The following is a 144,179-nucleotide window of genomic DNA, read 5'->3' as shown; positions in this document are numbered from 1 at the left end:
AACAACTAGGTCGGAACCATCACGATTCGCAGGCAGGGGCAGCAGGCACAACAAAAACAACAACAACAAAGGCGGAACATCACCCTGCACAGGCAGGGGGCGGCATGCACAACAACGAAGGAAGAACCATCACGATTCACAGGCAGGGGTCGGCAGGCACAACAACAACAACAAAAACCAAGGAAGAACCATCACGATTCGCAGGCAGGGGCGGCAGGCAAAACAACAACCAAGGAAGAACCATCACGATTCGCAGGCAGGGGTCGGCGGGCACAACAACAACAAGAACAACTAGGTCGGAACCATCACGATTCGGAGGCAGCGGCGGCAGGCAGAAGAACATCCAAGGCAGATCCATCACGATTCACAAGGAGGGGTCGGCAGGCACAACAACAACAACAACAACAACCAAGGTAGAACCATCACGATTCACAGGCAGCGGGGGCAGGCAGAACAACAATAACCATCAAGGCAGAACCAACACAATTCGCAAGCAGGGGCGGCAGGCACAACAACAACAAAGGAAGAACCATCACGATTCGCAGGCAGGGGTCGGCGGGCACAGCAACAACAACAACCAATGCGGACCCATCACGATTCGCAGGGAGGGGCAGCAGGCACTACAAGAACAACAACAAATGCGGAACATCACCCAGCGCAGGCAGGGGTGGACAGGTAAAACAACAAAAACAACAACAACCAAGGCAGATCCATCACGATTCGCAGCCAGGGGCGGCAGGCACAACAACAACAACTACAAAGGCAGAACATCACCCTGCGCAGGCACGGGTCGGCAGGCACAACAACAACAACAACAACAACAACCAAGGCAGAACCATCACGATTCACAGGCAGCGGGGCAGGCAGAAGAACAAAAACCAAGGCACAACCATCAGAATTCGCAGGCAGGGATGGCAGGCACAACTACAACATCAACAATGGCAGAACCATCACGATTCGCAGGCAGGGGCAGCAGGCAGAACAACATCCAAAGCTAAACAATCATGATTCACAGGCAGGGGCGGCAGGCACAACAACAGCAACAACAAAGTCAGAACATCACCCTGCGCAGGAACGGGTCGGCAGGCACGACAACAACAACAAGAACAACCATCACGATTCGCAGGCAGGGGCAGCAGGCGGAAGAACAACAACAAATGCAGGACCATCATGATTCGCAGGCAGAGGCAGCAGGCAGAACAACAGCCAAGGCAGAACCTTCATGATTCGCTGGCAGGGCCAGCCGGCACAACAACAACGACAACAACAACAACGGCAGAACCTCACTCTGCGCAGGTAGGGGTGGGCAGGTACAACAACAACAACAATCAAGGCGGAACCATAACGCTTCTCAGGCAATGGGGGCAGGCAGAACAACAATAACCACCAAGGCAGAACCAACACAATTCGAAGGCAGGGGCGGCAGGCACAACAACATCAAGAGGAACTAGGTCGGAACCATCATGATTCGCAGGCAGGGGCGGCAGGCACAACAAAAACAACAACAACAAAGATGGAACATCACCCCGCACAGGCAGCGGTCGGCATGTACAACAACAAGAACAACAACAAGAACAACTAGGTCGGAACCATCACGATTCGGAGGCAGGGGCAGCAGGCACAACAACAACAACAATCAAGTTGGAAGGACAACGCTTCGAAGGAGCGGTGGCAGGCAGAAAAACAGTAACATCTAAGCTAGAACCATCACAATTCACAGGCAGGGGCAGCAGGCACAACAACAACAAAGGCGGATCATCACTCTACACAGGCAGGGGTCGGCATGCACAACAACAACAACAAGCAAGGCAGATCCATCACGATTCGCAGCCAGGGGCGGCAGGCAGAAGAACATCCAAGGCAGAACCATCATGATTCACAGGCAGGGGCAGCAGGCACAACAACAACAACAACCAAGGCAGAACCATCACGATTCACAGGCAGCGGGGGCAGGCAGAACAACAATAACCATCAAGGCAGAACCAACACAATTCGCAAGCAGGGGCGGCAGGCACAACAACAACAAAGGAAGAACCATCACGATTCGCAGGCAGGGGTCGGCGGGCACAACAACAACAAGAACAACTAGGTCGGAACCATCACGATTCGCAGGCAGGGGCAGCAGGCACAACAAAAACAACAACAACAAAGGCGGAACCATCACGATTCGCACGCAGGGGCGGCAGGCAAAAGAACATCCAAGGCAGAACCATCATGATTCGCAGGCAGGGGCGGCAGACACAACAAAAACAACAACAACAAAGGCAGAACCATCACGATTCGCACGCAGGGGCGGCAGGCAAAACAACAACGAAGGAGGAACCATCACGATTCGCAGGCAGGGGTCGGCGGGCACAACAACAACAAGAACAACTAGGTCGGAACCATGACGATTCGGAGGCAGCGGAGGCAGGCAGAAGAACATCCAAGGCAGAACCATCATGATTCGCAGGCAGGGTCGGCAGGCAGAAAAACAATAACATCTAAGGTAGAACCATCACGATTCGCAGGCAGGGGCGGCAGGCAAAACAACAACCAAGGAAGAACCATCACGATTCGCAGGCAGGGGTCGGCGGGCACAACAACAAAAAGAACAACTAGGTCGGAACCATCACAATTCGGAGGCAGCGGCGGCAGGCAGAAGAACATCCAAGGCAGAACCATCATGATTCGCAGGCAGGGGCGGCAGGAACAACCAAAAAAAAACAACAAAGGCTGAACATCACCCCGCACAGGCAGGGGTCGGTATGTACAACAACAAGAAAAACAACAAGAACAACTAGGTTGGAAATATCACGATTCGGAGGCAGCGGCGGCAGGCAGAAGAACATCCAAGGCAGAACCATCATGATTCGCAGGCAGCGGCGGCAGGCAGAAAAACAATAACATCTAAGGTAGAACCATCACGATTCACAGGCAGGGGCAGCAGGCACAACAACAACAACAACAATCAAGTTGGAAGGACAACGCTTTGCAGGCAGCGGTGGCAGGCAGAAAAACAGTAACAACTAAGGTAGAACCATCACAATTCACAGGCAGGGGCAGCAGGCACAACAACAACAAAGGCAGACCATCACTCTACGCAGGCAGGGGTCGGCATGCACAACAACAACAACAACCAAGGCAGATCCATCACGATTCACAGGCAGGGGTCGGCAGGCACAACAACAACAACCAAGGCAGATCCATCACAATTCGCAGCCAGGGGCGGCAGGCAAAAGAACATCCAAAGCAGAACCATCACGATTCGCAGGCAGGGGCGGCAGGCAAAACAACAACCAAGGAAGAACCATCACGATTCGCAGGCAGGGGTCGGCGGGCACAACAACAACAAGAACAACTAGGTCGGAACCATCACGATTCGGAGGCAGCGGTGGCAGGCAGAAGAACATCCAAGGCAGAACCATCATGATTCGCAGGCAGGGGCGGCAGGCACAACAAAAACAACAACAACAAAGGCTGAACATCACCCCGCACAGGCAGGGGTCGGCATGTACAACAACAAGAAAAACAACAAGAACAACTAGGTCGGAACCATCACGATTCGGAGGCAGGGGCAGCAGGCACAACAACAACAACAATCAAGTTAGAAGGACAACGCTTCGCAGGCAGCGGTGGCAGGCAGAAAAACAGTAACATCTAAGGTAGAACCATCACAATTCACAGGCAGGGGCAGCAGGCACAACAACAACAAAGGCGGACCATCACTCTACACAGGCAGGGGTCGGCATGCACAACAACAACAACAAGCAAGGCAGATCCATCACGATTCGCAGCCAGGGGCGGCAGGCAGAAGAACATCCAAGGCAGAACCATCATGATTCACAGGCAGGGGCAGCAGGCACAACAACAACAACAACAACAACCAAGGCAGAAACATCACGATTCACAGGCAGCGGGGGCAGGCAGAACAACAATAACCATCAAGGCAGAACCAACACAATTCGCAAGCAGGGGCGGCAGGCACAACAACAACAAAGGAAGAACCATCACGATTCGCAGGCAGGGGTCGCCAGGCACAACAACAACAAGAACAACTAGGTCGGAAGCATCACGATTCGCAGGCAGGGGCAGCAGGCACAACAAAAACAACAACAACAAAGGCGGAACATCACCCTGCACAGGCAGGGGGCGGCATGCACAACAACAACAACAAAAACCAAGGCAGAACCATCACTATTCGCAGGCAGGGTCGGCAGGCAGAAAAACAATAACATCTAAGGTAGAAACATCACGATTCGCAGGCAGGGACGGCAGGCAAAACAACAACCAAGGAAGAACCATCATGATTCGCAGGCAGGGGTCGGCAGGCACAACAACAACAACAAAAACCAAGGCAGAACCATCACTATTCGCAGGCAGGGTCGGCAGGCAGAAAAACAATAACATCTAAGGTAGAAACATCACGATTCGCAGGCAGGGGCGGCAGGCAAAACAACAACCAAGGAAGAACCATCACGATTCGCAGGCAGGGGTCGGCGGGCACAACAACAACAAGAACAACTAGGTCGGAACCATCACGATTCGGAGGCAGCGGCGGCAGGCAGAAGAACATCCAAGGCAGAACCATCATGATTCGCAGGCAGGGGCGGCAGGCACAACAAAAACAACAACAACAAAGGCGGAACATCACCCCGCACAGGCAGCGGTCGGCATGTACAACAACAAGAACAACAACAAGAACAACTAGGTCGGAACCATCACGATTCGGAGGCAGGGGCAGCAGGCACAACAACAACAACAATCAAGTTGGAAGGACAACGCTTCGCAGGCAGTGGTGGCAGGCAGAAAAACAGTAACATCTAAGGTAGAACCATCACAATTCACAGACAGGGGCAGCAGGCACAACAACAACAAAGGCGGACCATCACTCTACACAGGCAGGGGTCGGCATGCACAACAACAACAACAACCAAGGCAGATCCATCACGATTCACATTCAGGGGCGGCAGGCAGAAGAACATCCAAGGCAGAAGCATCATGATTCACAGGCAGGGGCAGCAGGCACAACAACAACAACAACAACCAAGGCAGAACCATCACGATTCACAGGCAGCGGGGGCAGGCAGAACAACAATAACCATCAAGGCAGAACCAACACAATTCGCAAGCAGGGGCGGCAGGCACAACAACAACAAAGGAAGAACCATCACGATTCGCAGGCAGGGGTCGGCGGGCACAGCAACAACAACAATCAAGGCGGACCCATCACGATTCGCAGGGAGGGGCAGCAGGCACAACAAAAACAACAACAACAAAGGCGGAACATCACCGGCAGGGGGCGGCATGCACAACAACGAAGGAAGATCCATCACGATTCACAGGCAGGGGTCGGCAGGCACAACAACATCAACAAAAACCAAGGCAGAACCACCACGATTCTCAGGCAGGGGCGGCAGGCACAACAACAACGAAGGAAGAACCATCACGATTCGCAAGCAGGGGTCGGCGGGCACAACAAAAACAAGAACAACTAGGTCGGAACCATCACGATTCGGAGGCAGCGGCGGCAGGCAGAAGAACATCCAAGGCAGAACCATCACGATTCGCAGGCAGTGGTGGCAGGCAGAAAAACAATAACATCTAAGGTAGAACCATCACGATTCGGAGGCAGGGGCAGCAGGCACAACAACAACAACAATCAAGTTGGAAGGAAAACGCTTTGCAGGCAGCGGTGGCAGGCAGAAAAACAGTAACATCTAAGGTAGAACCATCACAATTCACAGGCAGGGGCAGCAGGCACAACAACAACAAAGGCGGACCATCACTCTACGCAGGCAGGGGTCGGCATGCACAACAACAACAACAACCAAGGCAGATCCATCACGATTCGCAGCCAGGGGCGGCAGGCAGAAGAACATCCAAGGCAGAACCATCATGATTCGCAGGCAGGGGCAGCAGGCACAACAGAAACAACAACAACAAAGGCGGAACATCACCCCGCGCAGGCAGGGGTCGGCATGTACAACAACAAGAACAACCAGAACAACTAGGTCGGAACCATCACGATTCGGAGGCAGGGGCAGCAGGCACAACAACAACAAAGGCAGACCATCACTCTACGCAGGCAGGGGTCGGCATGCACAACAACAACAACAACCAAGGCAGATCCATCACGATTCACAGGCAGGGGTCGGCAGGGACAACAACAACAACAAAAAACCAAGGCAGAACCATCATGATTCACAGGCAGGGGCAGCAGGCACAACAACAACAACAACAACAACAACCAAGGCAGAACCATCACGATTCACAGGCAGCGGGGGCAGGCAGAACAACAATAACCATCAAGGCAGAACCAACACAATTCGCAAGCAGGGGCGGCAGGCACAACAACAACAAAGGAAGAACCATCACGATTCGCAGGCACGGGTCGGCAGGCACAACAACAACAAGAACAACCAATGCGGAACCAACATGATTCGCAGGCAGGGGCAGCAGGCAGAACAAAAACCAAGGCACAACCATCAGAATTCACAGGCAGGGATGGCAGGCACAACTACAACATCAACCATGGCTGAACCATCACGATTCGCAGGCAGGGGCAGCAGGCAGAACAACATCCAAAGCTAAACCATCATGATTCACAGGCAGGGGCGGCAGGCACAACAGCAGCAACAACAAAGGCAGAACATCACGCTGCACAGGAACGGGTTGGCATGCACGACAACAACAACAAGAACAACCATCACGATTCGCAGGCAGGGGCAGCAGGCGGAAGAACAACCACCAATGCAGGACCATCATGATTCGCAGGCAGAGGCAGCAGGCAGAACAACAGCCAAGGAAGAACCTTCATGATTCGCAGGCAGGGCCAGCCGGCACAACAACAACGACAACAACAACGGCAGAACCTCACTCTGCGCATGTAGGGGTGGGCAGGTACAACAACAACAACAATCAAGGCGGAACCATAACGCTTCTCAGGCAATGGGGGCAGGCAGAACAACAATAACCACCAAGGCAGAACCAACACAATTCGCAGGCAGGGGCGGCAGGCACAACAACATCAAGAGCAACTAGGTCGGAACCATCATGATTCGCAGGCAGGGGCGGCAGGCACAACAAAAACAACAACAAAGGCGGAACATCACCCCGCGCAGGCAGGGGTCGGCATGTACAACAACAAGAACAACAACAAGAACAACTAGGTCGGAACCATCACTATTCGGAGGCAGGGGCAGCAGGCACAACAACAACAACAATCAAGTTGGAAGGACAACGCTTCGCAGGCAGCGGTGGCAGGCAGAAAAACAGTAACATCTAAGGTAGAACCATCACAATTCACAGGCAGGGGCAGCAGGCACAACAACAACAAAGGCGGACCATCACTCTACACAGGCAGGGGTCGGCATGCACAACAACAACAACAAGCAAGGCAGATCCATCACGATTCGCAGCCAGGGGCGGCAGGCAGAAGAACATCCAAGGCAGAACCATCATGATTCACAGGCAGGGGCAGCAGGCACAACAACAACAACAACAACAACCAAGGCAGAACCTCACTCTGCGCAGGTAGGGGTGGGCAGGTACAACAACAACAACAATCAAGGCGGAACCATAACGCTTCTCAGGCAATGGGGGCAGGAAGAACAACAATAACCACCAAGGCAGAACCAACACAATTCGCAGGCAGGGGCGGCAGGCACAACAACAGCAAGAGCAACTAGGTCGGAACCATCATGATTCGCAGGCAGGGGCGGCAGGCACAAGAAAAACAACAACAGCAAAGGCGGAACATCACCCCGCGCAGGCAGGGGTCGGCATGTACAACAACAAGAACAACAACAAGAACAACAACAAGAACAACTAGGTCGGAACCATCACGATTCGGAGGCAGGGGCAGCAGGGACAACAACAACAACAATCAAGTTGGAAGGACAACGCTTCGCAGGCAGCGGTGGCAGGCAGAAAAACAGTAACATCTAAGGTAGAACCATCACAATTCACAGGCAGGGGCAGCAGGCAGAACAACAACAAAGGCGGACCATCACTCTACACAGGCAGGGGTCGGCATGCACAACAACAACAACAACCAAGGCAGATCCATCACGATTCGCAGCCAGGGGCGGCAGGCAGAAGAACATCCAAGGCAGAACCATCATGATTTACAGGCAGGGGCAGCAGGCACAACAACAACAACAACAACCAAGGCAGAACCATCACGATTCACAGGCAGGGGCAGCAGGCACAACAACAACAAAGGCGGACCATCACTCTACGCAGGCAGGGGTCGGCATGCACAACAACAACAACAACCAAGGCAGATCCATCACGATTCGCAGCCAGGGGCGGCAGGCAGAAGAACATCCAAGGCAGAACCATCATGATTCGCAGCCAGGGGCGGCAGGCAGAACAACAACGAAGGAAGAACCATCACGATTCGCAGGCAGGGGTCGGCGGGCACAACAACAACAAGAACAACTAGGTCGGAACCATCACGATTCGGAGGCAGCGGCGGCAGGCAGAAGAACATCCAAGGCAGAACCATCACGATTCGGAGGCAGGGGCAGCAGGCACAACAACAATCAAGTTGGAAGGACAACGCTTTGCAGGCAGCGGTGGCAGGCAGAAAAACAGTAACATCTAAGGTAGAACCATCATAATTCACAGGCAGGGGCAGCAGGCACAACAACAACAAAGGCGGACCATCACTCTACGCAGGCAGGGGTCGGCATGCACAACAACAACAACAACCAAGGCAGATCCATCACGATTCGCAGCCAGGGGAGGCAGGCAGAAGAAAAATAACCATCAAGGCCGAACCAACACAATTCGCAAGCAGGGGCGGCAGGCACAAAAACAACAAAGGAAGAACCATCACGATTCGCAGGCAGGGGACGGCGGGCACGACAACAAGAAGAACAACTAGGTCGGAACCATCACGATTCGCAGGCAGGGGCAGCAGGCACAACAAAAACAACAACAACAAAGGCAGAACCATCATGATTCGCAGGCAGGGGCGGCAGGCACAACAACAACAAGAACAACTAGGTCGGAACCATCACGATTCGGAGGCAGCGGCGGAAGGCAGAAGAACATCCAAGCAGAACCATCATGATTCGCAGGCAGGGGTCGGCAGGCACAACAACAACAACAACAAAGGCGGAACATCACCTTGCGCAGCCAGGGGCGGCAGGCACAACAACAACTACAATATCAACCAAGGCAGAAGCATCACGATTCGCAGGCAGGGGCGGCAGGCACAACCACCACCACCACCACAACAACAATCAAGTTGGAACGACAGCACTTCGCAGGCAGCGGCAGGCAGAAAAACAATAACAACTAGGGTAGAACCATCACGATTCGCAGGCAGGGGTCGGCAGGCACAACAACAACAACAACAACAACAACAACAACAAGAACAGCTAGGTCAGAACATCACGATTCGCAGGCCTGGGCAGCAGGCAGAACAACATCCAAGGCAGAACCATCATGATTCGCAGGCAGGGGCGGCAGGCATTACAACAACGACAACAACACTCTGCGCAGGTAGGGGTGGGCAGGTACAGCAACAACAACAATGAAGGCGGAACCATAACGCTTCTCAGGCAGTGGGGGCAGGCAAAACAACAATAACCACCAAGGCAGAACCAACACAATTCGCAGGCAGGGGCGGCAGGCACAACAACAGCAAGAGCAACTAGGTCGGAACCATCATGATTCGCTGGAAGGGGCGGCAGGCACAACAAAAACAACAACAACAAAGGCGGAACATCACCCCGCCCAGGCAGGGGTTGGCATGTACAACAACAAGAACAACAACAAGAACAACTAGGTCGGAACCATCACGATTCGGAGGCAGGGGCAGCAGGCACAACAACAACAACAATCAAGTTGGAAGGACAACGCTTCGCAGGCAGCGGTGGCAGGCAGAAAAACAGTAACATCTAAGGTAGAACCATCACAATTCACAGGCAGGGGCAGCAGGCACAACAACAACAAAGGCGGACCATCACTCTACGCAGGCAGGGGTCGGCATGCACAACAACAACAACAACCAAGGCAGATCCATCACGATTCGCAGCCAGGGGCGGCAGGCAGAAGAACATCCAAGGCAGAACCATCATGTTTCACAGGCAGGGGCAGCAGGCACAACAACAACAACAACAACAACAACCAAGGCAGAACCATCACGATTCACAGGCAGCGGGGGCAGGCAGAACAACAATAACCATCAAGGCAGAACCAACACAATTCGCAAGCAGGGGCGGCAGGCACAACAACAACAAAGGAAGAACCATCACGATTCGCAGGCAGGGGTCGGCGGGCACAACAACAACAAGAACAACTAGGTCGGAACCATCACGATTCGCATGCAGGGGCAGCAGGCACAACAAAAACAACAACCACAAAGGCGGAACATCACCCTTCACAGGCAGGGGGCGGCATGCACAACAACAACGAAGGAAGAACCGTCACGATTCACAGGCAGGGGTCAGCAGGCACAACAACAACAACAAAAACCAAGGCAGAACCATCACGATTCGCAAGCAGGGGCGGCAGGCACAACAACAACGAAGGAAGAACCATCACGATTCGCAGGCAGGGGTCGGCGGGCACAACAACAACAAGAACAACTAGGTCGGAACCATCACGATTCGCAAGCAGGGGCGGCAGGCACAACAACAACGAAGGAAGAACCATCACGATTCGCAGGCAGGGGTCGGCGGGCACAACAACAACAAGAACAACTAGGTCGGAACCATCACGATTCGGAGGCAGCGGCGGCAGGCAGAAGAACATCCAAGGCAGAACCATCATGATTCGCAGGCGGCGGCGGCAGGCAGAAAAACAATAACATCTAAGGTAGAACCATCACAATTCACAGGCAGGGGCAGCAGGCACAACAACAACAACAACAACAACAACAACAACCAAGGCAGAACCATCACGATTTGCAGGCAGGGGCGGCAGGCATAACAACAACAACAGCAAAGGCAGAACATCACTCTACGCAGGCAGGGGTCGGCATGCACAACAACAACAACAACCAAGGCGGAACCATCACGATTCGGAGGCAGGGGCAGCAGGCAGAAGAACATCCAAGGCAGAACCATCATGATTCGCAGGCAGCGGTCGGCAGGCACAACAACAACAACGACAACAACCAAGGCAGAACCATCACAATTCGCAGGTAGGGGCAGCAGGCACAACAACAACAACAAAGGCGGAACATCACCTTGCGCAGCCAGGGGCGGCAGGCACAACAACAACTACTATATCAACCAAGGCAGAAGCATCACGATTCGCAGGCAGGGGCGGCAGGCACAACAACAACAACAAGAACAGCTAGCTCAGAACATCAAGATTCGCAGGCCTGGGCAGCAGGCAGAACAACATCCAAGGCAGAACCATCATGATTCGCAGGCAGGGGCGGCAGGCACAACAACAGCAACAACAAAGGCAGAACATCACCCTGCGCAGGAACGGGTCGGCAGGCACGACAACAACAACAAGAACAACCATCACGATTCGCAGGCAGGGGCAGCAGGCGGAAGAACAACAACCAATGCAGGACCATCATGATTCGCAGGCAGAGGCAGCAGGCAGAACAACATCCAAGGCAGAACCATCATGATTCGCAGGCAGGGGCGGCAGGCACAACAACAACAACAAAGGTGGAACATCACTCTGCGCAGGTAGCGGTGGGCAGGTACAACAACAACAACAACCAACACCACAGAGGAACCATAACGCTTCTCAGGCAATGGGGGCAGGCAGAACAACAATAACCACAAAGGCAGAACCAACACAATTCGCAGGCAGGGGCGGCAGGCACAACAACAACAAGAAAGGCGGAAGATTACCCTTCGCAGCCAGGGGTGGCAGGCACAACAACAAAAACAACGAAGGCACAACCATCACAATTCGCTGGCAGGGATGGCAGGCACAACTACAACATCAACCATGGCAGAACCATCATGATTCGCAGGCAGGGGTCGGCAGGCACAACAACAACCAAAGCGGAACCATCACGATTCGGAGGCAGGGGAAGAAGGAAGAAGAACATCCAAGGCGGAACCATGACGATTTGCAGGCAGGGGCAGCAGGGAGAACAACAACAACAACAACCAAGGCAGAATCATCACGATTCACAGGCAGCGGGGGCAGGCAGAACAACAATAACCATCAAGGCAGAACCAACAGAATTCGCAAGCAGGGGCGGCAGGCACAACAAAAACAAAGGAAGAACCATCACGATTCGCAGGCAGGGGTTGGCGGGCACAACAACAACAAGAACAACTAGGTCGGAACCATCACGATTCGGAGGCAGCGGTGGAAGGCAGAAGAACATCCAAGGCAGAACCATCATGATTCGCAGGCAGCGGCGGCAGGCAGAAAAACAATAACATCTAAGGTAGAACCATCACAATTCACAGGCAGGGGCAGCAGGCACAACAACAACAAAGGCGGACCATCACTCTATGCAGGCAGGGATCGGCATGCACAACAACAACAACAACCAAGGCAGATCCATCACGATTCACAGGCAGGGGTCGGCAGGCACAACAACAACAACCAAGGCAGATCCATCACGATTCGCAGCCAGGGGCGGCAGGCAAAAGAACAACGAAGGAAGAACCATCACGATTCGCAGGCAGGGGTCGGCGGGCACAACAACAACAAGAACAACTAGGTCGGAACCATCACGATTCGGAGGCAGGGGCAGCAGGCACAACAACAACAAAGGCGGACCATCACTCTACGCAGGCAGGGGTCGGCATGCACAACAACAACAACAACCAAGGCAGATCCATCACGATTCACAGGCAGCGGGGGCAGGCAGAACAACAATAACCATCAAGGCAGAACCAACACAATTCGCAAGCAGGGGTGGCAGGCACAACAACAACAAAGGAAGAACCATCACGATTCGCAGGCAGGGGTCGGCAGGCATAGCAACAACAACAATCAAGGCGGACCCATCACGATTCGCAGGGAGGGGCAACAGGCACAACAATAACAACAACAAATGCGGAACATCACCCAGCGCAGGCAGGGGTGGACAGGTAAAACAACAAAAACAACAACAACCAAGGCAGATCCATCACGATTCGCAGCCAGGGGCGGCAGGCACAACAACAACAACTACAAAGGCAGAACATCACCCTGCGCAGGCACGGGTCGGCAGGCACAACAACAACAACAACAAAAACAACCAATGCGGAACCATCATGATTCGCAGGCAGGGGCAGCAGGCAGAACAAAAACCAAGGCACAACCATCAGAATTCACAGGCAGGGATGGCAGGCACAACTACAACATCAACCATGGCAGAACCATCACGATTCGCAGGCAGGGGCAGCAGGCAGAACAACATCCAAAGCTAAACAATCATGATTCACAGGCAGGGGCGGCAGGCACAACAGCAGCAACAACAAAGGCAGAACATCACGCTGCACAGGAACGGGTTGGCAGGCACGACAACAACAACAAGAACAACCATCACGATTCGCAGGCAGGGGCAGCAGGCGGAAGAACAACCACCAATGCAGGACCATCATGATTCGCAGGCAGAGGCAGCAGGCAGAACAACAGCCAAGGCAGAACCTTCATGATTCGCAGGCAGGGCCAGCCGGCACAACAACAACGACAACAACAACGGCAGAACCTCACTCTGCGCAGGTAGGGGTGGGCAGGTACAACAACAACAACAATCAAGGCGGAACCATAACGCTTCTCAGGCAGTGGGGGCAGGCAGAACAACAATAACCACCAAGGCAGAACCAACACAATTCGCAAGCAGGGGCGGCAGGCACAACAACAGCAAGAGCAACTAGGTCAGAACCATCGTGATTCGCAGGCAGGGGCGGCAGGCACAACAAAAACAACAACAGCAAAGGCGGAACATCACCCCGCGCAGGCAGGGGTCGGCATGTACAACAACAAGAACAACAACAAGAACAACTAGGTCGGAACCATTACGATTCGGAGGCAGGGGCAGCAGGCACAACAACAACAACAATCAAGTTGGAAGGACAACGCTTCGCAGGCAGCGGTGGCAGGCAGAAAAACAGTAACATCTAAGGTAGAACCATCACAATTCACAGGCAGGGGCAGCAGGCGGAAGAACAACCACCAATGCAGGACCATCATGATTCGCAGGCAGAGGCAGCAGGCAGAACAACAGCCAAGGCAGAACCTTCATGATTCGCAGGCAGGGCCAGCCGGCACAACAACAACGACAACAACAACGGCAGAACCTCACTCTGCGCAGGTAGGGGTGGGCAGGTACAACAACAACAACAATCAAGGCGGAACCATAACGCTTCTCAGGCAATGGGGGCAGGCAGAACAACAATAACCACCAAGGCAGAACCAACACAATTCGCAGGCAGGGGCGGCAGGCACAACAACATCAAGAGCAACTAGGTCGGAACCATCATGATTCGCAGGCAGGGGCGGCAGGCACAACAAAAACAACAACAACAAAGGCGGAACATCACCCCGCGCAGGCAGCGGTCGGCATGTACAACAACAAGAACAACAACAAGAACAACTAGGTCGGAACCATCACGATTCGGAGGCAGGGTCAGCAGGCACAACAACAACAACAATCAAGTTGGAAGGACAACGCTTCGCAGGCAGCGGTGGCAGGCAGAAAAACAGTAACATCTAAGGTAGAACCATCACAATTCACAGGCAGGGGCAGCAGGCACAACAACAACAAAGGCGGACCATCACTCTACGCAGGCAGGGGTCGGCATGCACAACAACAACAACAACCAAGGCAGATCCATCACGATTCGCAGCCAGGGGCAGCAGGCAGAAGAACATCCAAGGCAGAACCATCATGATTCGCAGGCAGGGGCGGCAGGCACAACAAAAACAACAACAACAAAGGCGGAACATTACGCCACACAGGCAGGGGTCGGCATGTACAACAACAAGAACAACAACAAGAACAACTAGGTCGGAACCATCACGATTCGGAGGCAGGGGCAGCAGGCACAACAACAACAAGAATCAAGTTGGAAGGACAACGCTTCGCAGGCAGCGGTGGCAGGCAGAAAAACAGTAACATCTAAGGTAGAACCATCACAATTCACAGGCAGGGGCAGCAGGCACAACAACAACAAAGGCGGACCATCACTCTACACAGGCAGGGGTCGGCATGCACAACAACAACAACAACCAAGGCAGATCCATCACGATTCGCAGCCAGGGGCGGCAGGCAGAAGAACATCCAAGGCAGAACCATCATGATTTACAGGCAGGGGCAGCAGGCACAACAACAACAACAACAACCAAGGCAGAACCATCACGATTCACAGGCAGGGGCAGCAGGCACAACAACAACAATGGCGGACCATCACTCTACGCAGGGAGGGGTCGGCATGCACAACAACAACAACCAAGGCAGATCCATCACGATTCGCAGCCAGGGGCGGCAGGCAGAAGAACATCCAAGGCAGAAGCATCATGATTCGCAGGCAGGGGCGGCAGGCAGAACAACAACGAAGGAAGAACTATCACGATTCGCAGGCAGGGGTCGGTGGGCACAACAACAACAAAAACAACTAGGTCGGAACCATCACGATTCGGAGGCAGCGGCGGCAGGCAGAAGACCATCCAAGGCAGAACCATCATGATTCGCAGGCAGCGGTGGCAGGCAGAAAAACAATAACATCTAAGGTAGAACCATCACGATTCGGAGGCAGGGGCAGCAGGCACAACAACAATCAAGTTGGAAGGACAACGCTTTGCAGGCAGCGGTGGCAGGCAGAAAAACAGTAACATCTAAGGTAGAACCATCATAATTCACAGGCAGGGGCAGCAGGCACAAAAACAACAAAGGCGGACCATCACTCTACGCAGGCAGGGGTCGGCATGCACAACAACAACAACAACAACAACCAAGGCAGATCCATCACGATTCGCAGCCAGGGGCGGCAGGCAGAAGAAAAATAACCATCAAGGCCGAACCAACACAATTCGCAAGCAGGGGCGGCAGGCACAAAAACAACAAAGGAAGAACCATCACGATTCGCAGGCAGGGGACGGCGGGCACGACAACAAGAAGAACAACTAGGTCGGAACCATCACGATTCGCAGGCAGGGGCAGCAGGCACAACAAAAACAACAACAACAAAGGCAGAACCATCATGATTCGCAGGCAGGGGCGGCAGGCACAACAACAACAAGAACAACTAGGTCGGAACCATCACGATTCGGAGGCAGCGGCGGAAGGCAGAAGAACATCCAAGGCAGAACCATCATGATTCGCAGGCAGGGGTCGGCAGGCACAACAACAACAACAACAAAGGCGGAACATCACCTTGCGCAGCCAGGGGCGGCAGGCACAACAACAACTACAATATCAACCAAGGCAGAAGCATCACGATTCGCAGGCAGGGGCGGCAGGCACAACCAACACCAACACCACAACAACAATCAAGTTGGAACGACAGCACTTCGCAGGCAGCGGCAGGCAGAAAAACAATAACAACTAGGGTAGAACCATCACGATTCGCAGGCAGGGGTCGGCAGGCACAACAACAACAACAACAACAAGAACAGCTAGGTCAGAACATCACGATTCGCAGGCCTGGGCAGCAGGCAGAACAACATCCAAGGCAGAACCATCATGATTCGCAGGCAGGGGCGGCAGGCACTACAACAACGACAACAACACTCTGCGCAGGTAGGGGTGGGCAGGTACAGCAACAACAACAATGAAGGCGAAACCATAACGCTTCTCAGGCAGTGGGGGCAGGCAAAACAACAATAACCACCAAGGCAGAACCAACACAATTCGCAGGCAGGGGCGGCAGGCACAACAACAGCAAGAGCAACTAGGTCGGCACCATCATGATTCGCAGGAAGGGGCGGCAGGCACAACAAAAACAACAACAACAAAGGCGGAACATCACCCCGCCCAGGCAGGGGTCGGCATGTACAACAACAACAACAACAACAAGAACAACTAGGTCGGAACCATCACGATTCGGAGGCAGGGGCAGCAGGCACAACAACAACAACAATCAAGTTGGAAGGACAACGCTTCGCAGGCAGCGGTGGCAGGCAGAAAAACAGTAACATCTAAGGTAGAACCATCACAATTCACAGGCAGGGGCAGCAGGCACAACAACAACAAAGGCGGACCATCACTCTACGCAGGCAGGGGTCGGCATGCACAAGAACAACAACAACCAAGGCAGATCCATCACGATTCGCAGCCAGGGGCGGCAGGCAGAAGAACATCCAAGGCAGAACCATCACGATTCACAGGCAGCGGGGGCAGGCAGAACAACAATAACCATCAAGGCAGAACCAACACAATTCGCAAGCAGGGGCGGCAGGCACAACAACAACAAAGGAAGAACCATCACGATTCGCAGGCAGGGGTCGGCGGGCACAACAACAACAAGAACAACTAGGTCGGAACCATCACGATTCGCATGCAGGGGCAGCAGGCACAACAAAAACAACAACCACAAAGGCGGAACATCACCCTTCACAGGCAGGGGGCGGCATGCACAACAACAACGAAGGAAGAACCGTCACGATTCACAGGCAGGGGTCGGCAGGCACAACAACAACAACAAAAACCAAGGCAGAACCATCACGATTCGCAAGCAGGGGCGGCAGGCACAACAACAACGAAGGAAGAACCATCACGATTCGCAGGCAGGGGTCGGCGGGCACAACAACAAGAACAACTAGGTCGGAACCATCACGATTCGCAAGCAGGGGCGGCAGGCACAACAACAACGAAGGAAGAACCATCACGATTCGCAGGCAGGGGTCGGCGGGCACAACAACAACAAGAACAACTAGGTCGGAACCATCACGATTCGGAGGCAGCGGCGGCAGGCAGAAGAACATCCAAGGCAGAACCATCATGATTCGCAGGCGGCGGCGGCAGGCAGAAAAACAATAACATCTAAGGTAGAACCATCACAATTCACAGGCAGGGGCAGCAGGCACAACAACAACAACAACAACAACAACAACAACAACAACAACAACCAAGGCAGAACCATCACGATTTGCAGGCAGGGGCGGCAGGCATAACAACAACAACAGCAAAGGCAGAACATCACTCTACGCAGGCAGGGGTCGGCATGCACAACAACAACCAAGGCGGAACCATCACGATTCGGAGGCAGGGGCGACAGGCAGAAGAACATCCAAGGCAGAACCATTATGATTCGCAGGCAGGGGTCGGCAGGCACAACAACAACAACGACAACAACCAAGGCAGAACCATCACAATTCGCAGGTAGGGGCAGCAGGCACAACAACAACAACAACAAAGGCGGAACATCACCTTGCGCAGCCAGGGGCGGCAGGCACAACAACAACTACTATATCAACCAAGGCAGAAGCATCACGATTCGCAGGCAGGGGCGGCAGGCACAACAACAACAACAAGAACAGCTAGCTCAGAACATCAAGATTCGCAGGCCTGGGCAGCAGGCAGAACAACATCCAAGGCAGAACCATCATGATTCGCAGGCAGGGGCGGCAGGCAGAACAACATCCAAGGCAGAACCATCATGATTCGCAGGCAGAGGCAGCAGGCAGAACAACATCCAAGGCAGAACCATCATGATTCGCAGGCAGGGGCGGCAGGCACAACAACAACAACAAAGGTGGAACATCACCCTGCGCAGGAACGGGTCGGCAGGCACGACAACAACAACAAGAACAACCATCACGATTCGCAGGCAGGGGCAGCAGGCGGAAGAACAACAACCAATGCAGGACCATCATGATTCGCAGGCAGAGGCAGCAGGCAGAACAACATCCAAGGCAGAACCATCATGATTCGCAGGCAGGGGCGGCAGGCACAACAACAACAACAAAGGTGGAACATCACCCTGCGCAGGAACGGGTCGGCAGGCACGACAACAACAACAAGAACAACCATCACGATTCGCAGGCAGGGGCAGCAGGCGGAAGAACAACAACCAATGCAGGACCATCATGATTCGCAGGCAGAGGCAGCAGGCAGAACAACATCCAAGGCAGAACCATCATGATTCGCAGGCAGGGGCGGCAGGCACAACAACAACAACAAAGGTGGAACATCACTCTGCGCAGGTAGCGGTGGGCAGGTACAACAACAACAACAACCACCACCACAGAGGAACCATAACGCTTCTCAGGCAGCGGGGGCTGGCAGAACAAAAATAACCACAAAGGCAGAACCAACACAATTCGCAGGCAGGGGCGGCAGGCACAACAACAACAAGAAAGGCGGAAGATTACCCTTCGCAGCCAGGGGTGGCAGGCACAACAACAAAAACAACGAAGGCACAACCATCATGATTCGCAGGCAGGGGTCGGCAGGCACAACAACAACCAAAGCGGAACCATCACGATTCGGAGGCAGGGGAAGCAGGAAGAAGAACATCCAAGGCGGAACCATGACGATTTGCAGGCAGGGGCAGCAGGGAGAACAACAACAACAACAACCAAGGCAGAATCATCACGATTCACAGGCAGCGGGGGCAGGCAGAACAACAATAACCATCAAGGCAGAACCAACAGAATTCGCAAGCAGGGGCGGCAGGCACAACAAAAACAAAGGAAGAACCATCACGATTCGCAGGCAGGGGTTGGCGGGCACAACAACAACAAGAACAACTAGGTCGGAACCATCACGATTCGGAGGCAGCGGTGGCAGGCAGAAGAACATCCAAGGCAGAACCATCATGATTCGCAGGCAGCGGCGGCAGGCAGAAAAACAATAACATCTAAGGTAGAACCATCACAATTCACAGGCAGGGGCAGCAGGCACAACAACAACAAAGGCGGACCATCACTCTACGCAGGCAGGGATCGGCATGCACAACAACAACAACAACCAAGGCAGATCCATCACGATTCACAGGCAGGGGTCGGCAGGCACAACAACAACAACCAAGGCAGATCCATCACGATTCGCAGCCAGGGGCGGCAGGCAGAAGAACATCCAAGGCAGAAGCATCATGATTCACAGGCAGGGGCAGCAGGCACAACAACAACAACAACAACCAAGGCAGAACCATCACGATTCACAGGCAGCGGGGGCAGGCAGAACAACAATAACCATCAAGGCAGAACCAACACAATTCGCAAGCAGGGGCGGCAGGCACAACAACAACAAAGGAAGAACCATCACGATTCGCAGGCAGGGGTCGGCGGGCACAGCAACAACAACAATCAAGGCGGACCCATCACGATTCGCAGGGAGGGGCAGCAGGCACAACAAAAACAACAACAACAAAGGCGGAACATCACCCTGCACAGGCAGGGGGCGGCATGCACAACAACGAAGGAAGAACCATCACGATTCACAGGCAGGGGTCGGCAGGCACAACAACATCAACAAAAACCAAGGCAGAACCATCACGATTCGCAGGCAGGGGCGGCAGGCACAACAACAACGAAGGAAGAACCATCACGATTCGCAAGCAGGGGTCGGCGGGCACAACAACAACAAGAACAACTAGGTCGGAACCATCACGATTCGGAGGCAGCGGCGGCAGGCAGAAGAACATCCAAGGCAGAACCATCATGATTCGCAGGCAGCGGTGGCAGGCAGAAAAACAATAACATCTAAGGTAGAACCATCACGATTCGGAGGCAGGGGCAGCAGGCACAACAACAACAACAATCAAGTTGGAAGGACAACGCTTTGCAGGCAGCGGTGGCAGGCAGAAAAACAGTAACATCTAAGGTAGAACCATCACAATTCACAGGCAGGGGCAGCAGGCACAACAACAACAAAGGCGGACCATCACTCTACGCAGGCAGGGGTCGGCATGCACAAGAACAACAACAACCAAGGCAGATCCATCACGATTCGCAGCCAGGGGCGGCAGGCAGAAGAACATCCAAGGCAGAACCATCATGATTCGCAGGCAGGGGCGGCAGGCACAACAAAAACAACAACAACAGAGGCGGAACATCACCCCGCACAGGCAGCGGTCGGCATGTACAACAACAAGAACAACAACAAGAACAACTAGGTCGGAACCATCACGATTCGGAGGCAGGGGCAGCAGGCACAACAACAACAAAGGCGGACCATCACTCTACGCAGGCAGGGGTCGGCATGCACAACAACAATAACAACCAAGGCAGATCCATCACGATTCACAGGCAGGGGTCGGCAGGCACAACAACAACAACAAAAAACCAAGGCAGAACCATCATGATTCACAGGCAGGGGCAGCAGGCACAACAACAACAACAACAACAACCAAGGCAGAACCATCATGATTCACAGGCAGCGGGGGCAGGCAGAACAACAATAACCATCAAGGCAGAACCAACACAATTCGCAAGCAGGGGCGGCAGGCACAACAACAACAAAGGAAGAACCATCACGATTCGCAGGCAGGGGTCGGCAGGCATAGCAACAACAACAATCAAGGCGGACCCATCACGATTCGCAGGGAGGGGCAGCAGGCACAACAATAACAACAACAAATGCGGAACATCACCCAGCGCAGGCAGGGGTGGACAGGTAAAACAACAAAAACAACAACAACCAAGGCAGATCCATCACGATTCGCAGCCAGGGGCGGCAGGCACAACAACAACAACTACAAAGGCAGAACATCACCCTGCACAGGCACGGGTCGGCAGGCACAACAACAACAACAACAAGAACAACCAATGCGGAACCATCATGATTCGCAGGCAGGGGCAGCAGGCAGAACAAAAACCAAGGCACAACCATCAGAATTCGCAGGCAGGGATGGCAGGCACAACTACAACATCAACCATGGCAGAACCATCACGATTCGCAGGCAGGGGCAGCAGGCAGAACAACATCCAAAGCTAAACCATCATGATTCACAGGCAGGGGCGGCAGGCACAACAGCAGCAACAACAAAGGCAGAACATCACGCTGCACAGGAACGGGTTGGCAGGCACGACAACAACAACAAGAACAACCATCACGATTCGCAGGCAGGGGCAGCAGGCGGAAGAACAACCACCAATGCAGGACCATCATGATTCGCAGGCAGAGGCAGCAGGCAGAACAACAGCCAAGGCAGAACCTTCATGATTCGCAGGCAGGGCCAGCCGGCACAACAACAACGACAACAACAACGGCAGAACCTCACTCTGCGCAGGTAGGGGTGGGCAGGTACAACAACAACAACAATCAAGGCGGAACCATAACGCTTCTCAGGCAATGGGGGCAGGAAGAACAACAATAACCACCAAGGCAGAACCAACACAATTCGCAGGCAGGGGCGGCAGGCACAACAACAGCAAGAGCAACTAGGTCGGAACCATCATGATTCGCAGGCAGGGGCGGCAGGCACAACAAAAACAACAACAACAAAGGCGGAACATCACCCCGCGCAGGCAGCGGTCGGCATGTACAACAACAAGAACAACAACAAGAACAACTAGGTCGGAACCATCACGATTCGGAGGCAGGGGCAGCAGGCACAACAACAACAACAATCAAGTTGGAAGGACAACGCTTCGCAGGCAGCGGTGGCAGGCAGAAAAACAGTAACATCTAAGGTAGAACCATCACAATTCACAGGCAGGGGCAGCAGGCACAACAACAACAAAGGCGGACCATCACTCTACACAGGCAGGGGTCGGCATGCACAACAACAACAACAACCAAGGCAGATCCATCACGATTCGCAGCCAGGGGCGGCAGGCAGAAGAACATCCAAGGCAGAACCATCATGATTCACAGGCAGGGGCAGCAGGCACAACAACAACAACAACAACAACAACCAACGCAGAACCATCACGATTCACAGGCAGGGGCAGCAGGCACAACAACAACAAAGGCGGACCATCACTCTACGCAGGCAGGGGTCGGCATGCACAACAACAACAACAACCAAGGCAGATCCATCACGATTTGCAGCCAGGGGCGGCAGGCAGAAGAACATCCAAGGCAGAAGCATCATGATTCGCAGCCAGGGGCGGCAGGCAGAAGAACATCCAAGGCAGAACCATCATGATTCACAGGCAGGGGCAGCAGGCACAAGAACAACAACAACAACAACAACCAACGCAGAACCATCACGATTCACAGGCAGGGGCAGCAGGCACAACAACAACAAAGGCGGACCATCACTCTACGCAGGCAGGGGTCGGCATGCACAACAACAACAACAACCAAGGCAGATCCATCACGATTCGCAGCCAGGGGCGGCAGGCAGAAGAACATCCAAGGCAGAAGCATCATGATTCGCAGGCAGGGGTCGGCGGGCACAACAACAACAAGAACAACTAGGTCGGAACCATCACGATTTGGAGGCAGCGGCGGCAGGCAGAAGAACATCCAAGGCAGAACCATCAGGATTCGCAGGCAGCGGCGGCAGGCAGAAAAACAATAACATCTAAGGTAGAACCATCACGATTCGGAGGCAGGGGCAGCAGGCACAACAACAACAACAATCAAGTTGGAAGGACAACGCTTTGCAGGCAGCGGTGGCAGGCAGAAAAACAGTAACATCTAAGGTAGAACCATCATAATTCACAGGCAGGGGCAGCAGGCACAACAACAACAAAGGCGGACCATCACTCTACGCAGGCAGGGGTCGGCATGCACAACAACAACAACAACCAAGGCAGATCCATCACGATTCGCAGCCAGGGGCGGCAGGCAGAAGAAAAATAACCATCAAGGCAGAACCAACACAATTCGCAAGCAGGGGCGGCAGGCACAAAAACAACAAAGGAAGAACCATCACGATTCGCAGGCAGGGGACGGCTGGCAGAAAAACAATAACAACTAGGGTAGAACCATCACGATTCGCAGGCAGGGGTCGGCAGGCACAACAACAACAACAACAACAAAGGCAGAACCATCATGATTCGCAGGCGGCGGCGGCAGGCAGAAAAACAATAACATCTAAGGTAGAACCATCACAATTCATAGGCAGGGGCAGCAGGCACAACAACAACAACAACAACAACAACAACAACAACAGCAACAACAACCACCAAGGCAGAACCATCACGATTTGCAGGCAGGGGCGGCAGGCATAACAACAACAACAGCAAAGGCAGAACATCACTCTACGCAGGCAGGGGTCGGCATGCACAACAACAACAACAACCAAGGCGGAACCATCACGATTCGGAAGCAGGGGCAGCAGGCAGAAGAACATCCAAGGCAGAACCATCATGATTCGCAGGCAGCGGTCGGCAGGCACAACAACAACAACGACAACAACCAAGGCAGAACCATCACAATTCGCAGGTAGGGGCAGCAGGCACAACAACAACAACAAAGGCGGAACATCACCTTGCGCAGCCAGGGGCGGCAGGCACAACAACAACTACTATATCAACCAAGGCAGAAGCATCACGATTCGCAGGCAGGGGCGGCAGGCACAACAACAACAACAAGAACAGCTAGGTCAGAACATCAAGATTCGCAGGCCTGGGCAGCAGGCAGAACAACATCCAAGGCAGAACCATCATGATTCGCAGGCAGGGGCGGCAGGCACAACAACAGCAACAACAAAGGCAGAACATCACCCTGCGCAGGAACGGGTCGGCAGGCACGACAACAACAACAAGAACAACCATCACGATTCGCAGGCAGGGGCAGCAGGCGGAAGAACAACAACCAATGCAGGACCATCATGATTCGCAGGCAGAGGCAGCAGGCAGAACAACATCCAAGGCAGAACCATCATGATTCGCAGGCAGGGGCGGCAGGCACAACAACAACAACAAAGGTGGAACATCACCCTGCGCAGGAACGGGTCGGCAGGCACGACAACAACAACAAGAACAACCATCACGATTCGCAGGCAGGGGCAGCAGGCGGAAGAACAACAACCAATGCAGGACCATCATGATTCGCAGGCAGAGGCAGCAGGCAGAACAACATCCAAGGCAGAACCATCATGATTCGCAGGCAGGGGCGGCAGGCACAACAACAACAACAAAGGTGGAACATCACTCTGCGCAGGTAGCGGTGGGCAGGTACAACAACAACAACAACCACCACCACAGAGGAACCATAACGCTTCTCAGGCAGCGGGGGCTGGCAGAACAAAAATAACCACAAAGGCAGAACCAACACAATTCGCAGGCAGGGGCGGCAGGCACAACAACAACAAGAAAGGCGGAAGATTACCCTTCGCAGCCAGGGGTGGCAGGCACAACAACAAAAACAACGAAGGCACAACCATCACAATTCGCTGGCAGGGATGGCAGGCACAACTACAACATCAACCATGGCAGAACCATCATGATTCGCAGGCAGGGGTCGGCAGGCACAACAACAACCAAAGCGGAACCATCACGATTCGGAGGCAGGGGAAGCAGGAAGAAGAACATCCAAGGCGGAACCATCACGATTTGCAGGCAGGGGCAGCAGGGAGAACAACAACAACAACAACCAAGGCAGAATCATCACGATTCACAGGCAGCGGGGGCAGGCAGAACAACAATAACCATCAAGGCAGAACCAACAGAATTCGCAAGCAGGGGCGGCAGGCACAACAAAAACAAAGGAAGAACCATCACGATTCGCAGGCAGGGGTTGGCGGGCACAACAACAACAAGAACAACTAGGTCGGAACCATCACGATTCGCAGGCAGGGGCAGCAGGCACAACAAAAACAACAACAACAAAGGCGGAACATCACCCTGCACAGGCAGGGGGCGGCATGCACAACAACAACGAAGGAAGAACCATCACGATTCACAGGCAAGGGTCGGCAGGCACAACAACAACGAAGGAAGAACCATCATGATTCGCAGGCAGGGGTCGGCGGGCACAACAACAACAAGAACAACTAGGTCGGAACCATTATGATTCGGAGGCAGCGGCGGCAGGCAGAAGAACATCCAAGGCAGAACCATAATGATTCGCAGGCAGCGGCAGCAGGCAGAAAGACAATAACATCTAAGGTAGAACCATCACAATTCACAGGCAGGGGCAGCAGGCACAACAACAACAACAACAACAACAACAACAACAACAACAACAACAACAACAACAACAACCAAGGCAGAACCATCACAATTCACAGGCAGGGACAGCAAGCACAACAACAACAACAGCAACAACCAAGGTGGAACCTTCACGATTCGCAGGCAGGGGTGGCAGGCACAACAACAACAACAACAGCAACAACAACAGCGGAACATCACTCTGCGCAAGCAGGGGTCGGCAGGCACAACAACAACAACAATCAAGGCGGAACCACAACGCTTTGCAGGGAACGGCGGCAGGCAGAACAGCAATAACAACCAAGGTAGAACCATCACAATTCACAGCCAGGGGCGGCAGGCACAACAACAAAAACAAAAATAACAACTAAGGCAAAACCATCACAATTCAAAGGCAGGGGCGGCAGCACCACTACAACATCAACCATGGCAGAACCATCAGAATTTGCAGGTGTGGTTGGCAGGCACAACAACAACAACAACAATAACCAACGCAGATCCATCATGATTCGCAGACAGGGGCAGCAGGCACAACAACAACAACAAAAAAACAGCGAAGGCAGAACCATCAGCAATCGCAGGCAGTGGCGGCAGGCACAACAACAACCTAGGTGGAAACATAACGCTTCACAGGCAGCGGGAGCAGGCAGAACAACAATGACAACCAACGCAGAACCTTCACAATTCGCAGCCAGGTGCAGCAGTCACAACAACAACAAAAACAACAACAACAACCAAGGCAGAACCATCACAATTCGCAGGCGTGGTTGGCAGGCACAACAACAACAAGAACCAAGGCGGAACCATCATGATTCGCAGACAGGCAGCAGGCACAACAACAAAAACAACAACAACCAAGGCAGAACCATCACCATTCGCAGGCAGGGGCAGGAGGCAGAACAACAATAAGAACCAAGGCAAAACCATCACAATTCGCAGGCAGAGACGGCAGGCACAACAACAACCACCACCAAGGCGGAAAGTTATCATGTTCAGGCAGGGGCGGCAGGCAGAACAACAACAACCAAGGCGGAACATCCTGCTGCGCAGGCAGGGGCGGCAAGCAAAACAACAACAACTCCAGCAGGACACGGTGCAGGCAGGAACTGGATACCAACCATGTTGCTCCCACAACTTGGGACTGGGGCTGGCTGGCTTTTATCTGCCCCGAGGCATAGGGTGGCCCCAGTCCACAGGTGACTCGCCTGTCCTGGCCTGGAGGCGAGCACTCCGCCTGCGGGAACTTAGTTCCCCCTGCCTCTCTGCCCTGAGCCTCTGCAGCCCAGGAGAGACTGGAGGGTTACCGGACCCAGAGGCAACCTCAGCTTCCCCTGACGGGGCCGAGAGTGGAGCACCTGCAGGCAATGGGTCCTCCATCACCTCAGGAGCCAGAGCAGACTCAGCTGGTGCCTGCACCTGAGACCTAGCACAGGTGAGGACCCTTCAGGCTCATGCCCCAGCCCCGGCTCAGCTGGTTCTGGAGGCGGGGAATCCTGTGCAGGCTGGGATCCCTCAGGTTCAGCCTCCGAGTCCGAATCCCAGGCCATCACACGCATAAAAGAAGCACATTAAGCAGCAGTTAAACTGTGGAACTGGCTCCCAGGAAGAAGGCTATGTTCTGCTTCTGTATGTTTTGTTTCCCCACAAGATGGGAAAGTGCTCAGGTGCTTGGTGGCTGCTGTGAGCACAAGATACTATTTGTTAAGTTTTCTGTTTTACAATTAAAACACTCATTTTACATCCTTAAGATATCAATGACTTCCCTTCTTTTTCCACGGTTCAGTTTATATATCACAAATCCCTGCGTCTTTTACAAAAACTATACCATTCAGTTGAAAAGAACCAGAAATGCTCACCGGCTGCTCTCCAGTCCTTAGGGGATTCTGTGAGCCCACTAGGTGAAAGTATTCCCTGCGGTCAGAGGGTTTTAAGAAAACAGGCAAGACCAAGGCAAAACTTAAAGCAAAGTGGCTAAGAAGCCTGACCTTTATTTGCAAGCAAAACTGCTACAGCAGGACCAGCAATAGAAGAATGGCAGATGAAGATGTTGGACTTTTTGGAGCTGGCCGACCTGACTGGAAGAATCCGCGACCAGAAGGAAGAGGAATATCAAGAAGATTGGAAGAAATTCAAAGAATATTTAGCCAAATATTGTAACATAAGATAATTAGAAATCACTTGGAAGTATCAAATAGTCTTAGGATTAGATTAAGAATGAATTGTAAAGAATTAAGGATAAGAATACGAATAAAAGAGATGAAGGTAGTAAATTGAAGGAGTTAATTTAATAAGAAATATGATTTTGGAGAACTGTTACAAGGTGATACAATGAAATTCAGTTAGGGGGGATTTGAGGAAGTCAGTTAACAAAGTTAAATTAGGTTAGAAGTAATGTGTTTTTATTTGTTTTTCTCTTTAGTATTGTAATGTGTTTTCTTTTGTGTGTTTTGTATGTTATTTCTGTTATAAATTTGGAAAATTAATTAAAAAATTTGAAAAACAAAAACAAAACTGCTATAGCAGGGTCCGCACTCCTCTTCCAAAGAGACGAGTCGATCCCCTCCCAGAAGGTGCTGCCAACTTTTATTAGTTCCCCCATTTCCAGTTCCCCCTCCCACCTTTCATCATCACTACATCATTTCTACATCATCAGAAGTGGGAGGTACATGGGCAGAGCCTGGGTGTCAGGTAGCTACCCTTCCCGCCTTTTACCCATCACCTGACACCCGATAAAAACAAGACAATAAATCTATTTACACTTCCTGACCCAACTGGTCAAGTTGCTCGCTATCCTCTTTGTTCTCCGGAGTCAGAATCCATTCCTGGGCTGCTTGATCTTGTGATCTTGATGGCTACCTGTCTTGAACTTGGTTTAGGTGTGATAAGAATTTCAAGGTCTTAGATATGTAATAAATGTTCATAAATGTACCAAGCAAACATGTACATAAATATATAAACCACATGTCTGAAAACCCCACAGAAAAAAAAGTCCTGAACAAATTGACCTCAATTATTTCTCTGCTAGGTCAAAGTGGGAAACCTCCCCATTGTCTTTTTTCTTCACAAATCCTGTGTTAAGGGCACATGTAAGATATGAATAGGGTGTGAGCCTGTGACCTTGCCCAGGAACTAAGTATTTATCATTACAGAAGACTGGCCAGGCTCCCCAGGCAATCCAATCAAGTGATCATTAAACAGGTAACCAGTCAGACAAGATAAACAAGTCACTCAGATTTCTGCTGTCGACCCACCTTTTCTGTGATGTAGGTATGATGTGTTTGGGGGTGGTCTTGGACTCCAAGGCGGGCAATTTAAAATGTCTATATAAGGGCAGACACACTTTTGTTCTGGTCCTCCTCCTTCTCCTGTGTGTGAAGGGGGCACTCTGTTGCAACAGATCAATAAAGATCAGGCTTACTAGCTGCTTTGCTTCTCAATATTCTCTGGTTGGCCTCTGTTATTTTCTCCTACCAATAGGAAATCTACGTAAGAACTCTATATGGGCTCTTGGATACCCCATAAGGGAAAAAAGGGCAGATTTTTGTTTACAACATAGGTATTACCCCTGAGGTGAGGCCATTTTGCCTATGTGACTCTACGCCTTTGGGTAAATGGCTGTCTAGAGTCTCCTTTTCCTTGTGCCAAACAGGACTTATGGAGATGGAAAGAACAGCTGCTTTTCGTGAATTTCTGAGGCTCTGCACAGTGTATTTTATACAGTGATTTAGACAGGATACAATCACTTCTAGGCCAGATACATAGTAACATTTTAACCGGCTGGGATGACATTTCATTCCTAAAAGCTGTCAATGAAGAGGATGCATTCCATTTGGCTGCAGTAACAGCGTTACATACTCTAGGTGGTGCTGTTTGATAGCATTCATTGGCTGGAGCTGGACAAGTCATTAAAATACAGGAGTAAGGTAAAGGTAAAGGGACCCCTGACCATTAGGTCCAATCGTGGCCGACTCTGAGATTGCGGTGCTCATCTCGCTTTATTGGCTGAGGGAGCCGGCGTACAGCTTCCGGGTCATGTGGCCACCGTGACTAAGCCGCTTCTGGCGAACCAGAGCAGCGCACGGAAACGCCGTTTACCTTCCCGCCGGAGCGGTACCTATTTATCTACTTGCACTTTGACGTGCTTTCGAACTGCTAGGTTGGCAGGAGCAGGGACCGAGCAATGGGAGCTCACCCAGTCGTGGGGATTCGAACCGGCGACCTTCTGATCGTCAAGTCCTAGGCTCTGTGGTTTAACCCACAGCGCCACCCGCGTCCCTTTCACTGTGTTTAGTGCAGTGTAATTCCATTATTTGGGATTTTTATTTATTTATTAGTAAATATTTTTCTTTTGCTTCACGGGGGAGGGGGGAAGTGATGACAATGTACAACACACACAAAAATGCATTAATTAATAGCAACATTTTTATTGTCATTTTGCAGCTGTGTTACATAATCAAAGTCATTAAAACCAAAGAAGTACAGCTCCCAACTTTGGAGATATCTTCACCCTTGTAATAAGCACCATTCCCACATAATAATAGCAGGCATTTATATAAATGAGAGGCAGTTATTATGAAACTATTATTATTAGTTATTAGCACAAACCCCGCTTTGGGATTTATTGGAATAAAAAGCAGCTGAGAAAGAGAACCAATCAATCAATCAATCAATCAGGGTGAGGGGTGTGGCCTGGGGAGATTTTAGAGGGCTGGACTTGGAGAGCCAAATTCGATCCCAATTGGACCCCAAGTGGCGCAAATGGAAGAGATACTATGCCCGAAATTAATGGACTATGCAGAATTGGACAAAATGACAGGAAGGATTCGAAACATGCAGACTACAAGAAGTTTTGTAAGGAGAAATATATGAAGTGTTAGAAAGTAGAAAAAGATAGAGATATTGGTTATGAGTTTGAAATGTAATAGGGAAAAGAAGAAATGAATACTGAGAGATTAGATTGGAAAATTTTCAGACAGGACTGATGGAAATCAAAAATTTGAATAAGATGTAAAAGTATGTTTAATTACTGTTGAAAATGATATGTTAAAAAAAACTAGTAAAAAATTATATATATAGGAAGAGATACTACGCCAACCCTGCAATGCAGACCAGCTGAACCAAACCGAGCCGCACCTCGGCTTCCAAACAGACCCGGAAGCTGCAGCTGTTTGGCAACATCTACAGATTACACCTCTACGGCGACGGATGGAGCGAGGCGTGGTTTCCTGACCAGGCAATTTCCCCCTCACAGAGACTACAAATCCCGAAGGCCTTTGCGGTTCCCCAAGACCTTTTCCGTGGGGGGGGAAGGGGGGATCTAGCCGCGCCGCTTCCGGGCGTCGGTGTCGCTGTTGCCCGAAGCGAGGGTGCGTCGCCCTGTCCGGGCCTCTGCGTGCGGCCGAAGGACCCCCCGGGCGCATTGCTAAGGGCGACCGAGGTGCCGTTGCTGGGATTTTCTGGGCCTGGCGGGAGAGATGGGCGACCCGGGCCCCGCTGCTGCCGCCGCCTCGGCCAGAGCGCTGGTGCCAGTCCCGGCCGAGGCGGGCGCCGTGGCTGTGGTGAAGGAGGCGGCCCAGGAGGCCCCCAAGAGCAACAAGAGGGTCCTAGACGAGGAGAGCTACATTCAGGCGAGCGAGGGGAATGGGAGCGGGGGGTCTGGCGGGGGTGGGGGTGGGGTCCGGTGAGAGCGAGGGGTCTGGCGGGGTGGGGGGTTCAGAGGGGGGGGTCTGGCGGGGTGAGGGATCCGGTGGGAGGGGGGGTCTGGCGGGGTGAGGGGTCCGGTGGGAGGGGGGTCTGGTGGGGTGAAGGGGGGTCTGGTGGGAGGGGGGAGTCTGGCGAGGTGAGGGTCCGGTGAGAGGGGGTGTCTGGCGGGGTGGGGGGGTTCAGAGGGGGGGTCTGGCGGGGTGAGGGGTCCGGTGGGAGGGGGGTCTGGTGGGGTGAGGGGGGGTCTGGTGGGGTGGGGGAGGGTCTGGCGGGGTGGGGGGCATAGCTGTCAACCTTCCCTTTTTGGGTGGGAAATTCCCTTATTCCAGCGCCGCTTCCCGCTGCTATCCCAGGTTGTTAGATATCCCGTAGACTGTCCCCGGGACAGGTGAGGCTGCTGGTCCCATACTTTCGAGGCTGCTTTTGTTGTTTAGTCGTTTAGTCGTGTCCGACTCTTCGTGACCCCCTGGACCAGAGCACGCCAGGCACTTCTGTCTTCCACTGCCTCCCGCAGTTTAGTCAGACTCATGTTTGTAGCTTCGAAGACACTATCCAACCATCTCGTCCTCTGTCGTCCCCTTCTCCTTGTGCCCTCCATCTTTCCCAACATCAGGGTCTTTTCCAGGGAGTCTTCTCTTCTCATGAGGTGGCCAAAGTATTGGAGCCTCAGCTTCAGGATCTGTCCTTCCAGGGAGCACTCAGGGCTGATTTCCTTCAGAATGGATAGGTTTGATCTTCTTGCAGTCCATGGGACTCTCAAGAGTCTCCTCCAGCACCATAATTCAAAAGCATCAATTCTTCGGCGATCAGCCTTCTTTATGGTCCAGCTCTCACTTCCATACATCACTACTGGGAAAACCATGGCTTTAACTATACGGACCTTTGTTGGCAAGGTGATGTCTCTACTTTTTAAGATGCTGTCCAGGTTGGTCATTGCTTTCCTCCCAAGAAGCAGGCGTCTCTTAATTTCGTGGCTGCTGTCACCATCTGCAGTGATCATGGAACCCAAGAAAGTAAAATTTCTCACTGCCTCCATTTCTTCTCCTTCTATTTGCCAGGAGGTGATGGGACCAGTGGCCATGATCTTCGTTTTTTTGATGTTGAGCTTCAGACCATATTTTGCGCTCTCCTCTTTTACCCTCAATAAAAGGTTCTTTAATTCCTCCTCACTTTCTGCCATCAAGGTTGTGTCATCTGCATATCTGAGGTTGTTGATATTTCTTCCAGCAATCTTAATTCCGGCTAGGGATTCATCCAGCCCAGCCTTTCGCATGATGAATTCTGCATATAAGTTAAATAACCAGGGAGACAATATACAGCCTTGTCGTACTCCTTTCCCAATTTTGAACCAATCAGTTGTTCCATATCCAGTTCTAACTGTAGCTTCTTGTCCCACATAGAGATTTCTCAGGAGACAGATGAGGTGATCAGGCACTCCCATTTCTTTAAGAACTTGCCATAGTTTGCTGTGGTCAACACAGTCAAAGGCTTTTGCATAGTCAATGAAGCAGAAGTAGATGTCTTTCTGGAACTCTCTGGCTTTCTCCATAATCCAGCACATGTTTGCAATTTGGTCTCTGGTTCCTCTGCCTCTTCTAAATCCAGCTTGCACTTCTGGGAGTTCTCGGTCCACATACTGCTTGAGCCTTCCTTGTAGAATTTTAAGCATAACCTTGCTAGCGTGTGAAATAAGTGCAATTGTGCGGTATTTGGAGCATTCTTTAGCACTGCCCTTCTTTGGGATTGGGATGTAGACTGATCTTCTCCAATCCTCTGGCCACTGCTGAGTTTTCCAAACTTGCTGGCATATTGAGTGTAGCACCTTAACAGCATCATCTTTTAAAATTTTAAATAGTTCAGCTGGAATACCATCACTTCCACTGGCCTTGTTATTTGCAGTGCTTTCTAAGGCCCATTTGACTTCACTCTCCAGGATGTCTGGCTCAAGGTCAGCAACCCCACTACCTGGGGTGTACGAGGCATCCATTTCTTTCTGGTATAATTCCTCTGTGTATTCTTGCCACCTCTTCTTGATGTCTTCTGCTTCTGTTAGGTCCTTACCACTTTTGTCCTTTATTATGGCAATCTTTGAACGAAATGTTCCTTTCATATCTCCAATTAATCCCTTATTTTCAAATCTGAAAGTTGACAGCTATGTGTCCAGTGGGAGTGGGGGGGGGGTCTGGCAGGCTGGGGAGTCCGGTGAGAGTGAGGGGTCTGGCAGGGCCTTTCCTTGTCTTGAGTGTTTGGAGAGACAGTGTGCTGCTGTGCGGGGTTTTATTTATTTATGGTAAGGTGGACTATTGGGTTGTTTTTATTATGTATTTTGTGGCTTTATATCTTGATTTTCTTCTGTGAACTGCCCTGACATCCCTGGGTGTAGGGCAGTATATAAATAAAATAAATAATTTAAATAATTATTATTAAATGTCTAATGTGTTTATTAGTATATTTGCTCAGTGTAAGTCACTTGGGCATGATGATGATGGTAACGATAACAAACTTTTTATAAAAGAATGGAAATGGTTTGTTGACTGTTCACAGACAAATCGTAAACAGATAAGAATGTTGGCAGGATTATTGTAATAACCTGTTTCATAAGAGTATATATTTAAAGTCGATGAATAAATGAGCAGATTAAGTTACTATGGATATGTAGAAGATACTAAAAATAAATTTAAGGAAATGTTAAAATGTTTTTGAAGTTGGTGAAATGCATAAACTTGAAAAGTATAAATAAATGTAAAAAATAATGATAATAAACAATGATGACCAAATGAATAAATAAAATTTGTTGACCCTGGGGGAAAAAACAATAACAAAACAATAACAGTGGTTATGAGTAGAGCTAGGACCAGAGAGACCTGGATTTGAATCCCTCTTCGGGCATGAAATTCACTAGAAGGCAGTCCCAGTAAGTCCACAACTTGTGTACGTTGAACTTGTGCACATCCAGCTCTACACGCTTGGCAGAAAAATTAGAAAGGGGGATGGATGTCAGGGAGGGGGGCGACTCGCAATCCCACCTACTATTGCCACTCCATCTGTTTTGACTGTACAGTGGTACCTCGGGTTACATATGCTTCAGGTTATATAGCTTCAGGTTACAGACTCCGCTAACCCAGAAATAATACCTCGGGTTAAGAACTTTGCTTCAGGATGAGAACAGAAATCGTGCTCTGGCAATGGCAGCAGCAGCAGGGGGCCCCATTAGCTAAAGTGGTGCTTCAGGTTAAGATCAGTTTCAGGTTAAGAACGGACCTCTGGAATGAATTAAGTACTTAACCCGAGGTACCACTGTATGCGGTTTTAACCATTGGAGAGATGCCCGGCACGTAACCGCAGGCCTTTTCTCTCTCTCTCTCTCTGCGTATGCATTATATTTTTCCCCCTGCCAAGCACACACCACAGGGTTATTGTTATTATGCTTACTGTATTTATATCCCACCCGTTAACTGAAGATCCCTGTGGGTTTTTTGTTTTCACAACAACACAATGGCGTGGGAAAGCAGTTTGGACACGGATGGGTTGGACAGGTCCTTGGCGGGATGTTTAATGTATTGAAAATCAATAAAATAAAATACATACACTAGAAAGGCGGTAAGGAAGGCAGCATTGCAGAACAACTGACAGATGTTGGACTTGGACCTTCAGGTGTTGGCTTGCTTGAGAAGCAATATCCTGCACATATTTCTTTAGAAGATAAATAAGTAAATGTGGGTGATGCCAACAGACAGACCTTATGAAGTCGTAAGTCTGCTCGTCATGATGGCTGTTTTCTATCTCCACTGGTGACAGCGGTTATATTAATTTAGGCCAGCTGAGTTTTGGATCAAAACCTTTGTTTCTTGGGGTGCAAAACAAGGCATTTATTTATTTATTTATTTATTTATTTATTTGAATTTATATGACGCCCTATACCTGCAGGTCTCGGGGTGGTTTCTCAGGTACCTTGTAAGATGGAATACATTGCTAAGGTGTCACAGCACATGGGTTGAAGGTTTGACAGGCCTCGGCCAGCAAGCCGCTTTACTTAAGCTAACTGTCTGAGGATCCTGCTACGCAGACCACAAAATTATACTATGTGTACCTTTAATTTTTTTTATTTTCCTCCTACCCTGAAACATTGTTAATTTGGCATTTTGCAGAGCCTGGAGAAAATCATCCAAAGGGATTTTTTCCCTGATGTTGAGAAATTGCGTGCTCAGAAGGACTATCTAGATGCTGAAGAAAGTGGTGATTTGGAGAAAATGAGACAGATAGCCATCAAATTTGGCTCTTCCTTGGGGAGAACTTCCAAAGACACCCCTGCACCATGTAAGAATTTATTTGGATCCTTGGATTATTGGTGTTGATGTTGATCATAGAGTTTTGAACATGTTCCTTTGACATTTTGGGGGCGTCTTTATGATTTGCAAAGAATACTCAGTAGAGCAATTTTATATGCATCACCAAAACCTGCATATAATCCTGCTGATGGGGCCAGAATACTCTTAGGGTTTTTTTGCTTTTCTTTTTCTTTCTTTCTTTCTTTTTTCTTTTCTTTTCTTTTCTTTTTTTCTTTTTTGCTTTTCATTTCAGTCTTTTCTGTTTCTCAAAAGAGTTAGAGGCAGCATTTATGGAACCTTTGGCCCTACAAGTGTTGCTGATCTACAGCTCCCATCAGCAAGTGTGGCCAGGGTGATGGGATTTGTAGTTCAGTAACATCTGGTGGGCCAAAGGTTCCCTATATATGATATCCCCCTTTTATCCTGTGAGGTAATTAGGTGGATGGGGGTTGTGTTAATCAAGTACACACACTATACTTTGTGGCTCAGTGGATATTTGAACCGGTGCCTTGTCTATGCTGGCTCTCGGAACAATACATTCCTAAGTCATTGCTTTTTCAAAAACGCTTTTGAACAGATGTTACTCCAGCCACGTTTGAAACACCCGAGGTTCATCCCGGTGACCCCTCCACATTGAATAAACCCAAGCTCCCAGTGAAAACTACAGAGGAAGGTAAGAAATTCTCATTTTGCTTGTTCTATATGTTGCTGTTTGGTTTCAGGGCTGAGAAGGATGTGAAACAATTCCTCCTGGTATCCCTAGTGTTAAAAATTGGAGGGGGGCTGCAGTTTGGTGATATAAGAGCGCATGGTTTACACGCAAAAAGATCTCAGGTTCAATCCCTGTCATTTCTAGTTGTATTGTGTCGTAGCTTCTGGTATCCTCATTGGTGCCTTGTTTAAAGGCATGGGGAAATCCATCCTTTGAAGGACTGAGGCAGGACTTCAAAGTCTTACCTGTGTTTGCTTCCTCCCCACTTTCCTACAGGTGAAACGGAGGAAGAAGAGAGCAAAGATGCTCTGCCCAGCCTGGACAGCTTCTTGGCAAAACACACCAGCGAGGATAACGCTTCCTTTGAGCAGATCATGGATGTGGCAGAAGAGAAGGAGAGAGCCAGGCATTCATGGCTCTACGATGCAGAAGAGGAATTTGCCCAGGTGCAGGAAAGAGCTTTGTGAATCTCCATTATTTAAATAGCTCCATGTAGGAGACTGATCTTCCATTGGTAAAAGAGGTCCACCAACAAAGCCCTCCCTTAAGACTTTTAGATTGCGTTCTCTTCTGAAATGATCACCTATGGTCCTGAAGCACATGCAGCAAACTCTAGCCAAGCAATCTGGTCATGGTCAAGTGCTTGGGGCCTGTAAATGAACCGGTATGTGCCATACACACAGTCTTGACTTCTAGTGGGGAAAAATGGGGTTGAGCCACGTTTCGACACCAAGCGTTACACAAAGTAATAAAGTAAGGCATGCATTCTCCACGCTGAAAAGTAAGATAATAATTATATACTCCCCAATTGCAGGCCCACTTAATTTGCACCTTTTCAACCTTATGTACTACTGTTTGTGCCCATCACTGAAGATCTTTGTCAAATCTGTTTCAGCGGCACCAGGAGCAGCTGGCACTTCCGTCAGCAGAAGAGCAGCAGGCCCTGGCGAATGGGAAAGCTGGGGTGGAGACATGGGAGTACAAGGCTAAGAATTCCCTCATGTATTACCCACCAGGTGAGCTCAGTGATGTCGCAAGAGTCTCCAGCAAATGGAGACAGCCAAATGGACCGATAGCTGTAAGTGTGTGTTTGTATGTGCACGCGCACACACGCCGGACAGGATTCTCTGCATCTTCCCTGTGCATCTTCTCATCTTTCAGTACCTTTTCAGAATTAATAATTTTGTTGGGCCTAATTGGTCATTGCTGCCTTTGAGGTGCTCCTTCTGAGTTCTAATATTATGGGGTGGAGGTGGGGGAATACTGATTCACTCCCTGCACCATTGAGAGATGAGCATGGAAGTGTAATTGTGATGAAAACTCATCCTCTATTCTTCTATTTGAGTTTTCATTCTTAACTTATGGGAGTACATATATCTTTTAAAATTGCAAATGGCAAGACTTTTGTTTGCTGCTTTGATATCAGGCCTCCAGTCTGATGCTAATGTTCTGCCTTTTCCAGGTGTTCCTGAAGAGGAGAATGTGTTTAAAAAGCCACGGGAAGTTGTCCACAGAAACACCCGTTTCCTGAAGGATCCGTTCAGCCAAGCCTTGAGCAAATCCCAGCTCCAACAGGCAGCAGCCCTCAATGCTCAGGTTAGAGAGCTGATTTAACTTTCCCACATCCTCTTTATTTGAAATCGGTGTCTTTCCTCTACTTACAGATGGATACTCTTAAAATTATATATTACACACCCCCCCCCCCATACATGCAGCTGAGGGAAAATTCTACCCTTACTAGCTTTAAGCAGAGCATCTTTAAAGTCTTTCAATTGATTAAATGCAATTTTAAATAGGAAAGAGAAGGCTGGTGAGTTCCAGTGGAGAGAGCCTCTTGCAGAAGACTTTGCATTACTGTATTTTAATATTTGGCTGGAAGCCGCCCAGAGTGGCTGGGGAAGCCCAGCCAGATGGGCGGGGTATAAATAATAAATTATTATTATTATTATTATTATTATTATTATTATTATTATTATTAATTTATTTGCTCTCCTCTGTTTATATTGACCGTCAGTGGTTGCATTTGCATTTTGCCCAATAGCGTGGTGAATGAACAGGAGGGAACCACAGCAAGCCGTGGATGCGAACACCTTTGCTCCTTGTTCAGCTGGGAGGATGACTTTGGAAGCTTTTACTCCTCCCCTATTAATCACGGCTTGCCATAACACCCAGACAGGGGATCATGATCAGTTGCAAAACAAGCCAGCTTCAGATGTGGTTGTTGAAGGTGACTTGATTACAACTATTGTATTGAGTGCATTTCTGTACTGCTCAATTGTTGGCCTTTGTCAGCGATGTACATAAAAATTAACCATGCAGAGAGTAAATAAATAAAAATCGTAAAACCAAACAGAAACGCAAACACTACCTTTTAATGCCTGCTTGAATAAGAAAGCCTCTGTTGCGCCTCTTAAGTTCAGCAAGGAGGGCACCTGTCTAAATCAGTTTGGAGAGAGTTGCAAGGCTTATGAGCCGAGCAGTTCAGCCACAGGGGACCTCCAGCTGAGACTCCCCCAAGGATTTTAGTGATTAGACAGGGATAAAAAGGATCAGTCTGTTCTTAACATATCCTGGACTAAGTTGCTAAAGGGCCTTGTAAATGAATACAAGAACCTCAAATCTGGCTCAGAAACATTAAACCACAATTCCTTGTCTGGATGACAGAAAAAGCTAGGTTTATGTAAAACCTATGAGTAAAAGCCTTTGAAGTCCTTCTGCCAGCCATCGAGAGGGGGAGTGTGTGATCCAAAGGATTGTTGTGGATCTTCCTTGCTTATGAGCATCGTGCTAAATCTTGGTTTAGCATCAGGTGCAAATATGACCAGTGAAGTATATGGCCAAACATTATAAAATCATCAAATGATGAAGAATCAGTTTAAGACAAAAAAGCAGATTTTTTGTTGAAGTTGGGGAGGGGGGAGCTTGATGCAAGATCTGCCTTAGAGGAGTTAAAGAGTCAGAGCCTATATACTAGATGGTTCAGGATTAAGTGGTATAAATATTTGAAATAATTTTTAAAAATACATAAAATGTTAAGCAAGCTTTTTGAATCTGTGTAAGCAATTGTTACCAAACTTTTCTTTTTTTCCTTTGCAAAATCTAGTACAAGCAGGGTAAAGTAGGTCCTGATGGGAAGGAGCTCATTCCCCAGGAATCGCCAAAGGTCAATGGATATGGATTTGTGGCCACGCCCTCCCCAGCTCCCGGTAAGAAGAGGCGGGCGGGGAATACCGAGAATTGTTGTAGAAAAATAAATTAGCTTGCACTTAGACAAGGCAAAACTGATACTTTATTAACAAATGTGACTGAATGCTTAGCCCCCCCGAGTCCACAAAACCTTGTTCATTGGGAAAGAGCAGTTTCAGCCATAGGAGCTAGTTCTGCAGGGTTATGGGGAAGAAAGCATAGCTTTCTAACAGGTTCAAGCAAGGGGATGGCTCATGGAGTAAATAATTACATTGTGATTCCTGGCATTGGCTAGTAATACTGAGCATATAGTGGAGAGAGTGTTTGTGGGCAGTCAGCTAAGGTATGGAGAGGAGAGGGTGCCTGTCCCTTTAACTCTTTATTAAAAGGTAAAGGTACCCCTGACCGTTAGGTCCAGTCACGGACGATTCGGGGGTTGCGGCACTCATCTCGCTCTATAGGCCGAGGGAGCCGGCATTTGTCTGCAGACAGCTTCCGGGTCATGTGGCCAGCATGACTAAGCCGCTTCTGGCGAACCAGAGCAGCGCACGGAAACGCCGTTTACCTTCCCACCGCAGCAGTACCTATTTATCTACTTGCACTTTGACGTGCTTTCGAACTGCTAGGTGGGCAGGAGCAGGGACCGAGCAACAGGAGCTCACCCCGTCGCAGGGATTCGAACTGCCGACCTTCTGATCGGGAAGCCCTAGGCTCTGTGGTTTAGACTTTATTACTGACCTGCTTAGCTAGGGTCAGGCTGCATAGCAATTGGGGAACTACGATTTGCCCCCCCCCCCAAGGTAGGTCTTGTGGATTTAATTGAAGGCCACCACAACTGCAGTTCAAGCTATAACTGGCAATATTTAAGCAAAGAACCTGCCATCAGTCCGTCTCATTAGACTTAACTTGTGAAACTCTATTCATAGGTGTGAACGACTCCCCTCTTATGACGTGGGGTGAGATTGAAAGCACCCCTTTGAGGTTAGAAGGCTCAGACACGCCGTATGTAGACAGGACCCCTGGACCAGCCTTCAAGGTATTTAAAGGGCGAGTTTCTCAGAACATGATCTGCTGTGCAAACTGGGTGGAGCCTGGCTGCACAAATGAGGTTGTGGCTTCCGGCTTGTGGGGGGGGGGGGAGTCAGCTGAAATAGCATGCCAGGTACAGCAATTGCCACTTGGGCATCAGAAACATCTGTTCTAGCCTCGGGCATATTAAAGCCCCGAGCTGACTTGCTCTGAGTGTGCACCAGTAGCCAGCGGGAACAAAGTGACAAAGGCAGCAGGGAATTTGTGGGTCTTCCTATGGTGAAGGTAAGGGAATCTTGATGCCTGGTGTTTCTTTTCCCTGGTTCAACCCCATCACCCACTGCACAGTCATCTGGGCCCAAAGGCTTTAGAGCTTGTCTGCTGCCTTTGCAGTACACCTGCATTTGCCGTGATAAATGGGCAAAAAGGTGAAGAAGAAATGCGTGTCTCCTAGCAGTCAAAATTGCATGCAGTGGGAGGGCATTGATGGACGGCAGTTATTATTAAAGCTATCCAGCACATCCATCCAGCACATCCAAGTTTAGAGATCAGTGTTTCATCTTTGCCCTTGATGTGCCTTTTCTGTATAAAAAACACACCAGTATACTTCTTGCAAAAGCGAAGCAACTTTAAGAAGGTGGCTCAGATAGAGGGTGTTTCAGTTTTACACTCTTGTGTATTTTTGCAGTTAAGTGAGAAGGGTGTGTGCACCTTTCTGTTTCCGCTTCAGGGCAACATATTAAGTTCTCTCACCACCACGTACTTGCCCAGTTGCCTGGGAGGTAGGTCAGGCTGAGAGATGGTGACCAACCTCAGATCACCCAGTGAGCTTTGTCTCATACCTGGAATTATAACCCGGGTCTCTCTGAACCAATCCATTACTCTAGCCCAGGGGTAGCTGACGTGATGCCCTCTGGATGGTGGACTCCAACTCCCATAAGTCCTAAACAACATCTCAGTAGTTGAGGATGATGGGAGTTGTAGTCAGGCAACATCTAGAGAGCCACAGGTTCCCCTACCACAGTCTTAGGCTCTAAGATCTCTTACTGCCCTAGTTTGAGTAGCACTTTTGAAGAGTTTGGAGCACAAGGTGTGGAGCTTCTGTGTTTGCCCTGGAAATGTTCAATGCAGGGATGGAGGTGGAATCCAATAACATCCATAGGTTCCCCGCCTCTGGCTACATTGCTTTCATAGCAAAAGCACAAGTGAGCAATGAACCTATGGCTGGAAATATGAGTTTCTCGGGTAGCACCGGTAACCCCTGGTCTTTTCCCAGATCCTGGAGCCTGGTCGCAGAGAGAGGCTAGGGCTTAAGATGGCCAACGAGGCAGCTGCTAAGAACCGAGCAAAAAAGCAGGAAGCTTTAAGAAGAGTCACGGAGAACCTCGCCAGGTGAGACTTTGCTAAAATCAGGGGCCTCTTTTCCAAAAATCTAACTGCAGCATTCAAGAGGAAAAACACACTGGGGGGGGGGAAACAGGAAGACTTGGCATTTTTAGAGCGCCAGAATGGCTGACCTGAATTTTGGATGTTGATTTTTAGAAGCAAAGAAATTGGATGTCTTAGCTTAGTGGTAGATATTGAATGCTCTGCTTCATCTGATCTTCAGGTACCTTTTCGGTAGCCAGGGCTATGTCTGGGAGGTAAACAATCCTCTTTTCTGGGTACTGTGTGAATTGTAGTTCTGTGTGAATAGGAGGTCGTCTAACAACTCTCAGCAGCCTCTGGAGGAAGCCATGACTGTTTAAAGCAGTGCCATGATGCTTTTACATGGATATTGCAGATAGAGCCTTACATAGTCACAACCAACCAATGCAAGTCGTCTCTTATCTAAAATTATTATTAGTTTTATTTTAAAAACCCATGTGTTTCTTCTTCTTCTTTTTCTTCTAGTCTTACTCCCAAAGGACTAAACCCAGCGATGTCACCAGCCATGCAACGCTTAGTAAACAGGACTGCCAGCAAATTCACAGACAAAGCCCTCCGAGCCAGCTACACCCCGTCCCCTGCACACCTGAGCACACCTGGCTACAAGACCCCGGCAGGTGGGCCGCAGACGCCCACTGTCACCCCAACTTCCAGGACAGCGTCTCAAACACCAGGGACTCAGGACCCCACCTCAATCACGGACAATCTGCTGCAGCTGCCTAAAAGACGCAAAGCCTCGGATTTTTTCTGAGGAACGGCATCTCTCTTTCTCTTCTGCAGGGCCCCACATAGCAGAGTATGCGGATATAGCAGACAAAATAGACACAAAAGCGACAAGAAGGGCTGCCCGGATTTTCAGGATTGTGTCTACCCTCCAAACCTGTGTTGCTGCTGCACGTTTGTCAGCTGCAAGAAGTAACACAGGTAGAAGAAGCCTTTTTTGGCCAGGCATCAGGTTTGAAGCCTTCTGTGCTGCATGAGCCCAGGAGCCAAGGAAAGAAAGACTGTAGTTGAAATGATGTATGTGACATGAGCCTTTCTAAAGCATTTTGGGCGGTTTTACAAAGGGGACCTTGTTGTTTGAGTTTGGGTGCCTCTGATTCTGTCTGTACAGGCATATGTTTTTATTTATTGAACACAGAAAGCCTTTGGATAAAGACTCGACACTAATCTGAATCGAGGGTATGCCTGTGGCTCTCAACATCACTGTTGGAAAAATTCTGATGAATATATGAGAGCCACTTTCCAGCTTTACATTATTCATCCAGGGAATGACTTTCAGACTGCTTCTCAGTGATGTGTCATTTGGCAGATGTGGAGGATTGGGATTTCTGCTTGGGAGGGCCAGAGCTTTTGCTCTCAGATGCCTACAGGAAGCCTGGCTTTGGTTATGGGATGTGTAAGCGTGATATCCCACAAAGCTGGGAAAGGTTGGCTTTATTTTTAAAAATAGTAATTTATTTTTGTATATTTTGCTCTTCTACCAACAGTATCCAGAGCAGCATACAACACACTTGGTAAAGCATATAGTATATAATCAATAAAAAACTACATGTACAACTGAAGAACTGTGTGTAAAAGTAATAAGAACAGAAAACCTAAATAAAAAAGCCAACAGCAGCAGAGGTAAAACATATTGCAAGTTAAAACTGGGAGCAGTATTAGTAAGTGTCAATATATTGAATCTTCAGGGAAATGTGCTTTCAGTTCTAATGAAAGGCTCACAATGTGGGTGCCTGATTACTTTTGGGATGGGCAAAGTATTCCAGAGTCCGGCTATTGCTGTAGCCTTCAAATGTCATTGGACTCCAGCCCCCAGCATCCTTGACCATTGGATATGCTGGCTGGGGCTGATGGGAGTTGGAGTCTTAACAACATCTGGAAGGCCCCAGGTTGGCCATCCCTCTACTACAGGGAAGGCTTTCCAGGCAATGGAGTTCTGGTTTTAGAAAGCCATTAGTTAGTCTCTCTCGGAACCAATAAGTCATTGTGTGTTCATGATTTCAGGTGTGCAGAGATGGGTGGCGCTTGGAATTCACTGCACCACTTGTCTATATCAGAAGAACATAAGAAGGGCTAGCTGGATCAGGCCAGTGGTCTGTCTAGTCAGCATCCTGTTCTCACATTGGCCACCCAGATGCCTTTGGGAAGCCTACAAACAGGACCCGAGCACAAGAGCTCTCACTTTTCTGGTTTTAGCAATTGGAATTCTAAAGCATTTCTGCTTCCAAATGTGGAGGAAGAGCATAGCCATCATGTCTATTAGCCCTTGACAGCCCTCTCAATGAATTTGTCTGTTATTCTAAAGTCATTCGTCGGTGGCCATCACTGCCTCTTGGGGGAGCGAGTTCCATAGTTTAACTATGCACTGTGTGAAAAACTTCCTTTTATATGTTGTGAATTTTCTAACTGTTGAGTTTCTTTGTCTTCTGAGTTCTAGTGCTATGAGAGGGGGAGAAAAAAACTTTATCCATTTTCTCCATTCCGTGCATCGATTTATAAATTTCGGTCATGTCACCTCTTAACTTGCCTTTTCCCTAAACTAAAATGTCCTAAATGTTGAGCTCCCGTTGCTCAGTCCCTGCTCCTGCCAACCTAGCTGTTCGAAAGCACGTCAAAGTGCAAGTAGATAAATAGGTACCGCTCCTGCAGGAAGGTAAACAGCGTTTCCGTGTGCTGCTCTGGTTCGCCAGAAGCGGCTTAGTCATGCTGGCCACATGACCCAGAAGCTGTCTGCAGACAAACGCCGGCTCCCTCGGCCTATAGAGCGAGATGAGTGCCGCAACCCCAGAGTCGGCCACGACTGGACCTAATGGTCAGGGGTCCCTTTACCTTTATCTAGAGGTTTAATGAAAGTTGCCATGACTCTATAGCACAAGGGTTACCAGCACAGCACAGCAACATTCAAATATCATTTTTTCCCTAGTTGTGTGAGCAGCTTTTTACTCTTGTAAAATAAAATCAGGCAGAGATTAGTTAGTGTATTGTACATTAAAACATGGGACGCAGGTGGCGCTGTGGGTTAAACCACAGAGCCTAGGACTTGCCGATCAGAAGGTCGGCGGTTTGAATCCCCATGACGGGGTGAGCTCCCGTTGCTCGGTCCCTGCACCTGCCAACCTAGCAATTCGAAAGCACATCAAAGTGCAAGTAGATAAATAGGTACCGCTCAGGCGGGAAGGTAAATGGCGTTTCCGTGTGTTGCTCTGGTTCGCCAGAAGCAGCTTAGTCATGCTGGCCACATGACCCGGAAGCTGTACGCTGGCTCCCTCGGCCAATAAAGTGAGATGAGCACCACAACCCCAGAGTCGGCCACAACTGGACCTAATGGTCAGGGGTACCTTTACCTTACATTAAATCGTAATAGCAAGGTCAAGGTATCTCTGATCTGTCACCGACTTTGTTTTGTTAGACAGCACCAGAAGAGGGTAGACTTGAGAATATATAACATTTCCAGGGTGATTCTTAATACCATCTTAGCAAAAGACAAATATTGGAGGGCCACCAGGAGCCTATTTTTTTTAAACCAAGCAGCCTATGGCATGGATGGGGGAAGCTGTGGCCCTCTGTACGTTCCTGTACTCCAGCTCCCATCATCCTTGATCATTGGACCTGCTGGTTGCAGTTGATGGGTGTTGGAGTCCGTTAATATTTAGAGGACTGCAGCTTGCCCATCCTTCGCTGATAGGCTTATTCTCACTGGAGGAATGCCTATGAAAAATATTTGCAGGAAACATAAACAAATATGTGAGTCGGTTGGGACTTCTTGAGTCAAATGCACGCTGTTCTTGCATTTTCGCTGTACAATTTTTTCACATGTATATCTTCATGTAAACTGCAGTGTTGGGGGAAGTAAGTCTCCGTAAGCAAGGCATTGCAAAATCAAACTTCCTCAACTATTACTCGACGTCAGATTTAAAAAAACACCAAGCTGTCTCTGTGCTTGGAAAAACCCGAAAAAACAATAAGCAAACTTCACTGTTTCACCGTCCAGTTGCAGATATCACTATGGCTATATTCACACCTTAGCATTTAAGCACTATACCACTTTAAATAGTCACAGTTTCCCCCCAAAGAATTATGGGACCTGTAGTTTGTTAAGGATGCTGAGATTTGTTAGGAGACTACTGTGTTCACAATTCCCAGAGTTTACCTATGAAAATGGATTGACTATTGAACCACTCGATTGTAGGTCTGAGAGGGGAACCGGGTTGTATAGGGAGGTTTGTTCTGTTTGCAAAAAACACTGTGTATTATAGACAGGAGGAAAGCAAAGCTCTTATTTCCCCTACAAAACTATAGGCCCAAGTAAACCTATGGCACGTCTACACCACAAACTTAAACCGTTCTAACAATCAATTAGTGAACTGACTTCCTCTCTTCACTGCAGAGCTTTAGGGCAGAGATGCAGAACCTGTGGTCCTCTAGATCATGTTTTTGGGCTCCCATCCCCATCAGCTGCAGCCAGCATGGCCAATGATCAGGGATAATTGTCATGGCTGGGCAACATCTGGAGGACCCCAGATTGCCTACCTCTTTGGCACAGCATCCTTTGGGGGAAAGTAACACTTTAGTTAGCTTGGCTTGGTGCAAAGGAGAGCTGAATCTGCAACGCATTAAGCTCCAAACCTACATCAAAATAACCAAATGGAATTTGGGCAGCTTAGCAGGGAATGATCATTCCAGTCTTTTTCTGGTGTGTAAGGCTCTCTACCAGAAATTGTACAGTGGTACCTTGGTTCTCAAAAGCCTTGGTACTTGAACAACTTGGAACCCAAACGCTGCAAACCTGGAAGTAAGTATTCCGTTTTGCGAACTTTTTCTGGAAGCTGAATGTGCTCTGTTTTGAGTGTTACGCTTCCGATTTGAGTGGCATACTTTCGTTTTGAGTGTTAGACTGAGGCCTGTCTGTTTTTGCTATTTATTTTGCGTTTTTGCGGCTCTTTGTTTTTGTTTTTGTGTGGAACCCAGTTCAGCTACTGATTGATTGATTGATTGATTGATTGATTGTCTGACTGCAGTACACTGTTTATTGCTTTCATTTTATGGATCAGTGGTCTCGTTAGATAGTAAAATTCATGTTAAATTGCTGTTTTAGGGGTTGTTTTTAAAAGTCTGGAATGGATTAATCCATTTTGCATTACTTTCTATGGGAAAGCGCACCTTGGTTTTGGAACACTTTGATTTTGGAACGGACTTCCGGAACGGTTAAGTTTGAGAACCAAGGTACCACTGTATTAAGGAAGCGATTGCTTCTTACAATTTGGAGTTGTCTGTTGACATCTAACATTATTTATTTTGCAGAGGGAGAAATGCAGGCAAATTACATAGATATGTCCTTTTGTTTGTTTGGTCTGGGTTGAAGAAAAAGAGTTTGGATTTGATATCCCGCTTTATCACTCCCCGAAGGAGTCTCAAAACTGCTAACATTCTCCTTTCCCTTCCTCCCCCACAACAAACACTCTGTGAGGTGAGTGAGGCTGAGAGATTTCAGAGAAGTGTGACTGGCCCAAGGTCACCCAGCAGCTGCATGTGGAGGAGCAGGGAATCGAACCCGGTTCACCAGATTACGAGTCCACCGTTCTTAACCACTACACCACACTGGAGTCAAGCAAGCCCTTTTACAGGCTCACAAAGCCCCCATACGCACTAAATGTTTAAATCCATGCCACACCCACTTTGAATTGCCATAACTCCCCCCCCAAAAAAATTCTGGGAACTGTGGTCTGTTAAGGGCGCTGGGAGTTAGGAAACCTATTTCCCTCTCAGGGCTACAATTATTATTTGTCATTGTTTACTTATTATTTATTCACGGACTGACAGTGAAACCACTTTGAGAATTGTAGTTCTGGGAATCTGGGTCTCCTAACAAATCTCAGCTCCCTTAACAATCCACAGTTCCCAGAATTCTTTGGGGGAAGCCATGACAGTATAAACTCTTACAGGGCTGCAGGTGGGGCCTAAAAGATGGAGTGGGTTTCAAGAAGGACCTTGAGACTCTTTGCAACTGCCTGCCTCTCTTTAGTGATGCCTTGGAGAGCGTGAAACCTTGTATTTTCAAAGGCACATCAGCTTAATTACAAGGTGATTAAAAACACCACCCCTTTGGTTCATAGGCAGTGGGCAATTACAGTAAAATATTTATCAAGGTATAAAATATTTAATAATATTGTGTCCTTTTATAGGTATCGATATATATAAGTATAAAAGTGCTTATAAAGAAACCTCTTTACTTTCTTTTCATTTAGTCTGCTTTTCTGATTGCTTCCTCCACTAATCTCTCATCTTCTCCCGACCCCGAAACCACCTTGTCCATTTGATTGGGCATTTGGGCTACCTATTCTCTGTTGCCTGAGTGAATGGGCATCTGCTGGTCCAGGTGTATCAGATTTCTGTGTTCTCAAACTGGGGCAGCACGACATCGTCTGCCAGGTTGTCCGGTTTCACGATTTCCCCCAGTTTCCCCACTCCTTCGGCTACCTCCAGCCGGGAATGTCCAGCCTGTTTGGACTCCGATTTGTTGCTTACTTGCACTTCACTTTTGTGATTTGGCTTGTGATCGCAATCAGTCCGGGAACTCTCCCCGTTTTTCATGACAGAAGTCGTCGAGACGCACTTGGGTTTCGGGGGCTGCATCCACACGTGGCTCAAAACGTCGTCGATGTGGAGCCGCCGGGCGACGTCCGGTTGGAGCATGCGGTAGATGAGGTCTTTGCATTCCATGGTCAGGTTTTTCGACTTGGGGAAATGTACCCGGTGCTCCTTCTGCAGCCTCAGCATCTTCCGAATGTTGGAGTCGTCATAAGGCATGGAGCCGCAGACCATGATGTACAGAATGACCCCTAGGCTCCACATATCGTAGATCTTGGGCTCGTAGGGAATGCCTTGCAGCACCTCTGGGGCGGCGTAAGCAGCAGAACCACAGAAGGTCTTGCTGTGGATAATTTTGCCGTCTTCATCACGGGTCAAGCGTTTGGAGAAGCCAAAGTCCGAAAGCTTGATGTGATAATCTTTGTCCAGAAGCAGGTTTTCACATTTCAAGTCCCGGTGGACAATGTCAGAATCATGGCAGTATTTTATAGCGGCACATAGCTGGCGGAACATCTTCCTGGCAATGTCTTCGGGCATTGCCCCTTTGCTCTTGATGAACTCCAGCAAATCCCCCTGGACTCCTAACTCCATCACGATGTAGACTTTGCCATCTGACGTCTCGAAGATCTCATAGGTTTTTATGATGGATCGGTGGTTCACTTTGGCTAAGATGTCTATTTCCCTCGGAAGGAACCTCTCCAGAAAGTCCAGCGGAGCTTTCTTCCTGTCTATGATTTTTACTGCTACGTCAAATTTCAGCCGTTCCGAAAAGGCCGATTTCACCTTGGCGTAAGAGCCTTCTCCCAAATTTCCTCCCATGATGTAGCCTCTTTTTTTAAGGACGGCAGCGTCGTCCATCATGCTATAGGCAGACGCAAAGATAAGTTTGGTCACGTTGCTGGCGTACTCTTCCAGCCACTTACTAGGTATTCCATCGTTGGTCATTGGAGGGTTGCCTGGTTCTGGGAAGTTGGATGACATAGAATTTTGAGCATTGTTTATTGGGTGATGTCTCCATGTGATGTCACAACTAGCATTAAGCAACTAGCAGTCTGTGATATAATAGTCAATATCAACCTCAGAGACAAATGATCTTTGGTGAGGGAACATTATAGGTTCTTTAAAAACAAACAACCCATCTCTGTTCTTGTTTGGGTTGTTTTTTTTAGCCTGATAGTGAAAGAAGGAAATTGTCTTGTAAGCAAAGAGTTTGGACATTTGCTGATTAGTACACAGGCACTATTTCCTTTCCACCTTCACAACATTATCAAGCAACCCTCAAATCAATCTGCGTAGCGGAATTTCACCCCACTCCACAGTGTTCAAATGCTGAATTAGCTTATCATAAGTGTATTTTAAATTGCGGGTGAAAGCTAGCAGCCACAAAAGGAATCCGTGGAACACATACAGACTGGGTACAGAAAACTTGACTGGACTTTGAAGGGTCCTTTATTCATTTCCCTGTAGCAAATACAGTGGTTAAACGTGAAATTTCCAGACAATGGATGAGGTAAGATGTCCTCGCTAAGTCAGCTTCTGAACAGATTCCCACAATGCATTGGGGTTGCAGAGGAATCAGGTGACATCATTTTTAAAATTCCGCATCTTGTTAAATATGAAATTCAGAAGTCAAACAATGTTTTTTAGGTGACGGAAACCAAGTTACATGTTAAGATGACCATAGTGTAGATTAAAATTAAGCACCAGAGTTTTTCAGACTACCAGTCGTGTAAAAAGCATGAATTAACAGCATTTAAAGATCATTGCTAACTTTCAGGAAAGATCCCTGCAGAAAAAAATTGAAAATATCAGAAAACAGGCCCAAACAGACTCTGCGTGGTCCTTCGCCTTGGGGTTTCACGGGGTTCTTCATCTTGAGTGAATCACGTGGCTACATGGAGTTCCTTGTGGCACTTTCACAATGTTCTCAGCTCAAGCAAGTTAAACAGCCATTTTTGTGCCAAACCCACAGATTCAGCCTTTCTGGTTGTGGGCAGAAATTCTAAACTCCCATTCCAGTCCCAAAACCGTTCCTGTAGCTGTATGCAGGATTTCGAGGCACAATTCCAGGAGTACACCTGCCATCATGCTGGCATTCTGAGTGTCCCCATCATATTTCTCCCTCCTGACCTAGTCGACTTCATCCCCTGTCCCAGATCAAAGTCCTGCCCCCAGTCCCTGGTGTGTGTGTGGGGGGGGGAAACCTCCTTCTGAACCAGTTGGCTCAGGACCACCAACACCCCTTGTGTCCCATTGGTGTAATGATGGTTGCTCTCGCTGGTCTTCTGACTGGAAATGCTCCACAGTTGTGGTGGGAGTACAAAGATTGAGGTCCCAGAAGGGTTGGGGAAGAGGTAGGGGAGTGAACAACGGCTCTTATTTTCATTTGAGGAATGCTGGAGGCCATGGATGATGGCTCTGGACCAACTAGGATGAAAGCAGTTAGGTGAGCAAGCACCCTAACCCAACAGTTCGGCTGTGTGAATTTGCTGGTGCTGAGACTCAGATTGGCGACGAAAGGGCCGTCTCCTTCCAGAAGCATCTTCTCACTTGTCAATACCATGGTTGGAGGCCCTTCTTTGGTTGCCCCCTGCCAGTCCCTCAACTTTGGGAGTTAGGCAGGTGGAAATTGCGGGAAAGGCTGCTCTCCAATATTGCCAATGTGTCCCCGGAGCCTAGGTAGAATCTAGACCCATGTAAAAAAACACAAAAATGTTTTAAAAAACGTTTTGAAAAATATTTTGAATTTGCCATAAGCTCACCATCGCCATCTAGTGTCACGTTTGAATAATGTACTTAAAACACTCTTAAAACGTTATATTTGCAGCTGTATAGCTAAGTCCCTAGTCTGATAGGTTCCAGGCAGGGATCACTACCAGTTTTAAGTCCACATTGGCACATTTGGATTTTTGAAGGGGGAACTCTGGACACTGCTGATAAGTTGTGGGTGAACATATCAGACGACACAGCGATTCTTCAGACAGCTCTTGTTTATTCACAGGCCAGAACAGAACTGAACTGAAGGGTTCAGCCAACCTGCTAATATAGAGCTCAACTACAAAGAAACAGTAACAACTTTCTGTAACTATCCAATCACTGAACGTCACTTTCAATTCCTTATTGGCATATGTGGACCTGAGTGAAAACTATCTACAGTATTCCCCTGCTGGCCCAGAGTGAAAACTTCAGTACATAACAACTGCTGTCTCCTCTCCTCTCTGCTGGATCAGCTCCCTCCTGCAGAGAAAGAGAGAGCATGTATACATGTACATGTACACACAAGTTTGACTTTTCTGAGTGAACTGGGTTAAAGCCAGATCTGGTAGTATTAACCTGAGCCTTAAAAAGCACATAGAGCTGAGACAGGAAATGGGGAAGAGGGATGCTCTTTCAACTTCCTCCTTTGACTCTCCCAAGGGAGAGAAAAGCAGCTGCACTCACCAGTTCTTGACCAAGGGAACCATGAACGGAGGGAGGCTTGGTGAGTGCCCACAGCCAATTTTTTGGCAACTTTTGCACCAAGCTGCGCTGTGGTCTAAACCACTGAGCCTAGGGCTTGCCGATCAGAAGGTCGGCGGTTCGAATCCCCGCGATGGCGTGAACTTCCGTTGTTCAGTCCCAGCTCCTGCCAACCTAACAGTTCGAAAGCACACCAGTGCAAGTAGATAAATAGGTACTGCTCCGGAGGGAAGGTAAACGGTGTTTCCGTGCGCTGCTCTGGTTTCGCCAGAAGTGGCTTAGTCATGCTGGCCACATGACCCAGAAAAACTGTCTGCAGACAAACGTCGGCTCCCTTGGCCAGTAAAGCGAGATGAGAGCTGCAACCCCAGAGTCGTTCGTGACTTGACTTAACTGTCAGGGGTCCTTTGCCTTTACCTTAAGACCTTTCTACTTGCCCTAGCTTTTAACTGACCAGCAGGTGATAACACTGAAGGTGGGGTATGGTTTTTTCTTTGTAAAAAAAAATGAAATACAGTGGTACCTCAGGTTACATACACTTCAGGTTACAGACTCCACTAACCCAGAAATAGCACCTCGGGTTAAGAATTTTGCTTCAGGATGAGAACAGAAATCGGGCTCCAGCGGCGCGGCAGCAGCAGGAGCCCCCATTAGCTAAAGTGGTGCTTCAGGTTAAGAACAGTTTTAGGTTAAGAACGGACCTCCGGAACAAATTAAGTACTTAACCCGAGGTACCACTGTAAGTATGTTAGCTGAGAAAGCCACTTTGAAGAGGCAAGCTCCCTTGTCTGCTCCCTACACCCATCCTAGACAGAGCACAGTGTTGTTCCCAGCATTCAGATACCAAAATCCAGCATCGCCTGAGCTCTGCGAGTGCAGCTTTCTCCCGATTGCAGTGTGTTTGGGTTTCCGGCTTGCATCACGAGTCAATGGCAGTCATTCCTTAGGGCTTTAAAGTGTTGGTGCTGACCTTTAAAGCCCTAAATGGCCTCAGTCCAGTATACCTGAAGGAGCATCTCCACCTCCATCGTTCTGCCCGGATGCTGAGGTCCAGCGCCAAGGGCCTTCTGGTGGTTCCCTCACTATGAGAAGCCAAGTTACCGGGAACCAGGCAGAGGGCCTTCTTGGTAGTGGCACCCGCCCTGTGGAACACCCTCCCATCAGATGTCAAAGAGAAAAACAACTACCTGACATTTAGAAGACATCTGAAGGCAGCCCTGTTTAGGGAAGTTTTTAATGTGTGACATTTTTAATGTATTTTTAATCTTTGTTGGAAGCCGCCCAGAGTGGCTGGGGAAACCCAGCCAGTTGGACGGGGTACAAACAATACATTATTATTACAGTGGTACCTCGGGTTAAGTACTTAATTCGTTCCGGAGGTCCATTCTTAACCTGAAACTGTTCTTAACCTGAAGCACCACTTTAGCTAATGGGGCCTCCTGCTGCCGCCGCGCCACCAGAGCACAATTTCTGTTCTCATCCTGAAGCAAAGTTCTTAACCCAAGGTAATATTTCTGGGTTAATGGAGTCTGTAACCTGAAGCGTATGTAACGTAAAGCGTATGTAACCTGAGGTACCACTGTATTATTATTGTTATTATTATTATTATTATTATTATTATTAGCCAATGGGCTGCAATCAATCAGCTAATGAAATAACTGAGCTTGGTTCTTTGAAGGTATCCAAATGTTTTATTTTTAAGCTTGATAATCCTTATAACAGCTGGGAAAGGAAAGGGGAGGACAAGGTGCTTTGTACTTTCAAAGGGTTTTCAAATGGTTTTATTTCTTGTCCTCCCCTGAATAATGAAAGAGATGTGTGTAGCCATTGTTATGTTGTTCCGTCTGTTACCACAGAAAAGAGGGGGGAGGCTTTTGATTTATGCTCAACAAGGAATTTAACAAGGTTATTATGCCCTCCCCCCTCGACTGAGGTTGAATGGATTTTATTTAAAATTATTTTTGGATCAGACCAGGAGTGTGACGGAGCGATGCAGAGCGAGAAGAATGAACGGCTGCCGGATAGATCGGGCAAGAGGCCAAACTTGAGAAAATATTTTGTTTTTAACTGTGTGGCGAGGAAGAACTCCAGAGTGGAGTTTTAATGGCAGAGACTGGACATGTACTTTGTGAGATATTTACGGCTGCAGCCGGCAGCCTGTATACTAGTTGGTGAACAGCAGAAGGGATGGAATGGGACCTTGTAACTTCCAGAAAAACACTGCAAAGAACTGAACAATGGAAGATAGCAATTAATTCTCCCAGCACACCAGGTCTGAAACAACAATGTTTATGAAGGATTACACACATGTAGTGGATTTTATACTTATAAGATGTAACAGAGGCGCTGTTTGTAAGGTGGAAAATTCGGTAAGCTGCAAAAATGACGTAACAAAGACTGACGGATGACAACTAAACACTAAATAAGAAATGATGCAGCTATGGGAGGAAACGATTGACATGTGTTTGCAACAGGAGCGGGAAACCTGATTTTAAGAAATTGTATTAAATTAAAGTAATTTGGTTGGATTTGTAATAGTTCAGAAAATTAATAAAAATAATTGAGTGTATGAGGACCAGGCATTCGCAGGGAAACCAAAATGCTTGTTTACAAAGCTATTTTACTACCAGCCTTACTGTATGCTGGTGAAACATGGACCACTTATAATAAACACCATCTCCAACTCCTCGAAAGATACCATCAACGGTGTCTCCGAAAAAAATTGCACATCACTTGGGAAGACAGGCGAACTAATGCCAGTGTACTGGAAGAAGCAAAGATCACCAGTGTCAAAGCAATAATTCTTCAACATCAACTTCGTTGGACTGGTCATGTTGTTCGGATGCCTGAGTATCATCTTCCAAAGCAACTACTCTATTCCGAACTTAAAGGTGGAAAGCGTAATGCTGGTGGTCAACAAAAGTATTTTGGGCACTGTAGTTTTAACAGGAGGTTCTAGGCCAACTGCTTCCTGACTCATGAAGGGGAGTGCATCAAAATCCCCTGCTAAACTAGAGGAGGGAACCCTATTATTTTAGCAGGGGGTGGCGCTGTGGGTTAAACCACAGAGCCTAGGACTTGCTGATCAGATGGTCGGTGGTTCAAATCCCCGTGACGGGGTGAACTCCCATTGCTCGGTCCCAGCTCCTGCCAACCTAGCAGTTCGAAAGCACGTCAAAGTGCAATTAGATAAATAGGTACTGCTCCGGCGGGAAGGTAAACGGCATTTCCGTGCGCTGCTCTGGTTCGCCAGAAGCGGCTTAGTCATGCTGGCCACATGACCCAGAAGCTGTACGCCAGCTCTCTCCGCCAATAAAGTGAGATGAGCACCGCAACCCCAGAATCAGTCACGACTGGATCTAATGGTCAGGGTTCCTTTACCTTACCTACTATGCTGAATCAGGAATGGGGGTTAATATCTAAGCAGGATTTAACCCCTGCTCATTGACTGACAAGCGGGGGTTAAACCCTGCTCTGTTTGGCTGTGTGCCCCTGGTCCCTCCAGATAACAGGCATGTGCAACAGGATTTTATCTTGCCTTCCTGCCCATCAGATGATGTCACACGAGCCACATCCACTGAGAAGCAGGTGGGCATGGTTTGGGGAAAACTGGCCGGAAGCCAGTCAAAATCACCCCTAATTTAGCTGAAACTCCTGAACGTGCTAAGTAAGGAATCCATTTAAAAACAAAACACAGGGAGAGAGTTTAAGATTATAGTTTTACTGGATCTGGATTTTCTATAACCTTAATTTCACTGGGACTGATTTCTTACGCGGAACTTCAGCACAGATACCTTACGTGTGTGTACCTTCCGTGGCAGAAGTTGCCATCACAGACGCAGACAGTTCAAAGGGTTTGCAGCTGGTTGTCATTGCAGAAAAAACTGACTGGTGCTACAGCAGGCGGGTCTCTTTGAAGCTATATTTTAGATCTCACGAGTAGCAGGTACCAACCTGGAAGGTGTATCGGGCCAAGACTCATCAGGACATGGCAAAAGTCACATCTACGCCACCCATTTTGAAAACACTCTTAGGCCACTTTTACCGTCATGGCTCCTCTCCACCCCAAAGGATCCTGGGAACTGTTGTTGGATAAGGGTGCTGACCTCACGGAGCTAACCCCCCTGGCATCCTTAGCAAATGACAGTTACCAGGATCCTCCATGACTGTTGAAGTGGTATAAGAGCGCTTTAAGCTGCATGGTGCGGTTGTTTACAGAGGATTAAAAAAGGGTGAGAAAAATCTATTTCCTCTCCATCCAACATTGTGCATCTTGCAAATGTCGAGAGGTGCAGATGTTGTTGGCTCCTGTGGCCAACAACAATCTGAAAGAACTTGATGTTGACCAAAAGAAAAGAAAAGAAAATGCCTCCACAATTGTTTTTATCTCTTTCCAAAAAAAGTTTTCAGGACGTAGTCTTTAAAGAGGTCTCTGGAACTGGCGGTGCTACAGAAACCCACTGTCCTATTCGCCTCTGCTTGTCGCCGGGCCGCTGGATTTTTCAAAGACAAGTCCTTTGCATCTTGTCAGAGAGGACATCCAAGTCTGCATGCCTTTCTTCCTGGAGAATTTGCTCGTTGTCCGAAGGCTCCGGCCCCGACGACTCCTTCCCGAACATGGCCCTTATCTGATTATGATGGTGGGAGCATTCCCCCGACTTCATGAGTGTGGTGTCCGAAGCGGATCTCTGGTCCTGCATCCACACATGCATTAAAACCTCATCGATGCAGAGTCGGCGGGAGACGTCGGGTTGGAGCATGCGGTAAATGAGATCTTTGCATTCGACCGACAGCACTTTGGACCGGGGGAAGTGTACCCGGTGCTCCTTCTGTAGCTTGAGCATTTTCTTAATGTTCGAGTCATCGTAAGGCATCGAGCCACACACCATGATGAACAGGACCACCCCCAAGCTCCATATGTCGTAAACCTTCGGCTGGTAAGGGATGCCTTGCAGCACTTCCGGGGCCGCGTAGGCCGCCGAACCGCAGAAAGTCTTGCTGAGGACCACCCTGCCATCTTCGTCGCGGGCGACTCTCTTGGAAAAGCCAAAGTCCGTCAGTTTGATGTTGAATTCTTTGTCCAGAAGAAGGTTCTCGCATTTCAAGTCCCGGTGGACAATGTCCAGCTCGTGGCAGTACTTGATGGCGCTGGCGAGCTGGTAGAACATCTTGCGGGCAACGTCTTCAGGAATGGCTCCTCTCTTCTTGATGAACTCCAGCAAGTCTCCTTGGACGCCCAGTTCCGTCACGATGTAGACTTTGCCGTCGGAGGTCTCAAAGATCTCGTAGGTCTTGATGATAGCGGGGTGCTTCACCCTGGCCAGCATTTCTATCTCTCTGGGGAGGAACCTCTCCAAGAAGTCCCGAGGAGCCTTCCTCTTGTCGATGATCTTGACGGCCACGTTGCACTTCAGCCGATCCGAGTAGGCCGATTTCACCTTGGCGTAAGACCCTTCTCCGAGGTTGATCCCCATGATGTAGCCTCTCTTTTTAAGAACTTCAGCATCATCCATAGTCCTGGAGGCAGACCCTAAGCAATATGTTCAAGTTGGCTGAGCATCCCGGATCCTGCCCCCCTCCGATTCACGCACATTCCAGGATGGTCATCTGAAATGGCCTTGGGCTCCCCTTCCTGGGATGTTGCAGGAGAACCCTCAACATTCTTTTGTGATGTCACAATGGCTTGTGTCAGAGCTAAGTCATTCGGGACGCCAAGGTTCAGGTAACATTCCCGCATGTCACCTGAAAGTACGGGCTTATTGTCTATTTATTTATTTCCTTATTTGATGTCTTCATATCCCACCTTTCTCCCAGACTGAAATTCACAGCAGCTTGCAACTTTAAAAACATCAATATATAAAATCCTAAGCCATAAAAACAAACTCACCCACCCCAAATAGAATACATTTAGAACCGGCAATTAAAGTGCTGTTTGCCCAGACAGGGAATTCCACAATATGGGGGCAGCTACAGAAAAGACTCTTGTCTCTTGTCACGAGCAACTGTGCTTCTGAGGTGCTTACCTGAGCATCTCAACACCCAGGCAGGCTTATATAGGGAGATATGATATTTCAGGTAGCCTGGGAGCCTTTAAAAGGGTTGACCTTTTTGCAAAAAGACCAACCTATGTATTGTAGACAGGAGGGAGAGCAAAGCTCCATGCCACATTTTCCCTACAAAACTATAAATCTGGATGAGTCAAGTAAAATTAGGGCACATTCTTCTTCCAAAGGGAATGCTGGGAATTGTAACCCTGGGAGGGGAATGGTGTGTGTGTGTGTGTGTCTCTTAACAATTCTCAGCACCCTGAACAAAAGGCAGGGCCCAGAATTCTTTGCAGGAATCTGTGGATGTTTAAAGCGGTATGATACCACTTTAAATGTATAGTGCAGATGGGGCCTGGGACTAACACTGGATCTACTAAATATTTATTTGGGAGTGTGAGGAACAGATTTTAAATTCTTGAACGGGCCACATATAGAACAGAATAGGCAACCACATATAGAACAGAACAGGCAGCCGCATATAGCTAAGGGGGGCTGCATTAGCTAACCAGCTGAAAACATGACTAAATAAGGAAAGGAATGTTCAGAGGGTAAGAGGAAAAACAAGATAAGGTACCAGGCAGAGTAACAGGTACCAAGTATCTAGCAGCACCACATACGTAATAATCACGTGCACACAGGTACCAATGAATGTATAGCACATGAGCTGATCACGCGTTGCACAGGGCTGGGGAGGGGGACTGGGGAGGGGTACGTAGTTGGGGGGGGAAGTGAAAGGTATAAATATCACTGTTTTGATACTATGTGTCGCAGCCATCTTTGCAGAACTTATCTGCTGGTTGCCCCTGCATGCAGAGCTACTGAATAAACCTCTTTTCTTTGACAAAGAAGTCTCTGGAGTCATTCCTTCCCCTGAGGTCTGAGGGGATCTGAGGGACAGCTGAACAGCCGGACTCTTTTAACTAAGGCTTCATTTGGGGGCTCCTGTCCGGGATATGTCCCCGCCCCTCGCATAAGACCAGGGGCCAGGCTCGACCGGTGAACAGCCAGGAACGGCGTCTGCAACCTCCAGCGCGCACCCTGCCAGTTTGTAGGGGGAGATCGCTGCACCGTCCCTGCGTGGAGACACCTGTGGTCGAGGGAGAAAAGAGAGAGAGGCCGGCCGGAGGGGTGACAGTCCGCAGCGGAACAGGTAAGCCCTGGGGAAGGAAAAGGCAGGGCGTGAGGCCTGATCAGCCTCGACTGGCCGTGGCAGTAAAGTGCCGCCAGTAAAAGGTAAAAGGGTGGTACAAGGGGGAAAGGTTTTGGGTGGTGGGGTATTAGGAGTGAAGGATACTCCAGTGAAAGGATGAATGTGTGAGTGGCCGGGGCTTAGCGTCCCCTTGGCTAAGCGTGTGTAGGGCTGTGAGATTCTTGGCAGCGCGAGCTCGACCAAGCCACAGCCTGTAGCGAAATTGTGAGTGCTTGTAAAACCCTGTGCAGGAGCGGAGTATCCTATTAGGAGATGGGGTCAGGAGGCAGTAAATGCACCCCCCTGCAATGCTTTCTGGATAACTGGAAAGCGGCCACGAAGGACGATGATTGGGGTTTTAAGCTAAGAAAAGAACGCCTACGAACTTTGTGCGAAGTGGATTGGCCCGCCCAAGGGACTAGGTGGCCCTCGGAGGGAACCTTCGATTTGCAGTTAATAAATCCTTTGTGGCGAAATATAGTGAGCATCCACCCAGACCAAATCCCATATATTTCCACTTGGAAAAGGAACACAGAGAATAATCCACCTTGGCTACAGAATTGCCGAACGTCCTTGGGGCGTGGTGCCCAAGAGGCTCGGGTCTGTGCAGTAAAAGAAAAGCCTGTACCCCCAGTCCTCCCAGAGCCAGAAGAGGAAGAAGGAGGGATCTTGAAGCCCCCTCCCCCGTATGCCCCGCCAACGGCGCCACCACCACCAGGTGCGCCGCTGCCGGATCCGCAACTACCAGAGGAGGCAGGGGCGGGAGGAGGGGCAGGAGGGACCCCTGCAAAGCAAGACACCTCAGATGATGAGAAGGATAGTGAGGAAGACGAGGTTCATTTTAGGGAAAGACTTAAAAAACGGAATAAGGCAGGGAAGAGGTGGTCAGAGCAAGATGAACTGAAGGTAAAGAGAGATGTTGAGCCGTGGAAAAGCGAGGTGGATGTATCCCCACATTTGCTGGACGTGGCAATGTATACGCCAAAACAGACAAAGAAATTGCAAAGGTGTTGGTTAGAAGCATGGGATAGAGCGAAGCTGCATGAGGCAACACAGAAACAAAAGGAAAAAGCAAGCACAATAGCCCCTTTGCGCCGAGTTTATGACCCACCAGGACCCCCGGGGCAAGGTGGGGCGATACCACCTCGGACATATACCGTCCAGCATGTCCCTTTTACTAGTTCTGATGTGTGTAATTGGCGCAACCAGAATCCCTCTTTTGAGGAAAACCCAGCAAAAATTATAAAGTTGTTTGAGGGGATTTTTCAAACGTATAACCCCACTTATGATGATGTGCAGTACCTCTTAAACTCTTTGCTGACTACGGAGGAGGTCCGAAGAGTTCATACAGAAGCCAGGGCACATTTGCGGGCCCAAAATGTAAATGAAGATCTTGCCTATCCCCTTCAAACCCCTAATTGGGACTACCAGGAAATAAATGGTCAAAACACCCTGAATACTTACCGTCAGTATGTTCTGATTGGGATGAGGAGGGCCTCCCGAAAACCCATTAACTTAATGAAGGTCAGGGAGGTGGTTCAGAAACCTGAGGAACCCCCGGGAGCCTTTTTGGAACGACTAAAGGAGGCGTACAGGCAATACACCCCCCTAGACCCAGATGAAGGAGCAAATGCTCCCATCATAAAAGCAGCCTTTGTGGGCCAGGCGGCACACGATATTAGAAAAAAAGTTCAAAAACACGAGGGGTTCATGGGGAACACCCTAGAATGGATGTTGGAAATAGCGCAGACTACCTATAACCAGAGAGATGAGGAGGCCCAGAAGCAAAAGGAAAAATACCAAGCTAAGAAATTGATGGCACTTCAGGCAGGGGCCACAGGGGGAGGCGCCCGGGGAGGAGGGCGCGCCCGACTCGGCAGAAACCAGTGCGCTATTTGCAAGCAGGATGGGCATTGGAAGAGAGAATGCCCCCAAGCAAATTCCAAAGGGAGGGGCCAAGGAAGAGGAAACCTAATGAATCCAGCAGCTGAATCTTGGGTGCCGGGAAGGGGAAGAGGTCGTGGACAGGGACCGCCCTGGTACCCCCCACTCCAGGAGGACCTGCTGGAGCCATGAGTCTCCAAGAGGACCAGTATTAGGACAGACCGGGCCCAACTGACTTAGGTTCCCATGAGCCCACGGTCAAAATGAAAACAGGGAACCGGACTTTTTCTTTCTTGGTGGACACAGGAGCTGCCCATTCGGTTTTACCTACAGCTATATCCAAACCAACCCAACAAGCAATCACCATTGTAGGGGCCACGGGCGAACCACAAAAGGCACCATTCCTGCAACCTGTCTGCTGCAAGCTGGGAGGACATACAGTCCTGCACAAGTTCCTTTATATCCCTGAATGCCCCATTCCATTATTGGGCCGGGACATGTTAGCTAAATTGCAAGCTCAGATCACCTTTACCCCAAGTGGAGAAGTAACTATGAACACGGGTGTAAAGGGTGAATTGTCTTTAGAAGTACCCCTTAGGGAGCATTGGAGGCTGATGGTGTTACAAAAGAGGAGGGGCAGATCCCTGAGGTGATTTTACGGGAAGCAGACCCCCGTGTATGGGCTGAGGACAACCCACCAGGCATGGCCAAAAACATCCCACCCATTATCGTAAAGACCAAGCCCTTTGCCAACCCTGTGGCAGTAAACCAGTACCCCATCCCACGAGCGGCAGCAGAAGGAGTGTGGGTTCATTTGGAACGATTGTTGAAACATGGAATTTTAAAACCTTGCCAATCCCAGTGGAATACGCCCCTACTGCCAGTAAAAAAAGGAAGGGGGAGGGTTTAGACCGGTTCAAGACCTTAGAATGGTAAACCAGGCCGTGGAGACCCTCCACCCGAATGTGCCAAACCCATATACTTTGCTCAGCCTTATACCACCCACTGCACAGTATTTTACTGTACTGGACTTGAAGGATGCGTTCTTTTGCTGCCGCCTAGCGGAAGAGAGCCAACCCTTGTTTGCCTTTCAGTGGACTGACCCGGGAACTGGCACTAAAGTACAATATACCTGGACCAGACTTCCCCAAGGTTTTAAGAACTCACCTACCCTTTTTGGGGTAGCTTTGGCATCTGATTTGGCAAGCTTCCCTACTGACCCCACTGGGGCTCTTCTACAGTATGTAGATGACCTTTTACTGATTTCTCCTGATAAGGACACGTGTCTCAGGGCAACTATAGAGCTGTTAAATCACTTGGCAGAAGCTGGATACCGTGTCTCAAAGAAAAAGGCCCAAATTTGTCAGCCTACGGTCAGGTATTTGGGGTTTGACATATCTCACCAGCAGCGTAAGCTAAGGGATGAAAGGAAGCAGGCCATAATCCAAATACCTGAACCTAAGAACCGCTGGGAACTTCGCGGATTCCTGGGATCTGCAGGGTTTTGTAGAATATGGATTCCCAATTATAGTGGTATAGCGCGCCCCCTGCATGAATCCACGAGAGGAACAGAGAAAGATCTATTTGTATGGGGACCTGAGCAACAACAAGCCTTCCAGGATCTTAAAGCTGCATTACAACAAGCCCCAGCACTTGGCATCCCCAACCCAGAAAAGCCGTTTACCTTGTATACAGATGAGGATCGGGGGGTGGCCAAGGGAGTGTTGTGCCAAAGACTGGGAAGTTGGCAGCAGCCTGTTGCTTATTTATCAGAACAATTGACCCCGACGGAACAGGGCTTGCCCCCTTGCATGAGGGCAGTAGTGGCTGTGGCTACCCTGCTGGAAAAAGCAGACAAGTTTACCTTTGGACAAGAGACTACTTGTGTGACGCCACATGCGGTTCCGGCCCTGCTTGATATGAAAGGCACTTATTTTCTGTCTCAAGCGAAGATGAGGAAGTGCCAGGTGCTGCTACTGCACCCACGCTTGAAGTTTCAGGTTACAGCAGCCCTCAACCCAGCGACCTTATTACCGGTTGGAGAAGATGAGGAGCCGACCCACGATTGTGTAGAAGTCATGGACGAAGTGTATTCCAGCAGACCTGACTTGAAGGATGAGGCTAACCCACATTGGCCCACCTGGTTTGTGGATGGAAGTAGCTTTGTGGAAAATGGCCAGCGGAAAGCAGGGTATGCAGTGGTAGCCTTGGAAGACCAGGTTATTGAGGCGAAGCCCCTTCCGCCCGGTACTTCAGCGCAGCTTGCAGAGATCACGGCACTTACTAGAGCTTTGTGCCTGGCAAAAGGACAGCAGATTAATATATATACGGACTCCAAATACGCCTTCCTGACTCTGCATGCCCATGGAGCACTAGGGAAAGAGCGAGGTCTACTCACTTCCAAGGGAAACCAGGTAGCCCATCCCCAGGCACTCTTGGACCTTTTGGATGCCGTTTGGGAGCCAGAAGCAGTGGCAGTAGTACATTGTTATGGGCACAAGACTGGACCGGGTGAAGCAGCTAGAGGAAACCGTTTGGCTGACCGGATAGCAAAGGAAGCAGCCCGGACCCCATTTCCAGCACCTTTTATTGGCGCTCTAGTGCCAGAGAAGATTCTGGACAACTCATCAAAACCAAGGTATTCTGCACGTGAGGAAGCTACTGCATCAGCCGAGGAATTCAGGCTTTCTGAAGAAGGATGGTACCTTACCCCTGATGATCGAATATGGATTCCAGCCTCTCTATCTCGCCAGATCATTCAGCGATATCACGAGTCCACACACACAGGACCAGATGCTATCGCCCAGCAGCTGGGAAAATGCTTTTATATGGCTAACTTATACCAACTAGCGGCACAAGTGTCAAGAGGATGCACTTTGTGTCAGGCGAACAACCCTAGGACTGGGCCTTTGGTGCCCCCAGGCACCCAACACGCAGGGAGTGCCCCTATGGAGGACCTTGTAGTAGACTTTACTGAGCTACCCCGTTGCGGATTTTACCGCTACTTGCTAGTGGCAGTGTGTACCTACACAGGGTGGGTGGAGGCATGGCCAACTAAGACTGAGCGATCTACCGAAGTGACTCGGTGCCTCCTGAAAGAAATCATACCCCGTTACGGGCTACCTCGAACAATTGGCTCAGATAATGGGCCAGCATTTGTACATTCAGTATTGCAAGAACTGGCAAAAGCCTTACACATTGGTTGGAAATTACACACAGCTTACAGGCCCCAAAGTTCTGGGAAGGTTGAAAGAATGAATAGGACATTGAAAAACCAATTAGCAAAGCTCACTCAGGAGACGGGTTCAAATTGGGTGTCTATGTTGCCATTGGCCCTACTCCGGGTACGGAGTTTACCCCTGAAGCGCACCCATTTGTCCCCTTTTGAGGTAATGTTTGGGAGACCGGTCCCTTACGTTAGGATGATAACACCATACGCGAGCAGAGATGTCCAGTTAGACAATTATGTGCAATCACTCTCCCGAGTTTTCCTCTGTCTCAACAGGTGGACCCAGGCTCGCACGCCTTGTGTTTTAATCGAGTCTCTGCATCAATTCGAGCCAGGTGACGAAGTGTGGATCAAGGACTGGGCCCAGACACCCCTGCAACCGTGCTGGAGAGGCCCACATACTGTATTGATATCCACACCCACTGCTGTTAAAGTCGCTGGCATCACTCCATGGGTCCACCACACTCGTGTTAAGAAGGTCGTGTCAAACTGGACAGCTACCCCGAATCCTGACGATCCCTTGAGGCTGACCATCTCCAGGAAGGCACCTGACAACCGCTCTGCTGATACCACTCCGGAGGCTGGTATCTCTTCGCACGGCTGAAGCAGTGGATAGGAGGAGCGCCCGCTGGCAGCGCTCCCAACGTACCCGAGACAAATACTGCTATAGTTTGGGACTACTCCCCTAATTTTAAATGATGTTCAGTTTCTGGGATAGTTGGCCCTGGTGGGTGGGTGCCTTAGTAGTTACCCTCATTCTTTGGATGCTATTCTATTTTTGCTGGCATGAGCGCCATCGCTTCTGGGGACGGAAGAAGCCCACTTCCCTCCCCTTTCTTCTAGCACTCTTGGCCTTAGTTGGCCTAGGGTGTGGGAAACCTACCCCAGCATCCCCTCCAACTAATGTATGGGAATCCTTTGCACAAACCCTTAACGTGTCATCTTTTTGCCTAACACAGCAGGTTGCCATAGGCGAGCTTTTGGGGTCTTGTTTGATCCCTGTATGCCATGATCCTGGTGACATTAATAATGATACATGGTTCTATTCATCCCTGCCCCAAAATGACTCCCTCCAGGGTCTCGGATATCCCGGATACCACAATTGGGGTAGGCAGTATCAACGCCGTCCGCCTTTGGCTATTGATCTGTTGACCCCTTACGTGGCTTCTTTTAATACTACCTGTGCCAGGATGGTGAATTGTTCAAAATCTAACTGCATAAGGCTCGGCCGAGACAATTTTAACTGCTCTAAGTATGTGAATATTTCCTATGTGTACAAATACACTGAGTTGCCAGGGGGTTGGTTTTGGTCCTGCCCCGGGTACACATTTAATTACATTCCTGCAAACATAAGCCATGGAACACCATGTTGTCTGAGCCGTCTCTCAATGATTTTACCAGAGAAACACCACTTCTTTAACCATACACCAAGGACTAGGCGCTCTGTGGAATTAACCAATGACTGTGATGATTCTGTTGCTCTTCCCAGCAAAGCTGAATATGTTTCTTTAGCAGTTTCCCTTGTAGGAGTCCCTGGATTGGCAACCCGAAATAGCAGAAATATAAATGGGTTAGCTTGCTCTGCTGCAAAAGCTCTCAATTCTACGTCACAGGCCCTTCACCTGTTGACTAAGGAGCAAAGTGAATTAAGACATGGGCTCCTACAGAACCGTGCGGCCATCGATTATTTACTTATGCTCCATCATTATGGCTGTGAGCAGATGGAGGGGATGTGCTGTTTCAATTTGACTGATAATTCCAAGGCGATAGAGCAGCAGGTATCCCACTTGCAAAATTTGACTCACCACATGAAAATGGACACTGGGGCAGATCTATGGAGTTGGTTGTATTCCTGGCTGCCGGACGGCAGCTGGCTCCGACACCTTTTGGTCCTGGTGGCTGGCCCTCTTTTAATTTCGTTGCTAATTTTGTTACTACTTTGCTTCTGTATACCCTGCTTAATGCAATGCTTGCAAAACATGATACGCCGTGTAACATCTCAATTGCTAGGCCCGAAGGTTGTAGCTGTCATGCGTGGCTACCATGAGCTATCGGTGGATGCGCTCAATAGCGATCCACAAAAAGAGGAGGGAGTGTGAGGAACAGATTTTAAATTCTTGAACGGGCCACATATAGAACAGAATAGGCAACCACATATAGAACAGAACAGGCAGCCGCATATAGCTAAGGGGGGCTGCATTAGCTAACCAGCTGAAAACATGACTAAATAAGGAAAGGAATGTTCAGAGGGTAAGAGGAAAAACAAGATAAGGTACCAGGCAGAGTAACAGGTACCAAGTATCTAGCAGCACCACATACGTAATAATCACGTGCACACAGGTACCAATGAATGTATAGCACATGAGCTGATCACGCGTTGCACAGGGCTGGGGAGGGGGACTGGGGAGGGGTACGTAGTTGGGGGGGGAAGTGAAAGGTATAAATATCACTGTTTTGATACTATGTGTCGCAGCCATCTTTGCAGAACTTATCTGCTGGTTGCCCCTGCATGCAGAGCTACTGAATAAACCTCTTTTCTTTGACAAAGAAGTCTCTGGAGTCATTCCTTCCCCTGAGGTCTGAGGGGATCTGAGGGACAGCTGAACAGCCGGACTCTTTTAACTAAGGCTTCAGGAGAGTGGTTGGTCTGTCTGTCTGTCCACCTGTTTATTGGTTGTCTATCTGCCTCTTGAGAAATCATCACTAAACTTGGCACAAGGGGTCCTGAGGTGGTGGTGGCAGTTAGCAGTGGCATTTGGATGCCAGGTGCCATCTTGAATCAAGATGGTGGACCAAAATATGACTGTAAAGTGACTTGGCCCTTTTTGGCATAGATTTGGCTGCCTCTCGGGATATCATTACCAAACCTGGCATGCGGGTTCCCAAAGGGCAGGGGGAACGTGGTGTTTGCCTACACTTGGATTCCGGGCGCCATTTTGATTCAAGATGGTGGGCCAATATGTGACTTTGCCCATTATTTGGTGTGATGGGTTCACACACACACAAATTACACTATCCATTTTTTAAAAAAACATTTTTGGTTTCTACAAATTCCTGGGCACTCCCAGCTAGTTCTTAATTAGGGCAGAGCTATGGGATGCGGGTGGTGCTGTGGTTAAACCACAGAGCCTAGGACTTGCCGATCAGAAGGTCGGCGGTTCGGATCCCTGTGACGGGGCGAGCTCCCGTTGCTCGGTCCCTGCTCCTGCTAACCTAGCAGTTTGAAAGCATGTCAAAGTGTGAGTAGATAAATAGGTACCACTCTGGTGGGAAGGTAAACGGCGTTTCCGTGCGCTGCTCTGGTTCACCAGAAGCGGCTTAGTCATGCTGGCCACTTTACCTGGAAGCTGTACGCCGGCTCCCTCAGCCAGTGAAGTGAGATGAGCGCCGCAACCCCAGAGTCGGTCATGACTGGACCTAATGGTCAGGGGTCCCTTTACCTTTTTATGGGTCGCAAGGAACATGGGACCGATGTCAAGGCTGATAGCCCCACATCACGCTGCTGACTAACTTCCTCCTTGTCAACCCGGCCCAATCACGATACACAAAAACTTTTGAAGAAATGGAATACAATAAAGGACACACACTTAGAAACAACAGCCCTCCCTTCCCCTGTCTTCAGGTACCCTTGAATCAAGGAGAACACGGTCAATGTTACGTGCCTTGCCTACAGATGATGTGCTGCGTCTCTCCAATGGTGTCACTGCACCTTGGTAAAACATCAAAGCTTTGATAAACAAGGAAGTTTGGAGGCAATTCTTATTAATAAGAGCCACTATTCCATTCATCGCAGAAGACTCTTGGGAGATGATTCCTTTGAAGAAAAAACCCACCCGCCTTACTTGAAGAGGAGGACTGCTCTGCCTCTGAAGGATGGCGCCAGAACTTTCCCACCAAAGGTGACATTTCTTCTCCATTAAGTTTTGGGAAGATCTTTCAGAAGAACCTTGAATCAAATTGAGAGCTGTACTGAAACCCACTCTCTTGTTTTATTTTTTTAGATTTTAAACATCTTTACTGAACCTTCAAAAAGGACATAATTATATGTGCACTAAACGTGGTGAGACATAAATAAAAGAGAAAGAAAAAGAGAAACAGAACCCGTGTAGAAGGGAAAATAAAGAGGGGAGGAGGGGACCCCAAAACTGTATCCTTTACAAGGTTGTTAGTGTACTTCAAAAGATCTTAACCTATTACAGTATTTGTAAGAATGGATTCCAAATATCATTGAATTTGTCCAAGGCAAATCTGCGTTTATATGCAAGTTGTTCATATCTTGCGAGTTTGTATAAGTCTTCAATCCAGTCGTAGAAGGGAGCCGCATTTTTATTTTTCCGATTCATCAGGATCAGGCTTTTTCCTGTGGTAAGGGCACAGAGAGTCCACTCGTACTGTCCTTTTGTAAGGTTCTATATGCTGGGTATATAATTCAAGAGGACATTTTGCTCTGTAAATGTAAGGTTGTTCTCTGTTTACACACACACGACATAATAAATAATAAGCTGACACGGGTGGCGCTGTGGGTTAAACCACAGAGCCTAGGGCTTGCCGATCGGAAGGTCGGCGGTTCGAATCCCCGTGACGGGGTGAGCTCCCGTTGCTCGGTCCCTGCTCCTGCCAACCTAGCAATTCGAAAGCACGTCAAAGTGTGAGTAGATAAATAGGTACTGCTCCGGCGGGAAGGTAAACGGCGTTTCCGTGCACTGCTCTGGTTCTCCAGAAGCAGCTTAGTCATGCTGGGCACATGACCCGGAAGCTGTACGCTGGCTCCCTCAGCCAATAAAGCGAGATGAGCACCGCAACCCCAGAGTCAGTCACGACTGGACCTAATGGTCAGGAGTCCCTTTACCTATATGCTGGGTATATAATTCAAGAGGACATTTTGCTCTGTAAATGTAAGGTTGTTCTCTGTTTACACACACACACACACTGTAATAAAATGAGTCCTGGGCTGTCAAAAAAAGGAAGAAGTAGCGCGAGAGGAGGAGTGTGGAATAGTGGTTAGGGCATTAAGAGACACACTTCCCCCTTTCAAGCCCCCACCCAAAGCTATGTGTGGGACAAAGTAACTTTGGAACGGCCAATGTCTCAGAACCCAACGGCAGAAAAGGGAGTGAGGTAAACAAACATGCTTTTTAGTTCCCAGGTGTTTCTTGACACCCTAGCAAGGTGATTTCTGCATTTCAGGGCTTGGTGATCCTTGGCAGACCCCTTACATCTCTGTAATTCTACAAAGGCCATATTTATTTATTCTTCCCCTGTATCTTTGTACCTCTCCTGTTTTATGTTCTTAAAAGGTAAAGGTAAAGGACCCCTGACAGTTAAGTCCAGTCGCGAACGACTCTGGGGTTGCAGCACTCATCTTGCTTTACTGGCCGAGGGAGCCGACGTTTGTCCGCAGACAGTTTTTCCGGGTCATGTGGCCAGCAGGACTAAACCGCTTCTGGCGAAACCAGAGCAGTGCACGGAAACACCGTGTTCTTAAGAAAAGTTTAAGGATTTCATAACGTGTGATTCAGCCCTAAGCCTCTGTGCCTGGCCCCTTGGAACTCTCCCCAGGTGACACTCCTCTCTCCAGGCCACAACCCCTCACCGCCACTGCTTAAAACACCCAGGTGAGTTTGCCCACCTGGAAAAGTGCCCTTGAACTCTGATCACAGTCCTTGGTCTGCTGGATGGATGACAGAGAGGGGTTTGTGGAGAAACTTGCCTACAGTACGAATGGGGGGTGGGAGAGGATGCCTCCACTGCTTTTGCCTGAGACTCTGAAGAGCAGCTGCCAGCTAGAGCAGACAATATAGGGCTAGGTAGGCAAAGTACCTGACCTTTGATAAGGCAACTGTCTATGTGTGGTATGTAGCTTGGACTACTGCAATGCGCTCTACCTTTGAAGGTGACCCGGAAACTGCAAGTAATCCAGAATGCGGCAGCTAGACTGGTGACTGGGAGTGGCCTCCGAGACCATATAACACAGGACCTACATTGGCTCCCAGTACGTTTCCAAGCACAATTCAAAGTGTTGGTGCTGACCTTTAAAGCCCTAAATGGCCCAGTATACCTGAAGGAGCGTCTCCACCCTCATTGTTCAGCCCGGACACTGAGGTCCAGCTCCGAGGGCCTTCTGACAGTTCCCTCACTGTGAGAAGTGAGGTTAGAGGGGACCAGGCAGAGCGCCTTCTCGGTAGTGGTACCCGCCCTGTGGAACACCCTCCTGTCAGATGTCAAGGAAATAAACAACTACCTGAATTTTAGAAGACATCTGAAGGCAGCCCTGTATTGGGAAGTTTTTAATGTTTGATGTTTTGTTGTATTTTTAATATTCTGTTGGAAGCCACCCAGAGTGGCTAGGGAAACCCAGCCAGATATAAATAAAATAATAATAATAATAATAATAATAATAATTATTATTTATGTGTTATGTACCTGGAAACTGCTATTCCCAATATACTTGTTCCTTGCCTCCTGGCTAAGCACGAGGTGGCTGTCTCTCAAGGTCTATAGTAGAGGTAGGGAAGCTTTCTCAACCCAAGGGCCATGTTCCCTTCTGCGAAACCTTCTGAGGGCCACAACATTCCAGTGGCGGGCAGGGCCAGAGGGACAAGTGGGTGGAGCAACAAATGCACATTTTTTGCTACTGTCGTCTCACTGTTGCCCTTCTATTACAAGGCAAGGAGGAAGATAGGGACCAAACTAGACGGAGTTGGCTTTGATGCCCCCTACTGCTGACCTCCCTGCCTGCTGCCCCACATGTCCCAATGGGCACCAGCCACCACTAAATGGGTTTACTTATTTAGCTAACATTTATATACTGCTTGATTGTAATTCGCTGGCCTTTGACACTTAAGATGCATATTTTCCATCCTATTTTTGTGATTGCATTTTTTTTTTTTTGCAACAATAAGTTTTAAAGTTCTTTTTAAAGTTGCATTTTAAATTGTGGAATCCTGCCCCAGGCTCTTAGGATGAACGGCAGGTAATAAATTTTATTGTTATCCAAATCTGACTGCAATAAGATGAATTTGAACATTCAAATTAACAGAATAGGGCCAGCTAAAAAATATGGTAGTAGAAAGTTTAAAAAGGATGACCTTTGTGCATATAATAGCTCACAACCGTTCAGACCAGATGGTCTGAAAGGACTAGAATAGTTTAATCCACAGCCCATCTACCTGGCTGCAATTGGTGGAGGGGAGGGGAGGGGGAAGTAGAAAGTCCCCTCTCCTTTTCCAGAGCTGCTTCCATTGGCTCTGCTGGAACCAGCTGCATCATATGAAAGCAGCAACCCCCCCTCCGTTAGCTTCGCTGGAACCCACTGCTATTAATTCTTACCCTCCATTCTACCCGATCAATAGCTTAACTTCATTCTGTAACTGTTATGTACTGAGTTGAATAGGATCCAATATGCAGCAGTCTGATTGGTCCTAGAACAATAGGATTCAGAATGCAGCAGTCAGATTGGTCCTAGAACAATGCAGCAGTATGATTGGTCCGCAGGAGCCACCCAATCCAGCTCCAGATGGAAGTGAATCCACAATTGGCCTACAGGAGAATCCCGGAATTAGCCAATCACATGCAGCCCATTGTGTAAATAATGTATATAAAGCAGATACTTTGAGGGAACTTTCATTCCTCCTCCTCACCACTATGAGCTGAATAAAGAGCATGATATCCACGCTTGACTCCGAGTATATTTCAGTAACGCTAATGAAAGAGTTGGTAGCTGAAAGTGCTCATTTTTCTTCTACCCTCCCCATTCCCCTTTCCTTTGAAGCCTTATATCTTAGTACGCCAGCTGTTGTTTCTGGTGTGCTTTAGGAGAAAGCTGCTATAAGCAGAAATGTAAATAATGAAAACCTAAGTAGGAATGCACAAAGTAAACAAACAAACAACCATGTAAATAATATCCTGATCTCATAAGGAGAGCAGTGCAGTGGAGCGTACGGAAAAGGAATTCACATTTACTGTACTCTGCAAAAGCAAGATCGTTCATGTTTCCCCTTTACCAGCTAGCTACTCTTACAAGATGCGGGCCTTCAGGCGCTTCCCTTGCACCCAGGGGTGGTTCAAAACATCTTCGATCCGTAGTCGGTGGGAAACGTCAGGCTGCAGCATGCGGAAAATAAGGTCTTTGCATTCCATGCTCAGGGAATCTGGGAAGAGCACTCTGTGTTCCTTCTGCAGTCGCAGCATCCTCTTGACGTTGGAGTCATCATAGGGCATGTACCCAGAGACCATGACATACAGGATGACGCCCAAGCTCCACATGTCATAAATTTTGGGGTGGTAAGGGATGCCTTGGATGACCTCAGGAGCGGCATAAGCTGCCGAGCCACAGAAAGTCTGGCTGGGGATGATTTTCCCGCTCCCGTCCCGGAAGCACCGCTTGGAAAACCCAAAATCCGACAGCTTGACGTTCATCTCTTTGTCCAGGAGGACGTTGTCGCATTTCAGGTCCCTGTGGACCACGTCTAAATCGTGGCAATATTTGACGGCGCAGCACAGCTGGCGGAACATCCGGCAGGCAACTTCCTCTGGTAGACCATGGTTGCTCTTGATGAACTCCAAGAGGTCTCCCTGCACACAGAGCTCCATCACGATGTAAACTTTGCCGGACGTCTCAAAGATCTCGTAGATTTTGACGATGGAGCAGTGGTTCACCATCGACAAGATATCCAACTCCCGGGGGAGGAATTTTTCCAGGAACTCGTTTGGGACTTTCCTCCGGTCTGTGATTTTCACGGCCACGTTGAATTTCAGGCGCTCCGAGTAGGCGGATTTCACTTTGGCAAAGGAACTCTCACCCAGAGTATGCCCCAAAATATAACCTTTCTTCTTCAGCACAGCTGCATCATCCATGACGCAAAGGGTGGGAATACCCACCTCCCATCTGAGTGTAATTTAGTGGGGCATTTCTTCCAGCTGTGTGGTGGTCATCATTGGGGTGGGAGATTGGAGATACTGCCTGGTTTCTTAAGCACTGTTTTGAATACCTGATGTCATCAGCTGAGGTCATAAGGAGCATGAACATGTGATTCAGGGGCTTAAATGAAAATTGTACACTATCGTTGCCCATTGGCATCCCCAAACAATCTCAGCTAATTCCACGGGGCAGAATGTGCCTGCTAGATCAGACCAGAGACCCTTGTAGGACAGCATCCTATCTCCCATAGTGACCAACCGGATGCCTTTCGGAAGCCCAGAAACAGCTACCCATAACTCTGGATAATAAGCATGTAAGAATTCCAATGCTGACCTGTATTCGTCACAATCAGCATTGTATTCATTCTGCTGCAGTTTGTTTGTTTTTTTATAAATTTTTATTGATTTTCCAACATGAATTAAAACACTTTACAACTAACAATACATAAACAAACAAACATATAAACACGTATAATTTCATAACCTTTTTTTCTTAAGCCTTATTTCAACGACTTCCCCATACCTCCCTTTTCTGCATCCCTGTTTTAAACTTTTTCAGCAACCCCTAATTTCAATTACTTATGATTCAATTTCTTTGATCCTTTTTCTCTTACCCAATCATTTATCGCTGCAATTCTGTTTTACATTACCCATGACATTTTAGCACTCATTAATTTTACAACAGTTCTTAAGATAAACTTTAAATTTCTTCCAATCTTCTTCCACCGTCTCTTTTCCTTGGTCGCGGATTCTGCCAGTCATCTCAGCCAATCCCATATAGTCTATCACCTTCGTCTGCCACTCTTCCAGCGTGGGCAGTTCTTGTGTCTTCCAATACTTTGCTAAAAGAACTCTTGCTGCTGTCATTCTGCTGCAGTTTGAATTCCACCAAATACTATGTGTCTCATCTCACTAAAGGTAAAGGTACCCCTGCCCGTACGGGCCAGTCTTGACAGACTCTAGGGTTGTGCGCTCATCTCACTCTAGAGGCCGGGAGCCAGCGCTGTCCGCAGACACTTCCGGGTCACATGGCCAGCGTGACGAAGCTGCTCTGGCGAACCGGCACCAGAGCAGCACACGGAAACGCCGTTTACCTTCCCGCTATAAAGCGGTACCTATTTATCTACTTGCACTTAAGGGTGCTTTCGAATGAGCAGGTGTCTCAGCCACGTCTCTGAGAAATGCAAACCGCAACCAACCAAACAACCACTTTGTCGATCTTTGCCTCGGCGCTGGCAGGCAGCACTGGGGGTGTGGGCCTGACACCTGCGACTTAGATGTTTGATTCAAAAGGCAGGCAATACAAACTGGGAGAACGTCTGTGGATGCCTCTGTGGCGATCACAGAGGGTCCCCAGACGTTTCACCGCCTATTGATCCCTGTGCCACCACTTGATTTCTTGCTGCCACCACCCAGGCCCTACCTGGTACAATACTGAGTCCAGTCAGGGTTAAACTGGAACATAAACTTCTGTTTATTTATTGCAGTTTAACAAGCGTGTGGTTTCATAAACGGTATCGGTCAATTACAATCATGGGGTGCCTATCCAGACCTATAACTTCCGCTACCTGCTCTCACTCACTAAACCACCTCTCAATTATTTACTTGTCTTCCTAGTCTTTAACTGTTCCTGACTCAGCTTACTTCGCTACACTAACTCAACCTACCCACAGACTCTATCCCCATTCACTCCCATTCCAACCAACCACCCAACTCCCAACGAACTCCCCTTTCGCCCCGCCCAGAGCTGGTTTTATAGTCCCTCTGACTCCACCCCACTGGGTTCTGATTGGGTAATGAAATATACTCAGAGTCGAGAGTGGATTTCATGCTCTTTATTCAGCTCATAGTGGTGAGGAGGAGAAATGAAAGTTCCCCCAAAGTATCTGCTTTATATACATTATTTACACAATGGGCTGCACGTGATTGGCTAATTCCGGAATTCTCCTGTAGGCCAATCAGGTTGTGGATTCACTTCCATCTGGAGCTGGATTGGGTGGCTCCTACAGACCAATCATACTGCAGCATTGTTCTAGGACCAATCAGACTGCTGCATTCTGAATCCTATTGTTCTAGGACCAATCAGACTGCTGCATTTTGGATCTTATTCAACTCAGTACATAACAAGTAACCTGTTTAACTATTTCACCTCCAGCACTCTCATATCTTAACGTCACAGCCTCTACACTCTCTCTCTCTGACTCTCTGACTCTCATAAGAACATAAGAGGAGCTCTGCTGAATCAGGCCTGTGGTTCATCCCGTCCAATATCCTTGTTCTCATGGGGGCCAACCAGTTGCCTGTGGGAAGCCCCAACGCAGTACCCAAGCACAAGATCCCCCTCCCCTCCGGCAGTTTTCGGATCATATTGTTTCTGACAGTGAAGATGGAACATCCTGGCTAGTTGCCACTGGTACCCTTGTCCTCCATGGAGTTGTCTCTTTTAAAGCCATTCAAGTTGGTACCGTATTTTTCCGTGTATTAGATGAGGTTTTCTGACTCAAAAATCATGTCAAAAAACTGGGGTCGTCCTATACATGTGTGGAAGGTGACCGGATTAGGCACGGCAAAGGATTCTGGGGAACATCTCTTGGACCTCATGCTGTTTCATTGGCAGCAGTGGAATTACCACAATTTGTAGTAACTGCTTGTAGCGGAAGGTCCCCGGTTCAATCCCTGGCATTCACAGGTAGCATGGGGGGGGGAGAGATAAATTTGGTAATATGGTTCCCTGAACAAGGACAAAATTTGGCAGCCCTCTCCTAAATATTTCTTATTTTCACAATAATTCTTTTGGTACAGTTGCTTTTTCATGGATCTTCTAGTAGGTACCTGTGTAAATACAGTGGTACCTCGGGTTACATACACTTCAGGTTACAGACTCTGCTAACCCAGAAATAGTACCTCAGGTTAAGAACTTTACCTCAGGATGAGAACAGAAATCGCGCGGCAGCAGCGGGAGGCCCCATTAGCTAAAGTGGTACCTCAGGTTAAGAACAGTTTCAGGTTAAGAACGGACGTCCAGAACGAATTAAGTTCTTAACCCGAGGTACCACTGTATAGGTTGTTGTTATTTTGCACTGCCCTAAATCTGGCGCTGCAGCTGGAGCTGAAATCCTAGAGACTGTTGGTTTGTGAAGACAATACTAGGCTAGATTTTTGAGTCTTTATGAGACAGCTTCCTATGTCTTGCCAGGCTGCCCCAGGGCATATATACAGTATATAGGGTTTTATGCAACTACATTATACTCAGTAATTGTTCTATTTCCTATAATGGCAGCGGGTCTACTCTGAGTAGGGCTGTCATTGGATGCAACCCATATATTTTAAGAGCCGGGAGCCGTTTTCACAGCATTAAGCATGGGAAACTGTACAAAGTTTGGCTCAATTTATATCAATCATATGGAAATAAGCAAAGGAGAATTTCCCCCCCGTGTGGGAAGAGCAAGGAATCCTTCTACGAGTTAGAGGGAGGGAAAAGATTGGAAAATGCAATTGCATTTTATAAAGGCTCTGATGGCATGTTTAAATTGTAATTCGTTTTGTATTGTTTTTGCTTTGTTTTGCAGTAGGCTTGCTGTGCCGGGCAAGATATAAATTCAATACATAATAAGAAATAACAGTAAGATGGTTGACTGGGAGATAAAACCCACTTCCCCAAAACATCAGACTTTTTGCAATAAGGAAATGGGGAAATGCCCTGCAAAGTGTGGAGCAACACTTGCTTTGACGCAACGTTGTCTAACCCCCCCTTCCAACAAATCAGGGTGAATGCCCAACAAATAAAACATGCCATCTGGAAGGGCCCTGGGACTCTGTGAAACCCTTGGATGTTGTGAGCACCTGTTTGTAGAATTTCACAACCTCTCACCCCTGGTACCTTGCCTCTTGCAACAATCACCCATGCAGCTCATACACAGATTAAAAGCACTTTCCTCTCCCAGAATTTCCAGCAACTGGTATTAAAGAAGCATTATAGCTTCCAGCTATGGAGCCAGAGCATAGCCACCGTGGCTTCTAACCGCTGATAGCCTTTCCCTACATGAATCTGTCTAACCCTCTTTTAAAGCCATTCGAATTGGTGGCAGACGCTACATCAAGTGGGATTGAGTTCCATAGCTTAACTATGTGGCCCCCTGGAAGGTTGCCTACAATAGAATGCGGCCCTCAGGCTGGAAAAGGTCCCCCACCCCTGCTCTAATCACTGTGTTGTTGTTTAGTCGTTTAGTTGTGTCCGACTCTTCGTGACCCCCTGGACCAGAGCACGCCAGGCACTCCTGTCTTCCACTGCCTCCCGCAGCTTGGTCAAACTCATGTTGGTAGCTTCGAGAACACTGTCCAACCATCGCGTCCTCTGTCGTCCCCTTCTCCTTGTGCCCTCCATCTTTCCCAACATCAGCATCTTTTCCAGGGAGTCTTCTCTTCTCATGAGGTGGCCAAAGTATTGGAGCCTCAGCTTCAGGATCTGTCCTTCCAGTGAGCACTCAGGGCTGATTTCCTAAATAATGGATAGGTTTGATCTTCTTGCAGTCCATGGGACTCTCAAGAGTCTCCTCCAGCACCGTAATTTAAAAGCATCAATTCTTTGGCGATCAGCCTTCTTTATGGTCCAGCTTTCACTTCCATACATCACTACTGGGAAAACCATAGCTTTCACTATATGGACCTTTGTCGGCAAGGTGATGTCTCTGCTTTTTAAGATGCTGTCTAGGTTTGTCATTGCTTTTCTCCCAAGAAACAGGCGTCTCTTAATTTCGCGGCTGCTGTCACCATCTGCAGTGATCCAACCAAATTACTTTAGTACAATTTCTGTCTTCTCAAGTGATGTGCAATTTTTTTCGGAGATAGCATTGTTGGAATCTTTCGGGGAGTTGGAGAGATGACGTTTATAAGTGGTCCAAACAGCCGCACCCCAGCATACCTGGAAGGGATTAATCCCCGTTGAACTCAACGGCGCATCGCTTATGCATTGCAAACTCAGGGAGGCGCGCTCCCTCGATCGCGCATGCGTGTGGGCGGAGCCTCCTCGCTCCCCCCCCCCCGCCCCCCTGGCTCCTTCACAGCGAGAACTACGCGCCCCTCATTACCCCACGCGCCTATGCTGGTCGCTCCGCCTCCAAGTCCCCGCCCCCGCCTCCCTATTGGCTGCGAGGCGCGCGGCGGCGAAGGAGGGAGAGGGGGCGGCGCCTCAGGAGGAGCAGGGGAGACGCGGCCGCCATCTTGTGCGTGCAGCGATAGCCAGTCAGCCGAGCCAGGCGGGCTGAACGGCCCCAGCGCCTTGGCGAACTCTCCGGATTCCTCCCCCTCCCCGCCTCCCGCTTCGCTCCCGGGGCTGTGACGGAGAAGCGGAGGCCGCCTCCGCCTTTTATTGTTTTTATTTTTCCTTTCCCCTCACCGCCCCCCTCCCGCGGGGGGGTTTACGTTGCTGCGCTGGGGGAGGATGAACGGAGGATAAATGGTGCCCAAGGCAGACAGCGGCACCTTCCTCCTCCTCTTCCTCCTGGTACTTAGCATCACCGAGCCGTTGCGGCCAGGTACGGGGGCCGGGAAGGGACATGCGGGGAAGCGGGGGGCTCGGGGAGGGGGCTTGGAGGGGGGAAGTGCGCGCGCACACGCAAGGGTTAAAGGGGTGGTGGGCCCCATTTGCAGGTGGGGGGCGGCTCTGGGATGAGCCCTTAGGGAGAGACTTCAGGCCCCCTTGCGCAGGAGTTTGGATGTTGCTACGGATCCCCCAGGTGGTTTCCCTACCAGCACCTATGCATTTTATAAATAAGGGGAGGGGTCCCACTTGTAGGTGGGGGGGATCTGGGATGGGACCTTAAAGGGAGATTTCAAGCCCCCTTGCGCAGGAGTTTGGATGTTGCTAACGATCTCCCAGGTGGCTTCCCTATCTGCACCATTGCAGTTTATAAATAAGGGGACGGGTCCCACTTGTAGGGGGGGGGATCTGGGATGGGACCTTAGGGAGAGACTTCAGGCCCCCTTGCGCAGGAGTTTGGATGTTGCTACGGATCCCCCAGGTGGTTTCCCTACCAGCACCTATGCATTTTATAAATAAGGGGAGGGGTCCCACTTGTAGCTGGGGGGGGATCTGGGATGGGACCTTAAGGGGAGATTTCAAGCCCCCTTGCTCAGGAGTTTGGATGTTGCTAATGATCTCCCAGGTGGTTTCCCTATCTGCACCATTGCATTTTATAAATAAGGGGAGGGGTCCCACTTGCAGGTAGGGGTGCTCTGGGATGACACTTTAGGGAGAGATTTCAAGTCTCCTTGCGCAGGAGTTTGGGGGTTGCCAAGGAGCCGCCAGGTGGTTTCCCTACCAGCACCTGCACATTTTATAAATCTACAAGAGAGGTGGGGATTTAGGATACTGGGATAAGTTGGGTGTCTTGAGGGTTTGGCTTTTTAAATGGGAGATGGAGGTGGGGAGAGAGCGCTGCCAAAGAGTGGGGGGATGTGGCCCCACCTCCAGTTGGGAGGTGGTGGCTCTGGCGTTCAACCTCGGGGCCTTCCACCTTCTTGCACTGGAGTTTGGGAGCTCAAAAAGGAGCACCTCTTCCCAGGTGGTTTCCCTATATAGCACCTGTGTGGTTTTATAAGTAAGGGGATGTTTAGGGTGTGGGTTGTCTTTGGGGATCTGTCTGTGCGATGGGAGACTGAGGTCTTGTGTTTGTGGAGAGGGGGATGGGATTCCCCCTCCCTCATTGGAGTGGTGACAGTAGGAAAACCCTGGTGGTTCTCCAAGAATGTATCTGGGGTTGTAGAGTATTTCATAGGCCTTTGCAGTCAATAATTGAGATCGGAGAGGATAAGGGGCAGTAGGATCTGGAGATTTGTTACTACCTAGAATGAGGTGTGTGCACATTTGTATAGCCGAAGTCGGTTGTAAGATACGGAATTCAGATCTACTCAGGAATTGTGATGCACCGAGATCAGGAAGGGGTCCAAAAATGTCAGAGGGAGCTTAGTATATGGCACCAAGAAATGATGGGGTTGGGAGAACTTGATGACTCCTGCGGTTTACACTGGCATTAAAATCAAAACAAAAAACAAGCAGGTTGGGAAGAGAGAAATGATGGCACAGGCTAAAGTAAAAAGAGGAAGAGGAAAATAGTCACCTGTATGGAAGGAAATGGACGGGTGAAATGATGTGAAAAAACCTCTGAGCCTATGCATTTGGAGCATATGTGGAAGATGGGGAAAGAAAAAATGGTTTCCCAGTGGAATGTTGTAGTGCTGAATGATAGGACAAAATAATCCTGTCCTAGTTGCAGTGTCATTTTCTTATTAAGCCCTGCTGAACAGAAGGTGATCTCCACTTTGGAAACTTCTGTTGGACCTGGCTGATGGGGGTGGCAGTATCTAGGACCCTTTTCAGTACTTCACCTGTTGTGGGGCTGAGGGAAAAGCAGGATGCTTTCCACAGATTTTCCCTTTCAGTACTTGTTCCCCCCAAGATTTGTCTGCAGTTTGCAACGCAAGCCGAAATCTAGAAGTGTAGTTCTGCAGGTAAGTCAGGAGGAGGATATCGAACTCTGGCCATATTTGGAGTAGACCTATTGAAATTAGCAGGCTGAAGTTCATTAATTTCAATGGGTCTACTCTAAAGAAGAATGTTGGCTAATCACCCTTGGGTAGGAAAAAGGCCTGCTTTGTCTACCTGTCACTGTATACAGAAGCTACTTGGCAAAGGAATAATGGTGAGTGCATTGAGAACAGAGGGCTTTGTCTTGTGGTGGAGTTTTAATTGACTGATGGGACCTTTTCCCGTTGTTCTGTTTCATTTTTCTGTAGTGCAATTTGGCATTCTACATAGCTCTCAGAAAATGCGGCTGTTAAGTCCCCCCATCCCCCCCCCATCCAAAAAATTTGCACCTAGCTGTGGAGAAAATTATAATGTATGGATGAAATTAATGGTGCGCCTTTGCTTCTTGCTAAGTTACATTTATTTGGAAGGAGTCCTTATCAGGAAACAATCTGCAGAGGATATGATTTAGCATTTTCAAAGTAATATGACTAGAGTTACGTAAGTGGTCATTGTATGTGTGTGGTCAGGAGGAACTCCAGATTATATGGTCTTTTCAGAACTTGAACTTTTTTTAAAGTTAATCTTCTTCATGAAATGGTTTTGCCATGTTATATAACCTCATTGCATGCAGAATTTAACTGGGTTTTTCTGCCTTTGCTCTTATAAATAAGAATATTGCTGAGAACCTGAATGATGATCTCATAGAGCCTAGTAGTGGCTTGTTTGCTTAACTGCTGATGCACTCTATCTAGCATGGAGCATAACATTTAAGATTTAATCACAACAATAAAAACCTTTAGAACATGCACCAGTCTTTAGGTGGTTTGCTTTGGAAGAGGCTTGTTGCCGTAATATTATCAAGTTCTTCATAGTGTGTTCTTTGCCCTCTTTTTGTTTTTAAATAAGTTTAAAATTTGGCTGTAAAATACACTGAGCTGACAAGTGGAGCTTTTGTTGCTTGGAGCAATAGTTTCTTAAAATTGTCTCCTACATCTTTTCCATCCTACAACTTGGGATTATATCTGAATGTGGAAAGTGGAACTTTGAACTAGCAAAACTGCACGTATATGAGGGAGAACCATTCTTGCTGCTGAAGAGGCAAGCTGGTTTTTAAATAGGCAGTTGGTTTGCCTCTTCAGCGGTAGGAGAGGTGAAAATTAAAGCAACCTTTGCCTGCTCCCAGGGGTTTATCCATGTGCAGCATATATCTTTGTTAGATCATGGCCTGGGTCCTTAATTAGTATGTGTGAGTGATTTTAATGGTGATAAAATCGTTATTTAAATATAACTAGTGAAATAAAATGGAATATGTCGGTCTGAATTAATGAAGTCTGTTGCCTTTTAAGCATGGTAATACCTAAAGGAAGCAGCAGCAAAAGCAAAGACTTCTTTCATGTGTTTTCTGTAATTTATTATTTTCTCTGCTGCTTTGGTGCTTCCTAATAAACAGATTCTGTTATAAGTGGTTCTCTCTTCCCCGACCCCTCCTTTAAAGTACTTGTTATCAGTTTGGGTAGCTGTACAAATTGAGACCTTTTCCTCTGATCTGAGGATCTTGTGCTTTCAAGAGCATGTTCCTGCAAATTGTTCTTGGTGTTTTATTGTAGATACTGCATCAGCTTTATTGTATAACCATATCACAGAGACCTAGGGATTTTAAATTTCTGAAGGAGTTTCTTTTTACATTGCTTGGTCAGTGGTATCTTAACTTGGTGGCTTCTTGTTTCCTATTAAAATAAAGAGTGCCACCTTTTTTTGCTACTGATGAATGCTCATAGTTTTTTTAGTTTGCCATTTTAAGTGAATGCTAAGGTCCTCTATATGATGAAGTTGAGGGGTTGGTACGTGTTCTCTGTATGGTTCTGTTGAAAGCAGGGAAGGGGAACCTATTGTCCTTCAGACGCTGTCCATTGGCTGTGCTACATAGGGCTGCTGGAGTCCAGTGATGAAATCTAGAGCACCATGCATTCCCTATCCCTAATTTAAAGCCTTTAGTTCCACAGCACGGCAAAAATACTGCATCTGGCCACTGTATAAAATGGGTTGCGTTGCTCTGCTGTCACATTGAAGGCAGGACTCCTGTATTATTGCCACATCATGCTGTTCAAAAACAAATTGTCCAGCCTCTTCAAAACTTGATTGTTACCCAGTTGTTGATTTGCAGCTAACTTGTTTATGAATGACTTCAGTGTTCCATTTTGCAGAATCAAGAGCATCGTCATGCCCTTTCAGGTATCACTGTAGTGTAATAATTGAGCTTTCCCTACTGGGTTACACTGTGGTCCATTTTTTCACACATTGGTGGCCCTTGCTTAAGTCAGGCTCCAAGCAAATAACACTAGTGCAATCCTCCCTTTTCATTGTGCTTCAAACCAAGGTTTGCAGTTGTTCTAGTTTTTTTTGTTTTGTTCTGTGCCACAAGGTGTGCTGGCCTCCCTTGTGTGTGCTTTGCAAGTTTTTGGTTTTCAGCATAGCTGATTCAACCACACTGAGTCAGCCCATGAATTCTTCTAGCCCAGAACTCTTGACTAGCAGTGGCTCAGCAAGGACTGGGGTGCAGAGGCCCCATTCTGTTACCTAACACCACAGAATTACTCTAGTCCTTGTGTTAGGTGGTGCTGTCTTCCATGCTCCACTTTCTTATCTGTCGCCAGCTGATTGCTCACATCCTTTTTTCCTTGAAACCATGTGCACCTTTTAGGATGCTGCTTCCCAGAGAGCAAAGCGAGATGAGGAGGACAGGACTCCCTGGAGTGCCTGCGGTACAGGAACTTACTATTAACAAGGGAGTGAAGGGTAGGGTAATCATAATTAACATGCCGTCTTGAGCAGGTACGACAGCACTTTGTGGGATCTCACCCTGAGCCCCAGAACAATGATGTTGCGGGTGTACACCAGCATGTTTCTACCGGGAATGCCATGGCAATGTTTATATTTCCATAAGCATGGCCAAGGGCCAGTGGCAAAACCTTGAATTTGCATGCAGAAGGTCCCAAGTTCAATCCACAGTGGCATCTCCAGATAGTGTTGGGAGAGAACCCTGTCTGAAACCCCTGAAGTGCTGCTGCCAGCCAGTGTAGACAATACTGAGCTTAACATACCTGTGGTTTGATTCAGTCTAAGGCATATATAGGCCTCAGCTTCAGTACCTTGAAATTAAGTTTTACTCCTCCTTTGCCTGCATACACCCCCAAAATCTGCTATTTCACATCCACCCCCTTACTAGCAGTTCCTTTCAAGAGGACATTTTCTCCCCGCATCTAAAAAAAACACCTCTCCCTTCTTGCCTGCTTAAATTGTCCCTTTTCATTCCAACCAGAATTCTATTCCTGAGCTGAGCCCTGATATGTATTTACAGCCCCAGGTACAGAATGTACCCTCTTCTTTCCCTTCATCAAAAAATGTCCATTCCAGGTCCTCCCCCCCCCCCCCACTTTTTATTTGCTAAACACAGATGCAGCCAAGTTCCTCTCAAAAACACAGGCTTTTGAGGAAGAGCAGGAGCTGCTTGGTAAGAACTTTGGTTTCCTGTTCTGTTGCTCAGTGGCTGGGAGAAGGAAGTCAGCAGCTACTCTTTGGCTGTGTTGCAGGTCATGGTATGTGAAGAACCTTGACTTAGCAAACCATACTGTGCATGGCCCACATGCCAGTGCATAGCCCAGTGTTTTTGCTTTGCTTCTCCCTTTGCTCAAGTGAGTGAAAAACAAACCAAGAAGATGATAGCTTAGCATTATGGCTTAAGCCCAGGATCGTGGCTTTTTTTTACCTTGACAAACCAAGATTTGTAAGCCAACAACAAACAGTGTTTAAAGCTGGCTAGCCATCCTGTTTTATGGGCATAATATGAAGTTATCTCCTTCCTGGTTTGTTTACCAGCTCATCACAGGTAGGGGCTTCATGCAGGCAGTGTTCAAAACTCACATTGTTCTAGGCGCATTTTGCGGTGGAATTTCATTAGCGTGAGCAGTTTCTGAACTCTGGGCGCAGTACTGCGCCTAGGTTTTCAGATTAGAACTGCAGAATGGAAGGAAAGGAGAACCTTTCTCTCTCTCCCCCCCCCCCCCCACTTCCAGCTACTCTATGAAGACTGGAGAAGGGACCCTCTTAAGAATATTACCGGGGTGGGCAGGAGAAGGACTAGACTATGTGAAAGTATTTTAGCTGCAGTTAATTCATTTTCAACTCTGTATTCTTGTTATAAAAAAAGCGTGCCTAGACATTCTGTTGTTGCTCCTATAACTTAGGTTTAAGGTGCCATTGAGCTGCTAGCTTTCATATCTCAGTTTCTAACACTGTGTGCATGGGGTATCGTTTAAGCCAAGATTCTTTACTTTGCATAACAGTCATACCTCTTGTTACGTATGCTTCAGGTTAAGTCTTTTCAGGTTGCGTCCCGTGGCAACCCGGAAGTACCGGAAAGGGTTACTTCTGGGTTTTACTGCTCGTGCATGCGCAGATGCGCAAAATGATGTCACATGCATGCGCAGATGTGGCAAATCGCGACCCGCGCGTGCGCAGAAGCAGGTTGCGTTCCTTTCAGGTTGCGAACGGGGCTCCGGAACGGATCCCATTCGCAACCAGAGGTACCACTGTACTTACAAATGTGGAATTTACCTGTGAGCCAAGGAAGGGAAGCAGATCTGCTGAGGTGTGGAGGTGAGAAGCAATAAGATATCACTAGAAGGGTGATTTAAAAATAGTGAACAGGCAGTGTTAGAAACAGAGATATGATAGCTAGGAGTTAGATGGCACCTTCAACCTAGGTTATGGGTGCAACAATGGAATATTTAGGCCTGGCTTTTTATAAGAATACAAAGCTGTAAATGAATGAACCTCAGCTAAAATATTATGTTCATTTTTCACATGGTCTAGTCCTTCCCCTGTCCACCCCCCTAATATTCTTAAGAGGGTCTCTTCTCCAGTCTTCAGAGAGTAGCTGGAAGTGGAGACGCAGAAGAAGGCCCTTTCCTTCCACTATGCAGTTTTAATCTGAAATCTTAGGCGCAGTCCTGTGCCCTGATCTCAGAAACTGCTCGCGCTAATGAAATTACCTGTTGCAATATGCACCTGGAACAATTGGAGTTTCGAACACTGTGACCGGGGCACTTTCCCTCACACTGCCCTCTTTTGCGCTCATACATTTGATGACAGTAGGGAGGTGAGAAATTGGGAAGTGATTGAGAGAGGGAGACCCAGGTGAGAGCTGGGAGATAAGGCTACCACAATGTTTGCAAGTTAATTGTGGTGAGCTTCTGGGAATAGCAACCCCGTTCCCAATTTTGTGTGCTGCCATTTTATTTCTTTATTGGAGATTATTCTCTCCCCCGTTCAGTTTTGAGCTGTTTTATTGTGTTGGCTTATTTGTACCATTTTTGTATGGATTTATTTTCTGTACCTACTGACATTATGATTGTTTCTAATTTTTCTTAATACGCATTTTAATTGTTACAGTTATTATGGTTCATTTGGTATGTTGGGAGCCACTTTGTGCACCATTGTGGAAAAGTGGCATACTAATAAACAGATGATGATGAGGATGATAGCAGAGGCGTGCCTCATCTCCCAACTTTCTCTGTTCTTCCTTCTTAGCTCATGCGCTGTGTGCAAGTTGAGACTTCACTGCCACAAACATAATTTTTAAAATACTGACCAGCTAGTTGAGCTTTGCTGAGCTGTTCCCAGCGACTGACTCTCCATTTCAGTGACCTGCAACTTGGAGCTTGCCAGCCCTAAGGGATAGATCAAGACTGTTTGTCTTGCTCCTAGTACTTCCTTCAGGAAGTGCCTATGAGATAACATTTAAAACTATATAATTAGAGAAACATCAGTACTTCCCTCGCTTGGTGTAATGAGGCCGAAGATGCAGGAAAGTGCTACAAAGCTGCTTAGAAGTAAGCTGTATTCCAAAATATTTGGAAAACCAAGGGGCAATTACGGAAGGCCATGTAATTAGAACACTTCCTCCCCTTAAATTCAGATTTCTTTTGGGATTTTCTAGAGAGAATAATTTTTATAGAGTGAAGATTTTTTTTTTAATTAAAGGACTGTATTATTAAGGTTTCTATCTTGCTTTATGTTCCGATTATGGCTACTATGTAGTGCGTAATACTGTTCTCAAATCTTTATGAATGTAATAATCGCTATGCAGCATGAGGCTTAGGCCTGAACTTGTATCCTGTGACTCTGTTTCTGCCAGTCAAGTAATCCCTTTTAGCTTTTCAGTAAATCTGTGCTAGTCTCGTTCCCATATTACTATATGCTTATATTTACTCCCCATGGGATTGGTGCCCTTCTTATTCTCCCCTGTCATGCAAAGGTACCAGATGTACAGAACAGACTCGCTTGTGTTGGTCTCCATTTGACTCGATGGCTATGAACGCGGGATCCTCACATTCAGCAGCTACCATTTAGTTGTAGGAGTTCCTTTTATACAAATGGAGCTGCATGCATATCACTCATGCTTGGAATTGGCAGTGTTGACAGTGCTGCTTTGCTTGCTTTGGATATGCAGACCTAATCCAGGTTCCTTTTTCTCCTTATCCCTGTAGGAAGCTGCCTTTTATTGAGGCAAGCCATTGTCTAGCTCAGCATTGCCTACATGGACTGGCACTAGTGGTTCAGAATCTCCCTGCAATACCCCCCCAAACTACTAATCACAATGGCTACCCTCTGTGCTTGAAATTTGCCATGCACATTTTGCACCTGGCTAACAGCCACTTGGGACGTGGGTGGCGCTGTGGGTTAAACCACAGAGCCTAGGACTTGCTGATCAGAAGGTCAGCGGTTCGAATCCCCGCCACGGAGTGAGCTCCCATTGCTCGGTCCCTGCTCCTGCCAACCTAGCAGTTCGAAAGCACGTCAAAGTGCAAGTAGATTAATAGGTACCACTCTGGTGGGAGGGTAAATGGCGTTTCCGTGCGCTGCTCTGGTTTGCCAGAAGTGGCTTAGTAATGCTGGTAATCACATTACCTGTGACTGGACCTAACGGTCAGGGGTCCCTTTACCTTTACGCATACCAGCCGCTTGCGACCAAATGCAGATGCCCAGGCACCAGGATGGTGCCTGATGTCTCTATCATCTGGAGGTGCATGCCTGGGGATCCTTGGAACTTCTCTTTTTTCGCACATTTGCAACACATCCTGTGGAATTCTATCCATTATATCCACACAATCGGAGCGAATAACCGAAGAATTAGGTTGGAAAATACGACTTTTGAGCGGTCTGGCCCCCAAATGGCAACTAGACATTCTGTTCTGACTGTAACCCTGGTTTTAAAGAGCCATTTGGTACTCAGCTTGTATATCTAAGTTTCTAACACTGGTTGCCCTCTGCCTCCAGTAATGCTTCTGAATGCCAGTTGCTTGAAATGGCAGGGGGAGAGAGTGCTCTTGTGTTTGCAGGTTTCCCACAGCCATCTGGTTAGTCATTGTGAGAACAGGATGCTGGACTAGATGGGCCATTGGCCTGATCCGGCAGTCTCCTCTCAGGTTCTTATGAGATGCCAGGGCGTGCACCTGTGACCTTATACACAAAAAGCATGTGCTCCACCACTGAATCTACAGCCCTTCCCCTAAGTCAGGTGATGGATGCTATAAAAACCAATATTACCAGCTGTGTGTTTGTCTAGTGTTTGCATGTCTAAGCTTGCATGTACACCTTGCTCCTGCCCTGTGTGGATCGAGGCCAACCATTGTTCATCATGACATCATTTTATTACATAGTTTAAATATAAGCACTCAAACATCACTGCTTACGTGTGTGATAGCAGCAGAGAAACTGACCAATCCTGCCCTTGCCAAGCTGGTGTAGTGTTAGAAACTCAAATATATAAGCTAGGCCCCAAATGACTCTTGTGTATTTTGCAGCCTTTTAGTCTTGCTGTTCAGAATTTTTATCCGTGTCTGTTTGTCTCTGCCAGCCAAAGATAACCCTGTGGTGGGGTGCATACTCCGTGTCTGCCAAAAGGTGCAGGGTCAATCCATCACTTCTTCTTTCTGAAGCTTTGGAAAGCTGTTGACAGTCAGTGTGGAGGAAGGCAGTATTGAGCAGTAGGTAGAGAGCTTTTCAGTTTTCCTGTATCTGATCCAGTGATCTCTCTGGTCCACGAAAACGTGCCATAGTGTATATTCTAGTCTTTAAAGGTGCCACAAGAATTTTATTGGTGTATTTTGAGGATGACCTCCATTTCTTATGCTAATTGACATTGGCTTTAGCTAGTTTCTATAAGAGAGAAGCCTACCGTTTCCTTGTTGAAGGTTCTAGTTGTAAGAGTAATATGGCTTGAGAACACTAAAAAGTTTGATTGAAAGCCTGAAATGATCACGGCAAATCCTATTTTATCATAGAATTTCAACATAGGGAGGAATCCTGAGGGTCCTCTAATCCTACCCCCTGCAATGCAGTTGGATTGTGTAGAACTTTGATTCAGATTATTGCAGCTCAGGGCAATTGTAATGCTTTAATATTTTTCAGAAACCTGTTATTGTTCAGTGAGGATTTCACACAGGCTAGCTTTTTAGAATATTAATCTTATCAACAGTCAGCAAGACCAGCAGACTGTTATGTGGGGTCACTGGGCATTTTTAGCAGGCTCTTAACCAAAGTTTCTTAATAGCTTCTCCCCACAAGATGGAATAATCAAGGTTACCTGGAGGAAATTTAATATTGTTAAAATCTTGTGTCTCGGCTAATCAACATTAGCTATGAGGCTTACCACTGCTGGTATAATTAAAAATTGATTTGAATCTTGTTTTCTCATTAACCGGGATAGACTTTGATTCCCGTTTAATGGAGTTGTACAGTTTAAGATATGAAGGGGCACCACAAACACCGACTTGTTTTATTGCCCATCTCTTATGTGTGGTTGCAACCAATCTCCTGCAGGTTCTGGGGTGCCCAGAAGGATTGGGAGATGGTCAGGGCTGTCTGTCAGTTGTGTCATAAATTTAGATGTTGAAGCATCAATATGATTTTCTACTGCTGCTTCTTATATCTTCTACATTTTTTAAAGCAGGTGAGACCTGTGGGGTAGAATCTGCGGGGTGCCAGAGGTTAGGGGGCATTTGCTTCTGGAGAGCTGGCAGCAAATATGTGGATTCTTGGCGTAGTGGCCTTCTTCCTCATCCGTTTAAATTATCTAAACTTGTATTCTACTATCCAGTATTGTTGATTTTAAAAGAGCTATTTTAAACTGCTTATTTGAATTTGGCCTGTTTGAATAAAGTGCCTTTCCAAAACTGGCGGCTTTCACTTATTTGAAGAATGCTTATAGTCATAGAATTGTAGAGCTGGAAGTAGTTCAGTCCTCTGCAATGCAGGAATCTTTCGCCCAATGTGGGGCTCAACCCCACCACGAACCTGAGCTTCTCATACTCTACCAACAGATTAGCTGTTGTATGTAGGGAAAGGAAAGTCAGTAGAAGCCAAATTGGGCTAGCTTTGCCTAGCTATGGAAGGGAATGCTCCCTTGGAGAATACCATATTTTTCGCTCTATAAAATGCACCAGGCCACAAGAGGAGGAAAGTTTTTGGAGGAGGAAAACAAGAAAAAAAATATTCTGAATCTCAGAAGCCAGAACAGCAAGAGGGATCGCTGCGCAGTGAAAGCAGCAATCCCTCTTGCTGTTCTGGCTTCTGGGATAGCTGCGCAGCCTGCATTCGCTCCATAAGACGCACACACATTTCCCCTTACTTTTTAGGAGGGAAAAGGTGAGTCTTATAGAGCAAAAAATACAGTAACATCCTACTTTCCCATTTTGTGGGACTTTGGAAAATGCCAAATTTAGCTTTGAAGTGGTGGGATTCTAAACTGGAAGAAGAGGATTTTCTATCACCTGAAGATGTGACTTTATTCCCTGTGGGAATGTTCCCGCCAACTGCTAGGTAAAGCAATTCAATTTGGCTTCTGTTGACTTTTTGCCTAGCCTACCACCTGAAATTAAATCCCCCCTCTTCCTAATATAAAGGACTCCCTCAGATCTATTGATTCCTGTTTCCCACCTACCAAGGAACCAGTCTGTTTTGCCTGGGGCTGGAGACAGTCTTGGGTAACAGCCAGGTCTTGGTTTTTTTCCGAGATTAGGAATCAGCCATTGCTAAGCTCCTTGTTCCCAGCAGGCCTTTACTGCAACTTGATACTAGCATCTAAAAGAGCCTTTTTTTGAATGTCTGCTTCTTCCTCTCGTATTCCATCTTCTTCCCCCATTCTATCTTGGGCCTGTGGACCGCATGACCATGGCTTTAGCATCAGCAAAATCCCCACCCCTCCGCAATTGCTCTGTTTATCATCTAACCTGATATTGTTTCCTGAACAGTTTTATGGAAAAAAAACAACCCCATTGTTTCAGAAAAATGGTCACCTAATGAATGGTTACAATATCAGTCAAATTGGGTGGTTTCAAAATGGTAACTATCTTAATTCCAGGTGACTTCCCCTAGGAATCATATGTACTAATCTGACTCCATACAGACATTATTCTAAACTGGTTTGGAGGTTTGGGCTCACATGCTCCTTCCTCCATAGTTTGGTGATGCATCCAGATGTGTAAACCTTGACTTGCTCAAGCCATAGTTCGCCCAGAAACAAAGATCCCAAGTCGCTGTTTGCAGGGAAGTTGTAGTTTACTGCATTTGGATGCATCGACAAAACATAGTGTACTGTACACTAACCAGAAACTGAAGCTGCTAATTTCACCCGCTTGTGCGCAGATGAAGGTGGACAACGATGAGGAACATGTGATAATAAGATTTGCTGTTGTTCATTACTAATTATGAATGCAGCCCCGCCTCTTTCTAAAGTGGGGTAGATGGTATAGTTAATTAAAGTACACATAATAATTCAACATGCCAAATGAGATTTAGTGCACTGGAAAAGTTCCTGATTCAATTCTTTATTTTCTGGAGAAGCCACATAGCTGTCTACTAAAAGTAGCTCATTGAACAGGGACATGAAGAATTTTGTGTCAGCTAATTACAGAATCTTTTTAGGTTCCAGTAGCTGGTGCTGAATCCTGAATTGAAAGGAAAAGAACATTTAATACTATTTTTGGCAACATTTTTTTTGCTTCTGTTGCACTTTTTTTTTGTACATTAGAATCTTATTAAACTTTATCCCATTGCCTGATATGATGCGACAGCATAGCAGAAGTACCCAACCAGTTTCTACACGTGGCAAAAGATGTGAATTTGTGAATCCAGAATAAAGCAAATTCAAGCTTCCAGGAAAATATTTCAGCCCTTTCTCTAAGTGACATGTTGCTTTCTTCATATTTATTTACCTACTTGATTTATATAGCAGAAGTACTCTAGGAAGGCAGGGTGGTGTAGTGGTTAGAGTGTCGGACTAGGACCTGGGAGATCAGCATTCAAATCTGCACTTAGTCATGAAGCTCACTGTTTGATCTTGGGCCAGTTGCAGCCTCTTAACCTACCTCACAGGGTTGTTGTGGGGATTAACTGAACCATGTATTCCTTGGAGCAAACAATGGGAAATAAATGCAAAAGATAAGTGCTTCTTCTAACCTGCTTAAGAAAGCTGGAGGGGTCAGCCAGATGGAGATGTCTGTTGCCAGCCGGGCATATAGAGATCTCCACATGGCAGTGTTCAAAATTAGCCAGGTGCCAGACATGTTTTGAAACTGGCATGGGCCCAATGGCAACCATGTGGAAATCTCTGGATGCAAGGTTGATAACTCGGGAAGACTAAAGAGAAGGATCATAGAATCATAGAATCACTTAGAGAAGGATTTGAAATGTTTCCCTTGAAGCTTGAATTTGTTTTATTCTGGGTTGCATTATTTGATGTTTTAATGTAAACTGCTTTGAGATTTCTTCTTTAAAATATGGTTGCAATTGGACCCATGCCAGTTGCAAAACGTGCTTAGGGAATTTTGAATATGGCTCTCCCCGTGTATTTGCAAGGGGGTAGTGTTCCTGTTGCAATCCAACTTGGATCAGGCCGTGGCCCCGCAGCTGAAGACAAGTGAGCTAGACTGGCAAGTGGTCTGATTCAGTATAAACCTGCTTCCTAAGAAATGTCTAAGCAAATGCCAGTGAAGGATTGCAGCGAGCCTCAGCCGCATTGTGAGAGGTTCTGTGCAAATGTAATTAAATGATTCGTCATAGATGTCAAAGAGCTGCTCCCTGTGAAGTGGTCCTGAGTGTATTGGCTGTTGTGTTCCAAGTGCGAAATGGGCCCTGGCTGAGCAGACTTGGATGGCTGCCTGGGCAGCTTTGTCCTGACCACCCACACTGCGAATCTTGATTGGCCCAGGAGGCACGTCTTAACTTGGCATCATTTCTTCTCATTCTCTCAAGTAGTGATAGAAGAAGGCACACACCATCCTTTTTGCGTATTTTAGTCTATAACAGAGCTGGTCTCGCTCCTAGTGCCAAGCACATTTGGCTACGAAGTGATATAATCCGGTAGAGCAGAGGTGGGAGACCTTTTCAGCTTGGGATCTGCGTTCCCATTTGGGCAACCTTGGGGCCACATGCCAGTGTTGGGCATGGCTAGAGGGGGAAATGGGTGGAGCACAGAATGTACTATTGATCTCTGCACGGTAGATGGTATCTGCATAATCATGCACCACTCCATCCTCCATATAGGCAAGCAAGAGGCATGATCAACGAGGTATTCCAGCCTGGCAAAAACATTCAGTGGCAAAGCAGGGCAGCGAGGGATGTGGCCTGGGGAGTGTTTTGAGGGCCACATAGGTCTGGAGGGCCACATTTGGACCTGGGGTTCCCCACCCCTGAGCTGAAACCGAAGATGATGAATGCCGGACCTAAGCTTCCTCTGTGCTTGAACAGTAGCAGCGTGCCTGGGTAGGGGAGCATGTGAATATTTTGCAGCTTTTTTATTATTGGAATCTGGGTTTCTCCAATCTTGGATAGCCTGCAAGAGCAAGAAAACTTGGCTGAGATCATGCATGTTATTTTTGTCGTCCCCCGTTCCCCCAGCGCTGAGTCTGCAAGTGAAGCTGAAGCTCCTTGATTTCCGCTGAGCATCAACAGTTTTTAAGGGGCAGCAACTCCATTTATTTAATTAATGAAAAAAGGCTATAAAATGTACGCGGTTTGATTCACGTTACGGCAAATGTGCATAATCTAGCTGAGGCACTCTCAACCTGGTACTCTCCTGGTGCTTTGGACTGTAATTTCCATCACCTGCCTGCCTGCCTAGCTGTGTTGACTGAGACTGATGGGAACTGAAGTCCAAAACATCCAGAGGGCACCAAGTTGGGGATGGCTGAGCTAGTCTATTTTGAATAGTAGGAGACTTTCAGTGGTGGAATGTTATTTTGGCAACGTTTATATCAGTGCATGTAAATTTGTTCTTATCGTATCTGCAAAGGATGGTTCCTTAGGCTCAGTGGTTGTATCTACAAATGGTCCTATGCTAGTGTTTACTACTTTCATTGATAAAGCAATGTAGGAGAGCATTGTATGCACAACTGTTTTAAAATACCAATCTGAATATTTATTAAATAAGGTATAAACTTAAGTAGACCAGTAAGCCATTAAACATACCAAATATCCTAGGCTCATTCAAAGCAAAGATGTGATCCAATGGGTAACATGCCTTCTATACTTCAGGCTATTATGCTCTTTAATATCACAGTCCAAGTATATTCTCATATATATATATATATATATATATATATATATATATCTATCTATCTAAATGTAAGGCTGTCATCATGCAGTCCCTGTTGGAGGATTTATAGCACTGCATCACAATACTGGATCTGCATGATGTTAGGATGAGGAAGGGGAGCAAAACAGAAGGCAGGTTGCACAGCGGTGTATAGGAGGAGGGATGGCAGAGGGTTGGTCATCTGAGCAATAAGAGGTACAGTGTCTGCTTAGCGTTAGTATATCTGTGCATGTGTTTCATTTTCTTATGAGCAACGCGTCTGCATTAGTGACAAGGCAGGATGGTCCATTCAGCTGATTTTGGACTTACAGTACAGAAATGGGTGGAAGTTAATACTACAGAATATCTAATTTGTCTGGTGTGACCACTTCCATCCAATGTATTATGTTGAGGCAGGGCATATGTACCACTGGAGCCTCCATGAGTCTGAATTTGTACTGCACATATATATGTATTCTGAACATCAGCACAATCATATTATTAGAATATGTTTAATAATAGGGCTGCTTCTCAGAGAATTTAGTTGATTGATCCATTTTACATAGGTGTAAAACCAATAGCTTTGAAGCCAAACTAATTCTGAGTCCTTCATAGGTAGTGTTAGTAGTTTGCGCTCGTTTGACTTTTTCTTGTGCTAGCACTTTGCTTAGGATTTTTCCCTTGTTTACTTGCCATCATGAGGTAATAGTTCTTCTGCAATGCAAAGTAAGTAGTTCATTTACTAAACTGCACCAATATTTTGGAAGGAAGAGAAGTATTTGAGCCAGATTTCTGCATTGTGTAATCTGCAGCTCTGTTTAGGCATTTGGGTTTTCTTGCTTTCCTTCATATTTTGGAAGAACATGAGGTGCTTGGAAAATATACCCCTCTTTTCAGCATTTGAAAAAAGGTCTCTTTGTTTTTGAATGCACCACATCTTCAGCAGAGGGGGAGGCCCGAGGAATTTAGAACCAGGGATTCGGTTCACCCACTTAAAAAAATGTCCTTGCCAATCCTGATGTTCAGCCAAAATGACACATTTCTTTAGCTTATTGTGTTGATCTTACTGGCACAGCAACTGGCTTCTTCTGAACAAAGGGCAAAATTGCAAATGCTCAGTTTGGGAACGAGAGACTTGCAAGGATAAAGGTGAAGCTGGGGCAGACCCAAGTTCATGTGCAGCTCTTCAGATTGCTCAGGGCTGTGCTCCTCAAACTGCCCTCATGAAATAAGCCCCATTCAGGATTTCTTCTTCCAGTGATATGGGTGCATCAGTTGTTTAAAATCTAAAAAGAGGCTGCTGGATCAAGCCAGTGGCCCATCTAGTCCAGCATCCTGTTCTCACCGTGGCCAGCCGGGTGTCTATGGGAAGCCTGAAAGCAGGACCTGAGTGCAACAGCAACTCTCCCCACTTGCAGACACCAGCATCTGGTATTGCACCAGCTTACCTCTGACAGTGGAGGTAGAATTATCCTCCATGAACTTGTCAAACCATAAGCAGTGTGAAGAAGTACTTCCTTTTGCCTCTCCTAAATCTTCCAACATGCAGCTTCATGGAGTGTTCCAGTGTTATGTGAAAAAGTGCATTTTCCCCACTTTCTCCATACAACACATGATTTTATATGCTTCCATTATGCTGCTTTTCACTTGCCTTTCCTCTAAACGGCACTATTTTGGGGGATAGTGCAGGGCACAAGACCGGCAGAATATTTCTGATTCCTGCCTACTCAACCAGAGCGGTCAATATTGACCTCCTCCCCTCAGTGGTTGGGCTGTTCCAGGGAGTGAATAAAATTCTTACGGGTGGAAAGGGCACGCGTGAAAAATGAGGGGTGAAAAAAAAGTTTGTGAGCTACAGTGAAAAATATATAATGAGGGGCTATGGGCCTCAGAAATAAAGGGCGTGTACAGATGCGGGTGGCGCTGTGGGTTAAACCACAGAGCCTAGGACTTGCCAATCAGAAGGTCGGCGGTTCGAATCCCCGTGACGGGGTGAGCTCCCGTTGCTTGGTCCCTGATCCTGCCAACCTAGCACCTCAAAGTGCAAGTAGATAAATAGGTACCGCTCCAGCGGGAAGATAAACGGTGTTTCCGTGCGCAGCTCTGGTTTGCCAGAAGCGGCTTAGTCATGCTGGCCACATGACCCGGAGGCTGTACGCCAGCTCCCTCGGCCAATAAAGTGAGATGAGCGCCGCAACCCCAGAGTCGGCCACGACTGGACCTAATGGTCAGGGGTCCCTTTACCTTTACTTACAGAGTACACATCTCTTGCCAATGAGAAACCTCCGTGTTTAATAAGATGCTTCCACAATACAAAAGTGTTCCCTGTATCTTAGTGATTCTTAGTAATGGTGATTGATGATATTTCTTGACTTTATTTTCCATTTCTAAAAAAATTGTGTTGGGGTCAATGATAACTTTATAAGCTCATCAAGGGGTCGGTGAACTCAAAAGGTTTGGAAAACTGCTAAATATTGAAGATCCAGAGATAATTGTGCTGAAGGGCACTATTAGAAGTGACCTTAGCCGACAATGTCTGACCACCAATGTTGCCTCCACATGATTCGATCACCATTCGTGCCACCTTGCAGTCATTCAGCAAGGCCCCTGATCTTCACGAGAGGCTTACTATGGGGATGCTGGAGGAGGAAAATTTTGCTTATATCATCCCGCTTCCAGCTCATTTTTCTCTGGCTCTAACCCTGTGGATGTTTAGAACCATTTTTTTCCTAAGGTGGCAACATCACTGTTTATTTTAAAGCAACTAATATGGTGAAATTGCGTAAGGAAACTTGCAGAAGCAAAGCACGATCTTGCATAATTGTCTGGTCCCAAAGTATTCCGGCCAGTAACAAGAGGGTGCCGTACCTGCAACACTGTCTGTGTTGTTCCTTATTCTGTATGAACATAAAACATAACTTTCTCCATAAACATAAATTATGAGTGTTGGAGCCTAGCCAACCATTCTGTAGTTGACCTGTATTAGAACTCTTATTTATGCAATGTCTTGTACGGTGCACAGCTGCAGAGGTTGAATGCTGCTCTGAGGACACGATTTGGCAAGATCGACTGAGTACAACAGTCCCCTTCACCCAATCTGAGCATCATCTCCCCCCGCCCCCGTCCCAGTATAGTTGATCAAAGAGTATTGCTATCCAATGTCTGGGACTCCTACAAATGTTCTCTGTGTTCTCCTCTTAAATTTCTTTGAAGATACTACTTTATACTGTCAGAAGGATTACCAGCATAGCCTTAATTTTTCAAATAATATGTTTTGAGTTTCATCATGCACATTTAAGAGCAGATGAAAAGGGTGCAATAAGACATAGATTGTCTGCATTTAATTTAAACTGCTTGAAGTGCAACCTGCCGGGATGTAGAGACTTGGATCTGTTTTTTCGGTGCCACTTGTTAGCATGTAAGCATATTTAAGGTGTGCGCATATTGTGGACTCCAAATGTTCCAAGTGTTTCTCAGCAATCCTCGCAACAGCTATTTAAGATAGAACAATATTATCCCTGTGATGCAGATGTGAGGGCTAAAAAAAGAGTAGCTTATATTTAGTTGAGTTTATTGGTTGGGGGAAAGCTGCACTGGAGAACAATGGCTATTGGCCATGTTGGAACATAAAAGGCAATATACTTGTGAATTCCAGTTGGGAAAAGCGGTTTCCTCCATATGTTGCTGAGGTTTTCCTTATGTTATCCTGGGAAGCAGGATGCTCTCGCCCACTGTGTTACACCACCACTTGACCTGGAACCAACCAGGTGTTTGCTTGTTTATTTGAGAACATGGCCCTCCAATATTCTTTTCAAAGGCATGTTGGGCAAAAGGGTATATTCAGATATAGACCCAATGGTGCCCAACATGTAGCACTGATCAGTGTTCAAAATTCACCAGGCATGTTTGGCTACTGGCACAGGTCCAATTGCTGCCATGTGGAGATTGCTGGGCACCAGGTTGGCAACCACAGCTTAAAAACCTCTGCCTTAGTCCATAATTAATACCATTTCCATAGTGTGTGTTTCTCCTTGCATACTGGGACAAGTGAATTGTTGTAAGAGCAAGCTACGTCAAACAATGTAGTTGAGATCACACAATCATTGAATTGTGGAATTGTAGCATTGGACCCCAAGGGTCATCTACTCCAACCCTTGGTGAACAGACATTCTGTGGTGGTGACCATGACTTAGGTTTAAGGTGATATCTGGCGCCTAGCTTATATATCTGAGTTTCTAACACCGGCCCTGATGTGGAACTTTAAATGTTGCTAAAACAACAGCCCAGTTTGCACATCACTGTAAACCATGGTTGATGGCTTAGTGCGAACATGCTGCTCTCCCCCGCTTCGCTGCTGCTCGCTAGCATGTGGGGCGAAACAAACCACAATCCCTGATTGAGCGTTTTGTCTGACTTGGGATCATGGCTTCTGTTGTTCCAAACAAACCATGATCTGTAGCCAAGGTTTGCTTTTGGCTTACTGATCATGGTTTGTCTGGGCAAAGCATAAACTGATGAGACATAACAATAAGCCAGGAATTGTGGATCTCTCGCCAGTTGCGGGAAGGAGCAAAGTGAGCGAGATTGGTCTGCTGGTGGTAAACTATTAAAGGTGGCTTACTAAAGGTGTGTGAATGAGGCTAGTAATGTACTAATGCAGGTAATTGTCAGAGTGCATTGCTGAGCTGTGCAGTGGTGGTTAGTTAAATATGCCGGCTCCCTCTTTCCAACATGACCTTTCCTTTGGAAGGTCTGCATTGTGCTCATGAAAGACATTTGACTCTGTGCTTTAGCAGGCATGTGTACCTTGTTGAAGTAGATTAGCTTCATGCCTCCATCCATATTTCATTTTTTTTAAGGGGCAGTTGACCTCTCTGATATTGGTACATTTAAGTCTCCTATTCTTTTGTAAGTTTTCTTTTACATTTCAACCTGCAGGTGCAAGACTAGCTCTGGCAAGACTTCTTTCAGGTGAGTGTTCGATGTGGACGGATTGTTGACAGGGTCAGATAACCTAACCAAATGGTGTTTACAGCTTTTGAATTTAATAATTTTGTGCCATGCTTTTCTTTTTGATGCCCAGTGTGTTCTGCGTATTACATTCTAGCAGTAGGGCACAAGATCCACTAATAAACTAAATTGGTACAATAGATTCAGGACAAAGTATTTTATGTGGTATGTAATTAGCTTTTGGAACAGCAGAGTAGAATAGATAGCTTTAAAAGACAAACAGGCAGATACCTGGAAGGTGGGTCCAATTGTAGCTGTTGACCAGAATGCTAGTTGGTGGGGAGGCTGTTGCATTCAAGCCCTGCTGGTGGGCTTTTCAGATATGTCTGATTGGCTACTGTGGCCAGCAGGATGGTAGACTAGGAGGAGAAGTTTGGTCTGCATTTGCTTGCTTCCCTCTCTATTCGTCTCCTGCTGTTATATTGTGTCTATTACAATGCAAGCCTGTGGGCAGGGACTGTTTTGTGTTATACTTCCTGCCACGCTGCTTAATTTTTTTAGGTGCCTTTAGGTGTGACCCTGTAGATATTGCTGAATTACAACTCCCATAAGCCTCAGCAAGCATAGCCAGTGGCCAGGGATGATGGGAGTTGTAGTTCAGGAGCATCTGCAGGCCCAAAGGTCTCCCCACAACTGCTTCAAAAGATTCTCCAAACTTCAGGAGTGACACTTGTGGTGCAGGGATGAATGGACTTTGTGGAAAGGGCTGCCCTGATCATTCTGCTGAGTGTATAGGTATTTGCACCCCAGCCATTTTATTTCCACGTGTCATATCTTTTTCTTAAAGGAAATCTTGAAAGCCTTGATGCATTTCATTTAATTTGGTGCAGAAAACTCTTTGAGGAGCTTCTCTTATGCCATTTTGGTTAGTTTTTTTTTTTAAGTTGGAAGAACTCGAATCTGCCTCAGACTCTTTAAGCAAGCCCTTGAATCTCACAATGCAGGCTTGACATTTTGCTTGACACAGCTTGCTATACTGTCAAGATGTCTTTCATAAAAAACCCAAACCTGCCGACATGTGAGGGCTGCTGAAAAGCCTCTGCTGTGAATCCATACGCCTTGGGCTCATCCCATCAGTTGCGAAATATGACATGGTAGCCCTTGGAAATCCAGCCCAAAGATGTGAGAAGCTTTCATGGTTATGCTAACTCCCTCAGACTTGTCCAGTAGTTTTAACTTAATATGGTTGCTTAATAGTCATGCTATTAGGATTTGGAAGCTTTTCCTCTGCTGAAGGATTTGCTTGGAAAGTTTGAAGTGGTTCAGCTAATGCTTACACTTCAACTTGCCCTGTTTCCTTCATGCAAGTAAGCGCATGAGCGTGAGCACTATCAGTGACACAAACTTAGATATATAAGCTAGGTGCCAAATGGCTCCTTAAATCAGCGTTACCGTTGCCAAAACAGAATGCCTGGTTGCCATTTTTGGACCAGACAGCTCAAAAGTTGAATTTTTCAGTGCGACTTTTTGGTTCCTGAAATTCATTCTGATTGTGCAGATAAAATATGAATGATACAGTGGTACCTCTGGTTACGAGTGCTTCAGGTTACGAGCTCCACTAACCTGGAAGTAGCTGCTCCTGGTTGCGAACTTTGCCCCAGGATGCGAACGGAAGCGGGAGGCCCCATTAGCAAAAGTGCGCCTCAGGATAAGAACGGTTTCAGCTTAAGAACAGACCTCCAGAACGAATTAAGTTTGTAACCTGAGGTACCACTGTAGAATTCTACAGCATGTGTTGCTAGTGTGTTAAAACAGTCAAGATCCAAGGATCCCTAGGCATGCACCTCCAGATGGTGGAGACAGTGGCTGATAGCCAGGTATAAAATGCGCCTGACGCTTGGCTAATTTTGAACGCTGCTTTGAAATCTATATGTTTTTAATGGGGCAGCCCAGACTTTGATCTAGTGTTGGCATGGGGGAGGGAACAGGTTTCTTGTGCCTTTAGTGGCTGCATGGCAGGCAGAAATACAATAGGCTAAGCCTTTTATAGTATGAACATACAGTTATGGGAAAAGCTTCACTATGGCTGTATTGTCTAATTTTGTATTATGCCATGCCTCCACTCCCCATGGGAGGCAGCTCTGTTGAATTTTGTCATGCCCCCTTGGCAACCTGCAGCACTCCCTCAAAATTCGAAGTGTGCCCACTGGTCCAAAAATTTTGACAACCCCTGGTCTACAGCCTGCTGCAGTTTCTCATGCTGCAGCTGTTAACTGTTAATGTCCTACTGTAGGGACAGTCACATTTTCTGGCATAAGAACATGCACTCGCCCAGCTTCAAAATTGGTAGAACTCATTCCAGAGTTTTATCAGCGTGAACATAAAGGAAGTGTGGTACACCACTGGCAGTGAACAATAGGGGCGAGGGGACAGGGTCTTAGGAGTCCTTTCTGGTGTGATGATTGTAGTGATAAAAGCCTATCCTAGTTCTCATCTGTGAAACGCTGGAGGGCTTGCTTGAAGCATCCAGCTCTCTGCTTTCCTTTTAATCTCCTGTTGGTTCTGCAGTGGCTGCATTGCAGTGCATGTTTTGATCTCAAGCAGTAGAGGCACGAACAGACTGAAAGTGGTTACTGTGCAAACCTAAAAAGAACAGTGGTCAAGGAGTTGGGATCTAGGGATGTCTCAAAGAATCATAGAATTGTAGAGCTGGAAGGAATCATCTAGTCCAGTCTCCTGCAATGTAGGAATCTCAACTAGATCATACATGACACATGGCCGTCCAACCTTTGCTTAAAAACCTCCAAGGAAGGAGAGTCCACAACCTTTCAAGGATGTCTGTTCCACTGTTGAACAGTGGAATACTGTCAGAAAATTTTCCCTGATGTTTAGTATGAATCTCCTTTCTTGTAACTCGAATCCATTGGTTTGGGTCCTACCCTCAAGAGCTGGAGAAAACAAGCTTGCTCCATCTTCCATGTGATAGCATTTTAGATATTTGAAGATTGCTATCATATCTCCTCTCAGTATCTTCATTTCCAGCCTGAACATACCCAGCTACCTCTTCTGTTGCTCATAAGGGTTTACCTTATGGTTTCCAGACCCTTGATCATCTTGGTTGCCCTCCTTTGCACATGTTCTAGCTTGTCAGTATCCTTGATTTGTGCCACCCTGAACTAGACACAGTATGCTAGGTGTGGTCTGACCAAGGCAGAATAGAGTGGGACTGTTACTTACCTTGATCAAGACACTATACTTCTGTTCATGCTGCATAACACTGTTGACTAATGTTAAGCTTGTGGTCTACTAAGACCCCTAGATCCTTTTCACATGGTGTCCCCCATTTTATATTTGTGTAGCTGGTTCTTCCTGCCTAAGTGTAGGACCTTACATTTGTCTCTGTTGTTGATGGTAACAGCTTTTGTCTGTTTTGTCTGGTTGCTCCTGGATTACAAGCTGTGCCTGGGAAGTTCTTTTTCACCATTTGAGTGGAAAGATGGTGACTGTTTTTCGTGGTTGGGATTCCTCAGGTGTTTTCTCAGATGTGAAAGAGATGGACATGAATGTTGTTGTCTACTCTTGAGTTGTTGATCAGGACAGCTGAGAACATAAACATATTCCTTGCCCTGTGTGTAGTCCTTTTCATGGCAAACTCTAGGTCAATTCGCAGATGTACTTTTGCTTATTTAATACATGAATATGCCACTTTTTCCTCCAAGGATCTCAGGGTGGTGTACATGATTCTTCCCTCCTTATTTTGTCATCGCAACAACTCTGTGAGTTGGCTAGGCTGCGAGATAGGAACTGGTCCGACATGACCCAGTGAACTTCATGGCTGAGTGGGAATTCAAACCCTAATCTCCCAGGTCATTGCCCAACACTATTAACCATAACACTACAGCTCCCATTGTCCATGGCCATTGACTTAACCAGCTGGGGTTGATGGGAGTTGTAGTCCAGCATCTGGGGACCTGACGTTGATGAACACTACACTAGTTTAAATAATGTGGGTAATGACCTGGAAGTGCTTGCTTTTGGAACTGTATAAGAGGCTTGGCAAAGGTTGACTTCTGGTCATGTAGTTCTGTCACCTTAGGGTTGACCTTCAAATTCTTTTTTGGAAGATCAGTACTTCCAAGCCTTTGCCCTATAGTCTTTGTATACAGCCATGGCCTGTTGAATTCAGCGGGACTTTTGTGTGTGTGTGTGTGTGTGTGTGTGTGTGTGTGTATGCATATTTAACCACCCCCAACCTGGTCCCCTCCAGATGTTTTGAACTACAACCTGCACCAGTCCAAGCCAGCACGATGTGCTGCTGAAACTGATGGGAGGTTCAGTGCAAACATCTGGAGGGCACCAAGTTGGGAAAGGCTGAATATAGGACCTGGTCACATGTAGAACATATGTTGAACTACTAAAGATTTCTTTGAGACAAACTGTCTTCACATTGTCCATGCTCATCATGTATAAACTTCATTGTGGAATAATGCTTAACAATTGGCTGTGTTGCTAACAACATTAGCCTCTTAACAATGTCCCATCGCATCAAAAAGCTTGCATTGTCAGATACTTAGCAAAGGACTGCGGCTGTTCTTTCCTTTAAAAAGTAGTCTTATTTCAAACAAAAGTAATACTTAGCTAGCTTCTGTGCTAGAAACCCAAAACCAATAGCTGCTGAACGTAATGAGGTGTTTGTGGTAGGCCGGCAATTACACCGTGTAAATGTTTGTTCTTTGCTCTACATGCTACAAGGGAGAGATTGAATATGTGAATAAGATTATATAGCCAGTCCTGAGATGCAGCAGCCCTGAAAAAGAGAGCAGCTGCTTCATCCTAAAAATGTGAGCTGGCTTTTATCTGAAGCCCTGGGATGATTAACTGACACAGCATTTTGTGCATTTATTTGGTGTTGCAACAAGTCTTTGGGACACTTTCCACTTTATATTTTTTCACTTGGGTGTGAATTTCAGAGTACGTACAGAATCCATGCATGTTCTTTCATGGAGGGCCGCACATGCATGCTTAAATTGCTTTCCTTGGAGAAGTGCATCAAACTGACAGCTGGAACTGGGCTCTGCTTCCCAAGTATTTCTCCAGGACAAACTGCACTTTAAAAGAACATTTGCGTACCATTCTCAAATGTGCTGGTGCATCATAACTGTTTTGTATTTTGGTTGTTAGTTCAAAATCTAGAATGCAAAATGTAGATGCCCCCTCGAAGTTTTGCTAGAACTCCCATTATCTTCACTGGCTGCCCAGTTCGAAGTGCTGTTTTTGACTTTTGAGGCTCTTCATTGATATGGGGCCACAGTATCTGAAGGACTGCCTCTTCCCATATGTACCTGCCTGTTCTATGAGGTAATCTACGGTGGCTCTGTGCTGAGTACCCTCACCAACTGAGCTGTTTTAGAAACTGAGATATGAAAGCTATGAACTGAATGGCAGCTTAAACCTAGGTTATGGGCGCAGCAACGAATGTAGGTATGGCAGGTTGCTAGAAAGGGCCTTCTTAGCAGTGGCATCCTGTTTATGGAATGCTCTTCCCAAAGAGGTTCTCCTGGTGCCTTTGTCAGTGACCTTTTGTTTGTAAACAAAGCCATTTTTATTCTCCCAGACCTTTAAAATCTCATAGTTTAGCCTCTGAATTTACTCATGGAAATGACTACAAGTTGTATATTGCTGCTTAGGTTTATTAGATCCCTTTTAGCTGGTTTAGTGCTGTGTTCCTTGTGTTTTAGGATTTTTATTTTATTCCCCCCTTGGTTCTTGAATGATTCCCAGAGCACACAGGGTGGTTAATAAATGCAGTAAAATCATTTTGAGAATGGCACATGAGGAGGTTGCCTTAAAATGAATTACACAATGAGTTCATCTAATCCAGGCATCTCCAACCTGCGGCCCTCCAGATGTTTTGGCCTACAACTCCCATGATCCCTAGCTAACAGGACCAGTGGTCAGGGATGATGGGAATTGTAGTCCAAAACATCTGGAGGGCCAAAGGTTGGGGATGCCTGATCTAATCCATCAACTCTGATGGTGACTTTCCATTGTCTCAATGTCTCAAGCAGAGGATCTCTCCTTGTACTCCTGCTTCCTGAGATCCTTTTATGCTGGAGATTAAACTTGGGGCCTTCCTGTATTTAGAGCAGTGGTGTCCAAACTTTTTTGAAAGAGGGCCAGATTTGATGAAGTGGAGGGCCAACCAAAGGGCCAGCCAAAGTTGTTGAGCTTTTAAAGGGTTTTACCCCAGGAAATAAACTGCCACAGGGGCCGGCAGGCCGGATTAGGCCCCCGAAATGGACTTTGGACATGCCTGATTTAGAGCAACCACTGAGCTGTCACTCAACAGGGCCCTAACCACTTCTATGTATTTCTTTAAGATGAGAGATGACTTAAATAACAATAGTTATTATGTACAAAGTGCCTACTAGTAGGTAGCCATTGTACAACAATTGCACCCAAAAGGACAAGCCCTTTCATTTACATTTGTCAGACAAATGAAGGAGTGGCAGGGAGCAGAAGTTATAGGCTATGGAGAACAGAGATGGTTTTAGACATTGGCCTGGTTCACACGTGATGTTAAACAGAAGGTTTAAACATGCATGCACCATTCTTGTTTGACACAAGACACTTATAGTTTGAATTTCAAGTTTCTGTACTGTTAGCACCCTAAGTTACAGACATGGTGATGAGTGACCACAGATCCTATAAACCCAAGTAGTAAGATGCCCTAGTTTAGGTTTTCCCCCCTTTAACCCACAAGATGGTGATGATGGGAGTTTGATCATGGATTGAGCGTTCTTGAGTTCTGGTGATAATCTATATAGCAGCCATCTTTCCTTCATCTTGTGAAGTGTGGTATTTATACAGAACCCAAACTCTGAGTTTGGCATTCCAGCTTTCCTTTGCTTCTGGATGGGTATGACTTTTAGCTTTGCCCAGTTGTGCTGTGTTTCTTTCGCTGTTGTTGCTGGCATTCGTCTGTCTTGAGAGACAGTGGAGTGCTCCTTGGGGAACGGGAGAATCACAGCGCCTGCTGGGGCTGCAAAGACCTGTAGCTCATAACTGTTGCCTCCTGTATTGTTTTTGCTGAAGCGACCTCCCCGGGAGACAAGGCTGGGCAGTGTGTCTGGAGGTCTTGGGCTGCCCAGACAACAAGCTCCCCCTCTGGGCCATGCTGGTGTGGTCCAAAGGAAAGCAGAGCAATACATTTGGCACCAGCTTGGCTGCAGGAGTTGCCGGAAGGAGGCGTACAAGATGCCATCCAGCCGTCTTAGACTATGATAATTATGATAATATGAAAACAAAACAAGCATGCACCCGCAAATGAGTCAAAGCTGTTCTGGCTGTGTTGTAACTTTGCATTGTTGTCTATAGCAGTCTGGCAGATCTGAGTTCTTAGCTGTCTTTGTGACCTCAATGTTCATCCCGAGTAGGCGGTGTGTCAGGCAAGGAAGGCCTATTTTTATTCCCACCCTCTTACTTGAGCTGCTTTCCTGCTCCTTAACAGAGCCTTTCACGCTATCATGAAACTATTTATTTCTCTTATTACCTATTTTATGTGTGGGTACCCTCTGTTCTGATTGCCTCCTCAGTGAGTTTGACCTGTCTTTTTGCATGAGACCTTGAAGCAAAGCAACTTTTGTAAATCAGTTTTTAACTTGGAAGGAAACTACAGTTATGCAACAGTAAAAATAACTGGTGTGTGTTAAAATGGGGTTTTTAAAAATTCTGCTTTGACTTGTAAATATAGGATTGCATGCATTAAAAGCAAGGACTCCTTAAGCTCGAACATTTCCAGGATGTCAGACTGATTCTGCCTTTGATTGATGCCAATTTAGGAAACACCTAGTTCACTTCGGAGGAGAATAACATTTAATGTTTTAAAGCATCAAAGTACTGGCAGATTCTTGCTGCAAGCCTTAACTGATTTGAACTGTAATGAGATGGACTTTTCCTGCTGTGCTGCAAAGGTGATCTTGTCAAGGTTAATGACTGTCTGCCAATTGAATGGTCACAAAAGTCTGTCTGCTACGGCATCCCTTTCTCTGCTGTCCTCACAGGTTCAGGTTCATAGTGGACATTGAGAGCTTTTTGATAATTCAATAAGAGGAATCTAAGCTTGATTAACCTCTTGATATTTAAATATATTTTTGCAGCATTTTCAATTTCAGGAATTTATAGCTGCTTTATATTTTCATTGAGCCATTCTACCTGCTTTTGTCTCAGAATATTTGGCAAGGAGAGAAGTCTAGCAATAGCTAATATATATGGGAAACTCTTGATACCAAGGGCAGGTTTATTTAACTTTTTCCAGGAATGACTCATTGGTTTTAAGGGTATTTGTAACTGAAATCTTTTACAAATGGTGCTGACTGCCACTTTCGTTCCAGAAATCTGGAGCTTTCCCCCCCAAGCCTCACAGTATGATAGAAATTACCTTATTTGTTTGGCAATGCCAACATTTCCTTTCTCTCACTTGATTTATTCAGGGGTGGGGAACCTGTGGCCCGCACAGTGTTGCCAACAGCAACCTCAGCTTCCTGACCATAGGCTGTGATGAAGCTGATTGAAGCTGTAGTTCAAAACATCGGGTGGAGGACCACAGCCCCCCCCCCCACTCCTTCTTTGGAGAATTCCCCACTCCAGAAGATTGCATTCCGGAATGGGGTTTGGCAGGTAGATCTGCCCTGGAAGGTGTACAGAGACTTAATGTTGAGTACGTGTGGGGGAGACAGCATTCAGCAGTGCACATGCTACCTTGTAGAGATCCAAATGCTCCCCAAGATTGTGCACTGAGCATGCACAGTTTTAAAAACCTGTTCAGTGGATCTGTTCCATGAGGCTGGTGTGCACAGCACAAACCCACTTTGTTGGATCAGTTCATAGGAAGCTGCTTTATGCAACTTAGTCAATCTAGCTCAGTATTGCCCACAGTGAGTCCTACCAGGAGATGCCAGGGACTGAACCCTGAGATCTTCTGCATGCAAAACAATTTCCCTGTCAGTGAGCTACAGCTTTCCTAGATGAACTGCTAGGCTTGCGTAACTTTTGATCCAGACTGTTAAGCAGGATCAATCCTCTGATTGCTGCTAACATTTGACTTGTTAACACTCTGCACTGAACATAGGTATGATAGCTCTATGCACTTGTCTTAGTGTGAAAGAGTGTGCACTTGATTTGCATAACTCAGCTATTCTATATCCAGATATATAGACTGTACACTTGTTGAACTTTACATTTGAATAACAGTATGAGGGTACTGCTGAACTATTTGTATACATGGGTACATAAATTGTACATTCATTGAATCGTATAATTCGAAGGGACCCAAGGGTCATCTAATTCAACCCCCATTGCTTGAATTAATATATTAACACCCCTGTTTTGTCTTGCCAGGCTTTTTAAGGATGTCTTACCTGTGCTGCCATGTTTTTGTTGCCTTTGTTCTATGTATCTAGTTTAGGCTAAACTTTTTGCCCCCTGTCACCTTGCCTGAAAAATCCACACTATAAAAGCTGACAAGCTTTGTGATCACCCCACATGCCCTGCAAAGGGTGTGTCTTCTGATTAGAAGACACTTGCAAAATGGGTAATTTGAACAGATGCCTTCAGTCACACTGGTAAGGTAGCTTTTGTGGGCTGTAATTCCAGGAACACTTGCAGAAAATAAGTAGGACCTTGTTGCAAATAAAGACTTCACTCAGGGCTCTGCAGATTTTGAGCAGCTACAGCTCAGCTATAGGGTTTTTTTTAAAAAAATATATTTTATTGAAGTGAGCTGCAACCCAGCTATAGTTGAGGAGGGGGTCCAGATTTATATGTACCACTAAGCTTATGGTTAACAGTAAGATTTATAAACAAGCTGTACACCTTGGTTAACGAGTGAACTTTTATCATAGTTTATAAATTGCTGGGTTTACACATAACACTAAGCCATTAAACCCTGGCTTAGTGTTATGTGCAAAACAGACCATGGTGCACATCAGGCCTCGGTCTGCAGAGTATGTATTTATTTCAGTGAAGTCATGCCTGCTGTTCGGCTATATTAAAAACAACCACCACCTGGTAAAACTTCCTTCTGGTCATTGTATATCAAGTCTTGACCACCATTTTCACCCTAGAAAACTCATAAACAATTGTAAGGGGTTAAACTTTTTGTACTTGTACAGTGGGGATATTAGCCTGAAGTTTCCTAGTAGATCTAGTAGAGCAATTGTTTTCGTATGAAACCTTCAGCTTCCTTCTCCTTGTGTTTTGCAGAACTGCGCTGCATCCCAGGGCAATTCGCTTGTCGCAGTGGCTCCATCCAGTGCATCCCATTGAACTGGCAGTGTGATGGATGGCCCACCTGTGAGGATGAGAGTGATGAAGTTGACTGCCCAAGTAAGTGCACCTGAAAAAGAAGAAAGAATGAATTGTACGCAGCGATGGTTGATGATCATTAGTACTGGTTGGGGGTGGGAGAGGCAGGGAGACCCAACAGTAAGGGGAGCCAGAGCCAGGGTCAGGTATAGTGGGGTATACATTGAATAAATACTAAATATGATGGGAATGACTAAGAAGCTTGGTGGCTGAGGACAGGCTCAGGTTAGTGGGGCAGGGCCCTAATTCACCGGCTTTCACTGATTGCTTGTATATGGGGTGGCCCTTAAAGATGACTTGAGAACTTCAGTTGCTCCAAAATGCAGCAGCCAGATTGCAGGCTGGGGTTTCGTTTAGATCTCATGTAACCCCTGTTGTAAAACAGCTGCACCGGTTGCCAGTTCTTTTCTGGGCCAACTTAAGGTGCTTCCATTAGTATTTAAAGCCCAAAATGACTCAGGCCCCAAATAGCTGAAAGACTTGCCTCCTTTGCTACAGATCCTCTCGGCTGCTGAGTTCAGCAGAAAGAGGTCCCCTTGGCAGTTCCTCTGTCCTCAGAAGTTCAGTGGGTGGTGGCCCAGGAGATGCCAGTTCTCTGTTGCAGCCTCTGAGCTGTGACTCCCCACAGAGGTGTGCCTGGCATCTTCACTATAGAGCTTTTGGTGAATGCTGAAGATGCACCTCTTTACCCTGGCTTCTGACACTCTGGGCGTATGTGACCCACTTTGTGACTGTAAGCTGTTTTAATCTAGTACTGTGTTTTAATGCTGTAACCTTCCCTGGAACCTTAGGGTGAAGGGTAGGTAAATAATAATAATAATAATAATAATAATAATAATAATAATAATAATAATAATAATAATAAAAAAATACCACACCATCAGGAAAGCTTTATGGCACTTACTACATATTTGCAAGCAAATTCTGGTTAGGAAATTGTGTCTGAGAGTTCCTATTGCAACTTCATTTCTTCTCAGAGGCTGTAGTTTAATTTCCCCCTTTATTGCTATTTGTGGGCTGTATTTCAGGGTCTACCTGAACACATTGGTGCCCTTTTATGGAGGCTTTCTATCCAGTTAGTCTGTACACTTCTGAAAAAGCTGGAGTCATAACTCATTTTTCAATGGCATGCTTCTCAGATTTCACACAGAAACACCTTTGGATGAGTCATGTTTAATATCAAGTGTAAAGTCTTAACATGTGTAGATGCATCATTATTTTTTGAAGCTGGCTTCTACTGAAGTTGGAAATTCAGAATCCTTGGAAGAGAGGGAATATGCAGCGTGCAGTTCAGTATACTCAAAGTGCCTGGCAAGATTACATAAGAGACATACTTTTTTTATCATCTGTGGACAGTTGCCAGCTATTTTCCTGTCTTCACCATTTGTGTTCAGTACAGATGGAGAGCTCTGCTTGTCTTGACAGTCCTAATTTGTAACATAACAGCTGTTTCTAGGCATTTTGATTTAAAACAACTCTGCTATGTATATGTCTACATAAGTGAATCTGAGCAAGCAGGCCAGGAATAGGGAGATTCTGTTATGGGATGGTAGGAAGGCAGCTTGCTTTGGGTAGAGAAGCTGAGAGTTTGGTGCCTAGCTTATATATTTGAGTTTCTAACCCTAGATGTCAGGTATGCAATCTAAGGGGCTGTAAAGCCATAATGTTTGTACTTTAGGGATCAAAAATATCAAGACAGTTAGACCCATTCCATTTCCACAAATTGGGGGGGGGGATCTTAAATGTGTCTTGGTGGGAGTCATTACTTCAGGGGTCAGCAAACTTTTTCAGCAGGGGGCCAGTCCACTGTCCCTCAGACCTTGTGGGGGGCCGGATTATATTTTGAAAAAAAATATGAACGAATTCCTATGCCCCACAAATAACCAAGAAGAGATGCATTTTAAATAAAAGGACACATTCTACTTATGTAAAAACACCAGGCAGGCCCCACCAATAACCCAGAGATGCATTTTAAATAAAAGGACACATTCTACTCATGTAAAAATACACTGATTCCTGGACTGTCCGCAGGCTGGATTGAGAAGGCGATTGGGCCGCATCCGGCCCCTGGGCCTTAGTTTGCCTCCCATGCATTACTTCCTCCATTCCATAACCCACATGGCATGTGAGCAGCAGACAGAACGGTTAAGGCGTTCTGAGTGCATACTCATTATTTGCCAGCTTTATATCACTGTCAGGCCCCCGCCGGCAAAAAAAGAGACTCCTCTTGCTCACTGTACAAATTTTATTTTTAACATCCAAATTCTGTTAAAATCCAGCTTAACTTTAAGCCCCCGACACTCAAAACATTTTCTTTTTCTTAACATCAAACCCAAATAACTAGGAGCATCTGTAGCTCAGCAGTTTTGTATCTTTGATCTTTTGCTCAAAAAGGGGATGAAGTCACTGGCTGCCGCTAACTTGCCTGTGTGCTCGAAATTACTGGGAGGATTTGTATAGCATGTATTCACAGCTCCTTTTCTTTTGCTCTAAGTCTTAGTCACATGAAATAATGTCCCGCTGGGTCTTGTTTGAAAACCGGCAGATTTTACCAGTTCAAACAGCGATAGTATCAGTGTCCCAACACCTAGAGCACTGAGTATCATTGCTGTGGCTATTTAAGTTTCTTATCCAACTTTATGAACACAGTAAATGGCAATTCTTTCTTCCTCCCCTGATTCATTTACTTGATGCCAAATCAAATGCTTTCCCCCCAGACATTCAGTCTTGGTAGCTCTGAATACTTTGCAGAGGTTTAATGGCTGTTTGTTTGTTTTTTTAAAAGTAGCACCACGATGTAAATGTTATAGCACTAATACAGGGGTTGGCAAAGCAAGGGTCGCGGGCCGGATCAGGTCCAATTGCCTTCAGGATCCGGTCTGCGGACCATCCATGGATCGGCGTGGGGATTCTGTTTGTTTGGGCTGCGCCATTTCCCCCCTGCGCCATATTCCCCCCTTCTCCCTCACACACATTGCGGCGCCGCCTCCTCCCTCCCTCCTCCTGGCTTCTCCCTGCCCTGCCTAGAGGAGGAAGGGGGCTGGGCTGAGCTGTCTGAGCGCCAGTAAGCAGCCCCTCTCCGAAGCCAGCCCTTCTGTGCTGCTCATCTTCCCTCTGCTGCTACCACTGGTGCACCTGTGGGCCAGAGAGCTGATTGGACGAGCTCGCTCTGCCTACCCACAAGAAGAAGCAGCGGCGGCGCAGCAGTAGCAATCCCTGGGAAGGTAAGCGCAGCGGTTGGGGGTTGGGGAGGAGAACTACTTGCTCCCTTCACCTCTTCCAGCCCCCCCCCCCGGTGCCACTTCTCCAGCCCAGAACAAGGTCTGAGGGACAGTGGACCAGCCCGCGGCTAAAAAAAATTGTCAACCCCTGCACTAATACAAATAAAAACAATACATTCTTGTGCAGTTACTGTGTACTAGTTTTCAGTAAATGTTTTAAGGCACTTTGGCTCTTTCCTAGTGAGAAAGTCCTGTCCCTGGCAGCCACTCGCTTTGTTTCAGAAGGCAGGGACACGGAACTGGGTCTCCAGTGAAGCTCTTTAAGATGTTGTCTCTCCGTGGAAACTTAAGCAGAGATAGATGAGTTGTCTTTCACTTTCCTGGCAGTCTTAAGCTCCCCTCCATGACCCCTTCTTTTGCAATTTCACATTTTTCTGACAGCCCTATTATCAATTTCTTTTCTGCTGTAGGGGGCAAAGGGCAAGTAAGCTGGCTGTGCACCAAGTGAGTGAATGTGTTCTAGTGCTGACAAAACATTTGCAGATTTTGCGTCCATGCAAGAGGTCAAAGAGCTGTGATTCCAGTTTTGCTGACTGTTCCATGAACTCTTCGAAGTGTGATCCCCTGGCCAAAGAACTTTCAGAGGAGAACAGCAGAGTTGTAATTCCACACAGTGAATGTAAACAGCTCTGCACAACCATGTTTTAACCACCCTGTTTCTTAATGCTTTCCATTTTTGGGGGACACACACTGAATAATTGTTAGGGATGGCTCAGTCAGTAGAGCATGGGATTGGAGCCTGACATTCCACAAAAGATTTCTGTTATCGCAGAGGGTTTGACTAGATGACCCTCGTTGTTGTTTCCAACTCTACAGTTAATTCTTTGAACTGTTAATCCTGGGAGACTTTTTGTGCTCAAAGAAACAGGGATTGCATCCTACTAAATTTGAGTACAGCCACTGAAGTGGACTTAGGTTGGTCAACTCTGCTACTTTCAGTGGGTCTGTTTTGAGTATGGTAAAGGTAAAGGACCTCTGGATGGCTAGGTCCAGTCAAATTGGACTTTGTGGTGCTCATCTAGCTTTCAGGCCGTGGGAGCCAGTGTTTGTCCACAGACAGCTTTTCCGGGTCATGTGGCCAGCATGACTAAACTGCTTCTGGCACAACGGGACACTGTGATGGAAGCCAGAGCTCATGGAAACACTCCTTACCTTCCCACCACAGCAGTGCCTATTTGCTCGCACCGGTATGCTTTCAAACTGCTAGTTTGGTAGGAGTTGGGACAGAGCAACAAGAGCTCACCTCGTTGTGTGGATTCGAACTGCCAACCTTGCCACTGGCAAGCCCGAGTCTCAGTGGTTTGGACCACAGCGCCACCTGTGTCCCTGCACCTGTGTCCGTCAGTATCATTAACTGGGTCCAACCCTACGTCATTTTCAATTCATCATGCGTGTGTCTGTGCTAATTTGCTTGCAAGTGGGTGTGGCTACCCCTTTCAGGTTGGCAGAGTCTGGTAGCAAATGGCAGCAAGGGGTAAATCAGATCAGATCTGTATTGTTATGGTCCATGACCCACATTAATGAAGGTTTGAAAGGTCATCAGTGTCTCTGCCCCATGAACTACTTGAGAGAGCATGTCGCAGTGGAGATTACTGGCTACCAGGTTGGCAACCACGGCTCAAATACCTCTGCCTTAATTAATGCTATTTCCATTTCCACTATGCGTGTTTCTCTTTGCACACTGGGAGAAGGGAATGGTTGTAAGAGCAGGCTATGGTTGAGCAGTGTAGTTGAGATAATAGAATTGTAGACTTGTAGCACTGGAAGGGATGCAAAGAGTCATCTTGTCCAGCCCTTTGGCGAATAGACATTATGCTGTGGCGACCGTAATCAAGATTTAAGGTGCCACTTGGGGCTTAGCTTCTATAACTGCATCAACTGACAATTCTCTGGTCATGTAATGACCATCAGTGTATTTTAGGGAGGTCTTAAAACTGACTCGATTTGTACCAGCAATCTGCTAGGTATCTAGATCCCAATTTATTAGAGCTTTAATGACGACAACAAAACCTCGAATTTTGCCTGGTAGCTAATAGAGAACCAGCACAAATCTTTCAACACCGGTGTAATGTGTAAACCTGGGTGTCCCACAAAGCTGCGTTTTGCACTAGCTGCAGCTTCTGAACCAGGCACAAGGATATCCTCATGCGTAGTAAGTACATTGCAGTAGCCTAAATTATGACGTAGCCAATCTATGTCATGGCAAAGTTGTTGGGAGGACAACAGAGCACTACGGGTCCCCCAAACCTGCCCTAACACTCTTTTCTGCTTTCTTTTGGGAAATGTTGGTCTGTTCTCTGTAGCCTAAGAATCTTCTATTTGCCTGTGCCCACTTGGAGCTGTCTTTGCCTGTTTGAATGTTGGGAAGGATTTATGACAATATTTTCCTTTCAGCAGCTGAATGAAGAAAAAAAAAAGCTAATGGTTCTCACACAGTGTCACTAAGAATGGGCCATGTCTCACTTTTAGATTTTACTGGGGACCAGCGCACTTACCACGGGAAGGATAATGCGGATTCCAGGCACAATCGCGGAAGAGGAGGGGACACGACCCGCTTCCACACCGTCAATGTGGCACAGCCAGTGCGGTTCAGCAGTAAGTTGCAGACTTGAAAGCAGGGTTGAAATTCCCCCTAAGTTGCCGGCTGCAGGTCCAGGCACGTGCTTCTTAAAACTGCTTCCATGTGTACGCAAAGTATCTTATATTAAAGCTCCCTAACGTCCCTTGGCAATTTAGTCTGAGCTGTTTTTGTGATAAGATTCTCTGAACATTTAGAATAAAGTATAACATAGGAATGGGGAACTTTGGGCCAGGCAGCTCTTTCTGGCTTTTGGGATTCTCCCCAGGTCACAACACCTCTGTACTCTTTGGCAATCACTTGTAGCCGAGTAAGATTGTCTTCCATGAACATGGTCTTAACAGTGAGTCTGTAAGCGACTGTGGAGGCCAATTCTGGATTCACACGTCCTTCCACAGCGGGGACATAGGTTTCCGGGTGGGAGTTAATCATAGTGAGGGTTTTCCACGCATTCCTTCCTCTTAGTACATTTCTCCCTTTCGTCCTGAGTTCGAGCGTCTTCAAAACCCATGATACCTTTGGTAAAAGTTGTTCTCCAGTTGGAGCACTCGCAGGCCAGTGTTTTCCAGTTGTCGGCGTTTGTTCTACATTTTTTTAGATTTGCTTTGAGAGAGTCTTTGAACCTCTTTTGTTGACCACCAACATTACGCTTACCATTTTTAAGTTGGGAGTAGAGTAGTTGCTCTGGAAGACGATAATCAGGCATATTCCCTGGCTGGATTGTATTCTTGAACTGTCACAATGTCTCTTGCTTGCCTTCATGGGGAGATGTGGGTGTTTCTTTTTCGAAGCCTCTAATTTTTTGTGTGGCTGGATTCCAGTGTTCTGTACAAGGGCAGGAGACACATAAGTTGCATGAGAAAAATTGTGTATGGAGAGATTGTTAACCACCTGAGCCCCTGCCTGAAGTCTGCCCTGCCTAGGCACGTGAGCTTTCCACCCAGTGAGGACTGGGCTGATGCTAATGTTTTCAGAAGTGATGAATCAGGTTGAGATCCTAACTGGGGGGGATTGTTTCCCTTCTCTCCTTTATGTTTCCTAGGGAAGTGCCCGTCCGAATGGCATCACTACGAGGGCACGGCTAGCTGCTACAGAGTATACTTAAGTGGCGAGAACTACTGGGACGCCGTCCAGACCTGTCAGAGGGTGAATGGATCCCTGGCCACTTTTACAACTGACCAGGAGCTCAAGTTTATCTTGCAGCAGGAGTGGGACTCGCAAGATAAAGCCTTTGGGAGGAAAGACCAGAGTAGGTGAGTGAGCATGCACGGAAGAACTGAATTCCCACTGGCAACACATGGACAATTATGGGTGGATATGTTAAGGATAAATATGGGACAAGTTACATTATGCTATGTGAAGATCCAAACTAGAATGGAATCCATGTCTTAATGCAGGTATCGAGAAATCTAAATGCTCATTGACCGGGGGTGGGGGATTGGATAGGTGTACCATTTAAATTAAATGCATTCTTTAAAACAAACAAACTAGTGTGTGTGTGTGTGTGTGTGTGTGTGTGTGTGTGTTTGCAATATATATTTGATCTTCCTATATACATAAAAATGTAAGGCTGTCATCACACAGTCTCTATTGCAGGATTTGTAGCACCAAATCACAATCCTGGATTTTTGTGAAGGAGTGGGCTTGGGAAGGTGGAAAATGAGCTGAGTAGTTTCATGGAAGGGGAAGCTCTAGGGAGTTAATGTGGGGGGCGGGAATGGCAGGGGGCTGGACAAACTACAATCACCAGGATTCTTTGGGGGAAGCCATGACTGTTAGAAGTGATGTGATAACTGCTTTAAATGCATAACACTAATGGGGCCTTAGTCACTCTTCCCAGTCCATGTGATGGGTATTATCTGAAGAGATTTCATTGCAAAATACTGGATTTGAAAGTTTAACTGAGATTTACAGCAACATTAGCATGGCTCTGGTGTTCCCTAGCTTTTGCAAGGATTGATATGTTAGCGACAGTCAGCTTTCAGCTTGTCTAAATAGGAAACCTCAGGAAAGAGAAGAGCTTAGTAACCATGCTTAGGAGCTTTTCAACTTACCTTTTAGGATTTTGCTTTTTTGCATAATTTGTTTTTTCCTCCCTCGGGTTTACAAAGCTTACGCATTTCTGATTGTAGGTTCTGGGTCGGATACCAGTATGTCATCACAAACCGAAATCATTCTCTGGAAGGTCACTGGGAGGTTGCTTACAAAGGTAAGATCCAAGAAATGAGCGGTGAGCTCTTGTGTCACTTGGCTAAGAATTGATGCCATCTAAAGCATGTATTTGTGTTGCTGTTGTTGTTGTTGTTGCTGCTGCTGTTAATGTTATTAATGATGGCTTGTTAGTTGCTTGTTGCCCAAAGGTCTCCAAATGACTTAGAACACATTTAATATAAATAATTATACTATCCAAAACAACAATCCCCATAATAGTCATATGAAGTTTGGGCAGCACACTAGTAGCAAAACAACAGCCTCTCCCTCTAACAAAAGGCCAATGGAAACAGCTAAGTCTTTACATGGTCTTGTAAAGTTATCAGTGAAGGTGCCAGGTGGATTTTTGCTGCTAAGCACATCTTACAGAAGTTTTCACAGTTCTTGAGTGCCTTTCTGCACCACCCAGTCCTCCTCTCCAAACCTAGCCTCAATAAATTATTATTTTGGCCAGGCTCTTTGGATTTATGGGAACCTAATACAACTTTGGGACGCGGGTGGCGCTGTATGGGATGCGGGTGGCGCTGTGGGTAAAACCTCAGTGCCTAGGACTTGCCGATCGCATGGTCGGCGGTTTGAATCCCCGCGGCGGGGTGAGCTCCCGTCTTTCGGTCCCAGCTCCTGCCCACCTAGCAGTTCGAAAGCAACCCTAAGTGCAAGTAGATAAATAGGTACCGCTTTATAGCGGGAAGGTAAACGGCATTTCCGTGTGCTGCTCTGGTGCCGGCTCGCTAGAGCAGCTTCGTCACGCTGGCCACGTGACCCGGAAGTGTCTCCGGACAGCGCTGGCCCCCGGCCTCTTAAGTGAGATGGGCGCACAACCCTAGAGTCGGACACGACTGGCCCGTACGGGCAGGGTACCTTTAATACAACTTTGTATTTTAGTGTGGTTGGTGGTCTAAGCATCAACACAGTGTTAACAGTGATAAGGAAATCTGATCAAGTGTTTAATGCCTTTTTTAACTCAAAGGCTGGCATAATGTTTTTTTGGGCAATCCTGCTTTCCTCCCAAAGCTAGCAATAATACTGCCATCTGGCGGCAGAACCGCTGAAAGCAATTGGCTTTTGATTTGTTGTTTAAATGCTAATTTATAAAAGGAGCAAAAAGCAAAAGGGATTGCTCAGCAGTTGACAATTATGTGGCATGTTTGAATGAGGAAATTATTTTGCGTGAAAGAAAATGCTCACCTGTCCTAACACACGACAAATCAAAGCTTCTACTGGTCAGAAGTTTCGGCGTTTAGGAATCCGAACCGATGGATTCAAACTACAGGAAAGGAGATTCTCACTAAACATTGGGAATACTTTTCTGATGGGAAGAGCTGTTTGACGTGGAATGGACTCCCTTGGGAGGTGATGGACTCGCCTTCATTGGAGGTTTTTAAACAGACAACCATCTGTCAGGGATTCTTTAGCTGTGGTTCCTACACTTTGGGGGGTTGGACTAGATGACCCTTGGGGCCTCTTCCAATTACAATTCTATATCAGTGTATATCCTTCTTTAAAGTTTCCCTTTCCTGTACCCCAGCTTTGTAAATGAAGTCTTGGAGGTTGCACAGTATTCAGCCAGCTTATTTTATTTATGCAAGAGTTTCTGCGTTCCCGTTTAAGTATTACTCAGGGTGCCTTCTGACAGTTTTGAAAACACAATATCATCCTAAAACAATGCTTGATACAAATACAGCAGAGATGGATACAGGAAATAAAATGCCATTTTTTTTAGAAAACCATTAACTGCCCTGCAAGGCAAAAGTCTGTTAGAATGAAACTGACTCCACTAACCAGTGGAATATCACAAGGGTGCATATACAGTGGTACCTCGGTTTACAAACTTAATCCATTCTGGAAGTCGGTTCTTAAACCGAAACTGTTCTTAATCCGAGGTGCGCCTTCCCTAATGAGGCCTCCCGCTGCTGGTGCCCTTCTGCCGTTCGGATTCTGTTCTTAGACTGAGGTACAGTTCGCACACCGGGACACTATTTCCGGTTTTGTGGAGTTTGTAAACTGAATCGTTTGTAAACAGGGCTGTTCTTATACCGAGGTACTACTGTATATGTCCTTCTTTGTGTGCTAATCCACTGGATTTATACTTCCCTTAACCTGCTTTGGCCTTCTTTGGAAAAAAATGCAATTTTTTAAAAAAGGTATATGCTGTTTGAATTTAAAGAGCAAGGACTCATGTGCAGGAGCCTGGTTTTGTACACTTCTGAGAATAAAGTCAATGTTTGCAACACCTTTTTTAACATTAGGCCCCTGAATGTCTTTGGAATAGAGATATAGCTACAATAGCCTGAAATCAGCCTTCTGATAACGTAGCAAGCTACCCAAGCATACAGAGTAAAGCGTTGGTACATCGCATGAATGACTTTCTCCTTTAAAATGTTCTAAGAGGCAGCAAAGCCGAATTTGTCCACAGGCTCTGCAGCAACAACTTTCTTCTAGTTATGATGCATTTTGTCATTTCAGGTTCATCGGAAGTATTTTTGCCCCCTAACCCTACCTTCAGTACGTCCGTGTCGGAAAACGAAAACATCCTTTGCGCTCAGTTCCAATGTTCCCACTTCCCGACCCTGCGGCACCGCGGTTTTCACAGCTGGTATGCTGAAAACTGCTATGAGAAGTCTTCATTCCTCTGCAAAAGAAGTGAGTCATCCGTTCTGGGTTACACACAAGCTCTTATAAGCACGCAGGAACAGTTACATACTCAAAAGAGCCGCAGGGATGCTCACTAGTGCTGCAGCAGGGGACAGAGAGGCCGAGGCCACCAAGCAAAACTGTATTGTGGTACAGACCAGGATCAGGTCGCCCTGCTCTTTGGACCACAGCTGTATTTCTTACCACTGCTCTGCAATGGCATTTGGCACGGTAGGAGCTGTCCTGGTAGTTGCAACGGCAGGGGCAAGAACTGCATTTCCCCCACTTTACAAAAGGCTGCGGCTGAAGTGCTTGGAAAAGCAATTGGTATCAGGGTGGATTTGATTTAAATCAAATTGATTTAAATCACTAGTCAGTAAGACTTGATTTTTTTACAGAGGGACTCATTCTTGCTGGTATACTCTTAATATTTACAACCAGATGAAGGTTTCACTTTTAGAAGAATAAATTTTCAGAGTAGTTTTTCGGTTATATCAAAAATCACTGATTTATTTGTACTATTCGAAATACATAGACGGATAATTATGAAATTATTGTGAGGTTTAATAAGTTAACGGTTTATATTTAGACAACTTTTCTGCTGTACTTTATTGGAAAGAGAAAAATAAACATTTCCATAATAACAGTGTGAACAATTTGTTTAACTAAAACAATAACATTATAGCACACGTATCCATGTTTGTTAACTGATATGGTTAAATATATTTTTTTTAAAAAAACCAAACACTTAGACTGAGTTTTAGCACACTTGAAAAACTTGAAACAAATCCTTATTTCCTGATGAATAGCCTATAGTGTAACTTAAATAGAAAACGTATCTTTAGAAAGATTTTTCCTCCAAAAGCATTTTATATTAAAAATTCAATTTAAATAATAAAAATCAGATTTAAATAAAAAAAGATTTTTTTTGTGTGTTTTTTTAAAACACCATTGATTTTTATCTACCCTGATTGGTATTAAAAGCCTCACACCTGTTTCTTTCCCTTTAAAGATTTTTGTCAGGGCGGGCAACCTTTTTCAGCCCAGTATTTCTTCCTGGGTAGCCTTCTGGTGGGGTTGGTGGAGGGGATGTATCAGTTGTGGGCAGGGCCCAAGGCAAAAACTAGCCGAAGAAGGCATGCACATGTAATCCTTTATACAGTAGGCTAGCTTCTGTGCAGACCCACACTGCTCTGTCCTCTGTCCAGGAAAGCAAGGTGTATCTTACTGTTCATCAGCGAGGGAAGGTGGGAGCTAACGTGTGTGCGCGCCTCTCCTGTTTCAGGCCAAACCTGTGTAGATATAAAAGACAACATTGTCGATGAAGGCTACTATTTCACCCCGAAAGGAGATGATCCCTGTCTGAGTTGCACGTGCCACAATGGCGAGCCGGAGATGTGCGTGGCGGCTCTATGTGAGCGGCCTCAGGGCTGCCAGCAGTATCGGAAGGACCCCAAGGAGTGCTGCAAGTTTACTTGTTTAGATCCTGGTAAGAGCTGCTTCTTTTTTTAAAGTTTATTTATTTGGTTTTTCAGATGAAAGTTTTACAATCGTATATCCAAACATACAGCATAAAAACAATATTCCAAGACCTGGGAAAGTAATAATGTCCCCACCAAAACAGACTGGCTAGCTAAAATGATTGAATATTTATTGCTAAATTAACAGGGAGAGTTAGAGGAAATACTTTCAGAAAGTTAATAAGGAATGGACTGTCTTTAAGGAATTTCTCAAAAATTATGTGGAGAAGGTAGAGCTCCTGCTATGTTCACTTTGTTCTAGCTCTCATGGATCAATATTTTATCTGTGGAAAATGTGCTAGTAAAACTCCCACCTAATTAATATGGTTCTTGCTAAACAAGAACAGTTGCTCCTGCTGTTAGAATTGCCATATTTTTCTGTGTATAAGACGCTCCCATGTATAAGATGACCCCTATTTTTTGAGCCCAAAATTAAGAAATAAATAATTGCAACATTCTGTGTATAAGTCGACCTCCAATTTTAAACTTAAAAAAATGGGGGGGGGGATATAGTCTTATACACGGGAAAATACCGTATATCCCAGTTCCCTTCTGGTAAAATTAGGAACACCAGAGAACTTTCAGAGTCCCAAAGGTCTTGGGACATAACCGTACCTCAGTTTGGTGTGGCAATTGTTTCTAAGGCAAATTTTAAAAAATGAACGCCGTGATGGAAAGATTGCAAATAGTGCTGTGCAAGCACTGGAAGACACTGCTGTGGAGTTGCCTAGTATAAGACAGACAACATTGCAAAATAGAATGGTCTGGATGTTTTGCTTGCCGGTCAGGGAGAAGCATGTGCTCTGGCAGGAGCTGAATGTCATGTCTACATCCCTGATGACACTGATAAAATAATTTATCAGGCAGAGATAATCATAAAAAAAGATGGCCAAGCTGCATGAGAGGGATCAGTGGAACCTCTGGTCATGGCTGGAAGATTGGGGATCAAATATACTTTATATTATTGTGGCTGCCACCATATGTATCATTGGCTCTGGGTGCCAATGAAAGTTGTGCAAAAATGTTCTAACATGTGGACCCTTGGACCGTGTCAGTAAAGCAAAACAACACCTATGTAAGCTGAATCTAAAGGGTTGACCAGCTATTTCAGCAACGTGCTGAAATACTACTTTGAGCTTTTTGTAATATTCCACTATCTTTGAAGGAAGTTAGCCTCTGTACTTTGCACGATGATTCCTTTATAAATACACACTTTGTACCATGTTCTGAGGACTCTCTGGCACCCGTGTCAGAGGCCTCTCCCAGATACCTGGAATAAAGAGAAGCATCAGGCATAAAACAAACGTCCTGTGGTTTGATTTCTGCAACAAAGATAAGTTGCTACCTCTACAGACAGAGACAGTCAGATTGCTGGCTTTTGGAAACAGCAAGAGTGGAGAGGGCTGCTGCCCTCACACCCTCCCTATATGCTTCCATTTGGGGCTTCCAGCAGGCTCTACTTATGTTCCTACCTGGAATCCTTTTTTTCTGAATGGATAAGCGTTGGGGCAGAAAAAGACCCTTAATGTGTTGGTAGCCATACATGCTTCTTCCAGCTCTGCTGCAAATTTCAGATTGTTCAAATGCAACAAGTGAGCTCTTCAAGCCTTGATTTAACCTTGCCGCTTCATGCCTCCTCCCCTTCTCCCTCCCCTTGCCCACTGTAACTTGAATCTTCTGCGGTTTATCAAACCGCAGTTTCCCCTTGCATCAAGTCTGAAAAGCTGTGGTCTGACTAGAAGCCAGGACCAGAAATACAATCGTTAGCTGTCCCCTTGCATAAGGGGCATTCAGCACTGCCTTGCATGCGAGTATTTGTGAATTAGGGTACCTGCCCAACATTGGTATCGGAAAGTGAGCAGGGAGGAGAGGAAGTTCTGCAGCAAAATGTTGCAGTGTAGCCTCGCCAATTGGGAAGGAGTGTTCCAGTTTGAGGTACCTGCCTGCCAGCCGTGCAATCCTTCAGGATATCATCAGCTGTAAGAAGCTCGTGTTTCCCAATCCACCTATCTTCCCCCTTTTGTCTTCCAAATGATGATGATGATGATGATGATGATGATGATAATAATAATAATTTATTATTTGTACCCCGCCCATCTGGCTGGGTTTCCCCAGCCACTCTGTTTGGTTTTTTTTAAATATAAATTTTTATTAAATTTTCTTTTACAAATTATTCAGCACATCCTAATCTCATGTTTCACATTTTTTGTACTTCCACCAGCTCCTCCACCAATCATCCATATTATCTATTCATTACACATTTTCCATTTCTCATACTGCCGATTGATACTCACTTATCAGATTATTTTTTCTTTTACAGTACGTCTTTAACATTCACAAAGCTTCTTTAAAGCCCACTAACGTTGTCTGTACATCACATATATTTTTCAGATAGTCCGTAAACTTTCCCCAGTCCTCGATGAATTTGTGATCCTTTTGATATCTAATTTTCCCAGTCATTTTGTCCAGTTCTGCGTAATCCATAAGTTTCATTCTCCACTCTTCAAGTGTCGGTAGTTCTTGTTGTTTCCATTTTTGGGCCATTAATATTCTTGCCGCTGTTACTGCATATTGAAAAAGTTTATAGTCCCTTCTGTTGATTTCTCTTCCTGTTATCCCTAACAAAAAGGCTTCTGGTTTCTTTGCAAATGTGTATTTAAACATCTTTTTCAACTCATTATATATCATTTCCCAGAAACCCTTAACCTTCTTACATTCCCACCACATGTGAAAGAAAGATCCTTCTTTTTCTTTACATTTCCAGCACTCTGGGCGGCTTCCAAAGAAACCAAAAAACACTAAAATATTACACATTAAAAACTTCCCTGAACTGGGCTGCCTTAAGATGTCTTCTGAATGTCAGGTAGTTGTTTATCGCTTTGACATCTGATGGGAGGGCGTTCCACAGGGCGGGTGCCACTACCAAGAAGGCCCTCTGCTTGGTTCCCTGTAGCTTTGCTTCTCGCAATGAGGGAACCGCCAGAAGGCCCTTGGCGCTGGACCTCAGCATGATACTCAACATTCTGATGCTAGTGAACATGTGTGCTTCAGTGGTCTCCAGGCATGCTGATCCCTCCCTCTTATTTCCTGGTTGCTCTGTTCTGGCTGCAATCCTGTTGCCACCTCACCTCTTGCGAGTTGCTACAAGAGTGGGAGTGATGGGGATACTTGACTTTGTCCTAAAATTGCATCTAGCCGATGATCATAATAACAGCATAACGAAATCCAAGTGGATCAGCCAGGATTCCCTGTCAATGAGATGTTTCGTTCCATTGACCCTGGTTCTGGTGGATGAAAAGCTCCTGCTGCCTCAGGATCTTGGTCTGCCCACAAACATTGTGATGCCCTCCCATCCCTGGCAGATCAGCCTTGTAGTTTTAAGACCAAGTTGGGGGGAACCTTCAGCCTGCAGGCCTCACTAGGTCCTCCAAGCCTCCCCTCTTTGGTCCACCAGGCCATTTTGGCCAAGTCATGCCCACCTGCACTGAACTGCTGGGTGTGGGCAGGTAGAAAGGTGATTGGGCCAAAAGGGCATTTGCAGGCCCCGGCAGTCAGCGGATTGGCTGCACCTGCAAAAGTCGCCGTACGGCACTTTGCAAGTCCTGGCAATCAGCTGATCAGCAGAGCTTGCACAATGTTATTCTTTTGGCTGCACATTTTGATTTCAGACACTGCGGTCACCTGACATGATTGTGACCTGACTGGCAGGCAGGCAAACTTGCTTACCTGACAACCTTGGCCCAGTGAGGGATATGAAAAGCTGAGGATCTCACTCACCAGTCAGGTCTAGTTTCCTACTCTTTAAGAGCTGCTGCATTATAACCAAGGACTTAGACCAGTCTGAGTCAACCTTGTTTCTTTTAAGGAAACGGAAGGGTATTTGCATCACTGGAAGGTCGCAAATGTTCTAAGAAGCCTGCTGAATTGGGTTAAGCCAGGGAGGTGTGGTGGAAACATATTTACCTTGGGCATCCAGGTGTGGGTACCTCTCATGCATTGCAAAAACCACCACTACCACCACCCACTGTTCACTTTTCTGTTATATTTGATGCCATCGTTACTTGAAATGCCCGCCAGTCCCGCAAGTAGCCAGCAGATGGTGCTGCTGCTGTTTGGTCTTGTTTCCTTGAAATTGACGGAAACACTTGGTTGGTTGAAATTTCCTTGCCTATTTCCCCCCTCCCTCAGCCAAAGAGGGAATAGTTTTTGACCAAACTGGAGAGATGCCCCTCTCCCAAACCCCGGTGGCATGAACCTATTTGGACTTCTACAGTTTGGGATTGCCTGGGAAATGAATCGGCTCTTGGCTGTTGTGAAATATATTTGGATTCTTGGAACGCACGTGGCAGGTTGTTCTCGACTATTTCTAAAGTTCCTGTCCTTATGCTTAACGCTTGTGGCAGGTTTATTTTCAGCCAAGGTGGCCAGAAATGTGAGCAGTATTATGCATTGTTGCATTATTGTGTCTGTGAGGGGACCAGATGCCCAGTTCTTTCAGTGCTTAGTTCAGGTGTGTGGGAGCCTTTGGCTGTTCCGGATGCTGTCAAACTGCAGCTGTCATCAGCCCCAGCAAGCATGGCCAATGGCCAGGGGTGCTGGAGGTTGTAGTTCAACAGCATCTGGAGGACCAAAGGTTCCCGCACACCTGCCTGAGTTGAAACTTTCTTTGTGGGCAACCCCCCTGCCCCTGCAGTTTGTGAAAAGTCCCAGATGCTGTCTGCCTGAACAGTAGGGTGATAACCGGGCAGTAGGGATGACTTAGACCAGTGAAACTAGACCTGAAACTGTTGTTTGCTGTTTATACTCCTCTTTCAGCCAGCCACACTCTTTCCCAGAGTGCTCCATTTCATTCCCTCTTCCTCCTGGCTTCCTGTTAACAATTGGTCAATATTCTGTTCTCACTGAGGATGCAGAAGTCTCTCTCTCTCCCCCCCCCATGCTTTTGCAAATGTGGTTCTCTGGAGACTGCTGATGCACATCACCCCTGTCATTTATTCAATTAAATATTTTTAATCTGCACTTGAATAAAGTATATTGAGGCAGCTTACAGTATGGAAAATATAGTAAAGCTAGTCTGCAAGCATCTATAAAACATAATTAAAAGCATGTATAAAACATCAGGTGCTGCTTGTTTCAAAAGAGAAATTCACATTGTGAAGGCCCATCTAAAACAGCTGCGCATGTGTGGTGCTGTTTGGGCTTTATAAGGATCTAAACTCAGAAAATGAGTTTGCTTTTAGTAAATTGGTTGGATTTGGAAACAAAAACATTTATATTAAGCTTTTCAATTATTTTTCCATCACCCCTTCTTATGAGGCACGACATGCTCTTCCTGTTTCTTGGTTAGCTTCAGAAGAGAGGCTCTTGAATCGGGTTACAGTATGTTTCATGACAAGAAGCAGTAATGCTAGAATAACAGGTCATATGCCAATCCAATTTATGGGCATCCGGTGGTTTCACAATTGTTCCCCCTTGTCTTGTTGCAAACTTAGGATCTTAACACTTCTTGCATTTTTGCTTTCCAAATGCTTTGTATCTAAGTGGATTTGCTTGTATTGGAAAACAGATTAGTGACTAGCTAATTTCCTTTTGCAGTGGGAGCAATATGAAAAGGAAAGTAGTTTTTAGCTGACAGTGCATTTCTCAGAATAGCTGATGCAGTTATTGGGAAGTGTTTTCTCACGTGGATTATTAATTTTGAGGAATCACAGTCGTTTAAGCTACACATCTATTCTTGGCTTACTTATCGCATAGCATTTATGTCCCACCAACCGTGATGTGTACGTGGTCCTCTCGTTCCTTATTTAATCCCTGTACAGCAACCCTGTGAGGTAGGTTAAGCTGAGAGGCAGTGAAGGGGCCGAGGTCACCCAGTGAGTTTCATGGCTGAGTGGGGATTTGAACTCTGGTCTCCCAGGTCCTAGTCCCACACTCTTTAACCACTACACCTCACTGGCTCTCAAGTCAAGAGGTTTGATTCCCCCAGAGCATAGCTTTCATTAGGAAAAACCAGCATACATCTCAGCACTCCTGTCCAGATTTCTAATGCACGGACTCAATTCTGCGTCTGCGCCCTAAATTTGAGAGGTGCTTTAAAAGCATAGTGGGGGCACTGAAAGATATTATTGGAAGAGGATTAATGCCATTTTGAGGAGTCTCCATTAGAAGCAACCTGCAGGTCCAGGCTACCAAGAATTGTGTGAATAACTTGTTTGACTCAGCGGGCCAGATCTTCATGTTCCCCCATCCCAGCAGGCCAATTTTTACAGGTCCCATCCCACAATCACCCATCATTGTGCCATCAGGCAGTTGACAGTTGGGGTTGTCCTGTCAACATGTCAAGGTTGCCTGTTGGGATAGAGGACGTCCAGCAGAAAGTTGTGCGGGGAGCTCAGTTCTGCTTTCTGCGTCCCCCTCTCTTGCCTGCCCCACATCAGATGACACATACAACCTCAGGTGGGTGAGGTTTCAGAAAAGCAGCCACATGGACCGATTGGTGAGGCCCGGCAGGCCAAGTTTGGCTTGGAGGCTGAAGCTCCACCACCAAACATCTAGACACGTTCTTGCTCTATCTCCCCTTCCTCTTCCACAGTTTTCCAGGAAGTTCTTTTTGGGTTGGTCCCTCCTACTGAGTGGCCGGAAAAGAACTTGGTTGGAAATGAACCGCACACCACTGATTTTTTTGCTGTAACGTAACGGGATCTCTACTTTTGATTCCTCCATGCAGACGGCAACAGTTTGTTCGACTCCATGGCGAGCGGCATGCGCCTCATCGTGAGCTGCATCTCCTCCTTCCTGATCTTGTCCCTGCTCCTCTTCATGGTCCATCGGCTACGGCAGCGGCGCAGGGAGCGCATCGAGTCTCTGATCGGAGCAAACCGTAAGTCCCTCGGCTCTGCTTGATCTGGAAGCCACCGAGCTGCGGAACTCTCCTTTGCAACAAGTGTGCTCCTGGCACCTTCCTTAGGTCAATGCTGTCATATGCTGAATATGCACCTTTTTAACCCTGGCCGGTTAGGGTTACAGTGTCATGGCAGTGATAGTAAGTAGTCCAGCAATATCAGAGGTTCCCACTATTGCCATAAGAAATCTGAAGATAAAACAAGAAAGTTAGAGAAGGCATGCTAGATGCAGCCTACTCTTGTGACCATATTTTCACTCATTCTTGGACTTTATGGTGAAGGGTGGGTAAGAAATTGAATTAATAATAATAATAATAAATCACTTACGTGCAGCTTTCAGCTGCTGTTTTTTGAAGACATGTCTCTCTTTGACCCAGTGCAGGTGTGGAAGCCTTCTGGCCCTCTAGATATTGCTGAACTTGCAGCCTTACTCACAGTTAGGCCCATCAAACTTAATGGACATGGCTTAGATCAATTAGATTCAACGGATCTACTACGCTGAGTCAGCGCTACCAATGTATATGGCCCAGAGTCTCTTAATGGCTCATGTCAGTTCATCATTGGTAACTCCTTGCAATGCTTTGTTCATCCTTAACAGCACTAAGCTTCTTGCTTTAATTAGGTTTTATTAACAATTTCCTTCTGTTCAAAACAAGCAAACAAAGAAAAGTACATACAGTAGCGTCTCCACTTTCAGTTCACAGAGCTTTTGGGTTTCAAGTTAGGCTTACCCTTTGCAGAACGAACGACCTACTTGGCGAGAGGTAGTGGCGGAAGAATAATGCATTTTGGTTTTTGTGTATGTGTGTTTTCCTCCTAACTCCCCTCTCCCCCAATAGTGCACCACTTCAACTTGGGTCGCAGGATGCCCGGTTTCGATTATGGCCCCGATGGCTTTGGGACTGGACTCACACCGCTCCACCTTTCCGATGACGGGGAAGGTGGGGCGTTTCATTTCCACGACCCTCCTCCTCCCTACACGGCGTACAAATACCCAGATATCCAGCACCCCGATGACCCACCTCCGCCGTACGAAGCTTCCATTAACCCAGACAGCATTCTTTGTTCTCCCCCAGGTACATCATTGGGATGTTGTCCTTTGAGTATTGCTGCCCTGCAGGATGTTATACCAGTAGAGCACATTGTGCACTCGGAAGGTGCCAGGTTCAATTCATGGCATCTCCAGGTTAGGGATGGGAGAGAGCATTTCCTGAAATCTCAGAGGACCACTGTTGGTCAGCTTAGTCCAGGGACATGGCACTCTCCAAATGATTTGGACCGCAGTTCCCATCAGCTTCAGGTAGCATGGCCAGTGGAATTCTGCTCCAAAGAATTGGTGGTGGCCATGTCCAAGTAGCTGATGATGACTCTGTTGCTGCTGCTGCTGCTAATAATAGTAGTAGTAGTAGTAGTAGTAGTACAGTGGTACCTCGGGTTACCTATGCTTCAGGTTACAGACTCCGCTTGTTGGGATACTGCCAGGGAGACAAAGGCCATCACTGCCTCCACGTCGACTCCGGACGTCCACCGATCTCCCGTAGATACGCAGTTTCAGCAATTAGCGACACGAGCTCCAGAAAATAGCTTCCCACATTTCTGGGCTCATGCACACTCTGTCAGCAGATATTGCACAGCAAAAGTCGCACTCAGGAGAGCATTATTTTACAAGTTTTATTCAGCGTTGATCAGAACAAAAAAACATGACTGCCTGCTTCAGTGTCTTCGACACCAAGAGGGAAACGAAAGCAACAGAAAACATAAACATCCTGTGAACAGGAAATGCGCAGGCTGTGACACAAACATCCTGCTCCCTTTTAAGGTGGAACGGAAATATCCTAACACCGCTAACCCAGAAATAGTACCTCGGGTTAAGAACTTTGCTTCAGGATGAGAACAGAAATCGTGCTCCGGCGATGCGGCGGCAGCAGCAGCAGCAGCAGGAGGCCTCATTAGCTAAAGTGGTGCTTCAGGTCAAGAACAGTTTCAGGTTAAGAACAGACCTCCAGAACAAATAAAGTTCTTAATCCGAGGTACCACTGTAGTAGTAGTAGTAATATTTGTATCACTCCCATCTCCCAGCCACTCTGGGCAGTTTCTAGCATATACAGATGTATATATATATATAAAACACAAAACATTAAAAACTTCCCTATTCATGGTTGACTTCAGTTGTCTTTTAAAGATGATATAGTTGCTTATTTCCTTGACATCTGATGGGAGGGCGTTCCACAGGGCGGGCGCCACTACCGAGAAGGCCCTCTGCCTGGTTCCCTGTACCCTCACTTCTCACAGTGTCTGGGCTGAGTGTTGGGGGTGGAGATGCTCATTCAGGTAAACTGGGCTGAGCCCGTTTGGGGCTTCAAAGGTCCAACACTTGGAATTGTGCTCGGAAACATACTCAAGAGTCCTGCCTCTGACTTGTCGATTCCTCTTTGCTTTTTCCATTTTCCAGGTGGAATCCATTCCCAGACAGGCCAGAGCAACCAGCTGTCCCTCGGAAACGGCGACGCATCTCCGCCGCTGACAGAGGAATCTCTTCCTCCTTTGGTCGGTCCTTCTCCAGCAGAGCTGGAAGACTCTGTTGACAGCAGCACCCTCCTCGTTCCTCCAGACACGCCCTTAAGTGAAAGTCCGCCGGCAGAGACACTTTCAGGCAGCCTCCACAGTCACTGTTCTCTGAATACCATTGTATAAAGGAAAAATTGGGGGGCGGGAGGGGATTGAAAAAAAAGAAATCTTACTGCCGGTCAGAAATAAATTTTTGAGCAACTGTTTGCACACCAGATGTACAGACGGACACTAATGGACCGAACTTCAGAAATAAGCTCCGCTCCTTGTTTCTCTTTCTTTCTTTTTCTCTTATTTAGGACACTACTTTTGTGTTCTAGGAAATCATGCGTCTTGGCTGTTGCTGTCATTTTCTAGCCTGGTTGGGTTGCCCTCTTTAAATTTTATTTTATTTTTGTTTTTTTAAAAAAAGGATTATGGAAGCTGCACCTTTCTCACTAATGATGGGAAGAATGCAGAGGATGTTCTTTTTTATTTTTCTTGAACAACAGCATCCCGACTCTTTGTTCGCAAGGAGGAAGAAAAAGCACGGATAGCTTTTTGTCGCCTGGCCTCTTTCCACCTCCCTCGTGAATCACGGGAAAGGAAACCGCGAGCTGTACATTGGATGGAGACGTTTCTTGAATTTTGTGGGGACGGGGCTACAGGAGCTTGGAAACTCGGAAGCGGTTACAGAGAGCCTGCCTGCTGGAGAATCTCTTTTGTCGCCCTGAAACGCTCCCTGGCCACAACTCAGACTTTTCCTCCATGAGCACAGAAGATTGGATTTTGGTGCTGCTTGTTGGGTGTCCCTTTGAACAGAAAGCAGAACCACAACCCCATCACCCTCCTGGCAGATAGAAACATGAGCCAAAGAAAAGAGAGGCAGGCAGACGTGGATGTGCAGCTTTTGATTGTCATGTTCCTTTCAACACTGCCTTGGAGGACGGACTGCGAGGTTTAAAAAAGGGTTAGATGGATACTTGGCTGTTTCCTCGACGTAGCACAGTGAGATCCAAATGTTTGCGGGGGGGGGGGGGGGGCAAGGGGGACGGTTTGCAAACACTTGCTTCCTTCTCTGTGAAACTGCAAGTCCTGTACAGCGGCTCTTTTAAACTCTGTGACCCGCAATGCAATGGCTTCTAACAGGCATTGCGCATTTTTAAGGTTCTGGGTTTGGGGGATGAAATGGTGCCGGTAACTCCTTAAAGCTTCAATGAATTGGTCCAGTGTCATCAGGTTTCGCGCCCCCCCCTTTCCACTCTTATTTAATTCTGGGTTTTCATTAGAATTACTTAGATCAAGGTTAATTTTACACCACTGGGGGGGGGGGTTGATCGTTGAAGCCTTAAAGTATCATTAAAAAAATTAGGCAACCTTAGAGAACGATAGCAGGCTTTTTGGGTGAGGGTGGAGTTTAGCACAGCAGTGAATATTGCGTCTGAGCAATAGCCACTGTTGTCGTAAGTGGGATGGGGATTGAAAGAGTCACTAGGCACGTGGCTGGGTTTCTTCTTTCCTTTCTTCCCTCCCCACCTTCCCTCTTGGTCCCTGGCGCTTGACAAAAGCCGTCGCCAGTGAACGTTGCTGGAATTCATGACGAACCCGAGTCGGAAGATGCTTTTTGTACAGTTTAGGTCCTGACGCTCAGGGTGTTATTCTCCCCTGAGAAGTTTTGTCTCCAGTTTGAAAGGCAAGGTGCGTTTCATTCCAGAGAGCTTGTAAATAGCGAGGAGGTTTCTGAATTGAGCCAAGAGGACGCCTCTTGTCACTAGCTAGTTTCCTTTTGGAGAGGCTGGCCAGGCGAGGAGGTGGTAATCTCCATCTTTCACTGATGTGTTCCTCTTACCTTATGAAAGGCAGGAAGCCTAGAGGGACAGGAAAGGAACATGGAGTGTGTGTGTGTGTGTGTGTGAGAGAGAGAGAGAGATGGGGGGGCTACTTTCCCACCAGGCTAGTTCAGGCCCCAGCTTGTCAGGGTGTCTTTCCATTCCCCCTGCATTGCATTGTGTGTATTTCCATATGCAATATTTTGCAGGGCTCTTTTCTATTTTTCTACACTAGGATTTGTGATAGTAACCACCACGTGGGCTGTGTTTAAAGGAGGAGGATAGGCTTCATTACGCAGAAGGTCCCAATCCCCGACATCTCTGGGTAGGGCTGGGGGAAAGGAGCCCTCTCTGAATCCCTGGAGAGCTGCTTGCCCGTCAGGAGCCAATGGTACCCACTCGGCAAGCCATTTGCCCAAGTCTGTATAGGGCAGCTGCGAAGAGCCCCTGAAAACAATCAGCACAAGCCGATGGAAGACAATTTGCAGCGCGGCAATCACGGTCCTGTCCAAGCATGTTAGATAATCATTGAGAAGAGGATCCCCTTTCCTCGAGGAGCGTTGCAGACACAGCCCTTCTGGCGGCATAGGATAGGCTCATATAGTTACCCTCCTTCAGAGCACAGCAGTGCTCTGTGGAGTTGCCCCGGGGGGGGGGGGTGTGAAACTGCAAGGTAACCCATCTTGTAATAGGGTTTTGTGTACCAAGCATTGATAGGTTGGCAGAACGGGTTTCCCCCTCTCCTCCCTGTGGTGGCCAAGCCAGACCCGATGGCTACTGCAAGGCACGGCTTCAAATGTGATGTCCTCCGAATGGTTGCAGAAGTTGCAGCCGAGGAAAATCTGGTTCCTCGATTTCTTGCACACACACACACCCAGGATGTAGTGCAGGACAAGAGGGAGTCCTCCTTTATTGAGAGGACTTGCAGCTCCTTCTGACTCTCAGCTGCGAGTCCAGGTGTAGCTGGACTGCTGGGGCCACAGGTACGTGTTCCGAGTTGGATGGTGCTGAGCGTTTCTGAAGTATGAGAAATAAAAGCGGGTTTTGTGCGTTTTTAGCACACTCATAAGTTTTATACATTGTATGTACTGGCCTCTTGAGTTTTGTACGTGTGTGAGAGTGAGTGTTCAGGGTGCTGAGTATACCTGCATGTACTGCAGCTTGCGATCTTAAGCAAAGCAGAGCAGCATGTGATAGGAACCGGTTCTCCCCAGGCTGCAGAGCTGGCCCTTGGGTTCGTTCTGCAGCAGGTGGGTCTGGGCCTAAGAGCGAAGTAAGATGCCCAGTCCCTGAAGTCCTTCAATGGCAGAGCTCAGCTGGGTTAACCCAGACGTTTGAATTGATCGCCACATGCAGCCAGTCCTCAGTGTGTTATTGCTCGGGACTGCCCATGCTTTGCAGCGGGTCAGTGGAAGGTAATACTGTACAGTCATACCTCGGGTTAAATATGCTTCAGGTTGAGCGTTTTCAGGTTATGCTCCACGGCGACCTGGAAGTAATGGAATGCGTTACTTCCGGGTTTCGCTGCTTGCGCATGCGCAGATGCTCAAAATGACATCATGCAGAAGCAGCGAAACGCGACCCACATACGCGCAGTCGCATGTTACATTCTGCTCAGGATGCGAACGGGGCTCCGGAACGGATCCTGTTCGCATCCAGAGGTACCACTGTACACAAAGCTATTAAGAGTGTCCCTTTGAAGGCTTCTGTCCCTTTCCCAAGTGCCGGTGTTTATTTGTTTTATTAGCCTGTGGAGATCTTTTAATTTTCTTCCTGCATTGCTTCTCGGGGCGTTGCCAGAAAGACTAGCCTGGAGAGCAGAAGACTGAGAGGGTGAGATGAGAACCACTTTCAAATATCTGAAGGGCTGGCACAAGGAAGATGGAGCGAGCTTGTTTTTCTGCTGCTCCGGAGAGGAGGACTCGAACTGATGGATTCAAATGGCAGGAAAGGAGATTTCGGCGGAACGTTAGGTGGAACCTTCTAAGGATGAGATCTGACAGTGGAACAGACTGCCTTGGTAGATGAAACAGAGGTTGGATGGCTGTCTGTCAGGGATTCTTTAGCTGTGATTCCTGCATTGCAGGGGGTTGGGCTAGATGACCCTTGGGGTCCCTTCCAACTGCAGTTCTATAAAGCCTAATGCAGGTGCCATAGTAAACTGCAGAACCAATCTGCAATGCTCATCAGTAGTTCTTGTGTTGGGGTACATCCCCCCCCCCGGTACTACAGGCTTCTGCATCTTGCAAAAAGCCCAATTGTTTTTCTTTTCTCTGCCTATTTTTAATACATTTTTTTGCCCCATTTTTTTAAAAAAAGCCGATGTCAGCAGTAAAGGTTCTGCATATCTTTCCACAAATGTCTGATTGAGGCTATTGATCTTTAACTCGGATATCAGAGCATAAATGTTTTTAGCGGTTAATCTTGTAGCCACATGTTCCATGTTGACCAATTGCTTGGGGGGGTGCAGGATGGAGACCAGAAACAAACACACCGACAACAAACCTTTTAAAAGCCAAACTCTTAATTTGAGACAAATAGGCCCCTGCTATGAATTTCAGTTTATTAAAACAAAGTCTATTTTGGGGTTTTGTTTTGTTTTTTGCTATTGAAATGACACATCCCTCTGCTTACAAGCTGCCCTTTGCAAACCCTCTTTCCCTTTCTCTTGGCGGGTGGGTGGGGTGTGCGGTTTGTGCACGAAGGTATTTTTATGTGTGTCTCTCCCCCCCCCATTCAACGTACACAAAATAATAGTCTTACTTTGGTCTGGTGGGAAGAAACTTCTCATCGGTTCTGGGGACCCAGATGTCATTCTTCAAACATTGCATGTTTGGACATAGGCTTGGTTGACTTCCAGTTCATGTCTTCTCCTACCCCCAGATGTGGGTCTTGTGTTTGAAAGGGACGATTGTGTTGGCTTTCTGTACATGCCGCTCCCAATACAGCGAGCCGGGAAGGCAGCCTCCCGGAAACCTTTGCCGCACAGTGTCGATTTCAACAGGGCGGCATGCGGTTGTGGAGATGGGGAAGAGAGGCAGGAAAGAGCACTTAATAGACCGTGTGTCCTTGGCCAAATTAAACCCCAGCTAACGTGAAAAAATGAAGGCAAGCCAGCAGCAGCAGCAGCAGATGTGTTCAGAGGTGGATTCCGTTCCCCGGTTTTAAGGGGATTTCTCCTCCTAGGCACAAGGAGCCAGTTCACACTGGCTGAATTTAAGCCCCTCTCATCTTTTTATTATGGGGAAGCACCAAGGGGGAGGTCTCTAACTCTGGGTAGACCCAAGGTTTGCTTGTGAAAGATCCTAGACTCACCCCCTGACATCTCCAGGTTGCAGCCAGTGTAGACCGCAGGTGGGAATCCTGTGGTCTCAACAGGAGTTGGGCTCCATGAACATCTAGAGATCCTCAGGTCCTCTTCTCCCTCTCCACCTCCCCCAGTGTAGACAATTTGTGAGCCATACGGACCAATGATTTGACGCAGCGCAAGGCAGCTTTCTGTGTTCGAATCTCTTAATTGCCACGCTTCTTTTTCTGATGGCTGGATGCTAGACTTGCTGTTTGCTTGGGACATGCGTACAAGGCGACAAATGAGACACTTGCTTATTAGCTTCTCGGAAAATCACTTTTAGCCAAGGCTGTGTGTCTGCAGGACTCGCCCCACCCCGTGTTGTTGATTTGTGATTGGATGTCACTGTGGCTGTGTGTGCGTGCGTGTGCGTGTTAAAAAAAAAAAGATTTTGATATTCCATGAAAATACTATGTAGAAAAGAAATTTGATACTGTAATAGTTCGGTCCCTGTGACATTTTTTTTAAGTTTTAATGTTTTGATTTATTATTATTATTTTATTTTTTAGGAGAAAAAGAGGGTGGGATGGGATGACACTAATCTTTTATTTTTCTCAAGATGCTGTGAGAGACATTTCATCCAAATGCCAAATAAATCGTGTTCTGTAAAGAGGGCCCTGTCTCTGTGTTTGTGTGTGTGTGCCTCTCTCTCCTCCAAAGGGAGGCAGTGGACCTCCCTAACTTTTTGGGGTTCCCATTGTGGTTGTGGGATATTTTTAAAGATCATATTTGCCAGGGGTTCCCGCTCCTGCTTGCTTTAACCCCGCCCCATCCCTTTACACCCCACCCCTGCCTGGTTCCTTGAAGGGCCCCCATCCTCACTGCTCCTCTGTGTCTGTCCGTCACTGCTTTTCTTTAAAACCACCGTTATAAAACCTGGCTTCTCTCCCTGTCTCTGACTGAATGCAAATCCAGGATTCTAGGGAGGCGCTGCAAACCTTGCTGTGGGTGCTGTTGAGTAACAGTGATCTATCTATTTATCTATCTTGCATTTCATCCATCATGAAATTCACAATGGCGAACCCTGCATTTCCATCAGGCCACTGACCTCTCCCAAACCTGCTAAAGCAGCAGTGAGATTATTACACCAAGTAATAATATGAGGCTTGCTTTATAATATTCACTTAAACCACCTTAAGATATCAATGACTTCCCTTCCTCTCTTTCCATGGTTCATTTTGCTCAACATAAACCCCTGCATATCTTTTATAAACCAAACCATTCAGTATGCCATCATTGCATCCATCAAAACTTAATTACGCTGTTAACTTTATCTTAATGCTGCCCACGTTTTCAAATAAACACAATTTTCCTCCATATATTCAATAAACATTTTCCATTCTTCTTTAAACGTACGTTCTTCTTGTTCTCTTATTCTGTATGTTAAGTCTGCAAGCTGCACATATTCCATCAGTTTAAATTGCAAGTCTTCTTTAGTCTGGACCTGGCTCTTTTTCCATTTTGGGGCTAATAAAACATGGGCCGCAGTAGTGGCGTACATAAATAACCTTTTCCGACACCTGGGAATTTCCATCTGAATTATCCCAAATGAAAAGGACTCTGGTTTTTTGGTTTTTTTGGGGGGGGGGGACGACACACTGATCCTCAACCTATGCTGCCTTGTTGGAGGAGAAATCCACTTCCGAGCTAGGGAGGAGGTGGTGTTGCGGGCTTCACGCCTCTCCCCACACTCGCGGGGGCTGGCTCCAGCCCCACGTGATAGCAGGGAATCCTCGGCCGCATCATACCCCGTGCCAGCCAATCAGCTGGCGCGGGGGGCGTGGCCTCGCCTACTTAGGTCTGGCGTGGCCGAGGACCTCTCTCTTTCCCGCGCCGCAGCTGACCTGGTCGAATTCTTGTGTCCTGTGTCTTTATTTCTATGGGGGGAGGCGGGAACTCGCCACGCAAAAGGCTAAGCAGTAAACTCTACACACATCCAGAGTGGAGTCCTAATACAGGCGGATGGCGCCTTGTATTCCTTCCTCCCAGCAACTCCTGTAGCCGAGCTGGTGCCACATGTATTGCTCTGCTTTGGATCACATCAGCAAGGCCGGGGAGGGGGCGTTTTCTCCTTGTCTGGGCAGCTCTGGACCTCCAGACACGCTGCCCAGGTATGCACCCAGGGAGGTGGCTTCACTGCTGCTAATGCAGCAGTTTGACTTTACCCCTGGAAGTTCGCTCCATTTCTTGAGGCAAGATGGATGCCAGCAACCTCCGCAGTCGAAGGAAGTGTGCCTCTGAGTAACAGTTGCCAGAAACGGCAGGAGTGAAGAGTGCCATTGTACTCGTGTCCTGGCAGGCTGCTTGCAGGCATCTGGTTGGCCGCTGTGGGGATGGGATGCTGGACTAGGTGAGCCTTGGTGGCGCTGTGGTCTAAACCACTTGAGCCTCTTGGGCTTGCCGATCAGAAGGTTGGCAGTTCGAATTCCTGCGATGGGGTGAGCTCCTGTTGCTCTGTCCCAGCTCCTGCCAACCTAGCAGTTTGAAAGCATGCCAGTGCAAGTAGATAAATAGGTACCGCTCCGGCAGGAAGGTAAACGGCATTTCTGTGCATTCTGGTTTCCGCCACGGTGTCCTGTTGTGACAGAAGCGGTTTAGTCCTGCTGGCCACATGACCCAGAAAGCTGTCTGTGGACAAATGCCTGAAAGCAAGATGAGTGCCGCAACCCCATAGTCACCTTTCACTGGTACTTAACTGTCCAGCGGTCCTTTACCTTTACCTTTTACCTTTGGGCCCGATCCAACTGAGCTCTTAGCATTTGCATCACCAGAGACAAAAGTGTATATGGACCAGACAGGAGCAGCAGCAAGATTAATAGGGTGTGAGGATTTGCCCATGATTAACTGCGCTGTGGGTTAAACCACAGAGCCTAGGACTTGCCGATCAGAAGGTCGGCGGTACGAATCCCACGACGGGGTGAGCTCCTGTTGCTCGGTCCCAGCTCCTGCCAACCTAGCAGCTCAAAACCACGTCAAAGTGCAAGTAGATAAATAGGTAGCGCTCCGGCAGGAAGGTGAACGGTGTTTCCGTGCACTGCTCTGGTTCGCCAGAAGCGGTTAAGTCATGCTGGCCACGTGACCCGGAAGCTGTACGCTGGCGCCGCAACCCCAGAGTCGGCCACAACTGGACCTAAAGGTCAGGGGTCCCTTTACCTTTACCTAACTGATTAAAGGGGGTTAGAAAAACGTGAACTATTCATTCTTACTCTTAGGACGCGTTTGAAAAAGCAGAAGGCACCTTGACTAGCTAGTCTGTGGAGCTTTGCACAGCTAAAAGATCCCAGGTTCAATCCTTGGTATCTAAAAGGGTAACAGGTGATTGGAAATAGGAATCTTCGTGAGACCGGGAGATCATCTGCTGTCCTGAGTAGTCCATAGATGGGTCTTCCTATTAAATGGGGCTGGAACCCATTCTTGGATTCGCTGCATCCCAACTACCAAAAAAACCCTGTGCTGTATAATCAGCAATGTCTGGAGAGAAGCAGGATTGTTAACAGCTGGGTATTTCCATGTTTCTGCTGTGTTTCATAAAGATTTGATTGTATGGTTCAATTTTGCTACCATGGAGAGTTCCTGCAGTACCTTTTACTCTCCTGCAGAGGGCAGTAGCTGCAAGCAAAGTTGTTCTTATCCCCAACTTAAGAGCATAAAGCTCTTCAGGCACAATGTCTTAAACCACTAGGATGATACTGGTTTTCAGATGGCAGAAAAGCCATGCAATTAAATTGAACAATGTTTAAAGCCCTTGTGAACTAGTTGGTTAGCTGCAGAATAATTTGCATTCTGAGTTTTTATCGTTGCACATAAGTGCCTGCCTTGCTTTTCTCTAAAGGACAATTTTTATTTTATTTTGAAGGAAGATTTAAAAAAGACTCTGCCTTTCAGATGAAGCCTTCAATGTGGCCACCTTAACGAAAGACGTGGACTCTAGCAATTGACATAAAAATTGATGAACAATTTTTTTTTTTGCACTGCCAGCTAAAAACAGAAGTAAAAGCCGCAATGAAATAAGAGATGGTTGCAATAACATTATCCATTGAAAGCCTGGCAAAGATATCTTAGATAAAACTGGAGATATTTAGTGGATAAGTAATATCACATAACCCTGAAATTGTATTCTGGTTATGTGGGGGCAGGGAGCAATTTTGACTGAAAACAGAGGGTTGTATTTCTTTTTAAACCTATTCAGAGTAGACGCATTGAGATGACGTGGAGCCATTCATTTTGGTGGGTTGACTCTTGAGTATAAGTTGGCTAAATAGAGTTGGTTACATGTAGAACTGGCATTGTTACAGGTGCCACAAAATACCTGTTCTGCATCTGTAAAAGTGGCTGGGGAAACCCAGCCAGATGGGCGGGGTATAAATTTATTTTTATTTTTATTTTTATTAATATAATAAAAATATTTTAGTGGGGTGGCACTTTTACTCTTTGGAACTCCCTGCTTCTTGATACAGGTTCCTTTGCTATATATTTTCCAGCTGCTGATGCTGAATTTTTTTTTGGGGGGGGGATACCGTATTTTTTGCTCTACAAGACTCACTTTTTCCCTTCTAAAAAGTAAGGGGAAATGTGTGTGCGTCTTATGGAGCGAATGCAGGCTACGCAGCTATCACAGAAGCCAGAACAGCAAGAGGGATTGCTGCTTTCACTGTGCAGCCATCCCTCTTGCTGTTCCGGCTTCTGAGATTCAGAATAATTTTTTTCTTGTTTTCCTCCTCCAAAAACTAGGTCTTGTGGTCTGGTGCGTCTTATAGAGCGAAAAATACGGTACCTAAGTAGAATGTTGACGTGTTTGAATTGGTTTTTAGTTTATCAATTTAAAAATATATTTTGGATATTTTTGAGTACCCGTTTTTAACAGCCTTTTACACACACACACACAACATGTTGGCTGTAGTACAATTAAGCGGTACAATTAACGAAATATACATTAGTACGAAATATACAAATAGCACAATTAACGAAATATACATTTCATTAAATAAATAAATACGACATCTCTTAGCGGCTACCAGGCTCCAGGTTTTGTGCTGCAGTGAAGTGGACAGTCCAAAACCCTCACAGGTTTCACTGGCTTAATAAGAAATAACTTGTGCATGTAAATGAACCTTTGCCAACCTAAAAACATAAGGAGAGCCCAGCTGGATCAGGCCAATGGCCCATCTGGTCCAGTATCCTGTTCTTACTATGGTCCACCACCAGATAGAGGCTTCTGGGAAGCCAGCAAACGGGACCAGAGTTCAAAACATGTTTTGAACTGCAGCCTTTCTCACGCAGAACTCTGCCATGATCTGTGGACTCCATACCAAATGTTCACAAGCTGCAGTTCTGCACAGAGACCGGGCTGGTTTTCTCCACGCCACCACAAACATTTGTTTTTATTTTGGATGTTTGTGGAGGCATAAATCTCCCGATCTGCTTCAGGTTGTAGAGCCAATGCAATCTTTGTCCCGTCTGTTCTGGATTTCAGGATTTCTATAGTTCATCTGACTGGCAAAAGCTGGGGGTTACAGTGCTTTGTTTACACGCGATTCAGAGACGGCACATTTGCACGAAACAGAAAAGGGGCAAGATGGAAGTATTTGTAAATAAAAATGCAGTCAGTTGACCTGGATATTCAGAGCAGAAAGGAAACAGGCTCTGGTCCTCATCTATTAGCTGCTGCAGCAAAAGATGCTGAGAGATTTACCACTTGCCTTCCAGGAAGAACATCGCAGCAGGAGAAAGATTAGCTTGGCCACAGTCACCAGCCAGAGAAAGAACAGCAGCAAGGAGCTTCCTTCCTCACCTTTCTTGCAAGAGAGAAAGCTCAGCTCCAATTGCTCTGGGATTGCAGAGTTGATGTGGTGTTGCACGCTCTGGCCCCATCCGGTTTAAGAGGCTAAGGCGGCTGCTCTCCCTGTGCCTTTGGAAGAACATGGCAAGGAGAAGACCAGCTGGGCCCCATTCCATCGACCACAGAAGGAGCAGCAGCAGGGAGCTTGCTTTGACTTCTTGGGTGTTTGTGCATCAGGGAACACTTGGCACTATTCTGACTTCAGTTTCTGCAGAGCAGAAAGGAATCACTCTCTGGCCTCTTGCATCAGTCTCTGCACTTAGGGTACCTGGGTCTTGTGGGTTTGGGGTTTTCATGTAAACCTGCTGCACCAGGCCAATGGCTCACCTAGTCCAGTATCCTGTTCTCCCAGTGGCCGACCAAATGCCTGTGGGAAACCAGCAAGCAGGATTTGAGCACTAGACTGCACCCCTTTTCTTTAATTTCCATCAGTTGGTACCCAGAAGCATTGCTGCCTCTGACCATGGAGGCGAAGCATAGCCATCATGACTAGTAGCCAGTGATAGCTTTATCCTCCATGACTTTGCCTCATCCTCTCTTAAAGCCATCCAAATGGGTGGGCATCACTGCCTCCTGTGGCAGTGAGTTCCATAGGTGAACTATGCATATAAAGCAGTAGAGTATTTGGAAAGATTTAACAGTGCCTCCCGATCCGTCTTGATCGGGAGGTACTGTTAAATCTTTCCAAATACACAAAAGCAGCCTGCTTGTCTTTTTTTTCCCTTTTAAAAGAACTGAACAATCAAAGCCAACTGCAATCGAGATGATGAGCGGCCCTGTAAACAAATCCAAAATCCCAGGACAAAACAATTCCTTCAGCAGGATCCTTTCTGCTGCTGCTCTGAGCTGCTGTGGCTGATAGCATCACGCTGTCTTGCAGGAATCCAGAGATGTCATTGTGGCCAGCTGGCAGAGCAAAGCGCTCCTATGAATCGCTGGGTTCGAAGGCAGCCGCCAGCTCCATCCTGTCTCTGCATTAACACAGAGGCTTGTGTGTGTGTGTGATGCTCACCATTTGCATTCTGACGCAGATGAATATGGTTCTTTGGGGAGTTTGCCAAAATGCCTCTGCGTAGGTTCCGTCTGGGGAAACAAAAACCTCTTCCAGGGGTTTTTGTACATCCCCAAAGAGCATCACATTATTAGAACACCAGGGAGCAATTGCTGGATCAGATCCATAGCCCATTGGAACATCTGGATTAGGCCAATGGCCCCTCTGGTCCAGCATTCTGAATCAGAAGAATAACATTTCAAGGTTGGTTTTATAGGCTGCTGTTCTGTGTTTTGATTTTGTGATGCCTGCATCCCGTCCAGTGGCAGATCTACATTTCTGATGCTTGAGCTGTTGTGGGGTTCCCTTTGCAACCAGCAACGAGGTCTGGGTAACCCTTGTTATCTTCATAA

General features: G+C 47.1%; 5 protein-coding genes across 9 annotated transcripts; 2 read left to right on the top strand and 3 right to left on the bottom strand.

Moving 5' to 3' along the window:
- Nucleotides 1-31,216: 31,216 nt before the first annotated feature.
- Nucleotides 31,217-43,856, top strand: ESS2 (ess-2 splicing factor homolog). Its single transcript, XM_083590321.1, has 10 exons — nucleotides 31,217-31,529; nucleotides 35,754-35,922; nucleotides 36,511-36,606; nucleotides 36,922-37,091; nucleotides 37,541-37,661; nucleotides 38,108-38,241; nucleotides 39,749-39,851; nucleotides 40,758-40,867; nucleotides 42,137-42,252; nucleotides 42,754-43,856. Exons 1-10 carry the CDS (start codon nucleotides 31,377-31,379, stop codon nucleotides 43,037-43,039), a joined length of 1,458 nt encoding a protein of 485 aa, XP_083446447.1. The 5' UTR covers nucleotides 31,217-31,376; the 3' UTR covers nucleotides 43,040-43,856.
- Nucleotides 43,857-48,426: 4,570 nt separating this feature from the next.
- LOC310751215 (testis-specific serine/threonine-protein kinase 2-like) lies at nucleotides 48,427-50,167 on the bottom strand. Its single transcript, XM_083590415.1, has one exon. It carries the CDS (start codon nucleotides 49,858-49,860, stop codon nucleotides 48,673-48,675), a length of 1,188 nt encoding a protein of 395 aa, XP_083446541.1. The 5' UTR covers nucleotides 49,861-50,167; the 3' UTR covers nucleotides 48,427-48,672.
- A 5,871-nt stretch (nucleotides 50,168-56,038) lies between these two features.
- Nucleotides 56,039-58,013, bottom strand: LOC310751256 (testis-specific serine/threonine-protein kinase 1-like). The gene has a single exon (XM_083590525.1). It carries the CDS (start codon nucleotides 57,849-57,851, stop codon nucleotides 56,841-56,843), a length of 1,011 nt encoding a protein of 336 aa, XP_083446651.1. The 5' UTR covers nucleotides 57,852-58,013; the 3' UTR covers nucleotides 56,039-56,840.
- Nucleotides 58,014-72,625: 14,612 nt separating this feature from the next.
- On the bottom strand, nucleotides 72,626-73,664 carry LOC310751538 (testis-specific serine/threonine-protein kinase 1-like). The gene has a single exon (XM_083590803.1). The coding sequence runs from the start codon at nucleotides 73,541-73,543 to the stop codon at nucleotides 72,704-72,706; it is 840 nt and encodes a 279-aa protein (XP_083446929.1). The 5' UTR covers nucleotides 73,544-73,664; the 3' UTR covers nucleotides 72,626-72,703.
- A 5,121-nt stretch (nucleotides 73,665-78,785) lies between these two features.
- Nucleotides 78,786-137,546, top strand: DGCR2 (DiGeorge syndrome critical region gene 2). 5 transcript variants are annotated; one of them, XR_014542420.1, is made up of 12 exons: nucleotides 78,798-79,140; nucleotides 99,709-99,741; nucleotides 109,984-110,106; nucleotides 115,836-115,961; nucleotides 116,987-117,197; nucleotides 118,077-118,153; nucleotides 120,622-120,798; nucleotides 122,075-122,278; nucleotides 129,037-129,189; nucleotides 130,051-130,287; nucleotides 131,664-135,015; nucleotides 135,267-137,546. XR_014542420.1 is itself a non-coding variant. In XM_083590277.1 (11 exons), exons 1-11 carry the CDS (start codon nucleotides 79,062-79,064, stop codon nucleotides 131,903-131,905), a joined length of 1,662 nt encoding a protein of 553 aa, XP_083446403.1. In that variant the 5' UTR covers nucleotides 78,788-79,061; the 3' UTR covers nucleotides 131,906-137,546. The 5 variants fall into 5 exon arrangements, 4 of the variants coding, with proteins under 4 accessions (XP_083446404.1, XP_083446403.1, XP_083446405.1 ...); XM_083590277.1 differs by having other exon boundaries at nucleotides 78,788-79,140; nucleotides 131,664-137,546; XM_083590278.1 differs by lacking the exon at nucleotides 99,709-99,741 and having other exon boundaries at nucleotides 78,786-79,140; nucleotides 131,664-137,546.
- Nucleotides 137,547-144,179: the final 6,633 nt, after the last annotated feature.

The sequence above is a fragment of the Podarcis filfolensis genome (assembly GCF_964270895.1).
Source record: "Podarcis filfolensis genome assembly, chromosome: 16".
In the NCBI taxonomy this organism is placed as follows: Eukaryota; Metazoa; Chordata; class Lepidosauria; order Squamata; family Lacertidae; genus Podarcis; species Podarcis filfolensis.
The sequence above is the reverse complement of the archived record's forward strand: the minus strand, read 5'-3'. Positions and strand labels throughout refer to the sequence as shown.

What these genes read in the sequence shown, in the direction of transcription:
- ESS2 (XM_083590321.1), top strand. Translation starts at nt 31,377, where the DNA reads ATGGGCGACCCGGGCCCCGCTGCTGCCGCCGCCTCGGCCAGAGCGCTG. An exon ending in CAGCAGCCCTCAATGCTCAG is followed by an intron (nt 38,242 to 39,748) that starts GTTAGAGAGCTG and finishes TGCAAAATCTAG; the next exon opens with TACAAGCAGGGTAAAGTAGG. An exon ending in CCCCTGGACCAGCCTTCAAG is followed by an intron (nt 40,868 to 42,136) that starts GTATTTAAAGGG and finishes GTCTTTTCCCAG; the next exon opens with ATCCTGGAGCCTGGTCGCAG.
- LOC310751215 (XM_083590415.1), bottom strand. Translation starts at nt 49,860, where the DNA reads ATGTCATCCAACTTCCCAGAACCAGGCAACCCTCCAATGACCAACGAT.
- LOC310751256 (XM_083590525.1), bottom strand. Translation starts at nt 57,851, where the DNA reads ATGGATGATGCTGAAGTTCTTAAAAAGAGAGGCTACATCATGGGGATC.
- LOC310751538 (XM_083590803.1), bottom strand. Translation starts at nt 73,543, where the DNA reads ATGGATGATGCAGCTGTGCTGAAGAAGAAAGGTTATATTTTGGGGCAT.
- DGCR2 (XM_083590277.1), top strand. Translation starts at nt 79,062, where the DNA reads ATGGTGCCCAAGGCAGACAGCGGCACCTTCCTCCTCCTCTTCCTCCTG. An exon ending in TTCATTCCTCTGCAAAAGAA is followed by an intron (nt 120,799 to 122,074) that starts GTGAGTCATCCG and finishes CTCCTGTTTCAG; the next exon opens with GCCAAACCTGTGTAGATATA. An exon ending in GTCTCTGATCGGAGCAAACC is followed by an intron (nt 129,190 to 130,050) that starts GTAAGTCCCTCG and finishes CTCCCCCAATAG; the next exon opens with TGCACCACTTCAACTTGGGT.